At 41.8% G+C, this 144,179-nt stretch overlaps 1 protein-coding gene across 1 annotated transcript; it reads left to right on the top strand.

Moving 5' to 3' along the window:
- The first annotated feature begins 59,786 nt into the window (after window positions 1–59,786).
- On the top strand, window positions 59,787–120,071 carry NUDT14 (nudix hydrolase 14). The gene is made up of 5 exons (XM_084287504.1): window positions 59,787–59,881; window positions 87,892–87,935; window positions 102,498–102,562; window positions 107,389–107,626; window positions 118,560–120,071. Exons 1-5 carry the CDS (start codon window positions 59,801–59,803, stop codon window positions 118,798–118,800), a joined length of 669 nt encoding a protein of 222 aa, XP_084143630.1. The 5' UTR covers window positions 59,787–59,800; the 3' UTR covers window positions 118,801–120,071.
- The last annotated feature ends 24,108 nt before the right edge of the window (window positions 120,072–144,179 follow it).

The following is a 144,179-nucleotide window of genomic DNA, read 5'->3' as shown; positions in this document are numbered from 1 at the left end:
TCTTTCTTTGGTGTATTGACAAATTATTCTCCCACTATCCTAGATCTGCCTTTAGCAAGAGAAATAGCTAGGTCCCCCGAGCGTGGTAAGAAATGTAAGGTTATTTCAAAGTGACTCCTTAAACTTTAATTTAAATATCTCGAAGGAGGGGGCACTGGCACTCAGCACATTGTAGGTGTTTCAGTTCTTGTCGCTGATATGGGAAACTTGCAGAAGCTGGCAAGAGACCTTGACTAAGAACCATTTCGTCTCCTCAGGCTGTTTTGTTATGTGGACAGGACCTCTAATGCTTTGTGCTGAACTGCTATAAACAGGAAGCATTAACAATAGCTCTGAGACAAGAAGGCTCCCCTGAAAGTCTGTGGCCCAGGTCTTTGGCTGGTGCTAATCAGAGTCATTCAACTGGGTTTCGGGGAACTGCATTGATTACATCAGAACGAGCCCCTGCTCACATATCGCTGGTGGAAAGAACAAGTGACAGCAATGGGAGAATGGGGGGGGGGGAAGAGTTTTATTGTCCAGCTGAATGTTTCTCACAGGTCAGAAAAGAGCCCACTCTAATATTTTTCCAATCCACCCAGTAAATGTCCTCTGCTTCATTGGCATTTTTGGATCACCCAGAGGAGGCTCTGGCCTGGTGCATCCTCTGAAAGGCTGGATCACCCAGAGAATCATTTCACCACAGAAAAAATGATTTTCTTCTGTGTAATTCCCAAGCAACATCTGATCCATAATCTGTAAGACAAACCAAAGTAGCCTGGCACTAATGGACATCTGTGGGACAGGAGTACAAGCGCAGAAAGTGTAAAGCAGAAAAAAATGCATATTATTAATAAAATAAGTGCAATAAATATATATTTCCACCTCCTGTGTGACACCTTGTTCACCACTTCACCCCATATTTTTTGTTTTATCCTCCGTCTACTCGTTTTAGAGGCAGGGGAGTTTTTTTCCTTAGGTAGGTGCGAGTACCTATTGCAGACTGACTGAGGCTCTTGGCTGCCCTTAGGTGCCGCTACAGCACAGAAAAAATATATCTGCTTTTAATTTGGTCTTCCTCATGTGTGAAACGTAGCTGCTTCACACGCTGTCTTGTGTGTTAGAGTTATGGTTGGAAAGGACAGAGTTCATCACATTTGCACCATACAAGAGTTAAGAAACTCACAGGCCCCTGTGGAATTCGCTGCTGGTTTGGGGTTCCAAATTGTTACATCCAAGTGACCCCATATTCCCAAGTCTGATAATTCCCAAGCTGTTTCTTTACTAGCCATTGCTTCCATACTTAACATATTATTTCTTCTTCCTAGAATTGGGCCCTCATAGTTCAGCTGTTTTGTTCCTGGTGGGTACAACCTCATAGTCACCCAGCTGCTCGATCAAACATTTCCCTACCTCCAGCCTGCAGGCACTGTGGGTTACAGCTTACCCTTCAGAGAATTGCCAAAGTGCAGAATACTCCAGGCGTTACAAAGGGCACCAGAAGTAGTTGTTCTTTCACCAAACGCAGAGATCCAGGCAAAATGGTAAAACAGCATCATAGTGCTCTGTGATGAAGTTTACCATTCTTGAGCATTCTGTAGGTTTTGGTCAGCGATCCTGAGATCTTCGTTGCATCCTATGAATCAGGAGATCTCAGTTTCTTATCCTACGCAGCCACCCTCTTTGATCTTCAGATGTGGAAGTAGCTCCTTTGCTATAACAGTATGCCCTCCTGTTCGTCTATTCTGCCAGTTTCTTCTCTCTATATACATTTTTTAGGGTGAGAATGTTCTGGTTTCTTTGTTTTCCCATCTGAGGATTCTCCCTTTCTCTTTAGACTGCAGAATTTCAGATCACAGGCCAGATTCATCCTCCAAAACTGGCATTCAGGTAGAACCCGGAGCAGCAGCTTATTTTCCTTGCTGTGCAGCACTTCACAGAGATATGGGCAGGAAGAGTGAAAGCGTGCCAAGGATTCTTCCAGACTGTGACAGGCTCAACCACAACATGAACTGATGCAAAAACTTCATGAAAATTACCCAAATTCTTCAGTTACGCAGAGTTTCTCCACAACACTCCAGTGACTACATTCATGAGGTTAAACCAGAGCAAAAATCAGTCCCTGGGATAGGCAGTGACTTGCCCACAGCACCGGAAAGAACAGAAGTGGATTTGTTTCATGCCCAAGGATATGCAATTTCTGCCCTTGAAATCATTTCCTAGAAGGAAAGAGATAAATGAGAGGCCCTGCTTCCCTCCAACTATGGGAACAATTCTGATCTTGGTTTGCTGAGGTACGCTCCTGAGGCAGGCCAGAATCGTATACATGGGCCTTTCCTGCTCACCTGGAGAACTGTTCCAGATCATAGGTGCTACCAGCCAGGACCAGGTCAGGAGACAGCATCAGCAGCAGTGGTTAGACCCAGACATATCAGTACGTTGACCATGCTCAACAGAGATGGCAGAAATCCATCCTAAAAAGTTATATTTTTTTTCCTACGTGTTCAGTCCTCTGAATTTATCCCATGCAAGTGATGCCAGAGTTAAGGCAATGGGACCTGGGGGTGTGGAAGGAGCCTCTCTAGGGATCCAAGTACGAAGTCTTGGTGCCTAATATTGTACACCCAACTCTGTAAACTGTGGCCAAAGTATTTTAACTAGGCTGGGTAAGGGCTTGCTTCTCATATTGCTTCCTGTGCTTTTGTGCATTGTTACTTCTAAAGTTATTCAAAACATCTAAAGGAGGCTGAAGCAATTACATTGCAACTAAAATAAAGTCCTAATTTTATAATCCACTTCCCCCCTCACCCACACAGAAAAAATCCACAATGAAATATAGTGCATGAGAAAATACAGAATATTCCACCCACCCTTCAACAGTGCGTGTATGAGCACAGCCCTATCACAGCCAGCACCAGGCTGGAGAGTTTTTCATTAACTTAGAATATATATGGGCAGAAGCTTGATAAGCAAATAACAGTGTTCCCAGCACACCAGCCAAGCCCTATGAAAACTAAAAACAATAAATTTATTGAAAGCTTTTTTAAAATAGGAGGAAATTATTACTCATTTGAATTCTGTTCATGTTAAGGTCAATGGTCTTTTTTTCAGATTCTGATTGTTAATATTAGATGAAAGGACATTTCCTTTACATTGTATTTATGAACTCTAATGGCACAAGGAGGATAACAGCCACATACATTGCACACCAGAAACATTTCTGAATTTTGCATTGTTTAAGAATTAGTTCATTACTCATTTTCCTTTGACCTTTAAGTTAAAGCCAGGGTTATTTAAACACATTGGGCCTGGTTCTGTTTTGGGATGCTCAAAGAAATGATACCTTATTTTTACTTTTGAGAATTTTAATACATGTGAGAATACGTGTTTTGCTTTCAGTGAATGCATCCTTAGACTATTCACATGAATAAGACTATGGTTTGAAAAACATTGCTGAGGAGATTCAGTTCTCTCACATCAATTTCCAAGAGGCTGTAGAATGGAGCCAGAGCCTCATATCTTCTGCTGACTTTCTCAGAACAATCCCTGTTTATCCCACTAAGGTTGAGGACCACAGCACATGGCTGACTGTCCTTATTTCTGCATGCTGAAAAATACCTACACTACCTATCTTTCCAGGTATTCAGAAGTGAAATTGTGATTGCTCAGGTGAGACCTTTCAAAAAGCTGCACGAGCACAAAATTATGGTCTTAGGTTTGCTGTGCCTTCTGTTAGATAGGTTTGCTGTGTCTTCTGTTAACAGTAGACTTAACTTGGCTACTGAAGGTAGCCCAGGAGCTTTTTGTGTGCTCTGTATTATGGAACAATTATCCATAAAAACTATACTTCTGATGACATTTCCACTGTCCAAGAAATTGCCACCTTTCACTCTGATGGTATTTCTGTCATTTCATATCCTCATTAATGACAGTCAAAAGCTTTCTGTTCATGTGGAGAATAAAAAACAAAACCCTTAAATTTGCCTGTGTCTAGGTAGTGGAAATTGCTCAAAATGTGTCATTGCACTAGGTCATTGCTAAGAGGGACCAAAGGGTTTTAAGCTGTGTCAAACCTTCATGCAGCTATGGAGCCATTTCAGAGCTACCTTGGTGGTTGTGAGAACAGGGCTTGGCTCTGGTTTTTCCCAAATGCTCCCTCCCTTTGCACCAGCTGCCAACGCTGTATCTTTGTCGGTGAGATAATCCAACCATGTGCTTCTCTCCAACATTGCCGTCAGCTCTGTGACTTGTACAAAACACCTGTGAGCTGGTAGCTTCCTACGCAAGGTTGTGCCCATCTCTCCTAGGGAACAGAGCACACCCTCTCCTGAACAGGGAAGGATGGAGGAGGGGTGACCAAGGCCTTTTGGGGCAGCATCCCCTTTCTGGAGCTCCTCTCTGCCCTCCACCCCATCCTCGTGGATGGGGCAGATGCAGTTGCAGTGTTTGATCCAGCTGCGGTTGTGCCTCTTCAACTGGCTGCCGAGACGTAGCTCTCATTCTTCTGGTGAGAGCAATTCCAGAGTACATCATCTTCCTTCTGCAGGCAAACCAGCATGTAAGCAGCATCTCTGCAACTCAATAAAATGGGGAGTTCAACCCCTTGGTCCCTTGTCTTTCCCTTTTTATTTTTATTTTTATTTTTTTTCTTCCCAATAAGAGGCTCAATTGTGGCCTTTCATCTTGACAAGTGATAGCTTGGCTGCATGTCCTCACCTCCACCAGTGTGTTTGCTGTTCTGATGAAAATGGAGCGACTATTTTGACATTTCTGAGTGGTTTGGAAAGACTCAGAAGTATCAAAAACATACTCTAGCATAACTGATATCAATACAGACGCAGTTTGGTCTATGTCCTCCCACGGTACTTGTAAAAGGCATCTAGAAAAATACATGAAACTTGTAAAGTCATTTAATGGTTTGATTCAACAACCTTTTCTATTCTCAGATTCATAGTTCGGCAATAAACTCAATGTTTGCGTATCCCTGAGAATCTTTAAAATACACACGTAATAATAGTTTAGCAGCACTTTAACAGTATGAGACAGACTGCCTTCTCCTTTCACTTTCTAATCCCCTCTGCTTGTACATGATGTACTACCATAAAGCCACAGAGAAGTTTTTCAAAACATTCTAGTTCATTAAGATCTCCCATTAAAGTTTTAGGCTCAAGTAAAGATTGAGGACTTCATTCAGGTTTCAGTGTTTTTTTGGCCTATAGAAAGCACAGGCTGATGTATTATTAGCAGTGCTCTGGACACACAGAGTTCATTTCAACTAGCAGCAATATTTCCTTTGTAGTACGCAATCATAGATTTTGTTTATGTTAAAATCTGCAGAAAAGGCATTTTGGGGATGTTTTGCAGCATTCGGAAGCAGAGCAAAGAACATTATTTTCCCCCTTAGCCTTCAGAACTCAGATATCTAAGGGCAGCTTAAAGTGAAAGACATTGTGAGGATGTCATAGGGCTGCCCTCACTCTAAAATAACAATAATACACAAATAGTTCTGCTATTGAATAGGATTGGGTAATCCTTTGTACTTTTAGTATTTCACCATCTGCCGTGTCTAAAAAGAAGTACATGTAGCCAGGAGCACTGTGAAAGATAGGCAGGCGAGGGATCGCGACCCCTGCTTTTGACCTTGATGCTGAGAACTCACATCTCAAAGAGATCTAGGACTGCAAACCTGTCACTAGTCCTGCCCTTCAGAGGTAGACAATTGGCAGGGCATAGATTTGTCTCTGTAAAAATGAGAAACTGTTGTGGGGGTGCAAGGAGGGGACACCAGAGAACAACAACCGCATTTCAAAGTACCCAACTTACTCCTCTCAACCCTCCTATCAGCATTTCCCTTCTCTCATTTCCATACTGAAGGCAGATGTAAGGCTGTGAAAGATGTTCAAGATGTGGCATCCATTTGGAAACTTCCCAGGCAGTTGTACTAACATGTTTTTAAAGACTGCCTGTAGGTCTTTCATCTGGATTAGCTGCACATTCTTTCCTTTTTTTTTTTTTTTTTTTTTTTTTGTACTGAAGAGCTCACTCACTTTTATCCGCTGCAGGACAAAGTTCCCCTTAAATCCCCACCTTAGAACTAGCTAATTTACACAATAGAAGAGGCTTGCTTACCGCGGCCTTTGCATCTGTATTTACACACGCAGGGCACCTGGATCCAAGTGAAGCTTCTTCTGGGGACTGACTTCCCTTTTGCCAATCAGAAGTACATTCCAGAGCTTCACTCACTTTAAGTTCACACCAAATATGCAAGTTCAGCTGTCTTATTCATGGGACTAAGGCAAGCAAGAGCTGGCCTCCTACTTGACTTCACATATGAACAAGACCTGTCTTTTTTTTTTCTTTCTTTTTTTTTTCTTTTCAAGTGCTAGAACATGTAAGCAGAGGTTTCTGCTTTCAAAGAAAGCATTGGTGGATGCATCACACCACTCATGTTGTCCTGGGCTACTTCTCTTTCATTAGGTTGTTCTTTTATCATAGAAGAGGAAAATAAAATAGATGGAAAAAATTCAGGAAGATCTATGCCAGACACATAAAGCTGAGGTGTTCATGTTTTGCAAATTGTTTCTTCTCCTGTCTGCTTGTTGATAATGGAGTTTTTGACACTGAGCCACAAGAGAAAAAAAAATATTGCCTGCCTTGGCCAGCCTATTGAAACACATCATCTCCTCTTTCCGATCTGTTTCCAGTCCCCTCATTAATCCTTCTTTCCTGCCCAGCTTAACTCTCCCATCCTGTTATCTTTGCTCCATGAGGTTTCACAAGACAAAGGTGATGCCTACCATACTACATTCCTCCAAGAAACCTGGCAAAAGGAGAACATGGCAAGAATCTGCAGGTAGACAGAAACATGAATGGCTGGCCTTAAGCAATACTGATATTTCTGTAGTGATATATAAAAGAACTGCAATGGAAAGCCAGACCTTTGGCTCAGTGGGGCTAGTAACTTGTTTTTAGATGTGGCTGCTAATTAATCTTTCAAAATAAGATGAAAAGTACTTGTATTACAGCTGAGCCACAGTGTAATGCTATACAGAGGAAATTTTTTGTTGACCTTACAAACTCAGCAAGATATGTCATTATTATTATGGTATTGTCTGAATCCAAATACCTACAAGTGTTATCAATCAACATCAAATAAATGAGTCCTACACAAAATCCAGGTCAACAGATTTGTGTATGAGACTATGTAATTGTGTCATTGGTCATGATATGCTGCCCCTTAAAAATTTTAATTTCCCTTCTTTTTGGAAAGATTGAAATAAATGATCTGATTGTCTTTGACCCAGCAAAGGGAAATGAAATAAGAACAGCTGGGTAGGTCAAAGAGATGAGTCATGCTACAGTCAACTCATCAAGAATGGCCAGAGATCTGGACTACAGGAATTTGGACAGCTGAGTGGGAGTAAAGCAATTTCAAGTGTATTAGAGTCTTATCCAAATCCCTTAAAATGGGCTTTGGTTCTTGCAAAGCACCGGGCCAAGTAGAATTCAGAAGAAAACTGGTGTTATTTTCTTGGAGATATTTGACTAAAGGGGAAAAGAAATCACTTTTAGCAAATTATTCAGTGGAAAATATCAATCCTTAATTTGAAAATATGGGCTGCTGTCTGAAAGCCTGGAATGTTTCAGCAAAAGAATTGCAGCAAAATCCAAACTAATTTTGGTGAAACCAACAGTCTATCAGAAATGGTTTCAAAAGATTTCTTAGTCTGCCTTGATGCAAACTTTTTGGATTGTTTTTCCTGAAATATATTATACAGATCTAAAAGAATACACCAAAATACTGGCAAGCATTGCAAATAACACATATGCTTTCGTTTAACTATTAATGGTATTAATGCTAGAAAGAGCAAAATGTGCTCTTTTACATATATCTGATTACTTCCACTTATAAATCTGGATTTGCTTTAATACTGATCTTCTAGAACAGGACACACCCTTGAATGCTTCACACTTTTTCCCCTATAAATCATGTGTAAACTCCTTCCTTTGGCCCAAATCATCTGTCTGCAGCACTGTCCCTGCTCTCTTCCACCATTTCTGGTGTTTACCTATTAAATTCATGCTAGTGTCCACAAATAATGTCATAGTGATGTCTCAAACCAAAACAAAATAATTGAGGATGAGAGAAAAAAGCTTTTGAGCCCACAGGACCTCAGGTAATGCCATAAATACAACCGTGCAGCATGCCAGTGGGATAGCTGAAAATTCTCTTCAGGTCAATGGAGATCAGGTAAAATTGGAGGCAAGCAAAGGCAGGCAAACAGTCTTTGGATTAAACACACAGTTTTTTGCTCCATGATTTTGCCTCAGGTTCATTTTCAAGTTTATAAGTTTTTTTAATTATAGCTGCACTGTTTGAGGTTTTATTGGGGCTTTTTGTGTCTCTCTTTTTGGGGGGGAGGGAGGGGGGGAGTGGGTAAAAAGAATATCAAAATATGATAAACGTTCAGACAATCTGGTATGAAATATTTCCCAAAACCAAGAAAAACAAAGATGAAGAAAGAACTAGCATCTCACATTGCCCTTACTAGTCATTCCAGTGTCGAGGATAATTCTTTTTTTCATGAGGAACAAGAAGGAATGCACGTGCAACAGCAACATCTCTGAAGAACCAAGCCATATCACTGTGTTGACCAGTACATGAACTCCCATTAGCTCATCAGATAGCTGCATGGTGGGCTGTATTTAAGTATCATGCAACTTCAAGAGAGCAATGAGTGATTCAGATCATTGACTTGTGGAGTCTCCATCGCTGGAACTACTCCAGTCTCAGCTGGATTCGACCCTGAGCAACCTGATCTAGCTTTGAAGTTGCATCTGACTTTGAAGTTGGCTCTACTCTGAGTGGGCATTGGACCAGGTAATGCTGAGAGGCCCCTTCCAACCTAAGTTTTTCTATGATTCTCTCCAAATCTGCTCAAATGAGTTACTTGTATAGCTAGAATGACTAAATAAGCATGGTAATAAGTGTTAGTACAGCAGCTATAGGCAGCAACGTGAGTTCTGTCTCTGTTTCCAAGGGTGAAGACAAGATGAGAGAGTTGCTAAAGTCATGATGATCTAAGGATATAAACAAGGTAGTTGATTGGAAGGTACGATAGTATTTTTTTATTAAGCCAACTGATAAGGATGGAAAAACAAAGATAAGATTTGGGGCATGTAAGCCTTTTTCAGGTCCGCTTTTTCATGTCAGGTCATCTTCAGTTGATCTTGTAAATAATCATAATTACTGCAGTGCTAAATTATGTAGAGATGGTGACTCTATGCATATAATTACTCAAGAAAATGAAGAATGTAAGCTTAGGCTTTAAAATCTATGTTAAGGAGATGTACAGCCTGAAGCAAAAGGAGTATTGAGTTAATTTTGAAATGAAATATAGTGTAAAGGTAAATTCTACAAGTTGGATTTCAAAAGTCACTTTAATTGGGATACTCTGCACAGACTGCAAAACTACTGCTCAATTCATTGGAAATGGTGGTGTCTGCTAAGAGAGGCCCTGGTTTTGGACAGCAGAAGACACTTAGGTCAGAAGAAAAAAAAAAATCTTCACTAGTAGGGATAGGGTGCATTCAAAGAGCCTCCCAGTGCTGTTCCTACCTCATGCCAGCCCTGTGAGTCACTTTATACAAGCAACAAATTTATCCAGATTATACATCTTTAAAGGAAGAAGACAGGCTTTTTTATTATTTATTTATTTTTAGAGAGATGTCCTTTTTCTTCAACTGTTCAACATTAAGACATCCCCCAAGTACTGCGTGGCAGCTGTGTGTATCTAGCATTCATAGAGCTGTCTGACCAAGTCAGGGCTGGTCTGTACCCTGGATAAATCCAAGCTTCCCATATTTTTGCCCTCATAACCACCCTTAGATTATTTGCTAAAAAGTCCCTGTCTTTCTGCAGCAGAGTTATTCGCCTAGACTCTGAGGGGAACCCCAAAGCTCCCTCTCCTTCTGTTTCCTGAATGCCTCCACCCCCATGCAGCTCAGTCTCCATCAGCACTCCTCCTGTGGCCCCTCATCCTGTGGGTTAACTAAAGGTGAAGTTACCTTGGGGAGGGGAGGCGGGGTTGCTGTATCTTGGACTTGTTTCTAAGTGATGGTATTTTTAAAGAACCCAGGGTTATAGGAGGGGTGTCCAAAATCAGACATCAATCCTGAGAGAAGTCACAACGTGGAAGTTGGAAACGGCACAAAGGACCCAAAGCCCACTGGATCAATGGAAGGATGTGCAACAGCCTAATCTGATGAAGCACAGGGCAATGAGACTCTCAGAAGCTGAAGCCTTTGATACATGAGCCCTGTAGCAAAGATTCCCTGGATGCCATCAAGGTGAACTGAGGTTAGCAGGGAGCAGATAAACACAGGAGGCTGCAGACTTCCATCCACCTGATGAGGGAGCACAGTTTGCTTTCATCTGAGCGGGTCCTGTGTTTTCTAAACATTTCAGATGCTGCGCTCTTGTTTTGGTTTGGTTTTCATTATTAAAAATGCAGCAAATGAAACCCCCAGAAAAGAAGCGGGAGGGAGAGCTGCTCCCACATTTTCACCTCTAGGTGGATTGTGTGACCCTGCCCACTGCCCCACCTCGAGTGACTAACGAAAACATTAATCCCTGCGGGACACGGGAAGATGCTGTTTTTATGTACCAGCAGAGCACGCCTCAGGAAAAGGTATGAAATCATCGCCAAGGCATCTCAGCATTTGTATGCAGCTCCAAAGTAATCTCCATTTTCTGTTTACTGCCCAGGTAAATCCCTTTATTTCTTGGGTGCTGCATATTCGAGTTCCTACTTATCACAGACACAACAGACATTTTATTCTTGCAGCTGCATCCTGTACACTCAGAGGTGCCCCATGCTCTCTCAGATTTTCCTTTCTATTCTCTTTATTGGCATCACTTTCTTCACTGAAGGACTACAGCAATATTTTGTTTGCACAGGAAACAATGACATATACCAGAGCCACCATGAACATCCTGTTATCTGTAAGCAACGCTCCCTATGCTTATTTTTCACAAAGAATAGTTTAAAACTCCCAGACAAAAGTGGATTGAAAACTCATTTAGTTACCATGAATCTGTCCAGTTTTTATCAGGTCTGCTATTTCTCTGAGCCCTGTAAGCCTCTGAAATCCATTCTCGGTGAATCAGTATGGGGGCATCCAGGTCTCCACTGCAGGGAGGAAAGCTCCCCATGCCTTGCAGCTCATTATTTAGGCAGGGACACCTGTACCAGGTGCCTGGAGACCAGTCAAGCAGTGTACACGACTCCATTCCCTGTGTACATCTACTACATATGTATTTTTTTCAGTCACGCACCAGGTCGGCACATTTTCTGCAAAACACTAGCTGATTGGGAACACCCTCTTGACATCTACACAGGCTCCAAATATTTAATGCTCAGTTCGATATGAGGTGAGAAACAGCAATTTTAACTGACATGTGACTTGTGAGTAGCACTTGGGACTGTCAGTCCTTGTGTGCCAAGACAAGTAGCATGCAGGCTGGGGAGCTGTGGCCATCACTCTGCAGACACCCTCAGTCCAGGCAGATTACCTGAGCTGAGGACATCATGGGGAGGATGTCTGTTCCGGTGAGCTATCCAGGGTGGACCTGAGAAGGGTCCCTAGGTGCCATGGCACAGCCCATGGCTGTACTCAATGTCTGTACATGGCTGCACTCCTGCTCATGCTCCTTTCTGTAGGTGGCATGACTGCAAAGTGTGGCTCAATACAATTCATGTCACCTGCAGTCTCCCTCTCTGACCCTGCCTTTTCCAAGGCATGAAGATAGGTTTGTTAACAGTGCTAGCTACCATGAGGTCAAAAAATCACACCTTTTGCCTTGTGCTGGGAAATCTGTGGGTGTTGAAGTTATATATATATATATATAAATACACACATGTGCATGTATGTATGTGTATATATATATATACTGCATATCTATGCATATATACGCATCTATATCTACTTACATATACGTGTGTATGTATAGCTTAAGCCTTATCTGTAGAAGCAGGTTAATATGCCCCCCCCCTTTTTTTTTTGAAAAACAAACATTTATTGCTGACTTGTCAGGCATATTCCCTTTTTTTTTTTTTTTTTTTTTTTTTTTTTAACTTGGCCAGTTCTTAGAGTACAATAGTACATTGGCCATCTGTGCAGAGGAGAAGAGGGTTTTAATGAATAGACAAAGCAGCGAATGATTGACTGATTGGGACTGTTTCCCAGTCTCATTCATACCAGCCATACAATGGAATCACTCCCCATTTACACCGCCAGAAGTGAAAGGAGAATCACGTCTGTTTTGAGTTCATTCCTCAGAAGCTCGGATCATCCTCCTGGGCAAAAGACTTTAAAGCACGTGCTGCTGAAGCCAGGCTATCTAGTTTATTCAGTACATACCCAAGCCTTTTATACTTGCTAGTAAAATTAGCTTCTCCTCGGCCCCTCTGATGGTGTCACACAGCAGACGTGGCCTTTGTATAGGGCTAGGACAGTTTGTGTCCGGACAAACTTGTTTATGCAACCCAGTATGCCCCTTCCTTTTTTTGTCCCCATGTATAATGACAAAGTTCTAGGCACGTGGGCAGATCACTTTCTTTCCCCTTTTGTCAGAGTACAAATTTACAACAGCCTGTTTGCATACCGTGCGCTGGATTTTAATCAAGTTCACTGTAAGGAGAGATAATAAAAATGAGAACCATGATTACTTCACAGTTGATTTCATTTGAATAAAGAGCTGCTCAATGACAGATGGTTTCTAGAGCTGCTCTATATGTGAGCTGCCATGATGTTGAATAGTAAGAAGCACAAGAAAGTATGCTGCTGTGGTCTTTGGATCCTTACTTTGTCTTATCTATATTCATGTTTTATTCAGGGAGGAAATTAGATTCCACACCATTTTTTATTCAGAAGAGAAGGTTGGAAAGGGATAATACACAGTATGCAAACCTGCCAGCTTCTTCGGATCAGGTCCACAACCCTCTACTCTGCCAATACAGCTTTCAGAGTACTCTCCAACAGCAAAACACCTTGTTGTGAACGTAGCTCATATCAGGAGAACTGTGCTTTTTCCAGTGTGACTTGTTTCACCTGCACCCTCAGCCCAGGGGCAAATGTATTATCCCAAAAAAGCAAAGCAAGGGTGTCCTTTGTGAGGACAGGGCACCTCTCTGAACTGCCTGATGCTGCTGCACCTGCAAATCTTTGCAGCACAGACACGAACTGCAGGTCTGTATCCACTGACTTTGCACTTGGGTACTTCTGTCAGTTTATTTTGCCATATCTATATGCTCCAGTATTACACAACATTCTTGAGGACTTTATTTCCAGAGTTTCACTCTGTGGCAGCCATGCCCTTTTGGCATATAATGAGGGAGTATATAAAATATCCAATACAGACTGGTGCTTGCAAGTTTTCTTGTCTGCAAAACCACAGGTCTGCTGGTCACAACTTTCATTTGTTACCTCTTCTTGCAAAGTCTTGGTGACATTCTTGTTGGAATGAGTAGCTTTCATCAGCAAATTAGAATAAAGTTTTTCTTAAACACAATATAGTTAGCCCCCCATACAACCTTTCTGATTTTTCATTGACTGCATGATACATTATTCTGATTGACCGTGTTCTGAGCTGTAATGGAAAATTGTTTACTATATCAAAATGATAGACTTGCTTTGCATTTGGAAGCGTTTTCCCAGTAAATGAGAAAAAACTTCAATTTCAGAACATTCAGTGAATTTTTAGGAAGGTCAAGTTTTGTAGGGAGAGAGAGCAGCTTTTATTAGAACAGCTGCTGCACTTGGAAGGGTTAGATACAAGTTTTTTGAGCTCACCACCAACCTGTTATTCAGAAAGTACTGATCTTCAAAATTAAACACAGCTGAAAACCATTGCTCTGAATGCAGGTAATACATTGGGAAGACCACTTGAGATAAAAGGTAGTTGATGCCTGTGGCTTGTTGGTGTCAGAAGGGACTGCCAGTAAAAGCAGGCTGCAGAAGGGCATTAGCTCGTGGGGCTCAGGGAGAATGAGGCAATTCATCACCTGAGGAACACAGACTCACTGAGAATAGTTAGTGAGGGATTAGAACATGCCATAAAACACCATCTTTACTGCATACTCAAATTTTGCATCCAGTAACAATTAAATCTGAGAGGTAAATATTTCAGTTCCTAAGGCCTCATCAATGAGAGTCTTTCCAGTGGCTTTAACACGTTTTGAATTGCGCTCACATAGAGCACATTCATCTCCTAGGCTTTTGGACAAAACTTTTTTGGCTGTTGAATCACGGGTTCAGCTAGTGACCACCTGTGACTCTTGAGATCACTGTGATTATTAGCTTAGGCAAATGCACTTGTCTTCCATTCCTCCTTCCTGTCTCCATTTATCCTACCGGGGCATTCACCTGTTGTACATCGTCTAAATCCTTGATTAGGAGGTCTCCGGGTCAGGGCCTGTCTTTGTGTCCTTTGTTAGATCTCTTCAATATTAATCCCTTTCACATTGGCACTATATGAAAGGTGGATTCCTCGCAAATTCTTATTAAGTACCCAATTAATAAGAGCAAGAGCGTGTTAAGAGCATAGCACAGAGACAATGCTCCATTCAGATGCTGCCTAAAATCTCGATGCTGATACTGTCATTTGAGTGAAGCCTGTCTAGGGCTGGGGGTGAATCCCATGGTGAGCACTAGGAGAGGATTATTAGCAGGACTGGATTTTTTGTTGTTGCTGTTTTGGAATTCAGGGGTTTTATGTGTGTGATTAAATAAAAATAACATTTTTTTTTCTTTATATATCATTTCTATAGATTTTATTTTAGAAATTTATACAGAAAAAAAAAAAAGTTTAATCGGCCTAAATATTAGCCCTCAAACCTGACCATAATGAGGGGCTTCATTCTGCTTTGCACCTTCTTCAGGAGCATGCCACAGCACAGAGCCTTTTATTGTCACTCGTGGCCCATTTGGGGAACAGCCCATCCAGCGTGCTCTCCTGGGATATCCGTGTTTCTAAGTGACTCATCAGCTCCCCTGTGCCAAAGGATTAATGAAGTTAGATGATGTCAGACCCCAAATTTGAGTAGAGCAGAATCCCTAGGAGCATCAGCAAGGAACCTCATGGCAGATAGTCCCTGGTGAAAAAGGGGTTGTTTTAGTCTGACACAAGGAATTGTCAAGGGACAGCCAACCACAAGGGCAAGAAAGATGAAGGGGAAAGTTGTGGTAGGCCTGTCTGGGATGGCAGGTTGAGAGAAAACCCTGTCTTTTACTAAACTGAGGTGCCAAGCTACAATATTTGTTTCAGTGTAGAGGGCTCCAAACTTCTGGAAGGAGGCTCATATCTGAAAAAAGTCTCCACCAATGCAAACGTCTGAAAACACAGGCATGTGTGGAGTGCCTTGAGCTTCTGGCTCCACCACAGCAGCGCCTTAAAAAACTATTCCCACGGTGCACCTCCGGCCGTGGACACGAGGTGATAAAGGCAGGCTTCTGTGAGCTCCTAAAGATGCTGGGTGCTCATTTTTCCATTCATTACCCTGTAGAGCAGCCTTTAGGCCACTCTGAATGGTAACAGGTGCTTCTGGCCCCATTGTGCCGTCCCAGCTGTCAGGGATTTCTGGGGACCAGAGAGTGAGATTGTGTAGGAGTTGCTTTAGTGGCTCTTTGCCATTCAGGAATTCTTTTGCGCCAAGGGAATCCTCCAACAGCTGTTTGGGCTGGCTTGGTGACAGCTTTGTGCTGCCGGAGCTGGGCAAAGCAGCCCCAGCTGGGCCAAGGATCTGGCTCCTTGCATGTAACTTGCTTATTTAGGCCTGTCGCCCTGTTTCGTAGGTAATCTCTGCTACTGTTAGTGAATGCAGCGAGCTGCTGAAATCGGTGGCCTTTGCCAAAGAGCAAAATACCAACTGATGTAATTGGAATGTGAGATCTGCAACGCTTGAAAATTCTGCCAGAAGCTAGTTAAATGGAGATGGCATCTCATTAAAGGGAAGAATGGGGTCTCTGTGCATGTTTTCTGTCCTCACTCTGGGCAATGGATCTCCAGCAAGTTCCCTCTGCAAACGATAAGCATCTGAAAGAGGAGATGTAAAAAAAGAAGCTGGGTCTCTGGGTGAAATGTGTAGGAGCAGGCCTACAGTGATCAAGGATGCGATGTCCAGGTGCAACAAATGAAGACCTGGCTGAGAGCTACACGTCCCTTGCAAACAAAGCTATGTTTTGCCGCGCCATGCTCTTGGTTTGTGCATGTGCCCTGAATGTCTTTCCTCATCCCTTTGTGTCACTGCCTATTCAGGAGCCACGAGGAACATATCATAAGGCCAGCTAGCAACAGTGTCTCCGTATCTACTGAGTCACGACTGGCGACGCAATCTTCAAGGATCAGCTGTTTGATTATCCAAAGAGCATGTGGCTTTACTCAGCTGCTCCAAGCAAAAAAAGGCCAAGAAAGACAACTGACCAATTGTCAGGAAGTGTGGACAGTGAGGCAGGAGGGGGAATACACGTGACTGCTTTCTGAGTGTGGTCCTTCAGAATCCAGTCAAAATAGAATTTGCTTGAGCTGTCTGATGTCCTGCTTTATTTATGTATATAAATATTTTTATATTTGTCCTTACTCAAAAGGGAGTGGGACACCATATACTGTGAATGGAACAATGCATGCAAGCACTTGGAAATCCAAGAAGTGCCTTGTAGCTAATTCATATGACATGACACATCTCCCCCAGTGCATTGTTGATGGGCTATCAGATCCCAACAAAGCTGTGAGGAAAGTAAGTGGCACGAAGCAAACCCCATGCTACTGAGCAAGCCCACTATTTGCCTGATGCTAAATGTGTAAATACTGAAATAGATTAAGCAACTTCAGCTTAAAATAAGAATTAGTTTTTTTCTGTTCTTGCCTGTATTTTGTAGCCTAATGGATTAAAGTGCAAAGCTGACAAGCTGCTTTAAAGAGATGTTCCCTGTGGGACATTATAAAGTCTTCATATGTTTCACTAGACAAAACAGACAACCACGTCCCTGTCTTTGCTCAGAGCAAAAATGGGTCTGTGTTTCATATTCTGTGCTACTAAAGGATATGCTTCATTCCAGTAACTGGACGGAGGAAGGATACTCAGTAGATAGGCATCATCTAGAAATTACAGTGTTTGCTGTTATTTGAAGTACATCCCCCTTGGGAGGATGGTAAGAGCATTCACTTCCCTCTGTTGTAAATGGTTGCAGAATTACGTGGCCTGGATCCATCCATGAAATTAATGCCATGAAGGAACCTTCCCAAGGGAAGAGAGGTAAACACGATCCTGTGGTTTCCATCTATTTCTTCCTGGCCCTTAGAGAAAATGCTGCTCATAGATGGTGCCCCAATGGGATGCCAGGTTGGACACCAAGGGATTTTGTCCCCCAGGCAGGCCCCCAGAGCTCACCTGGAAAAGCCAGACAAGCCAGGAGCCCACCATGTGCTGTCTCCAGGCTGTCCGCTGGGGAGCGGGTGGCGGGCAGGGGGTGTCCCTTAGGAGTGGCCACATCCCCAGAAAGAAACCTCTTGGCTGTGAACCTCCTTCCTCCATCCCTCTTTCCTCCAGCACCATCATGTGAGGCTTCCCCACATCAACCACATAATGGATGGGGCCTGGGTTTGGATGGGGGGCACCCTCCAGACACTTGCTCGCCCGGGGCTTTGGCACCCCTGTTTCCCACTGCGGGGGAAGCGAGTGCCTGCATCCGGGGAGCTGAGCTGCGGGGCACTTTCCCACAGGAGGAAAGAGGCTGGGTGGGTTTGGAGCCAGGGCTTGCAGCTATGTGAATGCTGTCTGTCTCTACAGACTGCATCTTCACCCTGAGCCAGCACGTGGAGGGGCTGGAGGGAGGTATGGACTCCCCCTGGGGGTGACGTCCTCCCTGCGAGGGACTCTCCAAGGACTTTTAAGCGTAGGCTGCAGAAATCTTTTTGATTTGTAGATGCAAGTTGATCTTCTTTGAGAGAAAACAATCCATTATTTTTTTTTTTCCCTCCCCAGGCTACTTTAAAATCTTCTCCCACAAGGGCTTTATCCAAAGAGAGAAGACACCTCGCTGCATTAAAGAGTGTGAGCCATTGCATTGAACCCAAAATAAACCTGGAAAACATTGCCAAAAATAATAATAATGAAAAAAAAGTGTCTGTGTGCTGTGAGAAAATATTTTGCAAGCAAATTAAAATAGGAAAGCAAGGGGAAGCTTTCCTGAAGTGGAGCCCAGATGATCTTTTAGGGTGAAGCCTGAGAGATGCTGACCCCGCTTCTGCCCCTTCTGCTACCGTGCTGCAGAGACCTCTCAGGCCTAGTGGCTCTGCCCCATCACACATCACATCTCCTTTTCCATGACCCAGCATGCTGGATCCATCCTGCTGTCCCCCCTGCACTACCCCAGCGAACACGGCAGCTCTGTGCATGAAGCTCGGTGCAGGATCAGGGCCTGGATTTACCCAGCTCTGAGGTTGGAGCATAGTGCAAATTAGGAAAAATATCTTCACGCTCTTCTGAAAGTCTCAGTTTATGCCGTCATGACCTATTTATACAGGAAGAGGCCTTTTCTATGGCCTTTTCATGCAGCATTTTTTGGCTGCTTGAGCACAAGTAACACCAGCTCATTGGTATTTTTCACATTTTAATAAAATGCAACAAGCATTAGGAACAGCACACTTTTACATTTTCTCTTTTGGTCTCAACCACCCTAACAATTAGCAGTGCAGAGTGCTAGGCAGTCACTAGGATTGACTTATAGTTGCTGCTGCTGATGGACCAGATAGGAGGGAGAATACTGTTTTCTCAACGCTACTTTTATCTCAGACTTTAAACCCCCATCAAAGAATTTCATGCATATTTTTCTACATATTGCAACTTGTTGTAGGGGTTGGACTTGGATACACTTTTTAGTTAATTGCTGCTTCACTTTGTATTTTATTTAAAATACACCAGTTCTAAGAAGTTCTGCTAGGAGGTTATTGTCTTAGACACTGCATAAATGTCAGCTATGTTTTCATTTGCTCCTTTCTTTCTTTATATACATATATATATATATATTTTTTTTTTTTTTTGGAGGGGGGTAGGCTTTTTCTCTAGGCCATTCCCCTTTCTTATTCAGCCCTCAGACTTCTGTTCCAGCCCTTCCAGCTTCCAGCTGAGCATCCTCCTACCATTAGTGATGTAGTTCCAGAATGCACACATTTATTAAGGCTGAGATAAGAATCTTTGGGGTTTTCTTTCAGCAGCCTCTCTTCCTCTGGCCTCAATTAGAAATGTTGTTGCTGACTGTCGCTGTTCAAAAGCAACAGATCTGCACCACTTCGATTCACAAATTCATCTCCTGTGTCCCCGTGGAGCTAATCCTGTAATTGGATCCAGACACAGAAGCCACATGCACACTGATAAATTAAACATGCCCAGTGGTGCTCCTGGGCACTGCGGCCAGTTGGCATGGAGCAGGCAGCGTTTGTGCTGGTGACCCACCTAGTTTTAAGGTGTTTGCGTGGTAGCTGTGTACGGGAAATGGTTCCTGGGCTGATCTAAGTGCTGTGTCCAGGATTAGTGTTGGAATGGGCCAAATTCACACCAGGGATGCTCTAACAGACTGGTAGTGCAGGCAATCCTGGCTCAGCACCTGGGAATGCTTCTGGCATACCTGGACTTATTAACACTGCTGTGGCTGTCTGAGTGACTCCAGAGGCAGTGCAAGCACACGGATCAGTCCCCTGCTTCACCTGCAGGAGCCATCAGCACTGCGGTGCCACCCACCCCTGCCGTTCGTAATGGCATACCACCACAATTGGTGGCTCAATTGCACGTCAGGGGACATTTCTCTTAAGTACTGTAAGATACACCGTGAAGCTTAAGGCATTGCTGAATGACACACATTATCTTGATAGGTAGGTAGGCAGATAGACGCATAGATAAATAGACAGACAGATCAGGATTTTTCATCCTTTGGCTCTTCTCAGATGTCTTGTCAGAGAAGGTACAGTAGATGGGACCTCCAAGAGATCTCACACTTCACTGCAGAGTACTGACATAAAAATCCCTAAACAAAGGCAACCTGTGCACCCAGCTGACCCAGGACCCTGTCTCTGACAGTGACCTGAAGCAGGTCTGTAGCAAAGAGACTCCAAAACAGGACAGGCATAGTGATCCTCCCGTGGGCATGGCCTCCTCCCAGCTTTTATCAGTCAGTGACTGCCTAAGCCTTTGCATTCAATACACACTAAAGGAATTTTTCCTCATCAATGTTTCTGTTCCTTTTCTGAAACTAGTTATACTGCTGGCCTCCATAGCACCCTGGGCAAGGAGTTCCACAACTCCATTAGATGTGGTATGAAATCATATTTCTTTTTGTCTGAAAGAGTCTGCTGCTTGATCATTTCTTTGCATGTCTCACAGCTCTTCTATTGTAAGAACAGCTGTCTTTATTTACCTTTTCCATGCCATTTGGGATGTTAAACATTTTTTCTCAGATGTTGCCTTTCATCATCTTTTTTTTTTCCATCAGAAAGGTTCTAGTTTGCATGTTCAGCCGTTGCACAGAATTTTTTCATCCATAACTATCATTCCATATTCTGTCAGAGTTACAGATCTAATCTAGTGCTGCTCTGTGTTTCTGAGATGGGGAGAACCTGGCCTGCTTCAATGTACTTGGATTTAATTTATGGCTTAATAATCTTTACTATATTTTCAGTGTTCTTTTCCTAATAATTACTAACATCCCATTTGCCTTTTTGACCTTTACTGAGCACTGCTATGATATTTTCATAGGACCGTCACCAGTGCCTTCAGTGTCCCTTTCCCAACTGGTAACAGCTATACCTGAAGCCCTCATTTTGTATGTAATATTCAGGTTGTTTTTCTCTGCAGTGCATTACTTTGCACTTTCCAACACTGAATCCATTTGCTGTTTTATCACCCGGTAGCTCAGTAAAGCCAACCTCTTTTGCAGCTCTTTGCTGTCAGCTGTACTTCTGGCAGCCAGGTGCCTGCGGATTCAGTGGAATCCCCTGTGCTGACCCTTTATTGCACTTTTGATTTCTCTCTGTTAAAAGAAGCCAATTCACACAGGAGCCCATCCGTCCCTTTGCTAATTCTCTGCAACCTATACACTTTGCTGTCATCCAAAGAGAAGTCTTGCCATAGACCTGCCATTCTTCTCCAACTGATGTTGAACTAATGAATTAAATCTCTTATGCATGTTGCTGGGAATGAGATTGGACTTCTCCCACTCTATAAGCAATACACTGTGCTCCTTTGGCCCCGTGTAGCAGTTTTCATCTCCACATATCAAAGTACTTGCAAAGATGAGGGAGTATCAATGTCTCCAGGTGACAGCCAGGGAAACTGATACCCCTTTTAGCAGTAACAGTATGCAGTGTTCTAGAGTGGCCTGAATGCTATTTGTTGAATAAATTAGTTAATGAGTAACAGCAATAGTTGCTAATTAACATACTCAATGAATATTTATGCTGGCATCTCGCCAGTTGTACATCTTATACAATGTGTCTTTCACTCTCACTTTCCCCTTATTTATTTCATACCATGGGCTCCCATCGGAAACGACCTATCCTGGCTCTGCCTCCCTGGCATCTGTCACGAGGAAAGCTGACTTCTTCCCACCCTGCAACAGCCAGTCACAATTAAACGTGAGCCTCAAAAGTCATCCCCAGCCTCATTGCATCCCTACTTCCCAACATACCGGTCAATCACTGGGTCCCCCACAGCACCCCTAGGATTTACAGACTCAAATTTTATAGGGGAAAGAAGATCCCAGCTTGTGGGATGAGACAGAACCAACGGACCAGCATCAGAAGAGGTGTGCCTCCCTAACACAAATGTCATGGAACATTTAAAGCTTCACAGAGAAAAGCAATAGCTTAATTTCAACCTGGAATCCAATCTGCAGCCAGCGTAGCTCCAGGCCCATCACTGTACCCCGCTGCCTGGATCAGCTCCAGTGCCTGGAATAGCCCCAGGCGTGTGCATTACACTCATCTCACTAATCAGGCATTTCAACTCAGCACTCCCTGTAGGGTGGCGAGGTAGGAACTGGTGTTTGTAATTCAAGAGGTGAGGGACTCTCTTGGTATCATCTCTCCTGTTGAGATGTCCAGCACAGTTTTGGTCCAAAGAAGAGCATCACACCAGTGCAAAACCCAAACCCTTGTGTCCAATACCAGCCTTAGTGGTGGGACTCTAAGCATTAGCCTCTATTAATCTTGTACAGATTGGTCAAAAGCTAATCATGACTTTGAGCAGTAAAAAAAAAAAAGTAATTCTGGTTGTGCAGAGTCACAGAAAATCTCACACGGCCAATGACTGCAATCTCCCATTAGTGGATGATAAAGTAGCAAATAAAAGTTTCATGTCAACAAATGCAAACTCATGCTTACAGGGAAAAAATAAATAAATAAATAAATGGCAATGTCTATGCAGTAATGGACATTGCATTTGCTACTACCACTCAGGAAAGACAGCCTGCAAGCACTGTTGATAGTGCTATAAGTAATAACTCGGGGTGCAGCAGCATTCAGAAAGAAAAACTGAACATCAGGAATTATTAGGAAAGAAACTGAGAAAAAGGAAGGTGCTGTCTCCATCCCTGTGTTTCTGTGCACATTGGTGGTGCATGCCCTCTTCTTGCAGTGCCTTGGAAAAACAGATTAAGACTAGAAAGGTTTGCAGAAGATCAACAGGAATGATCAAAGCTACGGAAAGCCTTCAAAATAAAGAACTATCATATGGGCTGGGACTGTTTAGCTGGAAAAGAGACCACTGGGACAGCAGATGAGAGAGGTATGTGAAACCAGGAATGGCCTGCAGAATGTGATAAAAATGCATCTCTCCCAGCGCAAGAACTGGGGAGCCTTCACATGATTAAGTGTCAGATTCAAAGCAAACACGCCCAACACATAACCACATTGTGACACTCGTTGCCGCAGGATGTCGTGGAGGCCAAAAGTATAAATGGGTTCAAAAAGCAATTAGAAAATTCTTGAAAGAGAAGTCCATCAAAGGCCCCTAGACTGCAGAGATGAAGATACTGCCCTGGCTCAGGAAGTCCCTAAACTCCAGATTGCTAGAAACTGGAAGGATGAAGTGGAGGAAATATCGCTGTGCTTGCCCTGCTCTTGTACTCTTTTGCTGAGCATCCGCTCCTGGCTGGCCAGAGGCAGGATATGGGCTAGGTGACCCCTCGGTCTGACTCAGCACTGCTGTTCCTGCAGCCTGGCTCTCTTCCAGCTGGGCTAATTCACCCCATGGCTGCTTGGAGGCTGTGTTTCTCCATGGCCGGCTGTCCTGGGTTATCCGGAAGGGAGGACTGTCTATACCAGCGAGGGCAGACCCTCGTTGGGATCGAGTCAGAGGAACATAAGGTGTAAGACACAACGACCAGAGCTGAGGAACTTGGTACTGTGAGGTCCTGACAGTAGAGAGGTGACAAGGACAAGGACAATGGGCCTTGGGTCTGCCATGGCCAGACCAGCATCAGCTGCGAGTATCTGGTGGGATATCTCTGGGGTGTAGGGAACAGCACTCAGCTCCATTCCTTCTGAGACAGGCCCTATCTCCAACCCGTGCAGCACAGCGTGGGAACACGGCTGTGTAAGGGGTTTTGGATCCACGCCGTGCTTTAAAGGCTTTCTGCCGACTCCGACTTCCACCAGGGCGTAGCAGCTCTGGGCTTCGCACTGCACCAAAGAGACCCGGGGTGAGGGTTGCTCCGGGCTCCTGCCAGCCTCTCCTCCCAGCCTTCCCATGGCAGATGCACAGTGCTGCAGGAGGTTCAGATAAGGCCTCGCTCCAACTAAACAACAAAACAAAACAAAAAAACAACCACTCGAGCACCCAGGTAATGAGCAGCACCTGTGCACCTCTAGGCACATAGGCACATGGCACTTCCCAGAGGAGCCCATGGAGCTGCTCCACGTGCTGAAAATTGCACCCATACTGCAGGATTTTTCTGTATCGGGGCATTAAATTGAGCAGAAAAACCCTCCTTTGCCTCATTTTGAAAAGCTGCAGTATTTGTGAATGCCTTGCTGCCGATAAGCATTTTAAGTGCATTGTAGCACTGTGGCTGTTTTTGAATTACTAAAAACCCAGCACCACAAGCTTTGTCTGTGATAAGGCTAATCTCCTCTTCTCAGCATTATCATGCTAGAAATCACGCTGCAGGCCTGTGTAATCTGACTTCATTTTGCATTAACCATAATTGTGAGAACTTGCTTTCTGAATGCTTGTTTGGGCAGAGATTGTTTGCCAATGCCTTTATACAATTATTTTACTCCCCAAAGTATGCCAGAATTAATTTCTTTTGCTCGACTTAAATAAAATAAAATAAAATAAAATAAAATAAAATAAAATAAAATAAAATAAAATAAAATAAAATAAAATAAAATAAAATAAAATAAAATAAAATAAAATAAAATAAAATAAAAATAAAATAAAATAAAATAAAATGGTTATCCCAGGGGAAAAAGAAGAGAAGGAAGTCCCTGTTGTACAGCATGACTCTGAAGAATACAGTAATGGCCTTAATAGCACAAATCAAGAAGTCAGAGGTACCGAATAACCAGGCTTCACCAGTCAGTGTGGCAAGCATTGCTTCTGTGAATGTCACTGTGAGAGATGAAGTCCCAACACCCCAGCTCTCAGTGGGCATAATGTGTAATGGCATGCATTGCAGATATACCATCATTGTTGCTACTGTAATTAATACAGATGCAGCATTGGGATCAGACCTCCTTTTTTATTCCTCCCAAAATCCACACTTTTTATTCACTCATTTATTTTTCCTTTTCCTGTAGGGCCTGATCCTATTCCTATTAACCAAGAAGAGACCTCACTGGAGGTGTGGGTCAGGGTGGGAGTCGGGATGGGAGCCCTAATGCAAGCTCTGCCTGCAGACTGTGAAGACAGAGCACAGGCTAGCAGCTCTCTGGAGTCTCCTGAGAGCTACAAAGTGCAAAGATCACAGCAAATATTTGCAGCTGCAAAGCAGACCTGATGCTGATCCCAACCCTTATAGATCCTGGTCTGATATGAGAAAGAAAATGATTTCATAGTCTTTCAATTAAACACCTTATCAGTGATGTTAAAGCATCTGCAGCGACTGAGTGCTAAGGAGGAGAAACTCAGCATGAGAGGTTTATAAAGAGGAACACCTAGGAACATGAAACCAAAGGTTTTATTATGGCTAACAAAACAAAGGCATTTGATTAATTACTGACATTGCAGCTAAAGAATTACATTTTAAAAAGTGATTACTATGAGTAGAGATGTTGAGGGCGATAATATGCACGAAGCAGACAGTAGGGCTGTAGAAGATTTATGAGATTCCCCTGCACCTTGGCTGTAACAGGGTAAGCTTGCTGAGTCCCAGGAGCTCACAGGAAGAGACCTGAAGAGCTCTGAGTCTTTTCCAAACCCCCAGAGAGACACATTAACCAACTGAGTGTCAGTGACATGAATAATATACCCTGAGTCATCTGACAGGGTGAGAAAAAGGCAAGGGCACTGGGCAGAGGAGCTGTTCCCAGTGCAGGGGTACAGCGACTTGGCCTTAACTAGAGTGTGCAGGGGGTGGTCTAGTGGGCACGTGGAGGTCCCCACGGAGTTTGGAGGCAGCAGGGTGTTCTGCCATGGAGAGCAAAACCGAGTTTTCCTGAAGATGTTCATCATGGGAAAACCTACAAGGTGAAAACGTCTGCTTTCCACCACCTTGACCAAGGCATGGTGGCATCGTACTGCCTCCCTAATCCTCTGTGTTGTGTTCCAGCACAGTTCACTCAGGAAACACCATCACATGTGGGCATCATGCCCCACAGGGAAGGGAAGGCATCCCACCTCCATCAGCTGCTGCATCCCCAAAGGGGTGTGGAAAAAAACAGCCCAAGGATGGGAAGACCTCTCAGAAAGGGGTCTTCCACCCTTCTGGTTCCAGATCAGAACACCTCTGAAAGCTAAGGGCTGTCGCATGTGTTGTAGATATAAGTGCTGGAAAGTGAGTAGCTTTTCATTGACATCTTATGCATTGCCAGGTGCCACACCTGGGTCAGATTAGTCACTGGTGGCTAGCAGAGCAGTCTGGGGAAATACCACTATCTGCTGCTGTTATTACCCTCTTCCACTGTTATTAACCTCTTCCCTGGGTGCTCTCAGAGAGCACCAACACATACCCAAAACTTGGGTCCCATGTTGCACGTGTAATTTGTGGACTAATTTTGCTCTCCTAGTTTGTACTCTGGCTCTGAGCTTCTGTTCATACTCAGAACTAGCCATGCATATTCAGACGTGGTGGTGAGGAGGGCAATGCTCAGGACAGGCAGGCAGCCGAGCCTTTAATGTTTCCACCAGCATTCACATTGAGGACAGCACCTAGAAACGCTGCTCCTCGCTGCACTCTGCATGGAAGTATGGCTTTATTGATTACTCATAGGGCCGCAAACAAAGCAGTTCTGGAACTGGAAACAAATGGCAAGCACAGAAAGAAAAACAACTTATAAATGTATACTAAAAAAAAAATCAGATATAAAAAGGCAAGTTGCAACAGTGAGCACTGGGGATTTGTCTAAGGGCCAAAAACTAACCCAGTGCTGGTAGGTGCTCTTGGACAGCGGCAGGGTAAAGGTTTGGAGCCAGGTTTTCTGCCGGGGTAAACAAGCGATGAAGTAAATTGCACTAATCTGATTTATAGCAGCAGAGAGTCTCTGCCATTAAAAGCATAGAACCCTCCAGAAGAGCAAGGGGCATCTTTTATGAGTTGCTGCATGACAGTAATTCCTCACGCGCTTAAGGAATATCTCAATGATTTCACTGGCAGACATGCCCATAAGGATGTTTCAAAAGGTGAAAAAATAACAATATCCTTAAGCTACCTGCAACAATTGCTAATTTCCAGCTACCTTCTTTTTTCATCAGTGAGACAGGCATATGTTGACATTCCTTTATCACTGCTATTAATCAGATCTGAATATCTCTGTTTAAATACCACCTCCATATGCCTCATGGCACTTTTTTTTTTTTTTCCAATTTGTATGACAGCTCCATAACCTTAACTGTGTTGCCCTACACTAATGACACAGAGTGTAATGCGATAGCTTCAGATAAAGGTGCTAATAAAATACGTTTGCAGATGCCCTTAACATAATGACATGTAAGGAACATTATAGGTCCTGCCCTTGCCAGTAGAGGTCACTGCAGAATGGATGTGTGAACATTCACCCAGAAACCCTCTCGGGTCTGATACACAGTTGCTTTTTTATTATTATTTAATTAATTAATTATTACTATTATTATTATTTAATTTAAACTCATAGAGATCTGGGTCCAAAGAGTGCAGAAAGCCTCCATGTAGCATAGTGGATGTCCACAGTGCCCAAGTACCAGACACAGAGCATTTCTAAAGCTCTCCTTGGATCATATTGGTTTTAGGTAAGGGTACCCACTGTAACCAGAAACAATACAACATTTTCTCGAAATGGAAATATACTTTAATATAATTGCTAGCAGATCAGTCACTTTTGATAGCAGACCTATTGTGTAAAAAAGTAAATAATAATAATAAAAAAGAGTATTTTTTATTTATTATTGTTCTTTATCTCAGTTTCTGAGGCCCTATGTTGAATGCTGTAATCTCAGTGAGATTTAATTCTGATTACCCAGTATGGAAACATTTGTCTCATTCATCTCTCTGGGGTGTATGAGCACAATGTGAATATGGACCGTTTGGATTTCCCAGTGCACACAGGGTTACAAGAGGGCTGCCAGACCTGGGACAAATGGGGATCGGCATGGAAGATCTACTCTGCTGGAAATGCAGTTTTGTCATGGGAGCTGTCATGATGATCGTCTGACCTGCTCTATAACCCCAATGTAAAATTATCTCCCATGAACTCTTCTCCATCTTCAGACCTTGCAGAGGAGCTTTCGGGAAGTCATCCACCCTTGATTTAAAGAGAAACTGAGAATCCAACTTTACTCTAGTAAGTAGTGGTTAATTGCCTTCAATTTTTACTTTACTTCTGTTCTGGATGTGTCTAGCATCAACAACCAACCACTGGATTTTATTATGGGTTTATTTTCTGTTTGAAACATCTGTTGCATTTTCCCCGTGCTCGTACTTGTAGACCGCAATCAAGTCACCCCTTAGCCTTGTTTCAAACAGACAAACTCCGCTGACTTTTTAGTCTCCTATTATAAAGTTTTCCAGATCTCAGATTGCTCATGTACCTTTCCCTGATGCCTTTCCAACCTGTCAACATTTTTTGAAGCATGGACATGAAAACAGGACAGAACGTTCCTGCGGTAACCCCCTGCTTTTGCGCACAGAAATAAATCCAGGTCACATCTCCTCCTGTGCATACTCAGGACATTCTGCACAGCAGGATCACACAAGGAGCTGACATTGATCTGATTACTTCCCATCACCCCTACAACCTTCCAAGTCCCTTATGAAGTAGGAAATGGAGCCCTCCTTTTTGCAGAAGGATTTTTGACCCCCCCAGCTCCATATACTGGAATGAAAGGCTGGCCCTGAGCTCAGGGAAGAAAATGGCTCCCCTGCTCTTTGGACCATTTGGCTTAGGACCAAGCCCAGGTTTAAGTTAGAGCCTCAAGGGAGACTCCCCAGCTGCAGCAGCACAAAAAGGATGGAGCTGGGAGCAAGGGTGGAGCCTGCATTCCTCAATCTAAAAGGAGACTTTTAGTCTCTTCCTCGCCTCCCTTTCTTTGAAATGTCTCTCAAGAGATGGTTAGAGAACAAAGGAGAGGAATGAATAAAACACATTATCAGCACTTTGCATGAGTCCTGCAGGGAAAGGTGGCAAACTCTCTTCTTTTCTTCTCCCTTTCTTGTTCCTCCCTTCCCATAGTGACTCTCTCGCTCTGTCTGGTTTGGCACCCTCCCCTTGCAATTCTTTGCAGATCTCCCATTGGAGTTGCAGGAGATGCTGGCTCCCTTCTCTGTGGGCCTTGCTGCTCTGCTGCCATTTATTAGCATCCCTGTTAGAAACGCCTTGATTGGAATGATACAAATGGCAGCAGCGGAGGGAAACCCACAAGAATGGGAACAAAATGCTGCACAATGTTCAATGAAAAGCCATAAATGCCAGGGAGTGGTACATGCCACTTACTCACTGGGGAGCAAAGCAGAGCCATATCACTCTCCAGTGCCAAGAAAAACTGGACGGACCAATGTTACATCCTAGATCAACATTTTAAAAATAAATATATTCTTCCATCACTGTCTACCTAAGCATACATTTGAAAACTACATTATCTGGCACTGCACCATACTTTTTTTTCATAGAATTTTAATTAAAATGATTCCCTTCCGATCCAATCCAATCTGTAGAGCTTTACACGCAGTTTCTTTAAGTGTAAATCCGTTAGTGTCATGCAATGGAAAACCAAGCCCTACATCTTGTCCTAATTGCTCAGAGTTATTTGCATAGGCCAGAAAGTCCTTTGAATGCATTCTTTTATTAGTTATTAAAGGTTTTGTGCCTTTTCCAAGCAAGTTCTGTAGAAGACAAGTGTTTGCTAGCCTGGAATATGTCAGCAGAGCTCCACGAACAATGTAAAGCCAGATCTGAATAATGCTATTGGTGGTAATTTGCATGATCACTTAACATAATCACAGAAAAGATGGATAGGGATGGATTGTCTATTTTTTTTTTTTTCGTTTTTTTTTTTTTTTTTTTTCTATACAAGATATATATAATATTTAGCTAGGTTCAAACCAAACTAGAGGTGCTAGTTTTGCATGCGAAAGATAGTAATCTATGGAATTGATTGCCAAAGGATGTTGTGGATGATAAAAGTTTATAAGGATTTAAGCAGCGACTGGACAAGTTCATGGTAGAGAAATGCACCGAGGTTGCTAAACATACAGAAACCACACCTAGCTCAGGGAGTCCCTGAACTGAGAATACTTGGATGCTGGAAGAGTATCATGGGAAAATATCTTATAGGTTTGCCCTTTCCTTACTCTTCCCAAGGCATCTGCTAATGATTACAGTCCAAAACTAGATGCTGGGCTGGATGGACCTTGGTCTGACCTGGTATGGCTACTCTTCTGTTTTTATGTTTGTGGTACAGATAGTTGTGATAAGGCAGCTGTAGTTGTGCTTGCATTTCCTGAAGTGTTTAGTTCTTATGAGAAAAATGACCTAGAGATTTGTATTTCTTTCTATCATTGCAATATGGTTTAGGTTATGCATAGCTTTCAAGACGCAGAGTTGCTTAATGGCAGTATTATATTTTCTGTGCATGAGCTGTGTCTTCTTCATTCTCAATCATAGAAGAAAATCAGGACAGTAGGGAAAAAAATGGAAGAAGAAAAGAAAAGAGAGTAAAGGAAAAGAAAAAGAAAAAAAAAAAAAAAAAAAAGAGTACACATATTATCCTGACCCAAAACAAGTCCATGACAGCTTAATACACACAGACATTTCAACAGGCATGTTGGCTTTATAATCCATTTTTGGCGTCAGACTAAGTGATGAAAGGTAGCCATGTGTCCAGATAACTCCATATGAATGATTAGAAAACCTGGTCATTTTTTCCAGTGGCACAGGCCCCTACCTGCCTTTTTAAAGACAGCCTTCATCCAAGATGCTTGATGAATGCCAGATTTTTGTGGTATTATCAGTAATGTCATATACCTGTGAACGTGCAGCCCAGCCCTGCAAGAAGCTTGTGCCAGGGAAGAGGATGAAAAGCAGCCCCTAAAAGCCTCAATACTCCAGATGGGCAGACTGTCCCCGGGGAAGAGCTCTCCTCTTGTTTCTATTAGCAAGCAGAGGGAAACAGTTAAAAGAGACAGGCCTTGTTTGCATTAATATTTAGAGTGTTTTGGCCAAAACGTAGCTAAATAATGAATCTGAAGGTACTAAACACTGTTGTGTGAAGTTGGAGCTCAGACCAAACAGAAAACGAGAGGTGGCAGGAAGGCATCTTGGGGAAGCAGAGACTCTGCTTGGACCTGGGTGCCATCAGGTACTCTTTGGAGCACCCCACATAGATCACACCAAACCTGACAGCAACCCCATGAGGAAACATTGGTGCCAACTTAATGGCCAGCGAAGAGGTTTTTTTTTGAAGCAGCAAGGGACTGCAGCTTAGCTGAGAAGATCTGGTAAAGACTTGTCTATCCAGAGAACCGGGATCACTTTGGCTGAATTAATCTTTGAAGCTTTGAAAGCAGGCAGGGCATCAGTTCCCTGAAGGGCTGGAGATTGCCTGAACTTCCCTAACGCCAGTCAACAGGAATGGCAAAGAGGGGCAGGAGCTGAATCAACACCATCATGCAGGATGTTCAACCTACAGGTGGAGAACCAAGCTCAAAAACTACTGCCAAGAAGCTGCTGGGAGTGGGAAACAGTGAATCTCACTTAGCTGTCACAGATTAGATCTAGATGCAGACACAGATATTGTCAGTTTATTAATGCACCTATTCTCAAACTGGGTGGCATGTCTTCCCGGGGGGCAGCTGGAATGCAGAGGGTTGAATAGTTTACTTCTGTGAGGGAAAAAACGTGTCTGAAGCCAATCCCTCAACCTGCTCCCCTTCGTGTGGCTGCCGGGATCACCCAGGCTTGCCCCTGTCCCAGCCTCCACATCTGATGCCCCCAGGCCAGGCATGGCCGGGTGCCGAGTCCCTGGCTCTGCACCGCCTGTGCTACTGCTGAAGGGGCCAGGCCTGATGCTGGGGACAAGCCTGCTGCCCTAACCATGGCCTCCATGCAGGCCTGGCCCGGCCTCAAGCCGAGTGCTCCCCAGCCATTCCCTCACTCCCCCACATTCAGGTTTCATCTTCTCTGGGTCCTGCAGTCTGTGTCGGGTTTTCCCCATTGAGGCCATGCTAGATATTCTTCCCCTTTCCTTTTTTTCACATGCTTATAACTCATGCTTTGTCCACAGGAAACTTTGCCTTATAAAAACACACTGAGTGTACTAGTTTCCCTAGGTTAGGGTTTAGGCTGATGGAATCCATCACACCTGATGAAATCACAGAGCATTTAAACCTCTCTCTGCTTCTTCCCATGTCGCCTGACAGGAAATCTGCAATATCAGGTTCTGCAATAGCAGTTTATGACAAATGGCTGGTGACTGGCCCCATGCAGGAATGCCCCTTGGGCCTTGGTCAGGATGCTCTCGGTGTTGTTGGCCACCAGTCCCTCTGAACCTCCCTTCCTCTCCTGGTCCTGCATGTGTGGACGGAGCAGCCCCCAGACATGGGCCTCCTGCAAGCGGCAAGGACCATTCAGGTCCCAGCTATGCTGCAGAGTGAAGATGATGGAGATGCCAGAGTGGAAATTTGGAGAGGCACAAAATCCCAGTGGGGCTTGCATCTGACCTATGCCCAAGGCGAGTAGTTTTATTGGACGAAACAGCTAAATCGCCTTACTCCCAACAAGGTCTTGAAAGAAGAGGATTTAATCCTTACCACTGCCATGATCCTTCTGTGTCACCAAACAACATTACTTCTCTAGGTGTCAGTTCCTTCCCCGTGGAATGAGGAATTTCATCTTCCTTCTCCCATCCTTTGCTTTTTTCTGTCTACTTACACTGCAAATTGTTTATGCAAGGTCTGTTTCCTATAGGGTGTGCATACAGTGCCTAGAGGTCAAAATGGGTATTTAGGACTGCTATAAAATGACAAATCCCAATAAAAATCCTGTTCATCCCCCAGGCTGCATCTACCAAGCAGCAGAATATGTGGTCAATGCTTTGAGAGGTACTATTCTAATATTTCCTTGTATTCTCCATCTTTCTGACCCTTGTGTGTTGTCAGACATACAGGCTACAGCAAGTCTCCCTCATTACTAGCTGCTGGCAAGTACTCAATCAGTCACCAGCTACTTCTGAAGCATGCCAGACACGTAGTGGAATATGTGCTCCTCTCAACCCATCTGCACAACAGGCTACAGATGCCAGCTGCTTTGCTTGGAATGACATGGAAGACAGAGAAAGAAGGGAAAAGGACAAAACAGTAACTGTGAACCATGTTCTCCACACTTTTTAAAATTCATTTCCCTCTTGCCTGAATAATCTTGTCATGTTGTTTCCTAAATTCTTCTCTCCTTACCATGTTTCCATTGTCTATTTAGGCTATAATGTTAATAAGTGTAGTGAGTTTTCATTCCATGACAACAAAGTATGACATGTTCTTAAAATATCTCTATACTACTGGTCTTTCAATATACAGAACTTTTATTCAACTACTTGAATATTCAGTTAATTTAAATACACCATCAGGAGACACCAGTTCTGAGAAGCCTTTCTTCACAAAGAGGATTGGTTTTGCTTGGGAACATTTCTGATTCACAAAAGGGTAAGATACAAAAGAGCACTGAGGATAATAAGCCTAACCTAGCCTCTTTTATACTTTCCCAAGGCTACTCTAGTTGACTGTGATGAGCATATTCCTGGTTGATGCTGGCCAGTAGCTGAAAGGGAAATTGGGTAGTCTGAAATGAAGATGAAGCTGGTCTACAGCAGATACACAAGAAAATGCCAGTGTCAAATTCTGAGGCATGGTGGTATGGCAAACTTGTATACAAGTCTATCCAGTAAGTAGTTGCTCATTAGGGAAAAAAAAAAAAAAAAAGTATACAAGGGGAAATTATGTCACCATGACTTTTGAGCAAGATCGTATTTTCTACCAGCATTTTAGGAAGAAAATCAGCTTTTTAACATTTTCATCCTTCTGGTGCAAGTCTACAGGCAAATCCTTTTATTTTAGAGTAAATATAGCTAGATATGGTTTCATGCACAAAGGCACATGAACATGGCTGTATTGCCTGAATAAATTCCAGTTCAATGTGATAAATTCCCGTTCAATGTGATTGAAATGGCAATACAAAAAAAATAAATAAATCAATCAATTGGAGGAGTTAGGCATAGGAAAAAAGAGCAAAGAGATCCTCACTGTGTGCAACTTTTCCTTTTGAAAACAAAATGAATAAAAGCAAGCAAAGGTTAATCATTCCAGGTGATTGGTGAAGGCGAGAAGTCATCCTAGGAGCTTCATTTTTGTAGCACACAAACTTTTGTGAAATTCTGAATTCAGTCAGCATCTACTACATCAATCTCCCCAGCTTATCTGGGAGCCCTACCGACCTCTCTGCCTGTGTAATGAATAAATAAGACTGTGAACAGCAGAAGCCCCATTTCTTCTGGGTGAAGTCTGCACAGACAAACCAGATGAATGAAACCATTTTCAATTCACAACTCTTATTAATTTGGTGACAGAGGGGGAGAACACAAGCCTGGTGGGAACAATGGGCTAATTGGATAAAAAGCATGTGAAAACACTATACCTATAATGTACCTTGTTAGCATATGCAAATGAGATAATTATATGGGCTGATAACAGTTAGGCACAGTAATACACAGTCCGTGTGAACTGTCCACAAATACTTCTGAGATCAAGAAATGAAAGTAAATTCTTTAAACATCCTAATTGGTTGCCAAAAGGAAATTCATTCCAGCTAGAACGTTATTCAGTGTAAAGCAATGTAACTCATTTGATCTCAATGAAGATCAAAAAAAGACAACCATATCCAGACAATCTTGGATTAAGGTGCTTTGTTTGTATATATTTACTACATAAAGTTGTTATGCAAAAACAACCTAAATGAGATGAAGGCTCTGAAATCATTCATTACTATTTCTCATGTGTTATTAGTAAGCTCAACAGTGTCCTGTTTGTGCAAGGAGCCTCCAGATCTTCCTAAAATCTGGGCTTGCATACAGGACTTGTACAAGTTTAAGTGGATAGTCAGACATTTCTTATTCCCTCAATTGCTCTTAGTGATTTTGCACTTCAAATGCTTTTTGCTTACATACATTTAGGCCAGCTTCTCACCTCTGAAACTATTAATGTACTTCAGAGACATTTTCTAGGGAATTATTCAGGTAGACAACATTTTTTCTACTTGATTTGCTATGAAATGACAAGCACTGTTAAACCAAAGGTTAATCATTGATTAAGTTTAATGACACTAAAAGAAACAGGTCATGTGAGAAAGCAATTGCACTTTCATTTTTGCTGTCACAGGTCATTTATAGCTTTTGATTCAAATTCCACCCCACGCAAAGAGTTGCTAACAACATCCTACTTCAAATTCTAATGTACTACAACTGCAGAGCAAGCATGTGAGCTGGCAGTAATCAGGCCGTTTGTAAAGCACACACAGATTCTTTCATTCATCCTGGCCATTAAACTGTTTGAAAAGATTATTTTATTGTTCTGCATTAAGAGGCAGTGCTTTTGACAACTTGTTTAACAGAGAAGTGCCCCCTTCTACTTGCACGTAAGACTGTTCTGTCATTTTGGTGCATTTAAGAACCTCAATTTCATTGTCACCTGCAGTTCTTCCCACTTTGCTGGAAAAAAAAAAAAAAAAAAAAAAGGAAACAAGCTCAAAAAGAGAATATTGATTTTCTCTGTTACCAATACCCTTGTGCCCCAAAATATGTGTGGAGCTGAAAAGTCAAAAGTTTTCTATGAATCTTTCAAGGACGGCTACATCATAAGGGAGATGCTTTTACCAGTAATGGAGCTCACTTCTGGTCTCATCCTCCTTTGTATCATGGTGTTTCCATTTGGTTCCAGGACATGGCTCTTCCTTTACACCAGCATCAAGCTGATCAGAATCAAATCTTCCACCTGCTGAGGGACAGTTAATGGTCATTGTTAATCCAATATGCATATATGCTTTGGCCTACTAGCCAAAATAATTAGTCCTCTAACAAAGAAAGGGCCCTTTGAAAAGTTGGATGTGGGCAGCAAATAAGCAATAGAGGTAGATCGTGAGGCTCATAAGGCTATATAAAGCTTTCTTTTCTTCCTTTTCATCTATGTAATATGAAAAAGAAGGACCCGTGTCAGGACCCACATATTTTATGCACAAATGTCAAATTTCAAAACTGACCTAATTTAAAATAGCAGACATAAAGTCAGCAATATTAGCGTGCATGACAAAAACACTTCATAAAAGTCAGGGTTTCTGTTGCAAAGAGTATCTGTAGGCAAAGAGGATCTGTGCTTTGAAAAAACTAATGGTGGGACAAAAGAGATGAGGTTGCCATTATGTGTAAACTATACCGGAACTCAAGGATGAGTCCAGCTTTTTGGAACAAGACCATTGAACAGATGCAAAGCTCCTGAGAAGAGCTTGTCGTTGAAGCATAGCAATAAATTTGATGAAAATGGGCTGTTGGTATAGATTTATTCCAGCGTATCACCAAAATTGGCATAAAGAAATCTGCTTTAAAGTGATAGTATGACTGATTCAATAAAAGGAATGCCTCAAAGCAATAAGATATTTCCTTCTCAAAGAGTGCAGCAAACATTATTCAAGCACATAAAACAAAAAGAGTGCTCTAATTCTGGTATATTGGCATGATTTTTCCCTTTAAACTTAATTCAGTAACGATCATTAAAAAAGTCTGCATTAAATATTCTCATTTTCAGTGCTGCAGTGCTGGAGCATTGCCACAGCCTTTTTGAAGAGCCACTCCACATTCAAATCTATTTTCACCCTTTCATCCCAATTCTATATTGTTATTGCTGACCAGTGAAGTCGCCTTTGAAAACATACAAAGTAGGTGATTTTTCAATTGTGTAAAGCCATGTTTGGCTTTCGGCATTTATGTTCATGGGAATAGCCTTTCCAAAAGCCTGGTCCAAAGCATAGTGAAGTCAATGGAAAAACTCCAGGTGACTTCACTGGGCCTTGGATCGAGCCCAAACTCTGGAGCCTCTAAGTCTGGAAGTTTCAACCGGGCACGGAGTTAGCCCTAATTGTTCAAAAACAGAATAAGAATTTTGCAAGGTCAACCTCCTCCACACACACTGCGTCTGATTTTACAATGAGTCTCCTAGAAGGCTGTAGGCATTCAGTACCTTGCAAAATGAAGTCCCATCTCAGGATAAAACTTCTTATGAGTAGATGTGCAGTGGATCCATCATGTTGTCTCATTCCTTCTCTGTCAAAATGCATCCCGCTGTGCCATTTAGTCATCTTTAGCCACAGGTTGTGGTCACAGCTTATCTGCTGAAATTAGAAAGCTGCATGGAAATTCACTTCTAGGAGACCATTCCCACCAGGAACCGGCTAAGAAAAATAAATAAATAAAACAAAAATACAAAAATTTAAATTAAAAGTGTGATCTGATCTCCTAAACAATTCTTTACCCATAAAGTTCCCACCCAAGGAACCAGTTACATTCGTGTTTCAAGGAACTATATTGTTTAAAGAAACTGTAAATGTCACACAGTTAAAAGAGAAAGAAGCAGCTAGATTTAGTTGAACAATCGGCTAATAACTCAGTCAACAATATTCTTATCCTAGGTAGTAGTTATCAGCTTAGACAGCTGTTACAATCTTTCACTGTAATACTTAAAAGGCAAACCACCAAATTCAATACCATATTGTTTGTGTAGTAGTGTTTGTTTAAAGGTAAATCACTCATAAAAGTGTAATTTCCTGCTGATACATAATGGCGGACAGTGACAGGAAGCTTGTCCGAGCCGACTGAAACCCTGAGATATGCAACTCCCGATCGCCGGCAGTACTTTACCCCCGCTTTAAAATGATTGTGTTTTTACACCCAGTCACACCTAAATTAGCACCAGCGTATTAGGCCTTCTTGCGGATGCCTGTTTTCATTTGTACAACAGCATAAGATAAGAAAAAGTGCTACAATCGGCACAATGAAGTCATGTTTCTCCAAATAAAGATTCCCTTCCTGCCAAGAGACCCTGCTGGGTAAAATTCCTTTCCTAGTCTGCTTTTCTTACTGGTATCTTACAGAATCATACTTACATTTTAGGTTTCCTTCTGCCTGCATTCTCTGCCTCCTAGGATTTCATCATTTTAGGAACTGCTAATTGAAGTTCCCAAACTCACAGTATTTCATTCATTGGTTTCTGGGCATCAGCAATATAAAGAGAGATTAACTGTTGGAAGAGTTACTCTATACTGATGTCAGTATGAACAAGAACCAAACTAACCTGTAGGCACGTACTAACTCTTGTCTCAATGGCCCCTTACCCTATACAGGGACTGGCAGTATGAAATTGATGGGGATGCTGCCAGGAATTAGTCCCTGCACACTGACTGCACCAGAATGGGAGGAAATGTGCCCTGAGAGGAATCACCTGTTGTTCCCATCTTGGTCCTCTGAGTGCAATGCCTTTTGCCCATCTTCTTCTGCCTAAATCTCAGCTTGCTGAGAGCCAGCACTCTGAGGGATATTGTTTAGATGATAGTGAATGGAAAGAGATGCAGAAGACAATTGACTCTGTGCTCTCTCTGTACCTTTTTTTGGGTGGAATGAATCAGCATCCATCTCTCAGATAGTCCCCAGTGCCCATACAGGTGCATATGTATTTTACCTTCTTTCATTTTCCTAAGCAGTTATAATGGGAGACAATCAACATGCTTCAGCCTGGTGCCAGAGCACTCTCCATGTGCCATAAGAGCTCCCTGCATAAAATCTTACAGCCTACATCCCAAATATACGCAGAGCAGGGAGGAAAGGATTTGCACTGTGGCTCTCGCCATTTCTCTGCCAAGAACCTACTTGCTCAACCAGGAGATGGTTAACATTAAGCCAGGAGGTTAAGAAAGGAAGAACTACTTGCATCCTCTGTTATCTGAAGAGTCAGACCCAGGCAGAGCTGGACCTAAGCCACAGAGCTCAGAGGAAGTTTTGATGTGCTAAATTTAAAATCATAAAACATTAATAGAAGACAAAATTGGAAATCAGTTTCATCTTCGTCTATCTGCCAAGTGCTGATTTCTCAGCAGAAAAGCAGATAGCTCAGGGAAATTCTCCCATCTATCTCCATTAGGGTTTGAGGTTATCAGCTTTTTCCTGTCACATACAAAAAAATTACCTTTAATTATCTCAGTTTACACCTACACTACCCAGCCTTGGAAACTTGCTTTAGGATCTGAGAATCTAGTTGTCTTCTCAAGTGTCTTATGAATCATCATCAGCAATGAACACATCAAGGTCCTTCAGCTCAGATGGGCTGTCTCTTGCCATAACTGAGGCCAATACCTAGTCCTGAAGATGGAGCTCCATTGAACAAGCCATTCCTCATGCACAGTCCCCCATCCATTCTGGTTCAGCCATCACTGGTCCTAAGCTATCACGGCACTGAGTGGAACAAGAGCAATAAGCTGTCCTGCCTTCCCATATCAACAAATGTATCCCAGATTATGACTTAGGTAGGTCTAGGAAGATCTACTTGCCTAAAAATGCCTTTTTTTTTTTTTTTTTTTTTTTTTTTTTAATACAAATGCCCTTAGGAACATGAGTTTCAAGTGTTGTGTGAACTGCTCTCATTCCCTGAAGTTCATGTTGTTAGAGGCGAAGGGGGATTCGTTTCCTGATAAGCTGGATGAAATCCTTTTGCAGGTTGTATAATTCACAACTAAATATAGCATTTGTCAATGCTTTTCTTGTCCAGAGGAAGAGAAGATTGTCTATTGGTTTCCTCTTCATTACATGGTTTCTAAAATAAAACATCTTTGTTTAATTGAATGCCTCTGCAGTCTCAGTCAGGTGCAACTCCTATTTCTTCAAACAAATGGATAACAAAGGAAACATGCAACTGCCACATAACCTTGTCACTTGCTTTGAGGAGAGGAAGAGCTACAAGCCAGTCATACACTTCCCTCAGTGCTTCAAGGACAGAGGGAACAGCTGTCAGTCTGGGGGCAGCAGGGTGGAGGAGGATCACACCCTGTATAAAAGCAGAACAGGAACTGTAGCTAAGCTGCACTCAGACAGGGAATGGGCTGGAAAAGGGTGAGAGGGACATTCCCCTTGGTACCATGGCAATTCTTGCTGGTGGACCATCAGGTTTCTGTTATGGCAAGTGACTTCATTGAGGAAGTTCTTTTGAAACCAAGTGAGATATTATAATGAGCCTGGTGTGAGTGAAGACACCATAATTTGGCATCACCTGTACAAATGGACATCTTTGATATATGAGGATCAAGTTACCAATCTGAGTTAAGGATTGAATAAGTGTCTCTCCTTTCAATAAATATTATTTTGTATTATTTGGGCTATAAAGCTGACTGAGAACAAGACCTGGTTGTGTTAGACCTGCTGCATACCCACAGAGGCAGACCCTCCAGACCTGCATTTGATATTGGTGTCAAGTATATTGTGTCACAAGGGTAACAAAAACAGAAAGGAAAGGAAGAAATTAGGTGGTCAGAAATCACACAAGATGTTAGTGGAAGTGCCTGAATGCCAGTTTTAGAAAGCTAATGATAAATGGTATGAGTACTGGGAAATAATTAAGGAAATCTTCCAGGAGCTCACTGCTTAGCTGATGATAAAATTCAGGCTTTTGGAACACCACTCTGTTATTCATAACAAAAGAACTCAGAATAACACAGTCCATGAATAACATCCCTAGATCCATGGCTCTGTGCTCTATCCTCTGAAAAAAAACACATATGAATCTCAGGCTTGTCTTTTCTAAATTCATCAAGTCTGATTTCACTTGTCAGAAACTACCAAGTTCTACCAGAGTGGGATGCAGCAGAGAGAGAAAGAAAAAAAAAAAAAAAGTCACCTGTCTTGATGTTGTAGTGAGAGTCAGCATGCATTGCTCTTGTAGGACATGTCTGCTATCCAGTAAACTACTCCCACACAAACCTGAGTCCATCCCCTTTTCTCTCTCTCCATATCTAACGTGCTCCTCATGCTGAACACTGGCTGTGGTCGCTCATGCATTCACTTCTCCTCAGGCCTGAATGCCTTCTCCTGCGGTAGAAGAGTAAGTCTGGGCAATGACTGCAATTCCCAGATTTGTAATCCTACAAGTTTTAAGGCCAGAGAAGCTGTCATGATCTCGTGATTGTATAGTCTGACCTCTGGTGTAACCCAGGGCAGAGAAATTCATGCAGAAGCTCCTGCACAGTGCTGTGGTCTCAATCTGTGGTTGGTGGCGGTTTAGAAACTACAGCTTGCTGCAGTCTCCTGATGACGGAGAATCACCACATCCCTGGTCAGGTATTGCAGTGGTTTGCTCACTCTGAGTCACCATAACACAAATGCTGTTGAGCCTCACAGGCCTCCTATGGTTACAATACATTTTGCAGTCTCTCTTTCAGAACAACACAAATAAAAATCTCCTTTTGGGTCTATTGCTCGGTCTAAAGCATTCAACAGAAGTGAGATCTGGTGCTCAGGATATACACAAATTGTCTATAAAGTGTCTGATGAGAGGAAAAGCTACTTTCTACCTACGTCACTAATTTACAAGCTGGTGTATTATCTGACCCAGACATTGTTTTTTAAACCTCTCTTGGCCTTAGAGAGAAGGCCTGGCTTTGCCAAGAGGCTCCTAAGGACATTGAAACTGAATTTCTCTTCCTATTTGAAAACATCTCTCGTTGAAACACCCTTTAAGGGAAATCACAAACGCAGGAAACAGCAGTTACAGTGAATCGTGTTTGTCCGAATAGAAGGAATGTGATGATATCATTTTGGAATGTGCTTTCTTTCTCAGGTTTTTGTTTTGGTGGCAGGAATGTCATTTTCTTAAAAAGTAAAGCACATTCTTGGCCATTCTCTCCCTCTCCCCCCCTTCCAAATTTTGCCTACAAATCAATATTCCCATCTTCTGCCATGTGTTTTTCCCAAATTGTCACATACTGTTCTCATGTTACCAGTACAACCATCTGATGTCAGGCATCCCAACAAGCAATTATAAAAAGTCATTTACTATTACCTAGAGAGCTTATTTCTATACATAAAAGTTTCAAGATGTTCTTTGCTATTTTAACTTGAAGGTGTCATTTTTGCATTTGGGATAGAGGATTTGACCATTAAAAAACATGTCCATTTCCATCATGCCATTGCAAAACCCCAGCTGAGACCTTGGCCCTCTGAAATGAACTGTAAATACCTCAGATGGTCCATTTTCAGAGGAACCCAAAGGCATCTGGTGCTCCTTTCTCCATGATTCTGACTGGGCACCTCTCTTAGAGCTCTGCCTGAAAGTGCCCATTTACCAGAGGACGTATCCCCAAAGCCAGATAACATTCCTCTGTTGATGAAGACATGGAGATCTTTGCCATGGCTTTTCTGTGGAACCATATTTTTTCCCCCATTTTGACCTAATCCATGTCCTATGCACTTCTGTTCCATCATGCTTTTATGTTTCTACTTCTGGTTGTTGACCTGATCAGGATAGAAATTAATTCAGTGTCCCATTGAGGAAACAGTACAGGGAAAGCTCTGTGTGGTTTGAAGATTCCCTTATCCGCATGGGAAGGATGTGGGTGGCTTCCCCAAAAGACAAGGCTGGTGCACCAGGAGCTTGTCCTGCAGCAGTCTGAGACCTCTTCAAATGGAAAGTGGATCCCTGATGGTTGGAGGGACAAAATGAGCTGCTTGTCCACCCTAGCAGCCAGATTCACAGTGTTTAATTTTTGATGTTGAAGAGGGTAATGTGTAACAAAACAGCGAATTACAAAAATCGTACCAATAACAATTTATGAAGTGTGTGCTTCAGCAGTGAACATCCAGTACACAGTAGAAGAGTGGCACTGCAAATAGAGGAGTCAATTGAAATGCAAAAATATTGACTCCTGTGCAAATAAAAGCCAACCCAGAATACTGACTCTAAGTCTTCTTATCCTAGTACACCTCATGTCTCAGAGATGGCGTGGTGTGTTTCCTAGGTCTTTATTTCTCAGAGATCATTAACATTAACAGGTGTCAAACTGCAATTTCTGACCAGGATCATCATGTGTATAATAACAAGCTCAGCACTACTGAAACCCAATTCATTGTCCTTGCTCTTCAACGTTGCATCTGATCTCCAAGGTTGCTTACAATGAATGTTACTGCATTATTTATTTATTTTTTTAATAAAAAGTCTAAAAGTCTTTTCTTTCACTAAGCAATGTTTAACAGAATGCTAAGGATCTGTAATTGGACAAAGAATCAAAATTATCCAAAACAATCAAGGACACTTAAAGATCAAACATTGACTTTACACTAGCAGAGCTGTCGCTCCAGAAGAATTAAGTCTGGCTGGGCAGATGTAATACTGCAAGCATCAGTTAATGTATTTTCTTATGTTTTTTATACTGGCTACAAAATGATTATGCAAAACCAGAGGCTTCCTACTGACTTAATTCAGGATTGTGTGTGGGTGTAAGGGTGTGCCTTCGCTGGAGCAGTTTACATGACAGGGGCCAGAAACCCAATTCAACACGTCTCTGTATTCTTTTACAATTAGATAAACCAGTAATAAGTTCATAATTGCAATTCCACAAGGTAATTTCATGTGCCTGGGAGATGACAATATGCATGCAATTAAAAGAAGAAAGCTTTTCATCCCTGCAAAGTACATTACTGAATACTCTGTCTTCTATTTGCAGCATGCAAGCAGAAGGGAGGGCAGGGGTCACCCTGAGCACGGTGGAGGTACCAAGAGGGGAAGCGAGAATCCTTCTCGAAGCTGCAAATTCACTCAGCTCAGTTCAACAGAAAATATGGAAACTCAGCTCCCTGACATGCTAGCTCTTCTTACCAAGTTTCAGCTTTTTGGTTGTGTGCAAGAGGAAATATCTTGGGATAAGGCTCTTAGGTCTAGTACAACAAATAAGGTATAAAAATCCCTTTATCCTGACCATCTTTTAAATTAAAAAAGCAGCTCAATTTCTGAATTATTACATTTAAGCTGTCTTTCAACTTTCCTTTTTCCCCCGACAGCCTTAAATCTCTTTGTGGGTGGAGATCTAATGTCGGCACATGCAATTCTATACTTTAATCATTTTTTAACTACAAGATCAAAGCAAATCGGTTTTTATTACTCCAGTGTCCAATACTTCCTAGCTTAACTATTGCATGCCAGGCAACAGGTCTTCTCAATATGCTGCATTAAAACAAATCTTTTCAGATGCATCTGCTTTCCACCAAGAGATATATTAGAGGAAAAAAAAATAATAATAAAATTATATTCTAGTAATCTTCAGGTATGTAAATTAGTAGCAGTACAAATGAAATATAACAACCTTGTTCCTGCACTGACTCTGGGGCTGTGTGAGCAGTGCACTGTCCAAGAAGAAACCCAATGGCAGACCTCGTTAGCATCTTCACCTCATTTTAATTTCTAACACTTTCCTTCATTTTCCCTACTCCCACGCAGGAACACAGAGAAATTAATACCTGGCCCTTAGCCAGGCTGCTTGGGTGAACGGCCCCCTGTGGTGTGACTCCTCTGGCCACAGCACAGGAATGATGGCATCTTTTCCCACCCTAATGTCTATTCATCCCTAAAAGTGCCTGAATCCTGTCTGTGTTACTGGTCTCACCACGATAATTCCTCCCATGCATTTGCCAGTACCTCACTCGCATGGGTGGGTATGAGGGGAATAAGGTTTTCTGGGAGAACCTCATACTGCCTTTGGTGACACCACTGGCTTCAAGTTTGGGACATTACGATCACTCCTTTGTGCTTCTTGAGTGAAGATCTCACTTAACATACCACCTGACTCATCAACGTGCTCCCTGCTGCTCACAGGGACATGACTCAACCTTGCTCAGCAGCCCAGGGAAATTTCAGCAGTATCTCACTGTGACCAGGGTTTAAGCTTGCATGCAAACCCCTGCAGACCTGCAGCTGTGCCACTTGCCATTCGGCTGCGCCAGACATGGATTCACCAGGCTGCACTTCCAGGCGAGCAGAGCAGGCACAAGGCTCGCGCTTTGTTGTTGGGTTGAAATCCTCCCAAATACTTCTCTGTCACAAGCCGTTCCAATTAAGAAGGCATGCAATAATGCCCCTAATTACATTTTTCTTTGATGAGAGATCTAGGCTATTTTTTTTTTATTATTATTTTATTTTAAATGCATGTTGTATAGGGTTAGGAGAACCTTCATTTCAATTCTTTGCATACCTTGGCACCGGCCTTGTCTCCGCCCGACGGCGGGCTCGGGGCCCTGCAGAGGCACGTGCAGCTCCTCTGCTCTGGCAGTTCGGGGTTTTGGGTGCCAGTGGCTGGCGGAGTGACCCGGTTTTGGGTTCTGCTGACTCACCCCTGTGCTAAGTCCGCCAGCTCTGCCCGCTCCAACACGAGAGGGAAAAAGACCCTTGGCTCTCAGGGGTCTTGAGTGGAAGGGTCTTGCTGCAGAAACCCTCTCTCAGTGCTGTCAGGTTCAAGCCAGTGCTGAGCAGGAGATTTATATTTTGTTGATTACAATGGTAATAAGCCACAAACACAAATTCAAAGAGTAAGATTCAACCAAACCCATGTTCTCTTTGAGAAAGATAAAATCTCTGCCTTTTACACGCCTATCTATTGATGTGTTCATGGATAAAATGTGTAATTTTAATTAACTGAAAGTACCTGCCTTTTATATTGAACTTGGTGCTAAAAACAAAGAAAATCATACAGCAAAAACGCCACGCTGGCTGGCTGAGTGCAAGAGAGATCTTTCTTTTGTGCTGAGAAATTGGTATGTGCACTGCTTTCCTCTCGATCAATACACATTAGTGTGCAACTGATGACTACAGAAATACCCATATCACTTTGCTAATCCTCTTGCTAAGCATTTATACGTTCAGCTCCTCAGATGCAAGTTCCTCAGATAAATTTCTATTAGTGGAACAGCTATGGGGAATACAGTTATTGCTAAAGTAAGGAAAAAAAAAAAAAAAAAAAAAGAAAGAAAAAAAGAAGAAAACCTAAAAACAAATGCATCCATACAGAACTGGAGTTAAGCACAAGGACATCAGATTCTTTGCTGTAACTGTTTAATGCTGTTATAGTACAACGTATCTGTCTCTATTACTTAAACTGTTGTGGCAAAACCATCTCCATTTAACACACATGTATGTAAGTATGGATGGAGGTGTAGGTATATTTACACATATCTCAAGAATGCTGTGCTTTTGATGGATCCCTTAGGATTATTTGGTCAGCACAGATCCTTTGATAATGCTGGAGAAGAATTTTAGGTCAGGAATTTACAGTTACACTGAACCAAAACCCTGAGCCAATGGGTATTTCATTAGAGCTAACTTCTCATCTCCATCCAGACCCAGGTCTCAAACTCCCCTTCCTGGATATCCTCTGTTGTCTCTGCCCAAGGGTTTTGCCATCTCACTCTTTCTTTTGACACCACCCTGTTGTTTGGCTACCGGGATGCATTGTTTCTCTAACTAGATCAAGGATTTTGCCAAGTCCTGTTGCTTCCACTTCTGTAGCATATTTCGAATTCCTCCAGCCCTCTCTATCTCAAAATTCTTGGCCCTGCACAACTGTTTTATTTTGGCTGCTAGAAGCCCACAGTAACCTAACCAGATTTTGGCTGGCAACACAGATCTTTGTAACCATGTCTGTTTTTCCCTGGGCACATCTTTGTTTACCAAGTCTGGTGGTGGTGGAACCAGTACAGTAAAACTCAGTATACACAGACACAGAGGAAAATCCATGGCTGAGTCCTTAACACAGATAAAAGTGCCACAAAATAGAGCTGAGGACATGGCTCAGCCTAGGTCTCTGTTTTTTTTTTTTTTTTTTTTTTTTGTGGATACCTGTATCTGTCAACTAACTACAGCCTCTTTTTAGTGTTTCCATAATGTAAGCATACGATGCGCTATTTTAATTTTTCATGCCCAGTTTGCACACAGGTGAATGCCCACAAGCAACTGTCTCTGGGTAATGGCAAACACGATGCAGAGACTCTCGGATCCTCTGATTGAATTAGGCTGTTGTGGCTAATAATGTCTGTTAATTACATCAGAGGATCACTAGCTTAATGTACATCGGTGGATAAATGTAGATGCTGATATTGCTGATGGCAGTGATAAAAATGTAACAGTACGAACCCACTCTCTTCTGCTGCAAATCACTTCCTCCTCTATAAACTTTCTCAGTGTTTTCAGTAAAATTCAGCTTCAATTTTTGTAGCAAACCCTTAAGCAAAGCTCAGACAACATTTATCCTATAACCATTTGTATTAGTATTATCTTCCTCCCCTGGCAGATTAGCCAGAGCACTAACTACAGCAGTTTTCCTATACACAAAATGCACAAGATCGCTTTCAGGATTGCCTCAGTGGTTTACTAAAAGACAAAGTTCATCTTTTTCTTTAAGCTTTTTATAAAACTCATTTTGGCTGAACTCAGAAAATGTGACTATACAATGGGAAAGGGCAAGCCCTCCTATTTCTTTTTTTTTTTTCCTTTTTTTTTTTTTTTTGTATGAACACAATGGCAGGATAAGGGAGGCACCGCGCATTGCGAGGAATACACTTTAATCAAGTTGCTCAGCACCAAATATTCGTCCTCTGCCACTCTAGATGCCAATGTTTGTTTTCTGTCTGGGAGAAGGAACAGACAACACTTCATTTTAATAAAAATCTTTCAGAATGAAGCAAACAGAATTTGGAGATCTGCTTCTTTCCTTGGTTTGCAAGTGACTTAGGAGGTAAAGATGACTGCAGCCTCTCCCCTTACAGCCTGGCTGGAGGAGGTTTAACGCTTTCCTGCTCAGTTTGCGAGCTGAGACACAGGAGATCAATTGCGATAGTGTTTAATCCAACTCTTCCCCCCTTCAACAACACTGCCATTACTATCATACACAGCTTGGCTTGAGTGGGAGCTGCAAAATGTGCTGCTATGATTAAAACTGCAGTCGGGAGGGTGGAAATCTAGTTTTATTAAGCACATGTAGGCACTTCCTAAAATTATGAGTGCAACTAAAATCAGGACTTCATCTTTACTCTCACAACAGTCCCGTTCTATGATATAACAGCATCCAGCACTGCCAGTTTTAAGGACATAATCACAAGCTTTCTGAGAGGTTTCTTTAAAATTCCCAGCTCCTACAGCACTGGACATGTAAGTATATCCAGGCAAGAAAACATAATCATAAGAAAGACTCATCTTTCACCTAAATAATTCATTTCCAGCCTCCAAGTTTGCATAGGAAAACATAAAAGCCTTAAAGACTCGGTGCAGTAAAACTGAAATGCTTATTTATTTATTTTGAACTCTCATTACATCATGGCCAGTCTCCAGGACTTTGGGGCTTGAGCATTACATTTTTTATATTGTGGGCTGACAGCACTTGAGCACTACAAGCATCTCATCCTGTCTGCACGTAGCATCTGATAACAGCAGACCGACTTTATTATCTGTGACAAGGTAGAAATAACGGCCTGAAGACTCCTATTTTGTCCGTGGATTCTTCTCCTCTGAAGCAAGATCTCCTGCCCTTTTCTTTCAGCAGCAATTAATGCCCCAAAATCAAGGGAAGAAGAGGTAAGAGGAAGGGTGAAGAGGCAGAAACATGAAACCTATGTCCTCCATCCCTAACATTGTGCCCCTTGGAGTACCAGAGGAGCAGCCCTGTTGTCACTGAGCTGCAGGCAGAGGAGATGCCAGCACTGTGGGCTGTCCTCCCAAGACCCCGGGCTGGAGCAGAGCACAGGAGGGCTGCACGGGAAGGGGAGACAGCAGGCAGTGGGGCACTGCAACAAGCACCTTTTCTGCCACATGCCTCTCCCCAGTTGCCTTGCCTGACACAGGTAGAATCTCTCCGTAAGGGTCAGTTAGGAAAAAAGAGGCACACACAGGTAATACTGCAATTTTTTGTAAGCAGGAAATGGGGCCTGCTCTTCTGTTTTACCTTTGCTGTCCCTTGGGGCAGTTCCACTCCATGGGCTCTGTCCGTTCTGGCACCAGCTGCCTACCTGGTTTAGCCATCAGGTGTAACCAGGTCTGCATATTCACTTGGGAGAGGTTTCACTCCCGAGCAGGCATTTTCCTGTGCTGGAGGGGCCAGGAACGATGGTGCTTTCACATACTTTAGACTCAGACCACTTCTGTTGACCATGGAATATGCATCTCCCTGAAACCACATCCCCTGTTCCCTGCTGACATCCAGATTTTCATCCAGACATTCATCCAGATTTGAAGGTACAAGATGTAACTTAGCATGTACTTTTCCTCCCAGGCATTGTAAACCACCCTTCCTCTTGGGATTTTTTTTTTTTTTTTTTTTTTTACCATTTCAGAGGTGACACCCAGAAGAATGCAAGGATTCATCTTCCCCTGTCAAAATCAGCAACACTGTGAGAGCAGAGAGTTGCCCAATGAGCTGAACTGGAGCTGGGCATGCAGCACACCTGGAGACATGAGCAAATGATTATTCTAGAGAGGTTCTGTAGAAATTGTGCTAAATCCCACCTCCAGGGAGGGACCAGAGACAAGAAACTGGGGCAAAGGCGTCACTGGCTGGTGACCAGAACTACAGCTTCCTGAAGACATCACAACACATAAAGAAGCCACTCTGTTTATCAGCTCTAACACCAGGTTTTCATTTAGATTGAAACAGTTGAAATCAAAAATCTCATCACTCATTAGACATGATGATCTCTTCTCTTTTTCTGCTGTTGTGAGAAAATGTTTTCCTTCTATTCAGAACTTCCAAAGCAGTTTCATTTAGCAGTCTGTTGTCCCTGCTTGGGAAGTACAGAAAACAAGAGAAGAAACACAAATTCATAGATTGCAAATCCTTTTTTTTTTTTTTTTTCATTCACTTCTGTTATTGAGTCAGCTATCTGTGCGCACTGCCAAAGGAAGTAATGGGAGTTGTCTATATAAAACTGAGGGAGCACAAATCAACAGGAGAGAAAATTGGGTTTCTCTTGAGCCACGGTCAAAAGCAAACCCATCGATGATGTAAAACAAAGCAGGGATTGAAGCAGACTTGCAGATTCCCTGCACTGTAGAGATGCTGTCTATGTTGCATGACTGCTTTGCAGCTCTTTCTCCTTTAATCTAAATAATATCAGCCTTCAGACTGCTTTTCGGCATGTCTGCTTGCAGACATTACTGCACTGATTCCCATCTGGTGCATGTTTTAAAAGTTTTCTTCACAACCTTAAGGATTAACTGCCCTGTTTTTAAATTATTATTATTATTTTTTTTTAACAGAAATTTAGATTCTGAAGCTCACTGAAGAAAACAATCACTGCTAAGAAGTACCTAATCTCTGGCAAACTCTCCCCTGCTCGTTGGACATTCAAAGACCTACCAGCAGCTGTTAATGTAACGTTATGGGTGTTTAGCAGGACTTCCTGTATCTAATGAACATAGCTTTTTCAGCGAGGAGACAAAGTGCAACGCTGTCCCAGGAAAATCAAAACGATGTAGCATTCAGTCAGGAATGCACTTACTACACGGCCTGGAATCATGAATTCATCTCATGCTTCTCTAACAAAGATCTCATCTGTAGTCCCAGGCACTGCAGGCACTGACACAGCTTCAGAAGGGATGGGGTTATCCTGCTCCCAAAAGGAACTGATTAGGAGAGATGTTCCACAAGCTATTTGATACAGGCAGCACAATCCAGAATGACATTTGTACAGCGAGTCAATAAAAAAGCAGTAATCTCCAATATTTTTACGTCCAAGAATGCTGACAGCATTGTACAACTGACAGTGAAAATTAAAGTTTTTTAAGCGCTCTGGATTTTAAGAGAAATTAGACGTGTAGGTGTTTTTAAAAAGCTGCTGTTTATTTCTCTATATCTAGTTGTTCACAAGGATATGGGAAATAAAATATTAAGTTGTGAGGTGAGCCAGTGTATGAAGTGGAGGTGGTGTATGAAACGAGGACGATGCAACACAGGCGACCTGTAAGAAAGGCTTTCGGCATCTTTTGCCAAATATCCAACTCGTGGAAATTGTGTGAGCAAGGGAGTGAAAGTGTACAAGGAGTTTTGCTTCATCAATACTATAAAATAAACTGAAGTTGAAATGGGTGTTGCCCAATCCAATTGTCAAACATTGCTGCCGCAATACAAAGACAAATGTTTATTGGCTTAGCTTTGAAACTGCAGTAAATGCTCTTCTATTCAATTAGATAAACAAATACAGTACTGAGTATATAATAGGGTCCTTTCAAGTAAATTATGCTTCCTAACTCATGTGTAAAAGAAAAATGACTTTTAATGTTTATATTCCTGTAAAATAAGAAACCATCAAGGCTCTCCTTCTGTTATATTCCAAATACATAAAAAAGGAGGTCTAAATGATGTCCATTTTATGACAACGTGAGTTAAGGGAAAAAAAAAAAAAAAAGTCAGTCTGACATTGCAGCTTTTCTTCTCAATGTTATGAGAGGGAGGAGAAAAATTTCTCCATTCCGTTCTCATTTACAGTAGCACAAATCCCCAGGAACTGCACTGACTTCAGTTGGTTATTTTGGATTTAGGGCAGACTGAGAGAGATTAGAATTTGGTCACACATGAATGAAGAACAGGACATCTACATTCGCTGTAAATACGTTTTCCTTTCTTAGGTACACAGAAGAGCAATGCTGTCCTTAGCAATGACAGATTATGTGCTTTTGGTTTACCTAAGTAGTGAGAGAGATTTATCCAGTTACTGAGAGGAGCATCTCAGGGAAATAAGTACTTTGCCACTTTCTCCAGCAAGTGCTTCCATTTTATGTCCAGAAAGAGCCACATTCTCTGCAGGATCAGGGCGTTAGGCAAAGGCTAAGTGCATACATACAGCATTATGCATCCAGTGATGAGAACCACCTGTTTGTGAGTCTGTTCTATTGTTTCTGCCAACGATTGGCTCTCAGTCATGGCAATCTCTCATGCAGATATATTAGCATACATGGATTGTATATCTTTAAAATACCGAGTAGAAAACCGTAGTAGTTACTGTAGAACACTGTTGTTAAAACAACATGCAATTCCTGATCTTGATGAAGGAAGGCATTTTCTTCATACAGCATACCCAGTTATGAGAATCCCAAATCTAATCTCAGCAAAAAGAAAGCAATACAGCAAATAGCTATAGATCTACAAGCAATAATATCCTCTGCACAGCATGAGCCAGCTTCGGGTCCCAAAGCCCCTGTGTCTTGCCTTAGCCAGCCAAGGTGCAGCATTGCCCTGAACAAGCAGGTAGCCAAACAAAGTGTCTCTTGACAGCTACCAACTTTTAATACATCCGCCTCTTCCCTTCTGCAGGATTTCTAATGAGGAGGCTGCAGGCAAGGAAGAGGCTTTAAGAGAAGGAGCACTGCAAAAGTAAGGTGAAAACAGACTGCTCTGGGAGATCAGCAGAGATTAGGGACGGATATCGTTGGGCTCAGTTCTGCTGCGAGCATGCTAATGCCCAAATCTCCACTTGAAATGCACTGGATACCTTCTCTGCAGCCTCTAAGGCCATAGTACAAAATAATAAATCCAGCAAGATGGTTCACAAATGGGAAAGGTGTTTTTTTTTTTTTATTCTTTTTTTTGGGGGGATGTGGGGGTGGGTGCTGCTGAACTAGAACCAAAGACTTGGTATTGTCTAAATGCACACAACATTTATTAAAAAAAAAACACTGCCAAGGTTTCAAAGTCAAGCACTCAAAAGTTAGGAAATGTCAATGCCAACAGTTTTGAGAGTCCAATTTAAGACGGCTAGGATTTCTTTTTTAGAACTTCAGTTCTTACAGAGCCCTTCATGTGATCAAAGAACCGGTCTCTAACTTTCCGGCAAGCTCTCAACAACAGATCAGCTCAGCTACTTCCAAGTTCGTTGCCAAACCACCTGAATGTAATCAGTCTGACCCCTGTTTTGCTTCCTGACTTTAACTCTCCAGCACTTAAATCCAGCTGCCCACCTCCTCCACTGCTGCAATGCTCCCAGATCCCTTCTCTACGCTGCCTTTCACACACTCACACTCGGATGAAAGCTACGCTCCCTTGAATTAGGTTGTGCAGAGCTGAGCCTGCCCTTCCCCAGAGCCCTCCTCCAACTCACTTCTAACCACAAGAATCTCTCAAAAGCATTTCGGCTGTTTTGTTCCGTTTTGATACTGATGAGCACAATAAAGCTCTGGATTCCTAAGCACTGCTGCAATACAAATAAATATGAGAATAAGATTGTACACCTAATGAAGAAGAGGCAGGGAAATGGCCAGTTGTGACTCCTTACTATTCTCTCATAAATTACATAGATATTTATGTCTATACATGTCAGAATAAAAGCCATGTACCTGCTCCCTACATCTGGTAGAAAAAAAATAATAAAATAACTCTCCAACTATATTTTTCTTTTGGAATGTCTCAATTTACCGAAGAGAAATGTTTCATACAGACAAGTATTCAATTAAATTCCTTCGGAAAACAGGCAGGCTTCCACTGGAGCTATGCCAGCCCCCGGCTTCTGAGCAGCCCAGCTGGTAGTCTCCTGAGGACCAGGGCTTCCAGCTCCCACAGCTTCAACAAATCTTGCTAGGCAAACTGCCTGAAGATTAAGGACCCTTGGGCTTTTAATGCCTGCAGTCCAAGGCAGGCTACCAGGCACAGTGTCACGGTGACTGGAGAGCTCCGAGATACCAGGGTCATGGCTGGAGCCACGGCCAACACTCAAGCATCCAACAGCTTGGGCTCCAGTCCTTTTCACAGACAATTTCCAGCTATTGGAACATCAAGGTTCCCGGAGAAATCAAAATACTTTTCTCCTGACAGCTCTATTGCATACATACGGGCCAAACAAAAGCAGATTCTTCTTATTCCTTTACCCTCCTTCAGCTGTTCCTTATTATGTTATGCTAGTCTTGTTTGTTCCTTTGTATAAATTAGTTTGTAGCTCTTTTGGGAAAGACACCATTTTTCTACCTGTATTTGCACAGTTTCTGGCATAATGAGACCCAGACTGTAGCTGTGCGTGGTACTGTAACACAAACAACAAGGTGTTATCATTTTCTTTTTTCCCTCATTAGAGAGGAGCTTATTGAAAAATCAAAGTCTTCTCTCTAATCATTCTCACTCTGCTAGCTGTAGGCAACATTTGTTGGATAGTAATTAAAAATAATTAAAAAAGCATCTGATTTTTGCATGCATATTGTTTCTTATTTTTTCACAGGCTATGTGTTTGTTCTTCCCCCAGCTGAAAAGCTAGGAATCAGAATTTACTTCCCATGTTCTCACCTCCCTCTCTCTACTTTATACCATATTGCAACTTGTCATATTTTATTATGAATATCTTATGAACTGTCTTACTGACATATTAGTTACATATTTATGTTGAAGAGCTTTTTTCCCTCACTATTTTTAGAGACCAATTTTACATGTCATGGTATCTGTATCTGTATTTATATAGAATACGTCTCTTTTTTTTTTTTTTTACTGTATTTTGTACAAGAATTTTAATGACAATATGCACTAAAAAAAAAAAAAAAAAAAAAAAAAAAAAAAAAAGCTTTGTATCAGCCGTTCATTCCCCTGGGAGGTGGATAAATTCCAGCAGTTTTGGAAAATGGTGCTGTTCTCCTTGACACAGGTGAGCTTTCCACTATAGCCATGAGACAGTACTTGACTTTGCAAAGTACAGACCAAGAAGGTCGTTTTCTCATTAAAAGAGACACATCTTGGTTTTCTGAAAGCAAACAGTAGCTAATGGTAAGATCTAAGGAAGGCAAACTGAAATATTCCCCTAGCTCGGCGTGGTGCACACCAGCAATACCACACACCGTTCCTGTCTTGCTCACGCATTCAGTCCTTATGAACCAAATTCTGCAAACCCGTACAGGAATAATTACTCCGAGTTCTTCTGACTGGGGCTATTCATGTGATTAAAGCACCTCTGAACCAACTGATGGTAAATAAAATGGTTGGAACATACTGTTATGTACTGCAGCGCGGACCTCTGATTTTATATTTAGTAATGGAAATGTAAATTATTTAAAACAGCACCAACAAAAAAATAAGTCTCTCAGAAAAGTTACTACTAAAATAAAAACAAATTTCTCTAGGGCTCTATTTTCAATGCCAGAACAATTGCATAAGCACGATTCCTGACTTTCATGAATGTAACCAGGGTGGTTATGCCCCAGAACTGAATAATAATTAAAAGCTAGATATTGGCAGCTTCAGGCTTGCTTTTCTGCAGGAGCCTAGGGGGTAAACTTCAGAAGGCAAACTTCAGAACAGCCACTTCATTATGGAAAGAACCTGCATCTGATCCCCGGAGAGGTGCTCACAACTAAGCTCTCTGTGGCAACGCAAAGATGGCCCACGTGAAGAAGACAAGCTTTTGTGGTGGCAGCCGGAAGGTTTCCCAACACAAAATCAAAAATTATACCAGATTTTGGACATTTTTATCCACCTGTCACACTAAGCATTTACAGCCAAGGTGTCCAACCTCCCTGATACCATTATCTGATCTTAACAAAAACTGCATGTGGTCCAGGGAGCTGGGGAGGAGGGCGTTTTGGGAGTGGTTTCCAGGCAGAAGACAATGTCTCTGCGGGCATCCCAGCTGCCTGAGGCTGGATGGGGCTGAACCGGGCATGCAGCTGGGTCCTCAGCAGCCTCTACTGGCTTTGTTCTGCCCAGAGTCATGGGCTCAGGCTATCTGTCACCCCAACATCAAAGCCTTTCTACTAAATACGTGCCATCTCCTTGGCACAGGACCTGCGTGCAACGGCTCACAAGCCATAGATTTACCGTAGTTTACATTTCCTGACTTTTTCCTGTAACCACAAGAGCTGGAAATAATTTTTAAAAATGAGAGCTGAGAACTGCGAGTCAGCTGGCCTCTACTCGCTGAGGCTTTCATCCTTGCAGTATCTTAGTAACTACGCAGATATCAAAAGAAATATAAGATTGTATATATAAAATGATACTCTGCAATATCTGGAGATAAAGAAAAGCTCTGGATGAGATGTTTTATTATTATTATTATTTATTTATTTATTTATTATTATTTTGTTAAGCGATGGCCATGCCATGGTGCCTGGTAAGGACAGACTGAATTTACTAGCACACACACACACTCACACACCAAAATCACTGTGGGAAATGTGCCACCTAACTGTGCACGAAGGAGCCCAGCAGCTCAGGCGCTTTGCTAAGCTCCAGCAGGAAGAGGGAAGTGCCACGAGGGACATTCCCCGGTGCACATGGCAAACAGCGGGGCTGCTGCCTGAACAGATGGGCTGGGGCAGGTGGTGAAGGACAAACCCAGCTCCCTGCACGCTGATCCCCAGGCACACAGGTGGAGAGGCTCCACGAGGTGTGCGTGGCTCCACGAGCTGCCACAGGTAGAGGGGACAGCAGTGCCAGCCCCATGCAGGAAACATTCCCTGTTCCGTCCCAAAGCAAACAGCAATAAAACAAACTGCTAATAAGGATGCAACCTGACCCTCTGCAAAGTACATGCCCAAGGTCTGTGTGTGTTTAAAGGGAAGGGAAGGACTGTGTCTGCAAAAACTTCAACCTCAAGGGGATTTTTTTTTTTTTTTTTTTTAAAAAAAACAACAACAAAATTTGTTTGGATATTTTGCTGGTAATAAAAGTTACTCACAATGTAACACAGAGCAAACATTGCTTTGAAGGAAAGAGAAGTCTGTTAAACAAAGAACCTTACCCTGAGGAAAGAATTCCTTTTTAGCACTAATGTTAGCATTTCATTTTTTATAAGAAATCCCAGTGAATCTTCCCTTAAGACTCTTTAGTTCCAGACAGGACACTTCTTTTTTCTTCTCTCTCTGTTAACCTAATCTGCTGATCTTTCTTTCCAGGGAAGAAATGAACTTGCACTCATGTTTTTGCACTTCTTTACCTGGCTGTTTGTCACACAGTCACACAAAATGTTCTCAGACCTGCTAAAGCCCGTGCCCATAAACCATCCATACTTCAGTAATTTACAATAGATCAGATCCAGGAAAACACTCGTTGCAACATTACATATGTTATTTAATAAGTGAGAAAACATTATATAGTACAGATGCCACTTCTAAGGAAGATAAAGAACTATATTTGATGCAATGAAAAGCAACCTGTCATTCTGACACCTTCCTGGTTTTGGGGGGAGTCAAATTAACAGTAACTTAGGAAGGATGATGTGATGGCACAAGACAATCGGTCTGTGGAAGCATACCATCTGTGCCTATTTTAATCAGGAGTCTAATGGTAAACATAGGTAGTAATCTGCAAAGAAACTGCAATAGCAAAGAGCAACCTAGGATGTAAGAAGTTTGGGAACCGATAATCTAGGGACAGTGTCAGAGAAAGGGAAATGATACTTTACAGGGTATTACTAATGGAAACCAGAAGATTTTGCAAGCAGTTAAACATCTGCCTGAACTTAAGCATCAGAGTCACCTCACTGAAAGTAATAGACACTAGCGCAGCACTTGAACACCTTGGAATTATGAATGTCTATTTTCTCAAGCTTTTGGAGGAATGAAACCACCAGTTTAAAACACAGACAAACATTCAGAGATGTCTAGTAACACACAACAGAGTAGTATGGAGATCTGCAAGGTGATAGTTATCTGAGGTAATAAATCCATATGGGGCAGCGCTCTGAGCAAACATGCCCGGCCTCCCAACGTCCTTTGGAATCAAGTTACCCCAGCAAAAGTCATGAGCACATGGTGGGGGCACTTCTGCTCTAGTGGAACTTCATGTGCACCACGTGAGCACAGCTATCCTGACCTCAGTGCTGAGCTGCTGTGCAGCATTTCTGCTTCGTTATTTGTTATTTGCTTCTTCTTGTGAAGTCAGTGCATTTACAGCCAGGTCGGAGTCACTGCACCGATTACCATAGGCAAGCTACATGAGCAGTGCAGGAAAACAGGAAAGCAGAAGTGCATTTCATCCATCGAAAGGTAAGTTATTCCCCTTGAGTACTGCTCATGGGAGTAAGTAGGAGCAGGTCATTCCCTTCTCAGGATTGTTCCTGGACTAGCAAAGTCAAGGCCACTTGCTATGCGGGGTATCTAGGCATTAATGAAGAATTGTAACAAATTCATGTCCAGTTGCTCAACAGTAGTCTCACTGCAGGGCATATTTTAAATTTCTCATTCAGATTTCACCTGTAAAATGGTAGCACCAAGCCAGCTTCTCAATCTCAGACTGTTAAATCCTTAGTTCAGCTGTCACATTCAGAAAGAACACTGTCCGATAAAGAACTCTCTAACTTTCTATCACAATTGCAATGCTAGAGCACCCCAAAACGTTTTTTCCTGTGACACTGTGCTCAACTGCTCCAGGTACATTAGCAAGATCAGGTCTGTGACATATCACAACCCCAAAAGCTTCCCACCTAAGACTAAGAATGGAATAAACCATCCATCACACACCATGACATGTTCCCAAAAACACACACACACTGAAAACCTTAAAGTGGTGTCAGAATGTTTATTGAAGAGCACAATCTCACTGGCTGAGCCGACCTGGGTACTGGGTAACTTTTAACATAAGCAAACAGAGATACTGTAAACTTGCTATGCATGGAAACTGTGTTTATACTTAAATTGGGCTTGGAAGACTGAAATAATTTAATAGCAAAATATAGCCTAAGTTCCCAGGAGCTCTGAATGACCTCAAGATCATTCTGAAAAAAAAAAAAAAAAAAAAAAAAAAAAGGAAATACAGGGACATATCCAATGACGCAAATATAGAATTAAACCAATATTTTTAAGTAGATAATAAAATACATTTAGTTGTCTATTTGTCATGAGAGATTTCCAAATATGCTTTTTGGAACACAACACTTTTCAGTCCTACAAAACATTTTATTATTTTGTCACTTGTGTTATTAGAACCGATGGTAAACGTTCTGCAATGGAAGTGCTACCTCACCTACTTTTATTGAGCTTTGTAATTACTGAATATCCTCTTTTTAGCCATGTTGTTTAGACTCTGAGTGCTACATTAGAAAACAATAAACTTTCTTACTGGTGCAGTGGTAGTAGATTAGAAGAGGAAAAAAAAAAAAGAAACAGGTGGGAGGGATTTCAGATTATTCTCAGTGCAGTTAATGTATCGACCAAATAATTAAATTTATACAGCAACTAAAATAGCTGTACACTGGAACTTCTGCATGTGAAGTGAGCACAAGTCAGAGAAAATAACCACGACAAATTGTGGGCTCTGTTGCTCAGGAATCTATAAAAAACATTATCAGGAACATTAAAATACCAAAGGGAATCTAACCTAATGTTACATAATGATGATCAAACTCCAGAAAGTCCAAAAGACCAGGAGGTTGTTAAATCTAATAGTGATTTGCTTAAAAAAAAAAAAATATGAAGGGGGAGAAAGTAATTATCTCATAACTTTGTAGCTAAAAACTGCCAGATGGGCCTAATAAGGTGGTTTTTGCTCTTATGCCATGGGCTGCCTGCGTGGCCTTGACTAGAAGTTGGTCATGAGGACAAGCCTAAGAAGCACTGCCTTATATGTTTTAAGGTACAAATGAGCATGTATTCATACCCATGCTTTCCATGGCCCTGATATGATTCCATTTTGACACACAAACACCACACAGGTGAATGTAAGGGACCGGGCTTTTAACATCAAGGTCGGCACCCTGCAAAGCCTGACACACAACCAGGACGGGGATGCAATTCGGACAAAGTTCCACACTTATTTCAGTTCTCCAGAGGACGGGGCCCAGTTTCTGTTTAATGTCGGAGTCCCTCAGCAGTATCAACACCCCGTTTGGAGATAACTGTCGCAAATAGTTTGAGAAAACACCTTTACAAACAGGTATTTTAACATGTCAACGCGACAAGACCCCTCTGCGCCCCCGTTTCGGGGTGAAACCGCTCCCTGCCCTGCCTGCTGCTCCCAGGCCGGCCGGCAGCGGCTGCGCGCGCCTCTGCCCTTCCTCCTCTGCCCTTCCTCCTTTTCCTCTTCCTCCTCCTCCTCCTCCTCTTGACGGCCGCTGCCCCCGGCGGGATGGAGGCCATCGAGGAGCTGGCGATCCAGCCCTGCACCTCCTCCCTCTACCTACGGCCCTTCCGCCTCTGCTACCGGCAGGTGAGTGCCGCCGGGGGCTCAGGCTCGCCCTGCCTCTTCCCCTCACAGCCTGCCCGTCTCTCCTCCCCTTCCCTCCGCCCCACCGAGGCGGGAGAAGCCCGGCTGGGGCGGAGGGAGGCCGGAGGAGAAGGGCAGGCTGCCCGGGGGGCCCCTCTGGTGCCGTGTCCCCCCCTTCCCCGCCCGCCGCCCCCGCCATTTTGGGCTCGGCTCGGAGCCGGGTGCGCCTCAGGCTCATGGCGCCCTCCCCGCCGCCTCTGCAGGGCATCGAGCCCCGGCCCTCCCGTGGCATCCTGCCTGCCTCAACCCCACTCTTTGGGGTTGACCTGCAGCAGGGCACCCCCTAATTTATGTTTCGCTTCCCTGCCGAGGGTTGCGAGCACAACCTGTTGGTTGGCAGCCCTCGGTGTGCAGGGTTATTGACGTGACTCTGAGTTGCACAACTGCGCCGTACGGCCAGCCTCGCCGCAGGCACGTGGAGGCGGTGGAAGGAAATCGTCTTCCTTATAATGTTTATATCAACATGAATCACCTTCCAGGGGATCCCAGAGAATGGGAGCCTTCAACAATGGAAGGAATGCGAGGCGTAACGTGGAAGTCCTTTCTCGTGGTCTAAAATGCCGAATTTTCCATGAGGGACCTTTTCTGCAAGTGAGGTCGTGCACAGAACTGGTTGCTTCTCTACTTCACAGTGGTGGCTCCAGTGTCACAGAAAGGGAGGTGGATGAAAGTGGAAATACAAAAGAGCTTGGACAACCCTAGAAATAAATGTGGACCACGTTTCACTCTCATTCACTTCTATTTGTTTTTTGCTCCTGAACACATCAGGTAGAAGAGGGAATGCACACAGCGGAGGTGTTTAAGCCCAACAGTGAGATGAGATGCAGAAAAGGTTGAGCAAGGGTTGAAATAGTTTGCATCAATACAGATTAACTGACTTTTTTACCTTGTTTTATATTTCTATGTGATTTCCCTAAAGAAATCTCTCTTCTCATTGATTGGTGTAATGGAAACAGAGATTTGCAAACAGCTGTACGTTTTACACCAAGTTAACTATTTCTTTTTATGTATTAGAAGGAAACTTGACCATTTTTTCATATTGTCAATTTCTGCTGGCTTAGCCTGTAACTGACAAGTCTTACTTGTTAACGTTGATTTCATTTTTGTTTGAGTTGTGCTTTATTTATTTGGAAAATGGGATTCCATTAAAATGTACGGAATAGTATTGTAAAACTAAATTTAGTTGAATACAAGTACCTTAAACATGATGACTGTGTTAAGAAATAAGGATGTACTTGTTTGCATGCTGTGATTTGACAAGAGATGGCATTGCCACCAAGACTTGCCCTTTCTGCAAGTCTTGCTGCTTGCTCTGACTTCCTCTCTTTTCCTTGTGCAAGCGTTTGTGCAGCAGCATGGGGAGCTGGGCTGGGGAGCTGGTCCAGAGCAAACCTAATCTGACCAAAAAAAAAACATGTTAACTTTTTCCTAAACAAGTGCAGAGGGGAAGTGGTAATATGGTGGTTAGGGATGAATGTTTGGGGGCTGGTTGAGGGCAGAGATTGTTTCTCTTGGCCTCAAAACTCCTAAAAAGAAGGTGAAAGTACTGTTTATATGGCACTTGTGCAGAAACTGCCTTGGGCCCAGCCTCCTGAGAGCATGAACTGAATGAGCGCACAACTGTCTGCACCTGACCCAGGAGACAGGCCCTACTTTTATTAAAAACACATTTTGTATTTAAAAACTGACTTACTAACCAAAGGAAATGTGAAATATTTTTAGTTATTTGACTAATTGTTTCAAAGGTGTTTGGGCCTGCCAAAAACCCCAGTAAATACCTAAACTGTTTGCCTAAAATGTAAGGGAGTTCGGTGCCTGATCTGCTTAAGAATTTTGAAAATTCCACCGCTTATCTAAAGCTGAAAATGGTTTCAAAAAATAAAGCCCTTGATCTTAATGGTTTTATGATGAGTGGATCTTTTCCTTCTCCAACTTTTTTTTTTTTTTTAAATCACCATCTGGAAAAAGTAAATTAAAAAAAAAAAAGAAAATCTTTCATTTTCCCAGTTCTTAATTGGTGCTCTATCTTAGAGTAAATTAGTTACCTCTCTCCACAAATTTCCTGCACCTGCTTGCTGAACTTAACCCAAATCTAATAAAAAAGTCTTTGTGAATAACAGAATAATCTAAGTGAAGAAAGTTTAAATAATAGCATTTGTTACATTATGAAAACCGAAACCAGTCGGATTCTTAATGCAATACATGGCATAGTTCTGTAATTGGAGGTGGTATTTTGGGTGCTGTTTACGAAACAATAAGACGTCCCCTGTAATTCATTGTAATCTGAAGAAGATTCATTGATGCTTAATTTTTTAAATATAATTTTGATGAAGGATATTTTAGGCCTTACAGGTCATCATTTTGTAATCTATTCTCAAACAGATACATTCTTGTAATAGATATTGATATTTCAACAAAATCCTATGTCTAGGGAGGTATACAGATAGAATCAGTGTTTTTTACTTTATTAGTTTGTTTTTTTTACAACTATTTTTCTGTACAAATAGGAAATTGAGAGAATTTTTACAAACAGTATATGACTTGAAGATTATTTCTAAACATTCATGGATACTTAAGTAATAGCATGGATTCTTAGATATTTCATCTGAAAATTACACTGCTTGTTCAGAGGTAATTTGGATCTCATCACTATACCTAAAACAGTTAAGTCTTTAAAAGTTAAATGTAAAATTTAAGTACAGATGAGTCATATCACAGTTAATTGTGCAAGTCTGGTTTTATCTATTAAGTCTGTAGCCAACTGAGTCGTAGGCCACCATTGCTCTAGCTGGTTTGCAGACCACCAGAAGTTTTTAAGACATCAGAAAGTGATCCATGAGAGGGGTTAAATCTAAACTGGTGAGGAAATAATGATTGTAAGCATGTCCCGGTTGAAGAAGATTGTGTCACACCTGACGGAGAGTGGAGCCAGAGGCTCAGGTGGCCTTCATCTGTTCATCAGAGACACTTAACGCATGCAAAACCGTAGGCCAAAAGATCTGATTAGTGTTCTGGCCAGGTGAATTTTCTGCCTGGGTATCTGGATGTTCAGACAAGGAGCTGTGGACACATGCAGGAACAGAGTTATGTGTACTTAGAATCAGGCCTGGTGGTTACTTTCATGTTACTTTCATGTCAACTTCTTAGACTTGTGTGCTAGTCCTAAGTCTACCTGTGTTCCGAAGGCTTGAATCATCTTTTGGATTGAATGTGTTATATTTGGTTATATAGAAATACTCTTCCAAAAGATCAGGAGAAGAATGCAGGATTCTGGATGGAGAAGGGTTTGTCGTAATTCTTAGCAGTTCCCAAAATTACTGCAATTTGTGCCCGTGGCGGATCTACTCTCCCAACGGAAGGTCATGAGATGTTTTTGTTTTCATATGAGGTCTTTTTTCTCCTTCTGCCTGCTGATAGTGTTTTAAATGAAAGGAATGGTTTCTACATGTTTCTCAAAGAGAAGAAAAGTAAGTGTATACCCTTTTGAAAAAAATGTAGGTTTTGAATCATGCACACATAGAGGCAGCGTGGTGCTAGACATCCACAGTGTGGGGAGGAGCCTGGCTCCAGACACATCGCTGTACCAGCCACTTTTTTTAAAGGATTTGTCCTGTCTTCGTACAGTGCAAACGAAGAAATAAGTGCAGCAAAGGAGTCACAGAAATCAGCAAACTGTAGGCAGGGTTGGCTAGGACCGATGCAGAGGGGTAAGGTAAAGTTTAAAAGGATGTACTTCAGAATAGGTACTTACCACCTCCGAACAGACCTCACTTTCTGCTTGGGATTTTCAGCTGTAAATCCTCTTCTTGACTGGGGACCCTCAGTCAATTAATCCAAGTTACTTTAAGGGGGATGTGGTGCTCAGAGAAGGGTAAGGCACCTCATGCAGCCTAATGAATATGCTGTATGTTTTGTCGGTAGGAACCCTGTTTACATATTTTTGTTCTGCTTGGTGCTGAAAGAAAAGAATTCATTTATCTCACATATAGGATAGCATCTGGCTGTTATTAATGCATACTTGCCCCCAAAGTGCAAATTGATTTGTTGCCTAAAATGGCCCTTTTTTTAAACATATATCACCTCCCAGAGAATTGGCTTCTCTACCAGGAACTCCATGGTAAATCTCTTTTCACTTTTTCCTATTGAAGTTTTTCTGCTTTTCATAAATAATTTATTCAAGAGACCAGAGGGATGGCTAATGAGAGATTAACTCTATGCCCAAGGGCTAGGGCATTTCCCTGGGATGTGGTAGAGTCAGGCTGCAAGATCTTGCTTCAATTAATATCGCTTCCCACATCACAGGAGAGTGCTCTCACTGCTGGGAAACACATTTGTGTGTAAATCTTCAGCTCTCTTTTGTGTAGGTTAGCCAGACACTGGCCTACATACCAGATAGACACACGCATGCACACAAAAGGTTAAGAATCCTGCCGAGTCTCAGGGATGAAATAGACCCTGAGTGGTAACAGTTGAGCAGTTGTCAGGATTTTGGGCAATTCTGAGTACCCAAATGGGAATCTGGATTCACTGTAGTCTTAATAAATGCCTGAGCAGAGACTTTAGTAGTTCTGAGCTCTAGTAAATCTTCCTGTAGTAATAGAAGATGCTACTGCACGTGTTTGTTTGTCTCTGCGCTAATGGTTATTACCCTCTGAGGCTTAGCAGAAGCAGAAGTGTTTTTGCTCCAGTTCTCGCTCTGCTGTTCTGGTTCAAACCCACCTTCATTAGCCATTTAAGCAAAATTACCAAGCTTTGCACAGGACTAAGTGACTTGGCATGTTCCTGTTGGTGACCTCTGTGCTGGGGACAGCATCCTTCCAGGGGAGGCAGAGCATCTTGCTGGGGGAATAACACCTTGAGCACTTCAAGAAACTTCTGCCCAAAGCTCACATACCAAAGCCTTTGTGGATCTAGCCCAGGCTCCTATAGCCTTGCTTTTGAAGGTTGTTCTGGCAAGGGAGCTCTTGCCACTGTTTCCTTGCATTGTGTAAACATAAGCATTCATTCTGTCCAAGAGCTTTTAGAATCTTGCTACTAGGCTAATAGCAACTGTCATTAATTCTCCCAGCATCCACATGAGTGAGGCTCTGTTCCAAATCTGTGGAATGGTGAATGGGCATCTGCTTCACTGGTGTGGGATAAACCTGAAAAACTCTGCATATAGATTGAAGAGATGACCAATAATGGTGAACTGGAGCTCTTTGCTCCTGGGAGCTTCATGTCCCTTCTGCAATTCAGTCCTGCTCAGTGCCTGAGTATCGCGTTTCTTCCATCAATTTAATGTTTAGAATAATTTATTTTGAAGTTTGACATGTGAAAAGTGCTCCCTTTGATTTCACTTTAATGCAAGGTGTTTTCATTCTGTGTTAACAAAATTAAATTATAATCTCAAAGCTTTACGGTCATTTTAAAGTAATTTTCAAGACTGTGGTAGATTTTAACACACAATGAACTTTATCATGTACCTCAGGAGTAGCGTGCGATTCATCAGTGAATAAGGAATGTCTTATTTCTAATCTGAGATTTGATACGTCTTTCTTTTGTGACTATAAGCAACCACTCTGCTGCCGTGCCTTTACAATTCAACTGACTTGGAGATGTCATGAAGATTAAGACCCTGATTCTGTGATAAGCTGCATACATGCAGAGGAGAAGCAAAGGCTGTATCATTTATGTCGTGAAAACTTTGAAGATGAAAAGAGCAAAGCTGTGCAGTGTTACAGCAATAATAACAACCTGATTTTACATTCAAAAAATTTTTACATGGTAATAGCAACATGAATGTGCCCAGCTGCCTGAAATATTCTCTGGAACTTCTATCTGCTTTTTTATAAACATTAAACATTCTTTCCTATTTTGACAGTTAAAAATGATGCTGTTGAGGGAGTAAACAGATTTTTAAGTTACCTGTTCAAACAAGTAAGTCTGCACTTGAATCTTCAAAAGGCTCTAGCAGTAGGAAATAAGCAACCCAGTAATACATTTATTTTGCAGTTCATTTTTTCAAAGCAATAGTGCAATAAAAGGTGATGCTGTTTTTGCTGTGAAATTTGTCTCGTTTTCTTCAGGTTGTCAAGTCTAATATGTCAGTATATAATATTAATCTTAAACATACTGCTGCTAGCTCAGGAAGTTCCCGAGCTGCAAATTGCAGAAGGCTGAGTGTGTTTTAACAATATATTCTTCCTCAGGCATCTTGGCTTCTGTCAGAGGTAGGATCCTGGATGAGAAAAATTTTTGATCTGACTGATATGGCTGCTGCTGTTTTGACCGGGAAACTATGGTTAAAGTGCAGAATGATTCTTCTGTACGGGTGGAAGAAAAGAATCGTGGAGTTTCTGCAATAACAGCATTAGGGAATTAAAATATTGAGGGAATGTAATTTGCTTTGAGAGGAACAGTTTTCTTTGCAACTAGGGCACAGGTTTAAGAAAAGAAATTAAATTAAGGAATTCAGGTGTATCTGCTTCTGGCTGAGCTATGTACGTGGAGTTCAACTCTGGAAATTTGTACAAGATATTTTTGAATGAGGTGTTTATGAATTACCACAGCGGGAAATGGGAAGCGTAAGTAAATAAAAGCTACAGTTGAAAAGAAAACCAGTGCTCCTTTTTGTTTCAGTGAATATTGTGCTATATTAGTCTTAACATCTTTATCCATCATGCTTTGAGAAGTGAATATAGGGTTGTTTGAAGTAAATACATTAAAATTATTTGGCAAAACGTAACATTTTTCATTGCGTTAATGAATTTATGGCAGCAAATATCACTGGGAAGAATGAGGTTGTGTTGCGCATCTTTTGTATCATCCTCGCACAGGGCTGAAATGTTTGCACCTAGAGAAACGAACATTAAACCAGAATGGCACAGTTTAGTTGGAAGGGACCTACAAAGACCACAGAGTCCAACTGCCATGAGATTAAAATCTCATTTAATGTCATCAGTGGGTATGCTAGGTGGTTTACTGTGGAATAGCTATGAAGTTGAGACCAAGTTTTAGAAGGAAGTCCATGGGGTGTAGTTAGCTTAAGGCAGTGCTTCTCAAGTTCTCATGAAGTGCTCAGTGAGGGCCGTTGTGCTGCCTGCACGTGGTCCATGCGTCAGCTAGGAGAAGCAGATCAATCACCAGCAGGTTTTCATGTGCTACCAAAGGTGTGCAGCTTCACTGGAAGATGTTTCCAGGTTTCCAGAAGATGAAGAGGTTGAAAACCACTGGCTTTGACAGTACCACTCCAGTAGCCTCATCTGCAAGGGCTTGTCTACACAGGACCTTCCCGATTAACTCCACGTCTCATTCTACAACAAAGAGTCTGGTACTGTTTACACTAAACCACTTTCAAAGTACCACTGCACTTTGAATTCATACCCTACCTTAATCCATGTTAACTTTCCCGTGCATGCCCTAAGGGAGCAGTAAACTCAACTGAATGACTGTGTCCACACAGGGGTTTAATGGGGTTTAACTAGCAGAATGCAAGTTCATCAAGGTGCTCGTTTCAGATGCGTTTTCTTGATGTCCTGGTAGAGACAAGCCCTAAGAATGAAAGCGGTTTAGTTCTAAGTGAATGAACCGCGTTATAAAATCCATCATTGAGATTTTTATTTTTATTTTTTGTATTTTTTGTATTTTTTTTTACGTGTAGAATATGGCTACTGTGGTGTATAAAGTAGGCTTTTTTGACTTGTTTGGTAACGTTTCTTTTGTAGTAATTGCAGTTAGATCTGAGAAATAAAATAGTGTTCATGTAGTTCAACAACTAAATGCTGTATTTGTTTTTCAGTTTGGATCAAAATACATATGTTTGCTTAAATAGCAGATATTTCTTTTTCCCGGTACAAAAATCTGTCATCTGAATCATTATTTCATTCAGCTATGACATTATGTGTATTTGGTATGTTTTAAAGCAGATGAACACTGTAACATTTTAAGTGTTTACAGCAAATCTGAATATTATGGAAATGAGACATTCTCCGTAAGTGGGAATATTCTCTAAAATGGCTTGGTTTGATGGCCTGTATGGGATGCTAGTATACTTTATTATATTCTTAAAATACAATTGCATTTTAAATAATGATTTTACCTCAACTGCTGCTGTATTTAGAAAATATTTTTATCTTCATCTGTAACTCGTGAATGGTCAGCTCCTGTGCTTTGAACACTCTCTACAACAAGCTGATGTTGCATAAATAAGCATGTTTTACACTGTGGGCATATAAAATTCACCGCCTCTCTGCCTTGCATTTGGATTAATTACTCTTCAAAACTTTAAAACAAAGCTTTATCATCTCCAAGCTTGGCTTCTTGGTATTGTCCTCCAGACATCGATCAAAATCTTGTTAGTATAGTAATACTGAAGTTTACTAAAGTTTAAACAAAGTAAAGCTCAGTTTTTCTTCGTGGTCAGCTCATGTCACACTATAGCCGTGATCGCTGCTCAAAACAGCATTAATTATTGGTTTCACGTCGTGGTTGCTGTGTCAAAATCCTTTAAATACCTCATGGAGCTGAGAGGGAATCTTAAGGCCTGTGACAGAGCAGCTGGCCTGGACATGGGCTGATGCCCCAGTTGACAGGTTGTTGGATTAGAAAGAATATCAAAGGCAGCGAGTAAGATTAGGGATAAGTGAACATCTGACAGCAGTTTGCAGCAGGGGAGAACAGATGATAAACAATGGGAGCGGGCGGCGTGGGGGGGGAGAGGTGAGAAGGCCATGGGAAAAGTGTGGCGGCAATCACTAAAGCTCCAGGTTGCTGGGCCTCATGAATAGAACAGGAAATGGGATTTGCTAGGACAGATGTGCTGAGTGGTGATGAATACATTATAGGGAAATGAGGCTAAACTCCTAAAGGTGAGGGATGTGCTGTCCCTGAAAATAGAAAATATGGGAAAAGAAAAGTTTGCCCTCCCGGAGACACAAGCGTGAATACTTTAATACAGAAAGGAGAAATGTTAGCAGTAATTTCAATGAAATGGTTACTCTGTGGTAGCATTTGTGACAAACTCTAGGTCGTGTACTTTTAGCATAACAACATTACAGTGATACTACATATATAGCATAGAAACTATTAATTTTAGACCAAAAATTGCAGAAATAACTGAACAGTTTCAGTGACAGAACAGCCTGAATGGGAGCTCTGGATGAGGAATGCTCAGACACACTCCGTATCTGGCATGTATTATATAGCTCTCATGTAACATATGTCTGATCCTGCCACCGTTAAAAGAGAGTTGAGCTGGGTGATCTTGTGAGGTCCTTCCAGCCTTACGTTCTTCTCATTTTGTGCAATGATTGCGTGCTTCTGAGAAATTACACCTAACTGTTGGTGTTCTGAGAATACTGCTTCTGGTGTCGTGAACTTCTTTGTTTTCAGGTCTTGCTGGATCCTTTTCCTATATTTATGATACAATTATCTCAGAAAGCTACACTTCTTGTGTGTTCACTGATGGGATTCTCTGTTAGTTCACAAAATTTCTACAGTGTTTTCTATTCTGTTTTTGATCTTCATTTTTAAGCAAACTTCATCGAAAAAAAAAGTAGATCTCATTAGCACTCTTGGTGTGCTACTTTAGCAGGAGAAGATGCAAAAAGCCTGACTGGTGATGTCCATCGGACAAAGCACTGATAAGATCTGTTCTCAGAGATAAAGGAGGTTATTCCATGATGCATTCTCATTTGTAAGAGGAAGTAAAAGCTTGCTAAAATGAAGTAGAAACACAAACTGTAAGAGTCACCAACTGTAAAACATAAAGCTCAATATAAGGACAAGAGGTGACTGAGCTGCAATGGAAATGCCCACCATCTGTCTTCCCTGACCTCAAATCTCTCCCAAGTGCTGCCTCAGTCCTAGAAAACAGGGTAGAACAGAGATCTGGCCTCCTTCAGACCCAGTTTCTGCCTAGCCCTGTGTACTGTAACTGTACCTCTAATTTTTAAGATGGGCAACTGTAACTAGAATCGGGGCTGATTGGGGCTGTCCCGTGCCCTAACGCCAGGTGCTGTGTTCGGACCGCAGCGCTATCATCCAGGTACAGCAGCTGCACTACCAGGAAAGCGCTGGAGTTCTGGGGCCCAGAAGTTTCCCAAAGTCAGTAATCAGCAAAAAATGTGTTTCAAGTGGCCACAATAAGGAAACGAAATGTTTGCACAACAAAACATAGATCAAAAAGAGTATGCCCTACTGATTCTGACTGGCTTAAATACTATCCTAATAGTTCTGTTTTCTGTAAAACTAATTTCTACATTTGCATGATGCTATAACCAAAGAACCGAACCATCTGTTACAGGCGGTTCCCATTTTTAAGGAAAGGTTAAAGATTATCTGCAGTTGGCTTGCATAGTTCTTTGGTTTAAATCATAAGTTTTAAACTGTTCCAGCATTGCTGTCATTATGAAGGTTTCCAAAATAAAGTACTAAAATGCAGAACTGCGTGTAAATCACCAATCAACTCAGTTAATTGCTAATTAATTCAATTAATTGAATGTGAGTTGTATGTGGCTTTTAAGCAACAGGTACATTTCTCTGTACCCAGTGCTCCCTTCAGAATAGTTGACCAGTTAGGAGATGTTTTGGAGTTCTTCAATTTTTCTTTTTTTTTTTTTTTTTTTTGATGGGGAGGGTCTGGCCACTGCTATAATCCCATCTCAGTGGAGTCTTTCTCAATTGAGAGGTAAAAGTGAAATTAAGAAAACAGCAAAACCTGGAGCTGGTTGCATCTGTCACTTTGAACTAATATTTGGGGGGTGGGGAGAAAGGAGAGGATGAAAAGCCCTGAAGATCTTTGTGAGGAGGGTCTGTGAGAAAGTCTTAGGAGAAAAATCTAAAGATTGTTACTAAGCCTTGGCTTCTATTAGCCCCCTGCTGCTGTTCTTCATCAAGTTATTTTAATGGCTTTCAAAGCAAGTGAGTGGAAAATGGTTTCTCTGGAACTTTAAGGAGACTGAACTGAAAACTGTCATTGCTTTATAAGTAAAACACATCAAAGATTGATGGAAGAATTGCTTGTTAAACACGTTGTAGATTTTAATTAAAAAAAATGGGAGATATCATAAAAGAGACATCAAATCATCATAACTACCTAAAGGTGAAAGTTTAATGGCTTGTCATCTGCTCAGGATCCTATGTGAAGTATCTCTTTCATAGCTTTTGTGACCCTGTGTGTGTACATGTGTACAAGATTGGTTTATTTATTTATTTATTTATTTTTGAAGAGTTTTTTTTTCTTGTATGCAGGAAAAGCACACTGTAAAAATGAAAGTGGAGGTTACTATGCTTTCTAATTTTATTTTGCCTGCGTATATGGGTGTCTTCTGATATTTGTAATGTTTAGTGTTCAAATCCTTATGTCTATCTTAAATAGTTTTTTTTTTCTTTGTGCTGTAATATATTTTCTATAAAATACAATTTTTTTTGTGTGTGTTTGGTTGATGAAAAGTACATTTGTGTATCACATAGGAATTGCAAGAGCATCTCTTCTGGAGTCCAGTCCTCTCACTTTCTTCTCCTTTCCACACCTTCTTTTCCTTCCTCAGTCTTTCCAGTCAATAAATGGTGTGGATTTTAGAGTTGTGTAGCTTTTCTTCCATAAGATGGGTAAAAAAAATGAGTGCGCATAGAAAACAGCATAAAACACAGCATTTCCACTAAGACTTTGAGCTCTATACCTTCAAGCCAAAACCTTGTTCTGGTATGTCATGCTGCTTATGATCAAGGTGCATATTTAGTAAGCAAAACAAAGAGTTGTTTTCAAAGACTAAAGGAGCTCCTCAGCAAGCTGATAAAGCACAGAGGGCATTATTTACTAGTCCATCTTAAAATTTCAGAAATGTTCAATGTTGTTGTTTCAGTTTCGTGAATTCTTTCTGGAGTTAAACAGCTACGTCTATGCATAATTGGGACCCTAGATCTGATTTATAATGAAGAAAATTGTTTTTCGCAAGAGCCTAGTACGTGATTATTGCAATTACTTGATTTTCTGAATGATAGCATAGAAATGGTACGTATCATCAAAAAAATTAACTTTGTGTGAGTTTGTAAGATGTTCATGATGTACAAGATCATTTTAGATTAGGAATAGGAATATTGACTATGCAATTAACTGCATAGAATTTGATAACTTGATGTTATTATTTTAATGATTCTTCTCAATTAATTTTGTCGTTTTACCTGGTGTTTTAGTTAGCCATAATAGTTATTGTTATTTGTGTACTTGGAGTGGTTATAACATCATGTTTTGCTGCATAAAAAGGTTCTAGACTATAAAAGGCTCCAGGCTATGAAAGGCCAGGTATAGAAATCTTTGGTATGTGTTTTTACAAACTTTTAACATTCTGACCTTGTTGAATGCAATGTTGGTTTTGGTCCTTATATTGAGGAGGCCAGGTCTTTACTTGCATTGTTTCTGCTTGATCCTAATTTAGGCGAAGTCCAAAGCAATTTGACTAATGTTGTTTTTATGTAGAAAGTAAGGTAATTGCAGCTGGAGCAATTTGGTGCTTTATGACCAGAAATTACACATTTTGACAAACTGAGTTGGAAGTCAGGATGTGGAAAATGCAGGGGGAATAGATAACTTTGGGTATTGTGTATAACACTGTAAGCGATTGTAAAATTTATTTAGGGTATGAACCTATATAGCTCTTATATATGTGCTTATCTTGAGTTGTTGAAGTGAAGTATGGCTGCGGGCTTCATTCAGTCCTTCTTTGGCTTTGGGACATGTCTTTGTTTCTGTTCGGCCAATTAAGCTTGGTGACCTTGAAGCAGCAGCATTGGAAGAGAAGCTGGTCGACAAGTTTTGCAGCAGTTTATCTTAGAATTTCACGTGTATGTCTGTGCTTAGCACTGCTTTCAGCATTGCAGTGTTTCTGGCACTTTAAAATCTTGAGCACAGGTGCAGTTTCTGTAGGTATTTTTTTGAGCAGAAAAGCATTTCGGCAATGCTTTAAGGAATTGAGTGATGCCTCCAAATTGAATTTTTCAGCTTTTAAATGGCTGTGACTTAAGAAAAGGAAGTGGATACCAGCATGTTTTGCCTGCAAGGCTTGTGTTGCTCTTTGAAATGACATTTCATAGCGCTGCAGTGAGTATGGCCTGAAGTTCAATCGGTAACTCATCCCACTTATACTGCTCTGTCACGTTAAAGACAAATGTGGGAGCACTGGCCTCCTGTGCCGTGAAAGCAGTCAGTGATCATCAGTGAAGGGCTGACTGCTGTAGTCCTGTACAGGATAGTTCCTCCAAATTTGACACCTGCTTGTTCCTGTAAGCCACCTTTTCTGCCTCGCTGAGAGTGGGTGGTTGACCTGTCAGTGTGGAGAACCCTGCTTCTTTTAATCTCCTTATTTTCTGCTTGATCTGTCAAGAATCACTGGAACACATGAGCTTCCCTAGAGCCTCCTGGTGCCCTCCACAGAGAAAGATTAATTTGTAAAAGTAATAATATAGATGTCCAGATTTAAGTGTAAAAGTTATGCTCAGGGGGGAGTAGAGATTTAATCACACCCCGAAATGGAAAACATGGCAGTCAGTGAAATTTTTTCCCTAAACAGAAAAACATTGAATTCTCACTTTTGAAGCATTTCTCAAAATAAATAAATAAATAAATAAAATAAAACCACAATGAGTGAATGCCATTTGGTGGTGTATCTTCCCTCCCCTCTGCCTGTATGTTTGTTACAGCCCTGGTGATAGAGGAGTGGGATGACAAACCATGCCTCACAGTTGTGCCTTGGGGAGAGGGTGCAAAGGAAAAGAAGCAACTTGCTGCAGTGCAAGTTTTGTATATTTATTATTTTTTTTAGTCATAAGAACGTGTCTTGCTCTTGCAGTGGAAGACTTGTAATTATAGTATTTGTGGAAGGTAATTCTTCATTGTCAGTCCAGCCCTGCTGAATCTGGGTAGTGGATTTATGAACTTCATTCCTTGTCTAAGATTTTAGTCACCTCTGTGTGTGCTGAGTTCCTGCCATCCCGTGTTTGGGTTAAGGTCTTAGAGCTTATGGTGGCCTGGTATTCTGTTGAAGGAGCTAGCAGAACCAGCAATAAATAGATTTAAAAAGCTTACAGTGCTCAGTACTACTGAGGCGACATGCTAAAGCACCTGTAGACCTTGTCTACAAAAACACTTGCGGTAAGTGGTAACCTTGAGCTCCTGTGAGCCTTCAGTGGGTAGGAGGTGTCCTTTCCTACTTCTGCTTCACCATGGAGACACCACGGTGCTGCACCTGGCTTTCTTCCCAACTCTGTTGAAACTTAGGATCTCCCGAGCGCTGCTTGCTAACCTTGGTTAATCTTGTTAATGCTGGTTCTTTGTTGGCATGTACCAGATTGGTGTGTGATGCAAGGTGTACAGTTCACTGAGCTATATTGTTCCTGCATTGACTTGACTTCTGCATCAGAAGTTATGTTGTCCTTCGTAAGTTATAAATAAATGAATAGATTTGTTAATTATATTTTAAAATCATATTTATGTGATCTGCATTATTGCTTTACAGATGTATTTGCAAAACCAAGTAACTGAGTTTATGCATAATGGATTGTTTTCTGTGTTACTTTATTTTAATCTAGTTTTAATGATACAACAGTCTAATACATACACCGGCTATTTCTTATCAGTGTTCTGCTTCAGGTGACATAGTTGGTAGGTTTTGTTTGGTTTTGAAATTAGAATGGCATTCATCTAGTGCATGGCTTTTAATGCAACTTTATTATCTCTCTGGAAATGGAGTGGTCCGGCACGCGGTAGGAGAGGGCTCGGTTCTTTTTCTGCTGGCCCTTTATCAACCAGAGAAGATTTTAATCAGACCGCGTGTAAGTTGCAGTGGAATTTGTTAGAATGACTAAAGAGGTAATGAGAAATATTAGACAATTGATGGTGGTGATTAGCATTTGGCTGGAATACCAGTGGCAACTTACACTGTGGTTTTATGGTGTTGTCAGTGTTGTTTTCCTCAGTGGCATAGCTAAAATAATGATGAAAGGACAGTTTCTTTCCTTCCTCTTTTGGATGAGGGTCATGACCTAGGGTAGCAAAAAAGAAATTACGCTTGTAGGCGTAGTGGTTGCCTTGGGACTGATGATTTTAAGATTCATTTTCTCTGACTACTCTTGTGTTTGCCTCTCTCTGCTGTACCTGCAGAGATGTATGTGATGAGAGCGCTAAATCCTGGCCAAGTCAGTGGGGCAAATGTCTCCTTTTGAGTTAGGGATTCTAAGTTAGCTTGTTTTCAGCAGTCCCAAATCCTTCAGGATGGCTGTACCTGTAAAGAGGGGAATGGAGAATTGCAGGAATGTGATTTGGACCACAGCAGTGCTTGTCCGCCATGTATTTTTAGAAGAATCCTCTCCCTTAGGGGTGGAAAGAATATTTTGAGTAGTGAATGCACAGAATGAGTAGAGGAAAGAGTACAAGAGTGCAAAGTGAGATTTCTTATCTACTGTGGGGTGTCAGACTCTACAGACTTGCAGTGGGTCCTGTATGTGGAGTCCCACTCTACCCTGAAACCACCGCTGCAGACATAACAGGCCCAGGCGTGGTAGGCCAAGAGCAGGCTTACGTGGTAGCTCTGGGGCCAAAAGAAGTCAGCTGCCAACGGACCAAAAGAGATGAAAACAGATTTCCCAGAGACATTTTCATTCTTTCAATCTATTTAAATTTTTAAAACAAAGGTTTTAATAAAGATGTTTCAACATTCAGGGATTCAGGTGTTTGCCTGAAATGGTTCAAGTAAAATCTTTAAATTCAGATCTTCTCTTTCTGAAAAGTGCCTTAAACTGGAGGTTGTTGAATGCTACAAAGTGCTTTCTTAAGTCACCTCTTCTGGAGATGTTCAGGAAATACTAGAATTGGAGAAGGGTTTTGAACGCGTGTCTCTTGCTCCCCACATTTGTTTCTTTGTTAGAGAACTACAAAGGCCTCGTGTGTGTTTGTTCCTGACTCAATGAATATGTAACGATTTATACAAATCAGGAAAACTCTACAAAAAGAAATTAAATGCGGAACACCTAAGAGTTCCCTGCAGCCCTCTGTTTGGGTATTTCCCTGGCTTTTAGTCTCTGAGCTGAAGCCAGCAGATGTGCCTCCTGTAGCACCAGAGAGTGCCATTAGCATCTGACTGTTTGTGCTGATGAGCAGAAGTTTGTACGGTTTTGAGTAGAAATGCTGTTCTGAATCCAGAAAGAGTTTTGATGAAACCTAACTTTATCCTTTTGTGGTTTAAAAAAAAAAGGGGGGGTGGGGAGAGGAGGGAGGCATTATTTTGATTATTTTCAATTTCACAACTGTCGAGCTGAAAATCCGAAGTATGGTATTCTCCTCAATACTGAATTAATTTTGAAAAATTGGATCTGTGTTTCTTAGCCTCTTAGGTTGTTTGGGGAATTTTATTTTTAATTTCCTTTAATGTTCACTGAATATGTGCAGTGTACAATAAATTAATCAAATACTCTATGTTGTTTCTGCACAAAGGTGTGCATTTAATGATGGAAACACTTTTGCTTGTCCTGATAAGAATCGAGGAGACAAAGTGTTAACAGTTTCTGATCATGTTGTACCCAGGACAGTCATCTCAATTGCTTCTAACATCTGATTCTCTTCTAAGTTACATGTCTTAATCTCATCGAACTTCATAAAGTCTAATATGTCTTTAATTATTTGGTAGATCAGGACTGCAGAACATGAGAGATGAAATTGTGGTTATGCTGGTTCCCTCTTGTGTGGCACATACCTTTATGCAGGGGCAGCATGACTGGCGATGGAGAAACTTTTTTTGTGTTGAGGTGCTTTAACCAGCTTACATCTTTAGTGTGGCTCAGTGTGTGGTTGCAGAAGTGTTTGTGCTGTTTGCATGCAGGAGACCATGCAGGAAGCAGAGAAAGGGAGGGTGATGCTATTTTGTTGGAAGTGTTGACCTAGGTCATACTGGGCAAAAGAAATCTTAGCGGTTTAAATTTCCTGAGCTTTTCCTTTTGTCTCTTTGATAGTGATTTAGAAAAAAAAAAGGGGGGGAGGGGGAGCAACAACGACAAAAAAAAATAAATCAGGCAACTATTGCAAATTGTGTGATTTTTATTTTTTATTTTTATCAATAACATAAAAATACAGGTAAAAGATTCTAACAATATTAGTTAAATGACATTTACTGTGTGGATTTTTAACAAGTATGGGTATCACTGGCTGTGTGAGATGTGCATTAAGTTTGTTTCAGAATACAGTGCTTATTTACAGGAAAATACTTAGCTGCCACATCAGCTGAATACAAAAATTGCAAATGATACCACTTTCATGTTTAGGAAGCTATTTCTTAACTATGCCCAGTCAGAGTTTCAGATTTCATGCTTTACTATAGCTTTGTGAAAAAGTAGTGTTAGTAATTTTGTAAAAGTGGAAGGTGTATAGTCAGCTTATCCCTGCAAAATAAGAAAAAGTGTTACAGACTTCTAATTCAATGATATCATAGGAATTTAGGTAAAACTCGGAGCATTTGAATACTTGCTTTAAATGTAGTCTTCAAAATATTCTAATAGCTTATTTTAAAAAATCTACCTAGTAGATTTTTCTACCTTTCAACAGAACTTATTGGAATCAACTTGGTACTTGGTACTTGGTACTGGAAAAAGCACCATCTGTATCTCAACTTATAACCTTAAACTATATGCTGACCTGGCAGTAAAATGATGTTAGTGAGAAAAGTCATAAATTTGACCTTTGTGCATATTGTGTTTCCTAATGCAGGCACCGTATCCTTGCTCTTTGTAGTGTAGATTTCAGTATACTGAAAATACACTATAGCTACTACATATTTGACTTCTAAAGCACATTTGATATGTATATGTAATTGCTCTTAGTAATAATGTATAATCAAAATGGAAAAAAAAAAACAACAAAAAAAAAAACAACACACAACCAAGGACAGAAAGGGGATTTAACTCAATTTAGTGTATTCATATATGCTTAATTCTCGTGTTTTATAAATTTCATTCAAATGTAAGTGATCTTACTGATAGCTGAATGCCAAACTAGGCTGCAACAACTCCATTGTTGAAAAGTACACACAAAAAACAAACTGTGACCTGAAAAGTAAACTTCCAGAGGATTATATGAGAAAGTTTACTTACACATCAAGTATCTTAGCTGTAATTGTTCTGGCAGTTGATGTACATAAAATGAACAAAGTGGCTTGGCCCAGTATTGCATTAACAGTTGAATAAATTAGTGTGTTCTCCATTGTTTATTTTACCTCCTAAAGTGTGAAAAAATTGCACCTTTGAACAGTAACCTCTATTGCCATAACCATCTGTTTGCAGTTTCATTACAAACTCCTACCAGAATAACCCTCACTTTGAAGAGAAAATTGATACGGGTTGTAAAAATTCTAGTCTATGACCTTAGGTTTTATGTCTCTTTAGGTATCCCTGGTGTGGTCTATACTGGTGTGTATTATGATTTCTTGAAGAAGTAACTTTGTCTTCCAGCTAATTTCAGATAAGAAGTCAAGTCCGTGCTTCAGAGTTTGCTGTCGCACAGAGCTCAGCACCTTTATCTCTCGTTCAAGATCCTTAGATGTGAAACAAGTGTAGTGGAGACTACAGTAACTTTGCCCTTCCCTGCCCAGAAATGCTGTGTCAGCTGGAGCTGGCACACTGTTCTTTAGTGAGTAGCTTGGTTTGTCCCTGTGAATTTTGCTAGACTTACAAAATTGTCAATATTGTCAATTAAAGCCAATTAGCAGCAGTAGATGTAGTACTTTAGACACAACATTGATTTTTAATGTAATTGAAAAGTCATCATTTTGTATATTTTTGGATGCACATTCCACAAAGGCACTAAAGCCAGTCATTTCTATCTGAAATATTTGAATAGTGGTTAAGTTAAAAACTGCAAAACACCATTATTAGTAATCACGATGCTTTTAAAATAAACATTCCGGATAGTTTAGTAATGAAATCTTACAGGCTTTGTTTAAAAAACAAACACCTCCCCCTTTCCTCTGGAGCTTAAACAGTGGCTTGTTTAAAAAACAGTAAAATTCCATAACACTTAAACTCTTTTGAAGTAGGTCTTCAACATCAGCAAGTAATTCTGCAAATTGCTTTTGAAGATGAGGCTTCATTTACTCCAGCATGTGCAGTCTGATTGAGTGGATTAGTGGGTGTGGACTGAAATTGTAATTTAGGCTTTTTTTGTGTGTGCATGTGTCTTTCTCTCAAACACTCCTTATCAGATGCATCTCTATATTCTTGCAATAATTTTGAGTAGACCCAAGAGTACTCTTTTTAATAGTCGTTGGTGAAAATTTGGTGTGTGTATAATGGCATTACATTCATGTTAGCTACTATTTTTTTCCCATCAGTTTTTATTGGAGAGTGTATTTTTTTTTTTTTTTCAGATCACTTTCCAGAACCAGCTTGCTGTATGGTTACACAAATGCTAGTGGTAGGGTAGGGGTAGAGCAGAGTTATGCAGCTGGGGTAGAAAAAGGGGCAGCCTAGGTTTAGATTGACTTTACAGTGTTACAGGACAGCACCCTTGGACAGAGTTTAACAGAAACACTTCACATTTAATTGAGTAGTTATGTAATAGGATAGCCAAGCGTAAGGCGGTTCAGTAATACTGATGTGTTCCTTCGAAAGGAAAAGAAAAAGGTCCAGGCACTCGACTCATGAAAATCAGAATGATTTTATTACTTTTTTTTTTTTTGTCCATGTTTTTATGCTGTCTGAGAATACTTCTCTTCATTTTAAAAGATACATAATACTTTCTGTAAAATTTGTAGTTATATAAAAAGAAGACAGCTACCTCCCTGCTTCTCACAAATCAAACTGTTGAAATAGACAAAAAAATAAAAAGCACAATTGCTATGTCATTACTTCAAACAGATTTTATATGCAAAATAGCTGGTTCGGGATGATTGTTTCTATATGAAAAAAATGAAAATAAATTGACCTTGAATATTTGACTGTCCATTTGCATTCTTTTTTTTTGTGGATGAAAAAGATACTTTTATATAGCAGGGCAGCCCTCTAGCTCCTATAAAGAAAAAGAGATGCTAAACACTGCCCTAATTTACTAATCTAACAAAACAATGGGGAGCAATTAAACTTCTAAAGCATATGGAATGGCTATTTCATTTTATTCTTAGTTGGAAAACTGCACAAGTCCAAACATGTTTTAGCTGTCTTTCTCTGTATAATTTCTGTTCTTCATACAGTTTTCACAATATTATGTTGATGATTTTTGCTTTATTGCTCTAAAATAATCTGAAACCATGGGGGTACATGGATTTTTCGGCATCCAAACTGGTGGTTTTCCTTATTTATTTGTTTCTTTAGACAACTTCTGTGTTTGGCAGTGTTGAAAATACTACACAAATATTCAGGCAGTGTAAGGTAATTTGATCACTAGTTGTCTGATATGAAAGTGAAAAGCGTAATGTATTCAGTCCTGAGTTTGGTTTGGCCTGGAAGCACAGCTCATGTTGGCACGTCACTGTGGACACTGGAAACATCATGTATTGATTATATATAGCAAAGAATTATAGCATTAATATTTCACCTGGCAAGAAATGGTATGCACGAGGTTATAAATCCTCATATGTTTCCACTAAAAATTGCTACAGATATGACATCAGATTCTATTAAAGTGAAAAAAGAAATGTAACAGGGAAATTTGAACTGATACGGGTGCTTCATCTGCATTGAGGGAAGAAAGAAAGGGAAAGGTTCATTTCCAAAAGGGTGAGGGTTTAAGTGGCAACATCCAGCATCTCCTGTCTTGCTAGGTTTACCTAGCAAAAGTCCGCTCTGTATAGCCCAAGACCAGTGGCTGATAGAGAAGCAGTAGTTAATGCACATCTCCAGGACGTATTTACCATTGTAGGAACATAAATTTTGTAAACCAAGATGTACTGAGTTACTGAGTTGCTGTAATCGCAAATTTACTTTTGCACAGTTATTATTGATCATAAAAAGCAGTGAAAAGCATTAAGCTAAGACCACTTAAGAAAATAAAAGTAACAAGAGGTTGCAGCAACTGGCTGAGTTGGTGCAGATTTTTGTCTGTCTTCAGGAGTCAGTTACTTAATAAAATGAAGAGTTTGCTGTTCTCTTGCCATGTGGTTCTGGGCAACGAGGAGATACCTCAGCAAAAGAATGTGTAGCAAATTTCCAGATAGAGGTTACGCTATGTGCTCTGATACTAAACTGGATGAATTTAGAGAAGATTGGTTGAATATGGGAAAGTACACAATAGAAAACAGATCTTACAAATGCATTTAATGAAAAAACACGCTTGTACTTCTAAGATTTTTCTTCATGAGAACAGAAGGCAAAAATTTATTGTTCCTGTAGGAAGTTTTACAGCTTTGTTACATGTAAATGATTAAACAGGGACTGCACACTTGCTTGACACTGCTGACTCTGGTTTAAGACCGTTATTTGCCAAATAATTTTTTATTTTAATTTTTTACCTGTAATGCTGATACATGATTGCTTGAAGAATGGTCATAATCCCTTTGCATTGAGGGCATTAACTGCTTTTGTGTCTTAGAACTATGGTAACAGACAAAATGGAGCAGTGAGGATAGAGTTATTTTTATGCTATAATTGCATCAACTTCAGGAGTTCAATTTTTTTTTCACAAGCATGGAACGTTTATGTCATGGATAACCGCTTTAAACCCAGCCCAACTGGTAGAAGCTAGGGGATCGTTACTGTTGTTTCTCATTTTAACCCTCATAACCTGTGCATGTAGCTTATCTATACCATAATGTATTTGCCTTTCTTCCTTAACTGCCGCTGTTTGTTTACACCAACTTTGTCTGGGCTCTAACTGAATTGTAAGATCATTGAACAGGAACTGTTCCCACTAAGTATTTTTAATGCCCATCACAATGGGTCGCCAAACGTCTGGTTGTCTCTCCTGTTATGTAAACAATAAGAAGTTAATCATTGTCATGGACAGATTTTTTCTTTCCTCTTTGAATGGCATAGGTGAAGCTAGTTTGCTTATTTTGGACATACATCTCCAACATTTAAATTATCTGCTTCCTTAGCCTGTTACCAGCCTCATCAAAAGTGTAACCTAAGGTATGAACCCCTTTTACTGAGGTGGCTTTGGTGCAGCTGTACAGTTCTTGGAAACTTTGGCTGCTGTCTGACCAAGCAGCGCTTTTCTCTGGATAAACATAAGAGATGCTGCTGGCCAATGTTTTCAATTCAGCAGCTGTTTAAATTGTCATACTTTAAATAATGCAAATTTAAAAAGAGCTTTATGTAGAGTCTGAACAAATATCTTTACTGCTTCGGTCATGTATTGTATGTACAGGGCTCCTTATGAGAAGTTTTTCTGTTATTTAAGTTGGTGCAATTCTAATGTAAGGTTTGTCTTTTTGAATGGTCTGAACTCCCAACAATCACTACAGGAAATATGTTACTGTAAACCTTCATGATGAGGATTTGCTTTAGATAACCTCAGTTTAACCGTTGTGTAACGATTATTACCTAATGTTAAAGAAACATTTAAAGAGATATTTCTTTTTTTAGTGTTATTGCACCTACTACACTAGCATGTTTTCAATTTACTCTTAAGAATAAAACTTTACCTAGCCTAGATTTTATTAAACATTAAATCAGGATGTTTTAAAATGTATATATATAATGCAGTTTGTACCACAGGTTCCTCAGAAGGAGCCAGTTCAGTGCCCAGGTAGGCCTTAGACTTTCTCCTCGGGTACCGAGCAATGACAGTCTTCTGTATTATAGGCAGTAGTGAACAATTATTTTATACTCACCATCACAATGTCATTCATGTTTTTTAAGAGCTGCCGTGCCAGCCCTTAGTGTGGCCCTCTGCATAGGTTACATTAAACTGCGTGGCACCACCAGATCTTTTTCTTCCTTACCATCTCAAAACTCTGTAGCACTGGAAAGGCCCTGGTCCTGTTATTTATAACTGCAGCACCACACCACTAATTCATTTGTGCTATCTGTGAGCAGATCCCATTCTTTGGGAGGAGCAGAATGATCCTTGGGAAAAGACCTATACCTGTCTCTCCAAAATCACATCAAAGTGCTTACTGCCTCCATTTGAAGAAGTCACATCTGCACAGAAACACATGTTAGGGGTCCCTATAAGGCTCTACACAATGGTAGAGACCACAGCCAAACTGCAGGGGTTTTGCATTGTGTTTTGTTTGTTTGTTTGTTTGTTTGTTTTGACAGCTGGGGATGGTATCAGTGCAATGCTGAGCTGAGCATTGCTATACATGGAGAGACATTTCCCAAAATCATGAGCTGTGTGTTGGTACTGTCCACAGCGATGAGAAGGAGGAAGGCATTCCAGCTGCCCCCAAACTACTTTTGGTAGTCTTTATTGGCTAGGTTGGGCTAAATCTTACAGGAGTTTCTCTAGTGAGCAAAGGTTATCTTTTGCACAGGTAACCTGACAGCAATGGGACCACATCGTTCAGACATCATACTGCATAAGGTGGTAGAGGAAAGCAGAGGACAGTTATATCCCTGGGGTAGTGAGTCTTACAGCATTTTATCCAGAGACAGAAAGAGTGTAGGTGGGAAAAAGAATGGTATTCTGATCAGAGGCTGCAGACAAGTCCAATTTATCTGTCACAGATGGTGTGAACAGGCTGCTGCCTGTAAGTATGGCAGTGAGCAGGTGCAGGAAGGGTCTTAGGAAATGGTTTCACGGATAGAGGAAGGACAGAGAATGTGGAGATCAGGTATGGGTGGCATCATAAACAGCGCCTTGTTGGTAGGAGCCACATCTGCTGAACTTGTATCCACTGTCAGCACTTGTCTAGCAAAGAGCCCTGTGCAGTGTGTGGTTGTCCTGCAGTCACTTGAATAGAAAGGGATCAAGTTCGCTCCATGTGGACTGGGAAGCTTGTAGTATGCTGTTGTAATTCTAAGTTGTCAATGCCATTATCAAGTCAGTCTTACAGACAAAACGAGCAGGACTTGTGACATGCTATTGCACACTCAAGTAGTGTATAGAAATGGCTATTTGTGCTTGCTTTTTTGGGAGGGGGAGAAGGAGGAAGGGACTGTGTTTAATTTGGATGCCTTTCGGGGGCATTGTCTTCTGACAACCTTCAACTGCCTTCTGTCAAAGGTCTGAAAGAGTGGTCTGGGGAAGCATTGCTCTATGCCTCCTCTATTCTTAAAGTTTCCTTTTGCTGTTAAAGGCAAGATGGACATCTCGCCTAACCTGATACAGCTTTCTTACGCAATTTGTGCTTATGTAAGTAATCTGTCTTCTGAGTAACATGAAACGAAGCTGTCTTACATGCTGCCCCCCCTGGAATACAGCTTTATTAATTTACACATACTATATGCACTAGTTCATCATTGCAACATGACAGAATCTGATCACTGAGCACAGAAGTAGAGTGTAATTACTTTGTAATTAAAGATTTACCAAATCAATTGTGTGTTATATACTTCTGTGAAGAGTATCAAAACTGCTATTTCAAAGAGATAAAAACTAATACAGTGTTGACATACCTCCCTTTAATAGAGACATCTCGTATTTGAAGGACAGTTGTTTAAGTCAGTTTTAAACGTAAAGTGTTAAGTGTCAGTGTTAAGATCTCACAGCGATCTATTTTGCTTACTTCTCACACTTCAATGAGAAATGCTTTGATTGTTCCTTAATAGACGTTGGAGAACGGACTACTTAATATAAATATATATATATTAAAATGAAGAACATTAAGTGTTTGAGAGAGCCTTCATATTTCACAAAGATTCTTCTGGTTTTTGGGAGTGGTGCTGACCCACTGATACCTTTTAAATCTTTGCAACTGTCTGTAATTGTGGTGATAAGAGAACATTGTCAAAGGTAGAAGACAGGATATACAGAATGGGATGGTTAAATTTAACAAGTAGTCATGGCTACCTGGCTTTTAAGGGCATGAATCTTGATGAGTTCTGCAATTAATATTTTTGTCTTAATGATAAGATAGGTATATTACGTACAGCTTTACATAGTTGGTTGGAAACTGGTTAGAATTAATGTTCTGTAAAGTATGTAAAGCAGCATAAGAACCATTGGTAACTGTTTACATGCTATTAATAATTAGCAACCTTCATACTAGTCTGTTAGGAAAGAACCATGCATTGGGTACAATAGAAACTCAACTCCATACGGTTGGGTTCAAATTACATTTGACTTGGACAATAGGGCATGAATGGTGCTCATTTGAGTTTCTGCCATTGTAAACAATGAGATGTTGGAATGTTTCATTTGTTTATTGATTTATTTATTTGGACAGGTGCAAGTTGATCATATGAAATAAATTCGTATTCAAATATAGACAGACAAGACCTTAACAACATTGTCCAGTCTGAGTGTATGATCATAACCAGCATCTTGAATGGACAGATTAAAATTAATTTAGCCTGTGGCTGGTTTTGAATTTGGGTTTTAAACTAACCAAATTATGTTCTAGAGAAAGTGCTTATATGCTGTCCAGCTGCTTAGAAAATAGAAAAAGTAAAGTATTTGCTGATTTTTATTTTTATTTTTTGAAATACTAAGTTTCTTCTTTTACTTTCTGTTAAAAATTATTTGCACGTCTGTGTGGTAGGTTCTGTTAATGTTAATGGGGCTCACCCATGAGAAGAGGGCATTTGAATCTGATGGATCCCATCTGGTTGAGGCTCATTCTCCAGGGTGTAATTTTCCTCAGCTATTTGAAACCCTTTCATAAGTGTTCCAAAGCAATCAGGTTCTATAATTTGCAAAACGATGGCAGGAGGAAAAAGTCAGGAGGATTATTGCTGGGATCACACCATGGGAATTAGTATCACAGGACTAATAGCCTAAGTCAATTCTAGGATATCTGTGGTGCAGGCATTTCTGTCTTCTCCATCAGCTGGACACACACATTTCTCTTAAGCTGACACTACTAAGGGAGAATGGATGGGAGCACATCTTACTGTGTAGGGCAGTGGAAGGTTAAAGCTGGAGAACCAATGTGAAGGTACATGCAGAAGACATTCCCAGTACACACTTTCCCAAATTGCTCATGCCAAACAACAAACTGCATAGCAATCTGCAAGCAAGAGAAAATCCCACACATTAATGTCTTACAGGTAGTAATAAATCTACAAAAGGATTGAGCAGACCTTATGAATTTAATACATTAAACCATATTGCCATACAGCATTGCTCTGTGCTATTGAGTGTTGCATCTATGTGTTGTCCTATTCCTTTCATAGTTCCTCTGTCTCTCACCAGGTGGAACAGATTGGATGTACACTCAGCTTGATGACCAAGGGTTTTAATATTTCAGTTCACACAGAATTTGCTGTCTTTATTTCTCTTTCAACATTATGTTACGTTTAAACAATGACATGGCTTCTCTTCTGATGCGTGCGTTTGATTACTGTCAGTGCTACAGAAGTTATGCACAGGCACCGATGGAAGAGCAGACTAGAGTTTCTCTTGAGGTGGACAACTGTTTATAATTAGAGCTGTGGGAATGAAGGCAAACGCTGCTAGTAAGCAAACAGTCACTCTTCGAAAAAGCTCGGTAAACTCATAAAGCTCAGGAGCTTAATCTCTGAACCAGAGTGCTTGTTATCTAATCCCCACCAGCTGTTGTGTACTTGGTAGCCATGACATCTGTAATAGAGCTGAAGGGCCTGTCTATATTGGTTGGCACCTTTACCCACCAACTGAACCTGATTCTTCTTTCATTGCTTGCATTTACCTGCCTTAAATCATTAACCAGTTGCTCAGGGTTTGACCAGCCGTTTAATCATACTTTATAATAGAGAGCTTGTGCTGCTCTTCACATTAGGCATGTTTTAGGTTTGTAGGTCTTCAGCTGGCCTGTTATTTGCCTTGCTAATACAAGAAAGGTGTCAACCAAAAGAATTTCCTCAGGTTGTATGCTGAGTCCTTATACAGACTTAAAACTGACTGAGGAGGGAATTTCATCAAGCTGTTCTTCATCTGAAGAGTATTTCCACACATCTAATAGATAGGGTACAGAATTATATAATGTATAGTGGCCTTCCAGTACTTAAGTGGGGCCTACAGGAAAGCTGGGCAGGGACTCTTTGTCAGGGAATTGAGTGAGAGGATGCGGAGTAATGGTTTTAAACTAAAAGCAGGTAGGTTTAGATTAGGCATCAGGAGGAAATTCTTTACTCTGAGGATGGTGAGGCACTGGCACAGGCTGCCAGAGAAGGACCAGCGTTCAAGGCAAGGCTGGATGGGGCTTTCGGCAACCTGGTCTGTGGAAGGTGTCCTTGCCCATGGCAGGGGGTTGGAACTGGATCTTCTTCAAGGTCCCTTCCAACCCAAGCCATTCTGATTCTATGTATATCTCTGTTACCTGCTGTGTACGAACTGACGAAGGTGGTTACAGAACATAGAATATATATGCAATTGTGTGTGTGTACTGTTAAAAAGTGGTGTTTTTCAGGTGTTTGTTTCAGCCATGTTACCTGTGGTACCTGTCATTTATTAAGATAACAGAGGTGTGAGTAGTAAACAGTGACACGGTACAGGAGGTAAATGCTGAGCTGTCCTGCAAAGCTAAGTCTACTTCAGCACATGTACCATGGAAGAACTTAGACCTATGGGTTATTTTACTGGTTGAAAGTTAGCTGTATATAGCTTCCTAGCACCTGAATGAGTAGATTGGGGTTTGGAGTTGACACCATGGCCAGAATTGGGCTCAAAGAGTACCTCAGTCGTTCATTAGCTGTCAGCCTAATACTGTGGACTAAAGCTTCAGAAATTCCTAAGATAGTTGTCACCATCTTTAATACTTACTGTCATAATCCAGAATAATGACGTTGTAAGTAAAACCAGCACTACCGAGCGTTCAAAAAATACCTTCTAAAATTTTGTTCAATTTCATTATAGTTAGTTTTCATTTGGAATTAATTTTACTGATGCATTTATATTTTTTTTTCCATAGAATGGCACTAAGAAGTTCTGGGACTTTATGAGGACACATGACAGGTAACCGATGGAATCACATTATTTCCTTTTTTCTATATGTTGTATTTCATACTCTTCCTCTGGTCAAATCTTAGTATATTGAGTTTCTTGTTTTTCCTCCAAATTCCTCTTCAATTCTTACTTCTTGCATAATGCAGTTAATTCTTCACTACTTCAAACAGAATTAGCAGAAATTTTAAAATCTTCTTATGGTTTGTTATGTCTTTCAGTATGTTTTGTCTGTGCCTGACTTTTCAGATGTTAAGAGTTTTGGCACGTGATACATTGCACATGATGTAATGATATAGAAGATGGAACTAAAAGTTTGAATTGTATGAAGCTTTCTTCTTGGAGTGTGAAAATATTGACTGAGGGAAGGACTCTGTCTGCACATAGTTAACCCTGTTATTTGTGTCGATAAACAGTCTGGGCCCAAATATGTGACAGCGTTCCCTCACCTCTGAATATACAAGCCCAAATATTGCCCTACAAAGGCTCATAAAAAGAGGTCTAAAGTTACAGTCATACCATTCGATTTTGTCACTGGCAATTTTTTGCAATGAGGTGGAGATTTTGTTTCATCTTTGATCAAATCTTAGTATTGTGCTTTTTTTATTTTTTTTTTTTATTTTAATCCTCTCCATCACTGCTATATAATGATGTTTCACACAAAGTGACTTTGCAAATGTCTGAAACCTTTCAGCCCATGCATTCTGTAGACCAAAATGCTCTCCTAATCACACAGGAAAAAATGGATGTCCTCTGACTTTATTCTGTCTTTCCAATAGTATTTTTCCTATAAAGGAGGTAAAGTAGTTTACTCCTGATGCTAAAGAATGAAAAATAATAACAACTAGGGTATGTATGATGTAGAGGCAGTCTCAGAGTTATTAAATTGTAAAGTATTTGTCTCTTTTTAAATGTATAACAATGCAATCTAGTTACTGAAAATTCAGGTATTGGAAAATAAAAAGCAGAGGTAATGACTTTTCCCTAGGAAATAAAAGGATTTTTTTGAATTTATTAATGTATAAAATGTAGAAAGTACTAATGGCAAAAGAAATTGTGACACAACCAGAGTCATGTAGAGAGAGAGAGATTCTTCTTGTGTATGAGGTGAGTAGGTAAAATCAATTGCATTTTCTGAAATTTTGCTCTGCCAGAACCTTCTGAATCCTTACAATGAATGTTTTTGTTTTAGGCTCTTGAAATGGATTTTTATATTACTTCAGTGATAACAACATTTTTTATCAATATAAAGATTATGAAGGTAAAAGTTCCAAGAAGACTAGGAAAATATTAAATTGATTAAAAATGCCTGTACTGCCTGAGGTTAAGGGAAGAAAAAGGAGTGATATTTCACTACTGAACTTCACACTTGCTTTTGGAATTTGCCTGGAAGACAGTTCTGTCTTTGCACTTTGTCTGTCCATATGGGCATGTGCCAGGATTTATGAGCACAGATACAAAAGCTGAAATTATAATTGATTGCTGGAAATTGAATATATGCCTTGTACTTTCAAGCAAGTGAATCCAGCCTCAAGTCACTGTGCTGAGAAGAACATATCTTCCAGAAGAATAATTTATGTTATTATTTTTGTTTTAGCTTCAGATTATCACTGTGTGATAATGTGTGAGCATATGCAACTAACTGAATGGGGTAAATATTAAAGGATCAGTTTTCCATGAACTTCTTGAGAACAGTATTTCTGAAGGACTTTTGTGAACATTTTTAAAATAGTTGAGTACATAACTGTATAAAAAGGCTACAGCCACATGTCATGCCAGTCATCTCTGGTCACATAACATTTGTTAGCTTCAGATGTACAACAGCTGCCATCCTAACTTATTAGTGACTACTGTTGAACTGCAGAATGCCTCACGCTCTTTTACAAGTCAATTCATTGCAACTTCTGAAACCTAAGGTAATAATATGAACCCTCTATATGAAAAAACATGTTTTTCATACATTCTATTTGTGAATGCAAAGTCAATTATTATCAAAAAGAGTAGTTAGGTTCAGAATTCCATATAATGCCTTGAAGCCCTACATTTTACTGTACTTTAGTAAGACAGCTGTTATATGGAAAGATATGTGCTGTTATATGGAAAGTAAGACAGCTAGTTATATGGAAAAGTCGTTTTGTCTAGTTGCCGAAGAGTGTAGAGAACTTTGTACTTTGAGGGCCCTGAGAGGTTCGTTGCTCTTAATGAGGGATAAAATACTGAGGGAGGAGGGGCTTCCAGGGCATGTGTCCTGTTGGTCAGGATTTCCTAGTGCATGAAGTTAGGAGATAACTGTCGCCTTCAGAAAGATTGTGGGAGTTTTCCAGAATTAAGATAACTTTTCAAAAGTACTTAAAATTTGTTTTATTACTGAAAATGCTATAACACTGGTAAATGCTCCTTTTTAAAAAAAAAAAAAATAGATGAGGTTGTTTACTTAAATAGAACATATACATTGGAACAACAGATCTACAAAGTATGCATATGTGTGTATTATATATTTACATAAAATTGATATATGCAATTGATTTAATGATATTTAATATTAAAAAAAATTGTTAATTGCATGAAAACAGACATTGAGCCTGATTCATGTCTTTATCCTCCTTCAGCAGCACAAGTAGAAGTGTTTAAGACTGACTTCAGTGCCGTGTGACAGTAAGCTCAGAGCTTGTCTTTTGTGGTTCCTCTGGGACCTTTGTGTTTTTTTTCATCTTCGATGAGGTCAGCATAAGCCAATATTCAGTAGATTGTACCAGAATATAGACCTGATACAAGAAAATATTTAGCAAGAGAGTTGAAGTTATTTCTGTATAAACGTATCCTTTCCAACTGTTCAGATGAACAGCTGATTAAATAATACAACGACAAAAACAAGAGGACTGCAGTAGTCATTTCATTTGCCTTAGGTGTGAGTCACCTACTTATCTCAATGTATTCCAGTAGGGCTCAACACAAAATCATTTATCTGTACACATGCTGGTGTAACACTAGTGCAAGCTAAAATAGGACAACTTTTAATTAGATTTCCCTTTTTTCTTTTTTTTTTTTTTTTTTTCCTCTCCTTTTTAGTTACTGCAGATCTGTGTTTGAGCCCCTACTGTGTGGCTCCTGAGCTTTCTTAAGAGCATTCAAAACTAGGGTATGTCTGGAGTCGCCTCTGCTTTATTTAGTTTGTAATTTATGCTTACTCTTAATTCCTCTATACCATTTAAAGACCAAAAAGAAAAAAAAATAAAAAAATTGTGAAATTATTACTGGTCACACAGTAAACTGTTACTAAGGCAAACCTTCCAAACCTGTGCTGCCAAAAGTCAGTTGAGAATTACTGTAGACAAAAGAGGCAGCATTTCCTACCCTATTTGGGTTTAAATTGTAATAGAAGGAAGACCCAGGGCACAAAGACATACACGTGCACACGGAGAGTAGCTAAATCTGGGAACGTTCTGCCCAGAGAGGCAGAGGAGTCTCCATCCTAGGAGGAATTCAAACCTGGAGTGGCTCTGAGAAGTCAAACCTAACTTGGAAGTTCGCCAGTTTTGAGCAGGAGGTTGGATCAGATGATCTCCAGAAGCCTCTTATAACCTGAAAGTTTCTATGACTTTATATGAAAATGAAATATACTTGATGAAAGTTACAGTTCTCATCTGATAACTGACAAAAAAATGTAAACTTGTCTAGAAATCTGTCAACTTGAAAGCCAATTTTCTATCCATAAATAAGGTGTTCACTATTGTTCTGGTCCTTTGGAGTCGCATTTGTAAATGATTCTTTGACACATGCAGTTGAAGAGTATCAGAGCTCACTACAGGTTTTTATCATGTCTTTAGAAATAATGCTGAAATTTACTAAAAGTAGATGAAGAAAAAAAAAATCTTGATTACCTCTTCTATTGAAAGTATTTTATAAGTTTATTGAGGTGATGCTCATAAGTGTTAGATAATTATGGCTTGTTGTGTCAGGCAGTAACACACAGGAGGAGATGCTTTCTGCATTAATTTCATTGTGCTTTTTTTTTATAGTTAATTTTATTTTCCTCTGAACACTGAGGTGAATTTTTTTCCTCATTATTAAACACACCCTTAAGAGAATCACACAGAATACAAGAGATGAAAAGTTTAAATCATAGAATCATTAATGCAAGGTGCTTCTTAGATTTGAGTCTATCAAAGCTACTTAGTAATCAGCAGTGATTTCTGGGAGGGAGGGTTTTTTGTTTGTTTGTTTTTTAAGGTCACTGCTATTAAAAGTAAAATACCTGATTAGGAGTGCACTTTAATTCTGCAAGTTTATAGTGATTTTCTGTCAGAAATAGAAATATGCCAAATATTACAAAGTAATCATCCATGCCTGTAACAAAAAAAAAGTCTCTAAAACCAGAGTCACGCTCCAGTTATATTCCCCCCTCATCCTAATTTTGCTATATTTAGTACCGTAAGAGCCTGAAATGTAATACTTAAGATTTACATTCATCTACTTTATAAAGCAATAGACCCAGTTCGTTTCAGGTTTCAGCAGCTCCCCTTAAACAGATTCAAGGCTTTTAAAAGACATAATTTGGGAACAGATGAAGGTCAGTGCAGAGTCATGTGCTTGCTTTTGTGCTTTGAGTAATAATGTTCAGGAACAGGAACCTTTTGCTAGCTGACAAGGAAAAGGACAGCTTGTGTTGTGAAAGGATATTGAGCAAAATGATGGCTAGTTGTCTATTTAAAAGAATTAAACTTTCACTGGAAAGTACACTACTTCAAAAGGGAAATAAATTGAGGAGACTGAACTGCCTGTAAGAGTGTTGTGTGAGTTCCTCTTAACCCTGAAAATACCATGTGAGAAGGAAAAGGCAGTAGGACCCCAAAAATTAAACTTTTGCATGTGCATTGCACCCTTGTTATAACTAAAACCCTTTGATTTTAGCTACAAAAACATGTCACAGTGGCTCAGGAGTAGTTCTCAACTTAAAAATTCTTAATGGAAAAAACTTTCTTTTCTAATTTCTGTAAAAAGAAGGGGAAATAATATTCCTGCCGCATGAGATAATTTTATTTAGGGGATCGACTTATTTCTCATTTAAAGCAACTTCATTCTTAATTGAACTGCTCACTCAGAAAAGATGCTTTATGTGCTGCAAAGACAACTGCAAAGCACGGGTTGCCATCAGGAGCTGGTTTGCAGGCTGAAGGGAGCGGAGGACATCTGCACGCCGGCGTGTTGTCCCCTGCGGGGTCTTGAGACACGGAGTGGGAGGACGAACGCCTTGGGAGGTACCTGCATCACGCTGCCATCGGAGCTGCCGCGTCCCCGCTGCCCTTTTTTGCCTCGCCGGGGGCAGCCGGCTGCTCTCGCGGCTCAGGGGCTGCAGCAGGCAGCTCTGGAGACGGGGTGGAAGTCATGTGCCCTGACCACATTATAGGAGTGGATTAAATTCCTTCTCCTGTTTCATATGCCGGATCGTTTGGGCTTTATGGAAATTTAATCCCGTATGTATTTTTCTGGTTTATGTCCTAGTGTATTATAAGACACCATGAAATTTAACTCAGATGCTTCCTTTGCGCAAGAATTATCACAGTAGCTTTAAGATGGGTAAAATACAGCCTTTTAGCATCTTTTTAAGTTAAAAAACAATCTTTCTTGGGTGGCAAGTGCCTTTTATGTGTAATGATAGGCTGTTGTGGTGTAAACCTTGTCTAAACCTTGTCTGCCTTTGTAACATCTCCTCCAGGGTGTCAATGGAGTGGAGTTCTCATGATTATCTTCAAAGATAGTGCAGAAGATAATGCGCTGTTTAAAATAAACTGGATGTAGTTCAACAAACAACAAAAATGATGAAAAGTTTAGGGAAATAATAGCTGAGAGAAAAGGTAATGATAGCTGGGCATGTTCTTGCAAAGGATAATACAACCGAAGAGAGAAATTACTGCTTATCACAAAAATTGAAAGGAATGCTCTAAAGCAGGCCAGAAACATTTAATTTCATCAGTAATCAATGACAGAACAAGAAAGAATAGTGTCATACAGAAAGTATTTCATAAATGAAACACTAAGAAACCATTTTTAACAATGGGCAATAAGATGATCTGGGAAGGCATGTTCTGGAATCGCTGTCACTAGAAATGCTCAGGTCTAGACTTGGTATCTGTTTATCAAGGATGCTATCAGGATAACGATATTTTTCCTGCCATTAAAAGGAAAAATCTTAGAAGCCTGTTGATTTCCTTTCAACCCAAGTAATTACACTATTTGTTTGCATATGATATTTGCAAATAAAATACATTTATGCTTTTTTTTTTCTGTTGTTTTCTCTTCTTTTTTTTAAGCAAAGGTTTGACATATCCTCTGCTGGTGTGCCAGGAATTCTGCAGGCATGTTTACTGTCTTTTAGATGTCTTACTATGTTGTTACCTTAGGATCTGATCTAAATAAAATTGTAGCAATGAGGCAAAAATAAATGTATTTGATGCTGTGAAGTTATCAGAGACAAACACAAGATCATAAGCCAGGTTCTGATTTTCCCCTTTCTAAGTATCTGCCATTAAAACTCCATATAGCATATAAACTCAACTATGCCCTATCACTGAATAGGGTAAAATGGCAATAAAATCCTTGTTCAGGGCATTGATTCATTAGAAAGTTACATGTTTGTCTAATTTTAAGAACCAAAACAATAGAAATATTTTAAACTAAGCAGGTATTTAAAAGTTTTGGTTGGCGAGTCACAAATTTCTACATACAGGTTTATGGTGGCCAAAGTGAAGACATCTAGTTTTTACAACGTGCAGAATTTCATTTTTCAATATTTTTCAGTATTAAAATAAGTGGACATATTAATTCTACTCTAGTCACTGAAATCAAGAAGAACCTTTCAAGAAGAATTTCCTTCCATGTGGAATTAAACCTGTTTGTCTGAAAGGAGTGTCAAAAGTATTCACATGGTCTAGAGACAGTAACGTGGTCATGGCCTGCATCTGGGATTGTAAAAGTAATTTTACGAAAACTAGGAAATGTTTTCTAATCTGAGTGCCTGTGTTTTTGAATTTTTATCATAAAATATCTCGTGGAAAAGAGGAAACTCTTGAATCCATTATTTCAGAAATGGGGAAACTAGGAAAAATGTGAATAACTGACATTATCAGTTTCTCACTCATGGTGGTGAGACTATACTTTTATACCTGGAAAAAAAGTTGCTATTCACTTCATATTTGATTTTTGATAGGTATGAAAGAAAGTTGCTGGTTTGTCCCTTACTTTAGCTTGGGCAGAACACTTGAGTTTTTTATTCTGTGCACTGTCCTTGAATTCTCAAGTTGTTTTAAAAGTTTTCTTTTTGCCATTTCAGAATGAAGTCATATTTCTGCCTTTTAGATAGATCACTTGGTGGTCTTATTTTGTGATAGCATTTGTAAGCAGTAGTTTCAGAAGAATAATTAGGAATTGGAAGAAAAGCCCATCAGATTCTGACATCTGTTGTACGTAATGCCTGCAAAGATTTATTTAATGAAATAAGTTAAGAATAAAACCTGAATTTATTTATTAAAATATTTTGTTGAAAGAATCCCATTAAGATGCAGTGTGTCATTTCCAAGGGTATCCTGGGATACGGGCCAAGATATGACACTTAAAGAATGTTATTGAAGGCAATGTGCTTTGATGTCTCATTTATTTTGCAGTTGAATTTACTTTTTAATTTTTTTTTTCTTTGTTAGATGAAAACAGGGTGCTGGGAGGATTGTTTATTCCAAACAAGTTGTCCCGCATCTTATTCTTTGAATAGGGGACTAATTACTGCTTTACAAGGAGATAGGGAATGTTTTAGAAGTGCATGTGTATGGATTTGTTAGCACTCCTTAATTCATTCTTCTACCAGGCCGATGATTAACCAAACATATGCTTCCTGCTCTATGGTGTCATGAACAACTTCCTGCTGCACTTCACTTTTCTGAAACCAGCCTTCCTTTGGATTTTTCCCAACGTAACGTTTTCTTAAGCATATGCATCTCACCACTTTATTCTGGTTTTACTTGATATTAAATATTTAAATCGTAAAGGAGGAAGCTTTCACATTTCATCTGAATACAGAAGTCTTCTAGACGTCTCTAATTATCTTTTGCCAAATCCACTTTATCTGTGATTAGTATGAAAGGCTGAATGTTTTTGTCAGGAGCTTATAGCTTTGCTTTTGTAATAGGCTGCATTTTAAGCAGCCAATTGGATTGGTGCTGGCCTTTGAAAAATGTAAAATGCTTTGAAGGAAGACTTAAATGAACCAATAAAGATTGTGCAAGCCCACGTTTAATCTCAGGACTATCTGCATTATAGTTAAAGCTCTGGGAAACTAAAGGAATTGCACTGGAGAATAATCAAAGGGTACAGCTTTATTACATGTCTGTTCTGAAATGAAGGGCCTGGCTTACAATACTGTGCTTCTCTGATAAAAGGAAGACGACAGCGCTTTAGGTACCAAGTTGTAAATTTTCAGGGATGTGTCCAACTGTGGATGGTTAATTCGAATACAGAATTAACACAGGGGCTGTATGCAATTCTTGCTCATGGTCACCAAAAATAATTTTGAAGTAACTTAAGGTGAAATAGGCCCTCCTGGAGGATGAATCTTCCCTTACAATTACTTCTGATTGTTAGCTCTCAAACAGGTTTGTTTATTTGCTTGTTTGTTGCTTTCAAATTGAAAGCTCAGTCATTTCTGATTTGGAAAAGAAAAGGATGCTTGCTCACTAGCATGCTTTAATCCTGATCTACAGTGTTTCTCAAAGGTAATAATTTAAAAAAAAAAAAAAAAAAGACTAAATGGAGTTATAGATCTGACACAGAAAATAATGTGAAAGATCATTTTGTCAACTCTGTATAAACAAAGAAAGCCAAATTAATGTAACTTATTGAAAAAAAATATATACTTTAAAGCTAAAACAATTGTAGCACATCTAAGTGATATTTTTCTCTTACTTCCATTCTTGAGAGATTTATGAATCTTGCCATTTGCTCCTTTATAAAACATACAAGGCAAAAATACTACGTGTATATTTTGTATTCATGTGCTCTCCAGTTGAGATGAGTACATCTCCCTAAATACTTTTATGGTTGCACACTGCAATTGATTATTTCCTTTTGATTGCATCGAGGGGATTTTTAATACCAAATATGCTGGGAGTTGAGGGGACTTAAGTCAATTACTTACTTTTATTCTTGCATGCCATTTTTGTATTTCTTTTTGGAATTTTGTTTTCATTGTCCAGTCTATTTTCATTGTCTTTGAGACTGGCATTGAATTAGCACAGGCTCTGATAGTGTTGTGGGGGCTTGGTTGATTTTTTTTTCCTTATTTTTTTTATTAATCAAATAACATATATTTTTGAATTTCCACTATGGTTCAGGAGACTGTCATTCCTAATATTATGGACTTTTAACTAACTATGTGATAATTTTTAGCCTTTAAAAGTAGATGGAAGGAGCTGGGGTTAATAGCTGGGAAGCCCTGGCTTTCAGTGTTAATGCCAGTCTTTTTAGGTGCTTTATCTTCCATTATTCAGTTTGATCAGAATGTGTGTGTGACACACACATACCCACACTAGACATCTACAAAACAATATCCTGACTTGCTCTTAAAATGATTAAAGAAGGGTCAGTTTCTTTGCCCTTATTACCCCATCAATTACTTAGCATACTATAGTATTAGTGCAAGATTATCTTTAAAAAGCTTCATCTCCAGTCTTGAGAGTCTTATTTCATTCACAGAAACACAAGAGAATCTTGTCCTTTTCTTTGCTGTTACTAAACTGTGATTTATTTATTTACTTATTTTGCAAATACACATTTGTAAAGCATGCATTAAGGTCACATGTAAGAATAACGAAAGGCTGAATGAATCTTTTTATTAAGGGATTCTAAAAGTTTGTCTCTTGAAAAGCAATTAGGAAATGTTAGCATGTGCTTGTGGATTAACTGTATGCCAGGTTAACAACTGACAAATCCTCAAGACAGAAAATGACAAAACCAACGACTACAAAGTGAAGTTCTATTTCTGTCCCCCAAAAAGCAACAACAAAATACAAAGCATGTAGCTCAGCCAAAAGCAAACACAATAACATCCTTTAAGCTCTGGATCTCAAGAAGTACCTGTTCTTGTAGCTTTGGCAAAGCTCGCTTGCTGATCTTAATTGCTGGGATGTAATTCAAAAGAATTAACTTTCTGTCCTTCCATATGCGTGTGCACATTTTAACAGGATGTCAGTTTTCGTCTGTCCCCTACCTCGTACCTGCTGTGGTCACGTACCATGTTTTTTACATGGCTCCTAGAAGGAAGCATCACCTTCGTTTTTCAGCCTCGAGGGTGTGAAGCTGTAATATCATTTCTCCGCCCATGTCTGCTCTGCTGAAATGTCACAAAGCATCAGTTACCACGAGCTCAATAAATACAGAGGTGTACTATGCTGGGGGAAAGAAAAACTTGGAAGTGGTTTTCTAGGTCAGTGGCACACAATAGAGTCATTTTCTAAACTCCTGTAAGAGTTGTTTTCAGCTCTCAGGGAAGTATTCTGCTGGAGATCATCGCTCTTATTGAGAGTCTTAAAGGTGGAAGAGGAATTAAGATTCTGGATTCCTGTGTTGTAGATGGCCAGGAGCGAGCTGCATGTGATTTCTGCACATTGACTTTGACATTTTAGGGAAGCCTTACAGCCATTAGAGAAGCCTAAAGAAAGCTTAGCTATTTCAGTCAGGCTTTTCTTTGAATTCTGCTGGTTAACTGCTAGGTGAGTCCCTGGACTGAACAGTTCAGTCCCTCTAAGAAAATGCTCTATTAAATACCAAGACCAGGCACGTTTTTCAGCAAACAAGATTAGAGTAAAAGCTTCAGCACAGACTAGCTTTTTTTTTTTTTTTTTTTTTTTTTTTTTAGATACATCTTGCTGACATTGTAGGTATTTATCCTTCTTAAAATACTTCAAGGCTACACTAATTGTTGCTATGTTTATGGAAAGAACAGTGTCCTGCCTTACTGCACAGCACCCTGTTTATGTGCGTGCCTTCTCTGGGAGAAAGCCTCTGGTCACTGGAGCAGTGATTTATTGTATGTCTGAAGCGAGGAGGAGCTGGCCTGAAGGCTGAGCAGGTCTGTGGTCATCACCAGCCCTGGAAGACACTGTACAGACCTGTGGCATCTCTAATGCAGTTTGTTTCTGTTTAGTGGAAGTCCTTAAGGCAGCCTCTGAGAGATGCAGCACAGGGGAGCCAGGGCTCCATTATTGCTTGAAGGTGATCTGTGTTTTACAGAAGCAAATAATATGTACAGGGTGTTTTGGAGGGTGATCTCCTTTGCCTCCTCTTGCCTGCAGACGTGTACCAAGCCCACCAGCAATGGCAAGTACCCCAAGTGCTCCCTGCATACAAAGTTTTAGCCCAGTGGGTCCCAGGTGCAGGTCTGTGGCTCCGTGGCATGGCATTTGCCTTAATGGCCTGGTCTTTTGCACCAGCTGTTTGCCTGGGTGTCAGCTGCTGCAGGGATAGCCAGCAAAGATTTACAGCTGCAGAGTATTGCAAAAGGAGTGACCCACTACCCGGAATGAAAAGGGTGGCAGGTCTAAGCTGGGGCAGTGTTTTAGTTGTGCAGCTTGTTTTTAAAGCGTGGAGGCAAGTTTCAGATACACCTTGACACTTTTATAATAGACAATTTTTTTCTTCCTTTGTAAAAAATGAAGAAAAATGTGACACCGTGCAGCTTTTTAGATCTTGTACACCTGAAGCCTGTTGTTAGGTTAGGATGTTTTGATACCCGTGTCAGATTAAAGTCTTGCCAAGGATTTCTGCCTTTTTAGGAAATTCAGCTCCCCCACCATCACCTGTGGGCATGTGTGATTTTTATTATTTTTTTCCCTTTTGATAACACACAAGCTAGGCTTCATTGATCTTCCATATCTTTTATTTGTGGAGATGTTCCCAAGAGTCATTACACAAGTTTTAAGTGCTTATTTTAATATGTATACTCTTTTTTGATCATTTTAACTTACATAGGTGCATATATAATACTTAAAAATAGGATCAGTTGTAATATTTTAAAGGGAATTGCCTTGAAACATCAAATATTCATCTGATATCCTGTGGTGTGTTACCACTAAAAGATGCATTTGCAACTTTTTTGTAATATGGCTTTTTGGTAGCCTGTCTTATCTGTAAAAATAGTAATTTTGAAATAGTTCTGTAATAAATTCTCTGTGGGGTGATGTAAAACTCTGGAAGATACTTTCCTAATTTTATATGCCAGACCAAAGAACATCCTTGGGTTCTTGCAGCAGTAAGGAAACTCCCTGAAAGCTGTGGGGATCTTCCAGTTGGATCTGTTGAATGGCCTTGCCCTAGCTTTATGGAATACTCAAATAACTCTCCTGAATTCAGCTTTAAATGACATTTTGTAAGTTACAAGCATAATAACGTGTGGAAATACTTCACGTTATCTTGTTTCTTGTGGAATAAAAAATACCAAATAGTATTTGTAGGGTCACACTCCTCTTAAGAAGCTTTGATTTTGAACTTTTCCTCTCCAAGTCTGACAAGAACTATTAGAACTTGTGTGTTGCGGTTTGTTAAAACATGTAAATTTATGTTCAAAATTGTTTGTCAGTCTCTCAGAAAACTAAAAGTAATTAAATAGAAAGTTCTGCAGATTTGTGCCATTTCTGTACCCTCTCCTCTCAAGATGGTGTGAGAAGCAGACAATTGTAATAACTTGCTGCTACTCCTTTCCAGCTTAATTTGATCCTGTTCCTTAATTCTGACAGATTGTTTTTAATTTTCCCATCTGTTCCATAAAAATCTCAAGTGATTGACTCTTAGGAAAAAAAAAAAATGTCTAATAGCTGAGCCATTTTTAATGAGTTGGTATGAGTTATTTAATGAGACATGCTGAAGAAGGCATGCCAAAGGAAAAATTGGGCCTGGGGTGGTGGCTGTGAAGAAAGGCAAAGGGCATCTGCATCCTCTAGAAGTCCCTACCAGTCCCTTTAACCTTGGACTTGGACTGCTGCTGACTCCAGTTTCAGGCAACGTACTTTGCCTTGGAACGATGGTCAATATATATATATATGTGTATATATTATATACGTGTACATATATATATATTCAGTAGCAGTAATTCCTTATCTCCTTTTGTGCCATGTCTACCCTCAGACAGTACTGCTCTTGCGAAAATGAATGGCCACATAAATGGGGAAATAAAGAAACTAATTAAAAAATAATTTAAAAAAATAAAGTAAATTTTAAAATATTATAGACTGTAGTTTAACTTCATCTCTTCTAGCAGCCCACACTGCAGCTCCCAGATACTTTGGGGTTGTGTCAGAAGGAACCCCATTTCTACAAAAAGAACAAATATTCACTTTCAGTGTCTCCAAAGGCTAAAACCTTTGCTTGAAAATTGCCTGCAAATGACATCTCGTGGGGCAGGAAGCCATCAATATGCAGTACAGCTCTTTGAGAATAACAACCATGAATATAAACGTTAACATCTGGACTTCCCCCTTCTGTTTTGGTCTTTCTATATTATCATAATAAACATTAATATTATTTTTGATAATCATCAAGTAGCAGTTACTCTGGCAGCTTGAGACTGCATTATAAAATCAAATAGTGAAAATAAATATACAGCTCTTTTACAAGGAAGGTTAATAGTTTGACTAAACTCTGCAAATATGCCATTGTTAGTATAATCTATTGTAGAATTCATAGAATAATGAATTAACTTTCCGATTGCACACAGTGAGGCATAACAAATGACAGAATGCTACTATGGTAATAAGCATAATACGTGCTTGTTTTTGCAGGTTTTAATGGGCTACCAACTTAGGAGGGAGACTTTTGTCTGTTTTCTTTTTCTTTTTAACTAGTAAAATCAAAGAGTAATTTTACTGGAAAAAAAAGAGGGGAACTTCAGCACTTCACACTTTCTGAGCGTCTCTGAATACTCAGCCCGTCAGGTTTCCCTATGACATTTATTTCAAACATTCAGGAAGATGGGAGAAAGATTAAAATCTGGCTTTTAAACCATAGAATGTGGTAGCAGTTAGAACCACTTCTGATTTAAATTTGGACAAAATTGGACTTGGGTGGTGTATTTTTTAAGACCCCAGTTCAGCAAGTAGCCACGGATAGGAGATGCTCTGTGCTTATACAGAAGTCTGGGTGTGAATGGGGCTGGATTGTTCCTAAAATTTAGAGCATCCTAATATGGACCCGTTAGGAGGGAAGAAAATGGTTTTAAGAAATTCTTTTCTTGTTATTGCTGTCTTGTAGCCATGTCTCTAGAGTTGGTCTGTCTATTTTTTCCTGTTGGAGAGAAGAATTGATTGGCGAGTTACTTTATATGGCAAGAGACAAAAGTGACTTGCTTTGGGAACATGACCCATTATCTATTCCTCTTGATGGATTTTGGTCAAGGATCTTGTTGCATTGTCTCTCTAGTAATAAATCTTCTATGTATTTATGTAGTTAAAATGAAATTCTCAAGATGTAAGTCTAATAGTGCTGCATTAATCCTTCATAAAGCATTGATCTTTTGTTTTTTATCTTCTTCCTCAGTGTGTCAATCCTGATCTTTAACACTTCTCGGCAGTGCTTTGTAGTGGTGAAGCAGTTCCGCCCAGGTAATCCTCTTTTTTTAGATTTACTTTTGCTCTCTTGTGAAGCAAGCTTTAAGGGTTTAGCAGTTAAAAGTTGGTGCATCTGTGGTGATAAAATCTTTGTTCTATATTCTATTCTTTGTACGATAGCCCACACTTTTCAATAGGTTGGAATTCTTAACCAAGGAAATTTCCATTACAGATGAAACGAATGATGAGGGTAGCCTCACATTCTGCTTTTGGGCTTGTCATTGTCCTCTTTTGGATGAAATTTCAAACACCTCTATGATGATCATGCAATAAGTTGCCTTTATTTGAAGTTCCTTCTTTACCTATCTAGTATTTAGTTGGGGGCTTTTGTTCTGAACCACAATATTCCTTTTTTTTTCTTAAATAAATAAATAAATAAAATCAGATTGTGTTATTGTGTGTTATATACCTGCAAATTTAAAATGGGAAAAATTCAGGACTGTTTATGCTAATGTTTCACTAATACATGGACAGTTTCATTTTATGAGATATTACAAATTTAAGTTAATATGCTGTATTTTTCAGTATTTTTGTCTTTTTTTTTTTTTTTTCTTAATTCCAAGCAATATTTACTTTTTGGAAGTTAAAAATGAAATGCATATTGTTTGCATGCTAATTAAAAAATCACGAGGTATTTCACTGACTGTTGCTAAGAAACCATTCCAAGACTGTTTATGGTAGACTTTATTGAAAACTTTCTAGGGTGGTGTCATGCTGTCCTTGCTTACCAACAGAGCTTGACAGGCTCTGTTTTGTGCAGCGCTGTTATAATAATAGTGTATATTTATCATGAAGCACTATGTTGGCTATTACACGGAGAGTTTGTTTATCTGTTTATCCATAGTTCAGTGCCTTTTATTTGCCAGCTGAATAAAATCGCTCATATAGCTGTTCATCAGTTTGAGGCAGTCTTAGGCAAAAGCCTACATGTATATGCATAAATATATATATATGTATGTAATAGCAACACAGACAAGTCCATTATATCGTTTCCATGGAAATGTCAAATCTGCCTCAGCAGACTGGATTGTTCTTGGAGTTGAACTGTTCCAGAGGCTGGAGCTGTTCAGAATCCTGGCCATAGGGACCGGTGGTGGGTCAGACATCCCATAGCAGCCCCATGAATGCAACAATGCCTCTCCATGACTCACATCGCTATTATTACATTTCCATCGGCTGGTTATTGTCTGCCTCGGTGCCTGTTTCACAGAGCAGAAGTGAAGGCTAAGGCTTGCTTGCTCGCTGCTTGCCCCTGCCAAGGTCCCACCAGGCAGGCAGTAACGCCGCCCTTTTCTGGTGAGCAAACAGCTGCAGCTCAGGCACCAGGCGTGTCCCCTGCACGCCTGGTGGTGACATCTGTGCTCGCCTTTCCTTCGGGTGTGGTGTCACGGTCAGGTTTTCCCATTTAAGTCCGCGCTGCTTCTGCAGGCAGTTGTCCCTCTCCGTACGCACATTCCCACCCCGTTCCCTTTGGCGGCACCAGCCCTGATGCAGCCCCAGCAGAGGTCTGATACGGCTGCAGGCAGATAAGGTGGAGGGTTAGGCAGCTTATCTGACTGTCCTCGAAGATCTCATGGTGGCTTGAGGGGTGGCAGGAGCACACAACCTTGGTGAGCCACACAGGACTCTATTTTTCAGTGTACTGTAGACTTAGGCCACCTTGAATGGTCATAAAACGGGATATTTGGAAAGAGCGTGGAGAATGGAAAGTTACACATATATCTCAGTAGTTTCCATATTAATTCCTCACACGTTACTTGCTGACCAAGGACTCAGACAATGCTCGTTATAGCAGTTAGATGACCACACACTCTCAATTTTAATAAAATTGTATGTTCTGGGGTAAGGCTAGCCTTAGTACCTATGGACATGCGCCTTGTTTTTTTTTTCACTGTAAGAATAATTACCTTTTATTGGATTGTGATGTTTGTTTTTGCACTGACTCAAAGTAAGCAGTATCAAAGATTTGAGTCATAAGCCACATTCTGTTTCAGGAGATAGTAAACACTGGTGTAATCAAAGAGAAATCTGAAGTTTACATGCAAGCTATCACGTTCCCCAGTCAGCTGAACCCCACTAACCCCTCCAAGTCCAGGCTGTTATTACTTTATTCTCTCTAGCAAGAGCAACAAATCCCTTTATGGATCATCTAAAAAGACTGCTCTGAATAGCTGTAACCATCTTATTCAACCAGTTTGGTGGAGCTGTCTTTCCCTTGTCCCCCACTTGCAGAAAGAAAGGCAAGTACTGCACTTCTGCCCCAGTTTCCACTCTGGAACTCCTCATAGCTGAGCTGCTCCAGGGTAATTAGTCAAGATGCTCCTCATGGCACCGCTGCTGGTTGCATGCGTATATCGGATGATGGAGGAGGCTGCCTGGTGGTGAAGAAGTGGCTCTGTCTGACTGATGTAGCATAAGCCACCAGAAGACATGAGAGAGCAACCAGACACAGCACCAGTGTCCACGGTGGGCCACGGGGCTGGCAGCTGAGTCCTGGGTTCTGGTTTCTGCTGTCTGAACTCTTTATGTGTTTGCAGTAAGTTGACAACCTGTGATGAGAAAGAGGGAAGACCCAGGTTTACATCCGAAGAGCATGCCCTATCCAACAGACCACAGGCTGATGCTCCGTCCGTGGCTTTATGTCCCTTGGCATGTCAGCCGTGCGGTCAGTTTTCCACCTGCAGGAGAGAGATGGGGGACTCCTCTGTTCCCTAATATTAGCAGGAAACTTGGCCTTCTAGGCTTTGCTTCTATATGAGAGAGAAATTGAGTCTGAACCTTTCCAGGAGTGGTGATAATGAATTCACACTTGATTCTGTAGTGAACACTCTCTAATTTTCGTACACTTCTAAAGAAGTGACGAGTACTTCTTGTTTTCTTCCTTATCTGCAGAGAAAAGCTGTTAGTGTGCTTTGAATGCTGGCATATTCCAGGGTTTTGCTCTGAGGAGGACTGCTCAACTGGGTCCTTCCAGGAATGTAACTTTGATCCACATGGAGCCCAGTTGTGCTGGGGGAGAAGGAGAATGGCAGGTGCCTGCTGGAATGACAGGATGGGTTTCAGGGATTCAGCAGGCTTGTAACAGAGAGTTACTGTAATCACAGTTTCATATTTCTGTTCCCACACTCTTACCTGCATCCTGGTTTGGTGCCTAAGTCCTCTACTGGAATGTGTGCTTTGTGCCTTTTTGTATTCGCTGATAAAGGCATGGCAGTACTGACAAGGCAATACAATCTTCAGAGTATTCTGCTCATCTCAGCGAGATCCTGGAGGTAGTTGTCGTTTGTGATAACTGCCATAGCTTTTAAAATATTTTTGGATTAACGACAATATTCACCTCTCAAGGATCTGTCCCTCAGGCTCTGCATGGACTACTTTTTTTTCCTCCTTACTGCGTTTTAAGGAGAAAATTGAGCTCTACCATGTCTTTCATCTAAAAACTGGAGGCTTTTTTCCTTAAATCCTTGCATCTCAAGGGCCTAGGTGTACCTACTGCAAACAGCTTTGAAGGTCTTGAGTTCTGGACAATGATGAATTTTTGGACACTCTTCTGCACTTCATGTTTCTATGTAGACTGACAGCTCCCATGAAGTGCTGGTCCACTGTACGACCCTTTTGAGCTGTCTTACAGAAGAAGCCTAGGCACCAATTTCTGGGATACAGAAAGTGCTTGAGAAGTTGTCACTGTGCTACTTTTATGCTACATTTCTTTAGGGATCTGATTGTGTACCACAGTTTTAAGAAATAATGAGCTAAATGCAGTAACTGGAAGAACAAAAGGTTGTCCATTGAACTTGAGCTCTTTTATATGCCAGCTGTAGAAGATTTAGAAGGGGAAATAAAGGGTGAGCTCATTTGAAAACCATGTTACACATACATGAAATATGGATGTAAAATATTTTAATGGAATAAAAATTGTTTCAAATTTTAAAATAGTTTTATTAAGGTTGTTTTATAACACCCTCATGGTAACCTTTCAAGAACAACAAGATGGTAGACATGCCATTTTAAATGGAATTATACCTGTAAATTAAAGTTACCATCATCTGGAATTATCAACAATGATTCTTTGTGTGTTTGCATCCAGTCCTGCAGTTCTAACTCAGGCAAAATTTCTGCTGACATCAGTGAGAGGTTTTGCTTAAATGAGGGCTAAAATCTGGCATTTGCACTTTCTTTAGGAGTCCATTACAGTGGCAGCTGTTTGTAGATTAATTCAAGAAGTCTTTTTCAAACTTCACACAGGAATCTGTGCAAGGAACTATATGTTCAAAAGAGGATTTTTTTTTTCAAACAAACATACATGCTTTTCATACCCTTTCTAAATAACAGCTGAGTTGACAGGCTGAAAGACTCATCATTGTGCACATGGTACATAATGTACAACCCAACTTTCCTGCAAAATAATTGCATAGTTTAAATTAAATCCTGATATCCACATTGCCCAGCAAATGGAAGCTGTTTGGAGCTTCTGGGATGTAGACTTCTTGGATGAACTAGCTTCCTATTTTTATTTTTATTTTTTTTAAAGGTGTGCATGATCTCATTCCAAATGATAAAAGCACAAATAGAGCTCAAAGAATAAATTTACAGAAGTGGCAAAATAACCTTTATTCTCTAAAGTTTTCAGTCCATTTTTAGTGTGTGATAATTTTAATAGATAATTCTACTGAATATTTGCTGCTCTTGATGCTCTGGTATCTGTAAATTCCCAGGCAAAATTCATATGTTATATATATATATTTTTTCCATTAATACAAATAAACTCAAAAAACACTTCATTTCTTTTCCTTTTTTTTTTTTCTTTTTTTTTTTTTTAGCTGTTTACATGTGCGAACTAGAAAGACATCATCCTGAGCTCTTTGAGAACCAGGACAAGGAGAGTTTATCTCGTGTAGAGGATCCCTTACCTGCTGCGGTAGGAGTGACTTATGAACTCTGTGCTGGCATTGTAGACAAGCCAGACCTTTCTTTAGAAGAAATTGCATGCGAGGAGATCTTAGAAGAGTGTGGCTATCGTGTTCCCATTACAAACCTAAGGAAGATCACTTCTTACAGGTAAGTAACAGTAAGTAAAAATACTGCATTTTTTGTGTGTCACAAATTTCTGAAGTGGCTTGAGTGTGAATTAATGTTCTAAGCAGTGTGTTGGAGAAGCACGGGCATCTGAAAGTATGTGTAAAGTGTAATTTTCAGCAAGCAAAAGGAGTGTTTATTAAGAATTTAGGAATGAAAAACTGATAATTACAGAATGGAATTCCAAGTAAGAATTCAACTATTGTGATTTATTCCAAAGGCTGTTAGAACTGGACAGAAGTAGCATTGGGCTCTTAAGAGCAGTTTGTTACAGCACTAGAAAACTGCCTGGCTTCTCTGTGCCAGGCTTGTTCTACCTCTGATTCTTACTGCGCTGGTATAAGTTGCTCGTGATGGGCTCTTACATTCTATTAATATGAAATATGAGAACTTGTGCCATTTGGTCTCTTCATATATTTAGGGCATAATTAATGCTCCTTCTAATTGAATGGTAATTAATGTTATATATTAAGATTTTGCTGATTTGACTGTGGAGTTTTTTACATAATATTTGCTGCAGTATTTTAAATAGCTATTGAAATAGATTTGAACGTGTTTTAAAATCTGTATTAGGAGTAAGAGGAAAATTACAAAAATATGAGTTACTTAAAAAAAGGAAAGAAAAGAAAAAAAAAAAAAAGCTCAGGAGAAACTTTGCATGCAGCTTTAATCCTGTTATATCTCCTTCCCAGCTTTCAGTACTGCTATCAAAAATGTATGTATCTTTGTATTTTACAGAGAAAGCAGCAGGTTTTTTACTTTCTTCGTTTTGCTTGACATCTCCATTGAACTAGGCCCTGTCATTGGTTTTTAATTTGGGAATTGAATACAAATCCACAGCTGTCAATCCTGGCAAATGTTATTTCCTGCTGGATTAACGAGCAGTGCTTCTGTTGAGGGGAGGGGTGAATCACAGGAGCTGTCTCTTACAACTCCTTGAAACTAGATTGAGGGTTTGTTCTGCTGAAAGAAAAAGTGCCTTCCAGATTTCTGAGGAAAAGCTGTCTGTAGCATTTCATATGTTGGGTGACACTGATGGGCTGTAGCATACAGATATATACACATACCTACAGAATAGGAAGAGTAGAATATAATTTCTGTAGCTGTCAGTATAGAAGTTTAACTCAACAATAATGATTCTCAGCTTGCTAAAATAGCACACATTTTGGATTGGTAAGTGGCTTTTAATCTTATAGGTTGACTTTTTTTTAATTGCACTGAGACTTGCAAAGAGAGCGTACAACTGGAGTTTTCTCTGTTGAAACCCATGCAAAGGATGCTTAATATGTTAATCCCCTGGTCCTGCTTTGTCTATCTGGGCACAGCTTTCTGCCCACAGAGATCCATGCAGAAGTCAAAAGGCTCTGTATAGTATTTACTTTTTCAGATTAATGTGAAAGGTTGAATCATCAAAAATGATTTTTTTCAGTTTCTTTATTGGACTTACTGTGTTCTGTATTAAAATTTGATTCTAAATGTTATGGTCTCTCCATTAGCAATATCCTGTTATTTTTCCTTCAGCCAAAGACTGGTATCTGTTTGATACTTGAATTTGATGCAAAGAGAGGAAATAATTGGTCCCCCTAGACTCTGCTGAATACTTTTTTTTTTTCCATAATTGCTATGGTACATATAAGAATTTCGGAGCTTTTTCGAAGTGTAACAGGTTTTTACAAATGGTTTATGCTGGTGTTACATTAGTGCCCCATGCATGTCATTAATAGTTAAAATGCATCATGCAATTCTTCTATTTTTATCTGTTATCCCAGTGATCTGTGTAATAGTAGCTCTATATTATTAATTGTTCCACTGCAGCAGGTCAGAGAAAAGCCTTAGCAAATGCAATTGGAAGGAATTTTGGGAGGATCTTGTCTAGACTGCTCCTCTTCCAAAGATCAGGATTTAAATAATTTCTGACAAATGTGCGTCTGTGCTTTCCCTAAAATCTAATCATTTCATAGCCTCTGCAAGCATTCTGTTCGAAGTGGCTAACTGTCCCTGCCATAAGCAAGTTTTTCCGCATATCTTGTCTGAATTTCCTGTTCTTCATTTCAAGTCTGTGATTTATTACCCTGTTCCCAGTGGATATGAAGTACTTCTGCACCTTCCGTGCATTTATTTGAACAGGTCTCCTCTTGATTCTATTTTTGTCTATGAAAAGCTATCTTAGTTGATTTAAGCTTCTTTATAGACTATGTTTTTTTGATGTCTGATCATTCCTTCTGCTGTCCTCTGCCTTCTCTCCATCTGGTCTGCATCTTTCTTAAGTACATAGTGCCCAAAGTGGAGCACAGTATTTTAATAGAGGCTATACCAGTTTCAGATTGAGTGCAACCATTATTTCCCTAGTCGTACAGATGATTTTGTTTCTATGCTGTAGTAAGATGTCTCTTGCAGTTCCATTATGTTGTTGACTTTGGTCCATAATGCCTCTCTTATTTCAAAACTATTTTCTGCAGAAGTACTGGACTGTCATTCTTTGAATGCAGGGCTCTCTGTGTGCTTTTGTTACTCCTGCCTGCACACCAGACCTTTAACTTGTCTTTACTGAATTGCATCCCATTTTTTCAGACCAATTCTCCAAGTTGTTGGGATGATTTTGAATTTCAATATTATTCTCTAGCTTCTCACAAATAACACATCCCAGCTTTGCTACCTGCAGTCACTCTTCCAACATGCAAGTCCTAAAACAAAATACTGATTCATACTGAATTGAGGATGATGCACAGTGGAATTTGTTTTGGTGTGTGTTTCCAATTGAGCAGTGATACCCACTCCATGAGTACCATTTTCATTCTAGATTTACACCAATTTCACAGTTTCTTCAATTTCTAACTATATCATGATTTTCTAGCTTCTTAATGAAACAGTCATGTTAAATAAAATCCAAAGCCTTAAGAAATGGAAGTTATATTGTTTGTATTGATACTCCTACCCACAAGAGCTGTTATCCTACTGTAGCTGGAATTATTTGACTGCATATCATACATTCTTTACAAATCTGTTAGCTGTTCTTTTCTCGATGCAAAAAATGCCACACTGCGAATATTGATAAAATATAATGCAGAATTACCGAGTTAAGTCTATTAGATTTTTGTAGATAAAAGCTGAGAATTGCATGCAGTGAGAAGGCTTTCATACACGCAGGAGCTTCTGTGATACATCCTTTGCTCTGAAAGCAAGGAGTTGTCCTGTATGCCTAATGACACCCATTTCTAGAATCCTGGTAATGAGAAGGAAATTGCCTGACTTGAATAAAAGCAGACCTGGCAGAAGGATATGGAAAGCAGAAGACACAACAAATGTAAAGGGAGAAGCAGTTTTGGCCAGAACAGTAAATACACTTCTGTGGCTAATGGATGGAAAAGGGGAGGGACATGGACAGTGCATGGGGAGAACTTAGACTAGGGGGAAAAATGGAATAGAAGTTCCTCAATTATAAATGAGAAGAAGAGATGAAGCGACAATGCAGGGAAAGAACATGGACTGAAAAGGAAATGGACTCAGGAAAAGTACAATCGTTGTGGTGGAGAGGAATTCGTTTAAAGACATGTGGAAAGTTCCTAAACTTTAAGCAGAACTTCTCTCAGTTCTCAAGAATTGGGTGCAGTAAAGACTGAAGGTAATCTGAAAATAGCATTTTCTTCATATTTATTACCAGGGTCTGCAGTAGTGTTTTTAGAGGATTTATTATTATTGTTATTGTTATTGTTGTTGTTGTTATTATTATTATTATTATTATTATTATTAAAGTTTCTCAGCTAACTGAAAAAGTTTTCTATACTGCTACAGATATTTCAAAAGCATTTACAAATGAGCTATTGGACTCCATTTTTAAGCTCTGTCAAAGCTCCTGTGACATGATACTAATCAGATAGAAGTCAGGCACTGAATTAAGCAGAAACATAATTACCTTGAATGATCCACAGAGTAGCTGGAGTCGGTGAGAAAGCCAGGAATTGAGAATTTACACTATTTGAGCAAGAGTCTTTGGAACAAATTGTTCCAACAACAAGGACACAGCATGCTGTGGCTGAACGAAGGAGACTGGACTGGAAGCAGAGCATAAGAATGACAAATATATTAAGAGGGGCTTGACTGCAGGAAATCAAAGGACTTGTATTTTTGAAAATCAGAAACATCTGATCTTATGATGGAATTACACCAGCCAGAAACTGGATTTCAATGTACGTGGTTCACCTCTGTAGATGGAGGCAGGAATCATTCTGAAAAATATGTTATAGTTTTCACCCTTGTGATAAGTTTCCTCTTCTCAGCATGGCTACAAAAATTGCTACATTTGTGACTGGCACAAAATAGGTAGCCTTATTTTGCCACTACAGTAATCTTTTTTTTTTTTTTTTTTTTTCTGTCAGCAACTAATCCACTTTTGGAGACTTCATTTTCCATCGTGATAGTTTTGACACCTAGCGTTGTGTTGAGTTCTAGTCAGCTATGTGTATGGCTTCAAGTCAAAAATTGAATGGATGGTAGGTGCTAATTCTGCTGTGTAACTGTAAACTGGGGCTTTGTGAAAATGGTTGTCAGTGAAATTATTCATTTTTAAAAGCTCTAAAATGAATCTGTGAGCTTTCATACGGTTTTGGTTTCTTAAAAGCAAAAATTTGAAAGTGAACTAGCCTTACTCGTGTATCAGATAAAACAAATTTTCTTTCTGTCATCGTATCCCAGCAGTTTTTGGTTTGAATCCCATGTGGAATTTAGCTTTGAGTTAGTTTCTTATGTTGAAATATTTCCAGCTATCTTCCTTGGGACTTGTTTCATTACAAGACAGAGACAGATAAATATGTTGTTGTTGTTGTTATTACTAAATATGTTGTTATAATAATACTTACAGTATTTTCTTCTAGTTCTCAAAATGTTTGGTCATCTTGAGGAGTATTTTAAAAATTATTTGGACCTTGATAATATGTTAGATCATCAGGAAAAAGGTTACTTAGAGCTTCTGGTTCATCTTCCTTTCCTCTTCATCCCATCTTCATTTTCTCTCAGTGGTTGTACAAAATCTTGGGATATGAATTGGATACAATAGGATCTGCAGGTTCCCAGCCCTGCTGTAAAAAATTCAGATGGATTAGTTTAAGGGCCTACCTATATTAACATAGGTACTTACTTTAATCTTCCTACATTTGAATTTTTTCCAAAAGTACACAACAAAGGAGGGTATTCACAGAATTAATATTGGATGTTCCAATTACCGTGCTACGGCTATTAGTCCCTGTGCAATGAGGTAAAAATGGTTTGTATTCACAGGTTATTATGTAGAAAGAATAACGGCCTTCAAAATGCTGGAGTGCATTATAATTAGAAAGATCACCTGCTAGTACACCTGTTGGGTGATGGCATAATGTAATATAATTTTATGTTAATTACTTCTCTGCTTTTTCCCTGCACCTGCTGCTTATAATGTCAGAACTGTACAAAGGTCCTAAGAAGTGACAATAGGAGCTGGATGTCAATGTTCATCAGTTTACATGGGGCATACCTAAATAGATCTTGATCAGAGATTTGTGTCACATTTATATGTAAACTTGAACTATGAATTCACCATATATCCAAATACTGCATCCAAAGAGTTAACATTTTATAAATAGATATATTGCATTAAGGGTTTTCACATTTACTACGTGATATTAAAACCAAAAAATGTATTTCTATGTTAATAGGAGCACATAAAACTAGTTTTATATAATTTATTAAATATTAAAAGATGAGAGATTTAACTTTTAATTACTGTCTGTCAGAAATCTGAGTTTAACTAACACATCTTCCCAATCACAATTTAGTTTATTTGTTCCCCACATTTCAGCAGAGGAGCACAGTATGAATCCTGTTTATTTTGCCGTAGATGTTTGTCTGTTCCTTCACATTAAAATATTGAATGTAAAATTTGATTTGCATAAATGAGTACCTGGACATGAGAAAAGGGGAAGTTATACTGGAGTACACACTTTGAATTTTGACCCTGCTTACAAATGTGCATGTGTGTGTACACAAGAATTTGAAGCTGAAACTCTTTGTTAATGAGCATAGGCACTCATAGGAGGTGGACTCAATCTCTTGTAGCTTGTGGGAACTTCTAAACATTTTTTTTTAAAGCACTATGATTCTGCCACCCAACTCTAATCAAATTATATATTTTATGCTTATGAACTTAGACTTGAGGAATGAAAAGTCCTGTGTTGTGAGCTCTGGTTCAGGTGCTGCATATTTCCTCATCTATTTGATGAAAGGGAAAAGCTAAACAAAGACTTTGTGATAGCTGCTATTGCTGTGCTTCAAAGCCAGATTGCAGTGACAATCTGCCTCTTGTGTTTCCCTGGTCTAAGAGGGAAGTAGAGATAAAACACCCTCCTTACAGCCTTGTCCTGCCAGCCAGTCCCACCCCTGGGCAGGAGGTGAGGAAAAGCACTTTGCAGAACTGCATCTCTGTTGTGCTCTTGCCTACAAGTGTATTGCCCACAGTTTCATAAGCATGATTTGATCCCAGTATTTGGGTATTTTATTAAAGTGAAATGTGGAACAGCAGCACACAGTCTGGTTTGGTGCGTTAAACCTAAATTGAAGTTACTGTTGTGATGAAAACCATACGGCTTTGGTATCCTCAGTTTGATGTGCTTACATTCTTAGACTTGCTACTGTCAAAGGTAGTAGAGGTTTCTTACCATCTTTGAAGCAATGCTTAAAGTTTATTGCTAAAGATTTTAATTTTAAGTCTATCTGTCGAGGTTACAGGGTTTGTGACCTTAAGCCCTAATGATTTGACAAAGAGTCTCTGTCAGCCACGTAGCTGTTAATTGAAATAACTACGAGCTTCTCAGAGTATCCTCATGAGAAAGGGAGGAGTAAATCAGAGCTGTGTTTTGTATAGATCATTTGCATTTGTCCCACAGTGGTAAATGAGAGGCAGGCACATCAAAATACATCTGGAACAGCGAGCCGAGTCAAGCCAGGTGAGGTAGGTCTGGGTCAGTACGAGCCATGCCATGCCTGATCCGGGCAGCTCGGTGCTATGCCTGCGGAGTGAGGCTGAAGCTTGAAGTCCTGCTGTGGGGCAGTGCGGCGAGTTCAGACCCTGCTTGCCCTCCCCCAGAGCAGGTCCCAGTGTGCTGGAAGGGGGGACACCTTCGTCAGGGGGTGGTTTTCCCAGGGTGAAACTCATCACTTGCGGTCCATGTGTGCTGACCCCTGTGATTTTCACAGATGCAAAGCTAATGAATATAGTTGTAATCTGTTAATAGGTGACTCATTTTAGACCAAAAGCATTTTATTTGTAGTGTGAAATACTAGGGAAAAGAAAAACATATGTCACAGACTCAGGGTAGAGGAAGAAGGTAGCAGTAAGCAGAAGTAATGAAAACATGAATAAAGGCACATCAGCGTTCCTTAAACAAAGGGCTCAGAAAGTGCAAATAATTGTGCAAAAGCGTAGGAAGTTTCTCATGGCAGATAAACCTGAAAGCATACTGAAAACATAATTGTAGCCTGTTGCCTCTTTAGCAGGCAGACTCACTTTCTCTCACTCCCCTCTCTTCCTCCCTCTGCTGAAATGTATACACATTTTCAAAAGTATATTTTAAAACACGTTATTACTTCATCCAGATGGAGACTTAGATTGGCTTCAAAGCAACAGATCTGCTAACTTTTCATTTCTATAAAAACCAAAGGTACTAAGACAAATGGATTGGCAGTAGCACTGGGGTTTGGTTTTTGTTGTTGTTTTTGACAATTTTCTAAGGACAGGCAGAATCTAGAAATACCTAAGGGTCTGGAAATGTGAAAGACAGCAGTAGGCAATATTGGAGAATATTTAGTAAAGGGCATTCCACATAGGTCCATGCAAAAAGTAGCAGAGTAAGCCAAGGTATTTAGATTAAGAAATATTAAATAGAAAGGTCTTTTTTTAATGCATTACAGGATGTTCCTGTGTCAACCTATTACTAAAGAGGTTGAACTAGTCATGTAGTTAGACGGCAAATGCAGTGAATATGTGCATAAATAATGTAAGACACCAGTCTCCAAAGTTACCGATCTAAATAGTGAGGGGATTATAAGTAGTCTTAGAAATGTCAAGTGTGCTGTTCTGGGGCAAAAGTAGAATAGAATAGCATGAATATTAATACCAGCACTCTTTGATTTTATTCAAAGCTCATTTGAAGTTCTTACTAGCCTCTAATGCATAACACACAGCAAAGTTGTGCCAGAAGAAGGTAGGTAATCAAATAGAAAGGATGAACATGTGGCTGTGTCCTGTCTTGATTATGTATTATTGCAAATTTTTCATTGATTTCCATGGCAAATGATATGCCAGCATGCATGGAGAAACCCCACTTGAACCGACTATAACTCTGGGTATCGTAACAAAGAAAGACTTTGATGTCCAGTGCTTTCATCTTTGAAAGTGTATTCAGTACAGTAGCCACACTTGGTGTGTCCAGTCCATAAGAAAAGAAATGCTGATTTATTATAAGTGTCATATAAGTAAATAACACGATGAAATAACAGCATATGGAAATCACTTGGTGCTGTCTGAGCTAGAGTGACAAGAAACTGAGTCTTAAGGTATAGCCACACAGCAAGCATTTGTCTTTTACTTTAAAGAAAAGATGTGTGGCAAGTGAACTCCTGTGATTTCCACAGCTGCAGCTATTTCCTAAGTAAATTGTCACAGGTGGTATAGCAGGAGATTATACTGTAAATATTCAAGCTAGAAAGTTCTGATAGAAGGGCTTCTTCAATAAAGTCTCTGTTTTTTGTATATAGCCTTTGCCTAATATCAAGTGGACGTGGGCATAAGTCCATTTAAGAGCATCTTCATTCTCCAGGTGGGGCACCCCAGATGAAGTTCAGATTTGACACTTAGCAGAAATAATGTAACATTAAATGTATTTTGCACAGTCCTGTCCTTTTTTGTAGTACCTGTAGAGACTAGCAAGCTGCATTCTCTGTGTTGGAAATTTTGCAGTATAAATTAACATTTGCTTTTTATTTCTTAGTATCAGTTACCAAAGAACAATTGCTGAACCCCAGGCTTCCTATGTTTATTTTACTACTAAAAATGCAATTCTTGCAGAAACAATAGAAGAAAAAGTATTGCTGTATAGAAAGGAAAACAGATCTGGCTCTCCAGTTGATTAAGAAAAATAAAATCCTTTCTGACTTCTCACACAAGAAAAGAAGGAAAAGAGCCAAAAAGTGAGCAAGCACTGTACTATTTCATCAAAATATGTACTGTCAGTGAGGCTCCTTGCATGGGCAGAACTCCAGTAGTGAGGAATGGGCAGCACATGGTTCAGCAGCCAGTGGCAGATAACAAGGTGAATAAGCTGGGACAGATCGCTCACTGAATGACCAGAGCGTAAATGGCCAGCAGTGATGAGCTCTGAAAGGGATCTGTCTGCTCCTCATCGGTATTTCCAGTGTTGCTCTTTAATATTATATATTACTGCTTGATAATAGCAAGAAAATGCGTTGTTTTAACACGAGGAGAATGTGGTAAAGTGTGCCGTCACCCCAACAGCAGAGAGGACCGATCGCACATCAGCATAAAAAATGGCATTCCAACTGCTGGCAGCTGGTTGCTGATAGCAACTTGAGGAAAGATGAGTCTACCTTACTTTTGTACTGAGGTTAGGACAATTAAGCCAGCATGGTGGGCCCAGTGTGCAACTCCTGCTGCTTTCAGAGACTGCAGTTTGTGCCGTCAGGTCTTTGGTCGTGGCAGGATGAGTGGCAGCACAGCTGATAGATAGCATTGCTTTCCCAGGCAGCTTCCCCTAAGAGCAGGGGAAAGGGAGCATGGCGCAGGGCAGAGAGTGTGTATCAAAAAAGTACTACAAACACTGAACTATAGTGATGAGCCCAGAATAAAAGAAATTACATATCAGCCTTCATTCTTCATTCGATTGGGTAAGCGTGGATGCACACTTTAGGATTATAACATTGCTACAAATCTTAGAATCCTCAGAGTGTGTAATAATTTAGAGGCTAATTTTTCAGATTTCTCTAAGGCCTGATTGATAGCTTCAGTGAACCTTGGATCCATCTTTAATATGAGAAGTCACTTGTAATTATACAAAATGAGGAAGCTGCAATTACAATGTGATTTTTTTTTTTTTTTTGGAAGGACTAAATGAGTGGATTATGTGCTCATCCCTTATTTAAAAATATCTAAATGAAATTGTACAAAGGAAATAGAGGATTAACAAATAAGTATAATGCACAGCAAGTGGTCTAACTGAAGAAAGACTACATAATCTAAAATAACTAAATCCACTGTAATAAATTTAGCAGGGAGACTGAATTATTTCAGATACATGCGTGCTTATGGTGGTCCATTTGGGTCAAGGCTAAAGTTCAGGGAGGATAGAGAAAGACTCTCAGGCTGCCTTTCTATTCCTGTATCTATCTATTCCATGAGTAGAGGCCTCCAGCTGTGAATGGACGTAATCTTCTTAAGTAAAAACTCTAAATATTTGTGTAAAAACAAGTAAACGAATGTAGCATAATAGCATACAGATACACTGAGGAGCTTAATTCTGTTGTTTGTAGATCTCTGGTGCAGTTCTGTTCTCACCAAGATCAACTGAAAAAAACTTCTGTTGACTTCAAGTATATGTGTAACAACTGTTCATCAATTTCAAAAAAAGTTTATCATCTTCCCTCAAGCTAACGTTTTCCCAAAGTTGCAGAATGTATTTGAAGACAGAAGCATTTCATATGCAGCTGTTTTCAAAAGTGTTGATATTTCAGCATGAAAGTTGCAAGCAATTACATTAACAGAGGGTAAGGACATTTGGCATTGCTTAGGGAGGCAAGTTAAGGATCGAGGTTTCCAGGTTCCTAGCTACCATATTTTTATCTAAAACCAACTTTCCTCTCTGCTTTTTTCCAGGTCTGGAGTTGGTGTGACAGGTTCTAGGCAAACGTTATTTTATGCAGAAGTAACAGACCAGATGAGAACTGGTGAAGGAGGTGGCCAGCCTGAGGAAGGAGAGCTGATTGAAGTTGTAGAAATACCTTTAGAAGACTCCATGAAGTTTGCTTATGATGAGACTTTCCCGAAGACAATGGGTGTTATCTTCAGCTTCATGTGGTTCCAAACCAACATAGCACCCAAGCTGCCAAAAAAATAAGATCAAAGCACTGTGACTTTCAGAGAAGATTTCTTGCTGGTTGTGGGTACAAAAAAAAACTGCCTTGATCAACTCAACTCACCACAGAGTTCTCAAATGTTTCTCAAAATAAATTTGGAAGTGAAATCTGAAGTAAAATCCTCACCCAATTTCCATCATTAGCAGAACAGTAGTGGGTGTCTCTGGGACCAGGGTTTGCCTCTGAGAGGCAAATGTTGATTCTCACTCAACAGCTAATAAATGTGCCCTCTTTTCATGGCAATGCTCTACCACTATTTTGAAGAGATACTCAGGGCCTCGGTGCAGCTGCTATACCAACCTGTTGCTGTTGTCTGTAGGGTCTGGTAGCCGTGTATTCACTCTAGTTCTCATGGATGTTTCTCCTAATATTTTTTCTTGGGGGGGGGGAGGAAGCCAACTGTAGTAGTTACAGATACCCTAACTATGTTGTTGAGCTAAGCACAGCTTCCAGGGAGCAGCTTTCTCTGTGATGTGTAGCTCCCGTACCAGAGAGAAAACATTTGCATTTCTGAACATGCAAACCTTTATTTCATAAGCAAACATGCCTGTAAATCCTTCTGCTAATGTGTCATTCGGACAATAGCCCAGCTGTAAGGCTATGTACTTCCCTTTGCGCCCGCTAGAATGCTGAGCAGCCGGGATGGGGATGAATGATGGGGGCTGCGACTGGAACACATGCTTCTTTGTTTGTTGTATGGATAATAGTTGCTTAATTAGATCAAACTTTGTCATCTAGAGCAGGACTTGAGTAGCCAAATTCTTTTCATTTGACTCCGAGGTGACTAATACAAGTGATTTCTCGGAGGTGCTCTGTGGTCTTGGATTCCTTATAGCCAAAATGGGAAGAACAGGCCTTACCTCTTAGATAGCGCTCCTTGAAATCCCACCATCGGAAGTGCTTTAATGAGAGGCTTTATCATCATTTGTGCAGTTTACGTCGAAGGCCGTGCATCCTGCACAGACACACTGAGCAACGCAATTTGATTTAATAAAGTGGTCTAATTAGAACGTATATTATTCTATCAGCATGGTTTAGATGTGGACGATTTGTCATGTGAAAAACTGTTAATAGCATGAATGAGAGAGAATCAAGTCTGGACATTTAATTATGCAGTTGTTTATGCAATTCATTGAGTTAATGTTAATTAAGATGACTACATTATCTGTGCTTGTAGGACTACAAGGTATTTTTAGAAGCCGAGCACCAGGAATGTGCAAACTTTCACACAGCGGCTGGGATAAACGCAGCGCTGATCAGCTGGAAGCAATCGTGTCCGCCAGGTGATTTGAAATTGCTGCGGATCTAAATCGGTGTTTAAGAAATAAATGCATAAATAAAAAGCCTTTAAAACTGGTACTTGCTTGTTCTGCTGAGAGGGAGGAAAGCTCGTTGGAGAGTCACTGGAGAAGGAGCAGTTCGACACCTCTTATGAGAGTGCAGACACATTCACAGAACTGTGCCTGGTCTGCAGAGCCGACAGCTGAGTTATTGTGAAAAGTAAATAAATCTCATCTGTCTGAGGTATTTACATTAGAAGGTGTTTTAGGGTGGGGTCTCTGCTGCTCTGCATCCTTACACGGCTCAGTACCATGTGTCCTGATTGCTGCTGAGGCGTTTAAAAGCTAGTAGAATATAGATGATAAATAATGTCCTGCCTCCCAAGTGCATGTGTGTGTGTTGGGTATGAGTGAAGGCCCTGCTGGATTTGCCAAAATCCAGCACAAACTGCAGCTGCTGGGCAGCAGAAGGCTGTTCCCCATCACCAGAGCAGTCCGTCCCGCCCCTGGATGCAGTCATCAGACAGAAGCAACGCAATGTGATGCACACAGAGCACGGTTGTGCCTGGTGTTGGGCTGTGCAGTATCAAATACAAAAGTATTGACATCCTTTTCCTTCTTCCCTGTCAGTTTTGGTGGTGATTTTTGTAAGTAGTTAGGAAGGTTTGAAAATGCAGGAGAAAGGGTTTGAACTTTTTTTCCAAATGGAAGATGATTCATATATATAAAAATACAACCAGGGCAATTCAGATACCACTTCTCTCATCAGGGCTCATTTCAAAGATCATAATTAGAGCAAATCTGATATACATCAGCCAAGCCCAGGCAGGAGAAAAGTGCTTCTAATGGAATCTTGAAATCACGTCTGCCTTTTAGATACATCCTTCAGACGTGCCACCACACATGTATATGGCCGTGGAGAGCCTGCAGTTTGGAATAAAACAGAGTCCCCATTTTGCAGGATGGCTGAGGTCGGAAGGGACATCTGGAGGGCACCTGGTCCAGCCCCCTGCTCGAGCAGGGTCCCCTAGCACAGGGTTGTGCCTAGGTGGCTTTTAAATATATCCAGGGAAGGAGACTCCACGACCTCTCTGGGCATCCTGCACCAGTACTCAGTCATCCTTGCAGGAAAGAAACATTTTGTTGTGTTCAGATGGAGCCTCCTGTGTTCTGGTTTGTGCCTGTTGCCTCTCGTCTGACTGCTGGGCAACGCTGAGAAGAGTCTGGCCCCATCCCTGTGACATCCTCCCTTCAGAAACTTGCACGTTGATCAGGTCCCCCCTCAGCCTTCTCCTCTCCAGGCTGAGCAGGGCAGCTCCCTCAGCCTTTCCTCGCTTGCTGGTGATGAAACCTGTGCAAAAGTCACGTCTGATCTCATCCACCCTGCCCGGTGAGGTCAGCGTCTTCCTTCTGCTGAGCAGCATCGATCGGTCTGCATTTAGAAAACAAGTCTTAGCATCTCTTTAATCTTTTTGATATGGCTTTGGGATATAGAGATAATCTAATGAAATTATGAATCAGGCTTCTAATGAAGCCTGAAATTATAAAATTGGGATGTAAAGTAGCTGTCAGGCTCGCTATGAGACGGCAGAAAAGACATCACCAGCACCTCGCAGGTACACAGATGACATTTATTTTTGTTCTTTATTGGGATGGTTGTAAAATAATTAATTACAAGCCCCAAGCTACTCCTACGAGTAGTGATCCGATAAAAATGCCTTCTCTAAAGGGCTGACAGATGAACCATGGGGCTGCGGGGAGGGGGTGCCCTGTCCGCGGGGATGCTCCTGCCGTGGCCCCGCTCCCCTGGCAGGCGGCCGCTCGCCTTTTTGCCCGCTGCCTCATTACCATCCCTCCCCGCCAAGGACAAAAGCGGCGTGCCCTGACTCCCCGCGGGGCCGGGGCCAGGCCAAGGGCAACCGATATAATTGCTCCCGAAATACACACGCGGCCAGAGCAGGGCGACCCACCGGCCAAATCGGATTTTTGCTAAATTAGGACAATCGCCGCGCAGGCTTCATCCCCCTCGCCGGAGCTCTATACATAGATGAAAGGCACACCCAGTTGTGAAATCTGTTGAAATGGCACACCTGGTGCTGTCTGCAAGTCTATTCACAACCGTCAGCAGGTGCGACTTGGCCTTTGTGGCCATAAAAGTCTGGCTGCGCGGCCCCCGCTGTGCCCCCCGTGCCGCCGGTCCCTGCGCGTGGCGAGGGAGGCTGTGGCAGATTAACGCCCTCGCTGGAAGCCGCTCGCAGCCACCACCCGAAGCGTGGAGCGGCTTCACAGGGGTCAGGATGAGGCCCATGCACACAGGGTGGGCTTGCAGCTCCCATCTCTGCGGTCCCAGGACTGCTGCCGAGCGGCCCAGTCAGCATTAAGCACGATTTACAGCCCCTGTTTGGGCTCAGCCTCTCCAAAAGGCTCTCTGGAGGCAGCACAGCAGCAAGGTGGAGCCCTCAGAGCCCCCAGCCCCAAGCCGAATTCACATTTGAGATAAGGAAGGCTGTGGGTCAGGTGCCCCGTGGCAGTTTTCCTTCCCACCGGGTCACGCGTGGCTTTGCTTGATAAAAAGCAGGAAGATGTTCATACAAATCCTTCTGTGCTGCTGCGAATGTTACCCCTCGATCTGTATAATCCTTCAGAGCCAGTCTCGCTCTGTAATTGGGAACACATTTTTACAAGGGCTTTAATTGCTCTCCAGATAAATTACAAGGCAGAAGTCAGACCATAGCGGAACAGCCCAGACTTGCGGTGCTCCCCGGCCTGCCTCAGAATTGGAAACATGATCGTGGACATATTAAACCCTGCTCTGTATTGCTCTGCTGGTGGAGGATGTAATATCCTGTGCTGGCTTTGGTCTCTAATAAAGCATTCAAAAGCAGTAGGGCTCCAAAAAAAAACCTTTTGGACATTTGGTCAGGATGAAAATGGGCTGGCAGCGGGTGATATGGAGATGTCCATCAACCATTATCAATGAATGGCTTCCCTCATGCCCCAACCTCCTTTAAATAAAAGGCACTGGCTCTGCTTGTGCCCACTGTGCTTCAATATGGGGCTGCAGGTGTGATGACTGGAGCAATTAACAGCAGCATTAACATGATTTAATCATTCTACAAGAGCAAAACATTGCAGCGATCATGCTGGCAGCCAACTCCAGAGCACTTTAGCTCGTGCAGCAACCGGTGAAATAACTGGACAAGGTGCAACCAAGCACTCAAAAGCGCTAGAAACAATTTAAGAAATGTTCTTGGGACAAGCAGCAGGCGCTGTGCAAACAGCTCCTGGGCTTTCCGAAAGCGGCCTTGGCTGCCCGGCCCCGCAGGAATGCACTTGCAGCGATAACCTGCGGCTCCTTTCGTAACCTCCTCCTTCGGGCTCCCGCCCCAGGGTTTCGGGGTGCTGCTGTGGCAAGGGAATCAGGAAAATGAATCCAAAGGTATTGCAAGTCCATGCTGTGCTCTTCGCTATTCAGTAGGAAGGGTGGGGGTCTTAACAGGGACAACGCTTCCCAGTGACCTCCCCAGGACATGGAGGCTGCTCTGCCCTTGCTTCTGCTGCCACTGCTCCTCCTCCACGCATCAATCCCAGATGAGCAGACGAAGTAATGCCAAGGCACCCAAAGCATAAGATCTGGACCGAGGGGTTCTTACACAGCCCAGCACTGAGCGACCTTGGCTGTCGTACTCATCACAGCTATGACAGCTCTCTCCAGCAGAGGATTTAGCTCCTGGATGGACACTAATGTGCAGATTTATTTTTTTTCTTGCTGGCAAAAGCAATGTGTAAATATTCTGCTGTCACCAATATAGCTCTGCTCCTAGCTAGATTAACAGGGAAAGCATCAGCAAATGTCAAAAAAGCAAAATAAATAAATAAATAAATAAATAAATAAATAAATAAAAAAAATGGAGGCAACGGTCCTGCCTTCCAATGCCCTGTGCCTGATCCTAATGCCCTGTCCTTCTTCTATCAATCAAGGCTGATTGGCAAAGCTTTTTAATTCAAGTCTCTAAGCAGGATGATCAGCGTTTACTTAGCCAGTGTTGATTTCCACTTGACCAGACTGCTTTGCAGCACAGTATCATCTTATGGCACAAACCTTCTTACAGGGGATAAAGAAACTGAGACCTCCCCGATCTTCCTCGTTACCTCTCTAGACCTAACGAAGGTGCCCATCTCGAGGCCTGCCCTTGGCGCTGGTGTCGCGCCCAGCCTGGGCTGCAGTCCCAGGTCTGCTGCAATAATATAAAACAAGCCTGGCACGGGGAGCGTGCAGCCCGTGGCACATCTCCCCTGGCTATTTTTAGCCATTTTTCCAGAGAAACGGGGCTTACGCAACCGGCTGCCCATCGCAGGGGCTCTGGCCTTCACCTACCACCCAGCCTTGCCATGTCCCAACTTGGGCTGCAGAGATTGGGACTGGACAGGGCAGGAGCTCCAGGATGAGTTTAAGGATGTTACTGGGTGCACAGCCCCATAGGGCAGAGGCACCAGCACATCCCACAGCCCCAGCCTCTGAGCTCCACCATGCTCAGGACAATCTGTTCCTTGCATCACTTCTCCTGCCACCTGCAGCCTGCAACTCAGCAGGGAGGGAGAAGACGTAAATATGCAATGCAAGTAGTTTAACACTAAACAAAGTGACTCATTTTTACATAGTAAAATTGTTTCGTAGTAAAACATGTTGTTCTGGGAGCTCCTTCTCCTGGAAGAGGAGGTCGCCGCAGACCTGCCTGGAGCCTGGGGTTGTGGCTGGCTGCTGCTCGTTGCAGGACTGGTGCTTCGGGAGCTGGCTTGTCCTTGTGAGCTTCATGAAGCACACTGAGGGTACGCACGTGGCAGCACAGAGTTAAGACAGAGCATTTGTTCCGGATGCAAAAATGAGGGCCGCTTCATTCCTCAGGTAATAGATTTAGATCTTCTATGCAGGAGGCTTTGGTGGGGGTGGGACCCCAGGAGCAGACAGGTCTGGGAGCAAGGACTGGTGCTGGGCAGGGCCCCACCGCATGCTCTGGGGCCTCAGAACTCTGTACACAAAATATTCCCTTCCCTTTACCCCAATCATGGGTGGCCGGGTGTTTGAAGAAATGTAAATGCTGAACAATAAAATATTAGATTATTTCTCTAAGCCTGTCTGCACACTAATATTCCTGTTACTGAACACAGAAAGACTATTGCACTAATGCCCCTTATAAAGCCAGCCGGAGTTTTAGTACTCAGAAAGCTGCTTATCTTCTCCTTTGGACTAAGAAGACTCAAATGCCTTTTAATTATTAAAAGGGCTGAATTATGTCTCGGTCTAAACCTGGAAGTCAGAGGAGGCAGAGACCTCTGCAAGACCTCTAAAGGAGCCAAAGTCCTTTAAACCCAAGCTCAACTTTCCAGAAAGAGCACGTGGCCTCAGGAGAGATCCCGTACTAATTTATTTGCTTGTTGCTTTTGAGCTGAGCTCATTTCCAAGCCATTTGCATTTAACACACTTCATGGGGTTGGGCTTTCCAGCCCTCCAAGGAAATCCCCAGCCTCTAGGACTTTGCCATGTGGACAGGGAGGACTCAGCATGCAACTCTGAGTGTGTGGGCCCGATTCCCTCCCCAAATCATCTCACAAACTAGCCCTTTACAAGGGACATCATTTTAAGTGGGATGGGATGCCAGAGAGCGGCCCCAGTGGCTATGATTTATGGCATGGGACCACCCAGCCCAGGCACTCGCCCCTGGGGTGCCAGGAGGTGTTGCTCAGCTCAGCAGCAGGCAGGAGAGCAGGCCCTGCACTCGATGGGGCAGAGAAAGCATCTTCCTCCCCCCCTAAAATTCGGAGACTGGGAATTTAAATTGACAAAGCTCAATCTGCTTATTCGGTACAACCTAATACAGTGCTGTAATCCTGGGAGATCTCGGCATCAAAGGCAATCATTTCACTTGCAAGCTGTTAAAGCTTTGAAAATGGAGTTTTTCTTTGTAGAACAGCAGCCCTGGGTAAAAGCCAAGGTCCTCAAGGCTAAAGGACGATAGACAAAACCAACAGACCTACAGGGATACTGGATGTAGTTTCTATTTGCAGATTTATGTGTCTGTCCTGGCTTTTGTCATGCGTGCAGCACGAGCGCTGTATTTGACACTTTAAATCAAGGAACAAAGGACTTGAACGGCAGAGGGAACTAAACTGAGTCGAATTAATTTGTTTATCCTGCAAATCAACATCTGCTAAGACCTATTTCTTTCAACTCCGAAGTTGTCATAATGGAATATTTTGCCTTCTGCTCAGTCTAATTATAGACGCGGGAGCCAAAAGCTCTCATTTTGCTCGCAGCCGTCAGCGGGGGCTTTGCCGCTGCACTCTGCACGAGCCAGGGTTAAACCAAGCTGCATTTAAAAGTCTCTTTTTCAGGATGGAGCTTTCCTCAGTAAGCTGCGTGTGGGTACCCAGTTAAGCTGATGTGTTTTTTTTTTTTATGCTGAATCTATCATACGGCTGATTTTCAGTGCTCGTGGAAAGCCTCACAGGAGAGGGCTGCGGGTGCCAGCAGACCAGGCCTCACAGGCAGGGCCATGAGGAGAGCGCTCGGTGCCACCGGGCTCTGGGTCCCCCTCAGCCCATCGCTGTCCCTCACAGGCTCCCCTGGCCTTGTTCTGCTGCTCTGCCTGCAGGTTACGAGTCCTTCAGGCAGTGGTATCTTCTCCAGGTCCTTCAGCACAGAAGCCTTGGCCGTCTGTGTGCTAAAACAACCAAGCATCACCAGCAGGACCAGTCCCAAAGCTCAGCGACTCTGGTGTTATCATCAGTAGATGACTTTAGGAACCTTGGTCGCATTGCTGCCCGTCTGGACCAACGATCCTTCTCCAGCTACCACCAATAAAGGTCTGGGTGTCCCACACTGCAGTGATGAAAGATGGTGGCCTAATCCCTCTAGGTTTTGTGAGTGTTTTTTTTTTTTTTGAAATCTGAGGCCACCCCCCAGCAAAAGGCCTCCACTGACAGCAGGAGAGCTCCAGGGAACTTTTCAGCTGCTCACTGTCCTGCTGGACATGACACAGCTCTATCTGCAGCCTTGGGGCCAAACCGGTTTGGATGGAAGTAAATACAGATGCGTTGTGGACAGAAAGGGAGCTGTGCTGATGTACACTGCACGGGAAGATAGCATCATTTTTCTTTGACTTGATTGTTTTGGCACAGATCCTGAAGCTACGTGTCCGGCTTAAAAGGAACTGTCAACACTGAACCAAGATCTGCTGTTGAGGAAAAGGAGCACGCGCAGGGTTTCCAGGACTTCTGACCGTGGAGCAGAGTAGAACAAGAGTACGAGGAGGTAAACATGCAGAGAAATTGATCTTTCCTCCCTCCAGGATCACACCTGTCTCTGAGCTCCCCCCAGGACCTTTTTCTGGTCAGGAAAGTGTCTTCAGCATCTGTCGGTGACTGCCTGCAGCGAAATGTTGTCTTCCTGCCCTAAAACCCCACTGCTTATCAGCAACGCTGGCTTGAGGCTACCCCAGTAATCCTTGGTTGCAATGCATGTCCATTATTTCCTTTTTAGAGCTGCAGAGTTGGGTGAAACAGCCACCTTCTCCCCATGTTTGATATTCGTAGCTGTGGGTTGCAAACTAATTAGCTTCCCTATCTACATTCATCTTCAGCACACCAACTGAGGCTTCTTCAAGAAAGGCTTGTTTAAAAAAGAGCATGTCTTTAGCAGTATTGAGCCTCAGACATTTTGGGTTTTCTCAGAGACGCTTGAGGAAAATAACTATATTCAAATTTGAGTGCTTTGCTCTCCATTAGAAACACATCTCTGAAAACGCAGCTGCTGAAAGCAATCCCCGTGTGCGGGTTTGTGTTGGTGTCCCCATGGGAGGGCTCAGCAGGGCTGCTTAACTTCTCTCCATAGATCAGTTCTGTTGCCTACAGCACTTTCCTTACCTGCTCTCTCTGGATCCTCTTGGAGCAGTTGCCTCAAGCATCCCATGGATTTCACCCCAGAAACAACACAAAAGAGCAGAGCTTATGGCAAAGTAATATGGCCATTTATATATTACGGTAATATTAAAAATCACGTCCTCTGAAGATCATCTCAGGAGGTAGCTCAGCTGCAGGCTGAGCCTCCACAATCATGGGAGAGGCAGAAGTCCCTTGGTGAAGACAAATGCAGGGGTGGCAGTGGCTGGGTATCACAACTGTGTCCCAGATATCTGCAGAGCCTCCTCTGCCAGTGACAAAGGTTTCCTCCAAGCTGGAAGGTTTGGAGAGGGAAAATGAAGGTAGCACCTAAGCAAAAGCCTCGCCCAGAGTCTGAGCAGGAATTTGGAGCACTTGAATTGTCCATCTCCAAAGAATCTTTTCCAGGTCTGGCCCTGATCCTGGTGCATGCTGAGGCAGGACTATGGGATTTGTAATCAGTGCTGTAGACATGATTTAAGACCCTATAATATGTATCTCACTATCACATCACAGTGCTTTGAATTGAGGAGCTCAAGGTATTGTATTTTCATGCATATAGCCTGCATCTCAGATAACTCACACCACTGTAAAAGAACTGTCCTTTGCAAACAAGTACTTAGCTAATCTGCATCCTCAGATAACCCGGGGGTCAGCTCAGAGTATCAGCTCTGTATGTGAAAGCGAGGGTGCAGGGTGGCAAGTAGCCGCCCCTCCTTCACGGCAGCCACCATCATCCTTTCCTGCTCCCACCTCACTTTTTCTGCAGCCCCAGCTCCCTCCCAACATGCAGCAGATGAGGATGGGACATCAGGGCCAGCAGCACCTCATGCTGCTCACACCAAGTCTGCATGCGAGCTGGGCTTCGGCTTGGTTTCCACATGCAGCTCCTAGCTCTTGGACTCCTGGTCCAGGACACAGTGGCAGCCTGCAGCAAGGAGGGGTTTGGCCCCAAAACTGTGCTGAGAAACAAAATAACCAATTCTGCCTCTTTTGCATGTGTTGCTGCATCTTATTTTCTTATTCCCAACTCGTTGTGCAGACAGTAAAACCTCCCTGATGCAAATTTCCCCTCCAGCCTGCAGAAGCTTGGCAGAGGAGCTGTACAGGGATGCTTTCAGAAGCCAAGAGCCTAAAATTAGACTTTTAATGCCACAGTCGGCACCCGAGAGCTGACCTGATTTTCAGAAGTGGGGGGATATTTCACAACCTGCTCCCTGTATGGCTTCAACTTCCATGGCAGCGGTGAGTCTGCAGCAGCTGTGAATCAGCTTCCTAAACCTTGCTTTGCACCTCTCGAGCTGGTCTGCAGCACAGGAGGATGCCACGCATGCAAAACCCAACTGCCCTCTCATTACAGAACTTACCTGCAGAGCTTATGCATCAAATTTATTCACCCAGCTTGCCTCCTCCAAATTCTTCCCACCTGTAAAAATGTCTGGTCATCCCTTTCAGGTTCTGCACTTGAGCAACTTTGCACATGCATTTATTCAGCTGATAATGGCATAACGCATTTGCAAACATCAGCTCATGGGCAGAGCAATTTACCAGGCGAGGGCTTTATTTAAAAGCATAAATATATTTCATGGTTTCAAAATGAGCCAAAGAAATAGCTGGTTTCCCAGCTAGCAACAGCTGTGCTGCTGGGTGTACACAAGGCCAGCCAGCTTCAGCAAGACAGCGACGCACAAAAACTTTGTTTTAACAAAACCTGTGAGTGTATCAGCTCCTTTGCACATGCTGCACCTTGGGGCCTGTGTTTGTTTTCAACCAAGGTCATCAAATGAATTATATCCTCATTGCAGGGTTTGCTAGAAAGGGCTTTCAAAGCAAATGGGATTGTGAAACACTCTTTTACTACACCTAATGCATTGCAAATAACATTGAAAAAACTGACAGCAGGCTGGAATGCTGAGAAAATTGCTTTGATAAACTAAAGTGTTTAAAATAAACTTTAACATTACTGATTTTAACCCATGTCGGGAAGCTGAAGCAATAAGCATTCTTGCTAGAGTAACTGAGTTTAGCCTGAAGTCTCTGTAAAACTGGAAAAAAACAACAGCACAGGGAGCAAGAATTAATCAGTGAAAAAATAGAGATGCTTATGTCATTTCAGAAAACAATGCACACAGGCCAGGCAACCCCTGAAACTTGTTCTGGTTTTATTATTTTCCTCCACACTGGAAGATGAGCATCCTAGCCAGTGCTGAGTGCGTACGTCTCAGGAAGGTGGATGTGGGCAGTTGAGACATGCCACGGGACACTTCTGGGCATCGCCTTCTAGAACAGGACCCTTGCAAAGCCACCTCCATGGCTTTGGTTGCTTCTGTATGGCCACACAGAGATGGCATCCCGTGGTTCTGTCTCTGAGCTGACACAACCACGTTCACCACCTGGCAAAGGGAATATGGAAGCGGGGACGTTGTGACCCCGTCAAATTGTCTGCTAATGTTGTGGAACAGAGTCAGCATTTGCTGGGGCAAGGCCTGCAGAGAGCTGCTGAGCCTCTGGGTCCCATTTCATTCCAAGCTTAGGGACAGGAGGCCCAGCCTGGGGCATGGGGATATCCCTGGTGCCAGCTGCAGGCATCCTCCACACCGTCCCTTGCCAGCAGGCCAGCACTGAGGGAAGCTGCTGGGGCTTCCCCAGCCATCGCTGCTTCTTATCAAGGTGACTGCACGCCTTTGGAGATCAGAATGTTTTACCCTCTCCCAGCACCTTTTTATGCTTCTCCCCCATCCTCTGATCCAGTCCCTCCTTTCTGTCTGTGCAGGCTGTGTTTCTGCTCAAGCACTGGGTCAGGTCCATGCACTGCTGTTCTGTGGTAGTCTGAGCAGAAGACACAGCGGTAGGCCAAGCAGAAGACAGAACCTCTCAACAACCAAATAATCACCACTGGCAGAACTGGGAAATGCTATTTCCAGCCACAGAGCTGGGCTGGGTTAGAGGTCTTTGTGCTGACCCCAGATTTTGGTCTTTTATGCCTGAAATGCCCACATTTCCTCGCACAGGCCCTGATCTGAGCAGAGTGTCGGGTTTGTGAGGGCAGGATTGTAAAGACTGCTTGCTTGCTGCTTTTTCCTGGAAATCTCCCAGCCAGCTGCTGCTGTGGCCTCATCTTGTTTGGCTCACGAGGTCTGATAGGATCACAGCACAACCGGAGGCCAAAATGACTGGTGTCACCTGCTCCTCATTTGCTGCAACAAACCCCCAAGGACCTGGTGGTCACTGGTCTGTACGGTCCCTCTTTGGGGTCCTCCTGCCTGCAGCACTCTTCTCTGCAAAGTAGATATCCCTGAGCCACCTTCTAGGTCTCTTCTTTCAAAGAAATACAAAACAATCCTGCACTTGTCTGCAGGTTTTAATAGATATTATTATCTAGAGCTGCTTCTTAACCCCCGTGCAGGCCCTGCGTTATCCTTTTGGCTCAGACTGTAGAAGCAAGGAAAAAAGAAAAGAAATCTCTTGATGAAAGATCCCTGCTGGATGCAGGGACTGGGGACCCACAACAGGAGTGCAGGAGCCCCAGGTCTGGCCCCAGTTTACCACAAGCAACACAGAGCTGTCAGCTGCACGTGCCTTGATCCTCATCTGCCATAACCCTACCTACAACATCTGCCACTTCCCTACCTACAACAGCTGAGACTGCGACACTTTGCTTATCACACAGACCAACAGCACCCCTCCGGGCATTAAATTCTACCTCAAGTCCACGTCTTTAAAGTATATATACCAACACGCACCATTTCTGAAAGTCTGTTAGCACAGGCAGAGCCCCTGGTGTTGGATTACTGAGGTATTCGAGGGGCAAATAATAAGAGCACTAAACCTGAAAGGCACAGGCTTAGGACCATGACGGTCCCCGTGGTGGCCACCGCTGGGCCCCAGGTAGCCATGTCCCCCCGTCCTGCCCCTGCCCAGCGTGTGCTGGTGGCCGCGGCACTGCCTACGCTGGGAGCCCAGGAGCCAACTGTGGGCCAGAAATGGCAGAGCCTGGCAGAAAAGCGAGGGTGTGATTTGGCCCTGCGGGTGTATTTTTAGACTTTCTATTTCGGACTACTCCTCTCCAGCAGAACATCTGTTGGATCATTTTATAGCCCTGATTGTTTACTGGAGACTGACTGACACTGACACCGCAGGGATATGATAATAGTATTTTTTCTGTGTATCTGTAGATCCATGTCACTGGAGGGACGGGTAAAAGAGCTGTGTTTAAACACCACGGCGAAGGGAATTTATTCTTAAAGCAATCATTTTCTTGTAACTTGTGGGATCATCTAGTCTGTAAAGAACAAAAGCAAGCTCTGGGGTAATGATTGCTATTCAGAGATTACCTTGAATTTGACCCTTCTGCTCAATTTACTCTGTAGAAGCTGCTGAAATGGTCATATCCAAATGCCACACGGAGTCAATTGATCCGGGCTTTGCAGTTGCAACCCTGTCCAGGGACTCCATGGTTTCTGTGCTGTCAGTTCCTACCAGAGACTTATCTGCACAGTACATCAAAGGAGAGTGAAGGTTTTTAAATGATAAAATTGTGGTTTATTCCAATTAAAAAAAAAAAAAAAAAAAAGTGGGGGGCAGACAGGACGCACGGTTTCCATGAGAAGAGAATCAATCCGGGCAGAATTTCCAGCAACGCACATTTAGATGTGGCATGTAATGGAGATTACATTGATTTTCCTCCATTTACTGTAAGGTAACTGCGAGTGAAACTGTAACAGGAAACTTAGAAATGCTCTTCACAGAAGCTATATTTAGGCAGACACACTGACATGATACCACTGAATAAAATAAACATGCAGGAGACGAGCAGTCCTGAGAGACTTTCAGCTCCATTCGCATGACATGCAGCAAAGGGGGTGAGTTATCCTCAAGCCATCTATGTGACCTTTACTGTAGAAACCTATAGAAGGCCAGCAGGCTGCTGGGCAGCAACCTGGGTAAACTGGGGGCATCTCCCCTAAACACGAGGATTTTGCCCCTCCCTGCTAAAACAAGCCCCCTGCTATGTGGCTGGGGCACAGCTCCTCAGGCTGCTGGTCCCTTTTATATAACAGGATAATTTATGGCTTGTTGTCAACAGAAAGAGCAACAATTTGTTTGCCACGCCGCCTGGAAGAGATGAGTTTTCTCAGAAGTCCACATCATTTCTGGAGTTAGGGGGCAGCTGCTGCTTCAAACGCTCTGGCACCACGTCCTGCGTGAAATTAAGCCGTGTGTCTCTGTGATGCCACGGTACCCGCAGAGGTTTGGTTTTCCATGGGGCACTCAAAGCTTTACCCAGCTGCCCATGTTGAATTCCTTATTGCTCCTTCCCCTGAAACAGCAGCTCCCAAGATCCCCGGGCAAGAGAGTGGCCCTGTGCCCAGGGCTCTGCTCACTTGTAGGTCCTGCTAGGGTCTTTCCAGAGAAACCATGGACAAGTCACTTAACTCCCCTGTAAGTGGGAGCAATGATGCTTTCCCTCCTCGCAGTCTGCACGTGACACACGCTATGTAAATATTTAGTATTTGAGCCAACTAATGCTTGCCGGAGCGGCACAAGTGAATATCAGATCTGCAAACATTACGTCCAGGAATGCAGCAGAGAACACTGTTTATTTTTATGAGCTAAGTGCACACCTTCTTCCCTTAGCTGCAAAGGCTGCTCTGTGATGGGAGGGGAAAGCGCGAATGTCTGAGTACTGTCCCAAATCTGAGTTTATTCCTCCTCGCACAGCACACACATTAAAGTTAGCCTTGCAGATGTTACGGATGGTGTAGTCAGAGATGTGAAACGACCTCCCCAACAGGCGGGAAGGCCTTGGGGTGTCACCCAATAGTTGGGGAAGACAGAGTTTCAGCAGGTAGCAGCAATGCTCTGCCCAGGCTCTGAAGAAGTGGGTATCGAGGGAAGAAGCCCTCAGAGATGAGAGTACAAAGTCAGAGGATGGTGGGGACTGGCAGGGCCTGCAAAGGAGGCACAGGGAGCTATGCTGCTGGCCTATGCCATGGTCCTGCATGAGGGATGGGTCCTGGAGCAGCTGGGGTGTAAGGATGAACCGCATAGGCAGAGGGGTTTCAGCCCAAGAAGGTGACCCATGTAATCTACTCTTTGTTATCAAGCACACCCATTGTTTCTGATCTTCTGGTTTATACCAACTGCCAAAATGATGGACTCATTTGTAGGAATCAGCCACGTGAAATCAACCCCTTGTTTTTGCATGCCTGGTGTTAAGTCGCTTCTCTGTGCATTAAAGCACATTTCGTCTGTCTGCCCACCAGCAAATAAATCATCATCACTCCTGATCCAGACTGACTGCCAGGTTGGCGGGGTCGCACGAGCAATGCCTTGCCCCCTTTTGTGCACACACTTGTTTGGTTACATTAATCACACAAAAGTGATCACCAGGCCATTTCTTCTGCCAGGCAGAGGCAGAAGCCTCGCACCGTGGTTACAGACTGCAGAACACGCTAAGTGCTAAAGCCACAAGCTAAGATAAATATGTTGTGTAGATATTTCAAACATTCGCAATGGCTCAAAATCCAACTGCTCCCAGGATGAGTTTCTGTACGAGTTTCACTTGGTACAGACAAGTGCCTGTAAGGCATCTCCAAGGCTTTTATCCTCTGCATGCTCCTTCTCTCAAATGACTACCGTGGTAAATCATCACGAGACATCTACTGTAGAAATCTCCTGCACAACAATTAGATGTGCTTGCCGGTGCCACTCACCCTCGGTATATTTAGCAGCATGAGCACCAGGTGGGTTGGTGAGGGCTGACCCTCTGCGAGTGGATGAGCTCACCCCACTGCAGCCCGGCGGTGCAGGAGGGAGGAGGAGGCTCCAGCAGAGGCCAAGGCGAGCAAAGGATAGATGTCATCTTTCAGTCACTCTGCTGTCTTTCTTACAGTTTGGTCACGGGGAAGGTTGGAAGGGGAAGGTTGGGGGGACCATTTCTCCACAGCATCAGTAGCACAATCCAAGTGGTACCCACTCACTGGGAGCCCGTGTGGACAGGCAGCAGCCGGGTATCTTCAAACACGAGACAGGGCACACTCCAGCAGCGGCACCCCAAGGGAGGACGCAGTGGGGCGCGATGCTAGGGGTGGGAATTAAAGCCCCGGAGAAGGGTGAAACGTGCGCGAGGCATCGCGGACACAACACAAGCCGTCGAGTGCCATCTGCTGCTATCTGGAGATCATGTTAGCTCTGCGAAGGGCATGACACTTAGGGGTCTGCCTAATATGGAAGGAAAAGCAGGAATGAGCTCAGTGGTGCTGCATCTGCTCTCCGAGGCTAAGGACAAGCAAGGAACGGGTCTGGAAATTGTATAGATCCGCTGGCTGGCTCAGCGCAGCCCCGATGCAGAGCGCAGCCGTGCCCCTGTGCTGGGGAGGAAAGTCTTTCCCAGTGATGTTTTTCTTGCCACAAAACGTTAATAACGTGGTGTGAGGTCCTTGCAGACAGGCAATTGCTCTTTCAGCTGCAGAGCTCTCTGCGGTGACGTTTTGCCCTGCTGCAGGGATAGCTGGGAGGGCAGAGCAAGGCTGGCAAGCTGCTGGCGGGGGCTCCGGAGCAGCTGCAGCTCCTGAGCTGCAGCACGGCACGGGAAGCAGTTGGGTTGTCACATTTTGGACCCAGCAGGTCAAAGCCAGCACCCAAGTGGAGCGATCAGGAATCTGTTTGGGCAGCATTTGTCGCTTCCACAAACTGTCCTTGTCTTCTGCAGAGATGGACAGCGCTGCCACATGGGGATGAGACACGTGGGCCACCAAAGGAATGATGATGAGAAGAAAGTGCATGCATGACAAGTGGTCATCTGCCCTCTTCTCCCATGGCACCCCAAATCACGTCCTCATCATGGCAGGGCTTTGCAAGAAGGCGGAGGGTACACCCTGTGACAGCACAGCAGCCAAGATCTCCTTACCCATGCCTCACTTAAGGAAATGCAACCTCCTCCCTCGGTTTTCTCCTTGACCTCTCCCTAAATACAAAGTGAGGCTCGGCTCTGGAGCCCCTGCCTTGCCTTGGTGCATGGAGCGAGCTGCATACACAGGGCCGAGGCTGCCAAATTATTCTGCTCTCCGATAATGCAAGACCTGCAATTTTCAAACAAGTGCTCCAGTGATTATTGCATTGCAGCGCTGTGTGAGTTTGGCCCCTTCTGTCATTTCCTTAAGAAAGGCTGACTTGGTTAAGAGGGCAGATTCATTTGTCAGTGCTGTAACAGCTGCAGTGAAACCCGGTTCTCTTGCCTGTCCTGCAGCTGACCGATTTGTTCACAGGCCTACCCTATCCTCAGCCCCGATACCATAACCCCTTCCATGCAGTGCTCAATGCTGAAAATGGAGATGTCTTCACAATTATGCACATCACGGAAATGATGAAGCAGTTTCTGGATGGAAATGCTTTGTTTCCTGACTGCAGACTCCCTCGTACTTTGCAAAACTTTTTCTTCCTCATTGAGAGGTGTAACAAGCAATCAAATTGCTGGTTTTCACCTGAGCTGGTCTTTGGGTGTTGTGAGCTCCTTCAGAGCCTCATTCCAGTTGGCAGCAGTAGCAGCAGGACAGGTCCATGCTGAATTGTCCCTGAGCATCCCAGCAGTCTGCCACCCAGTCAGACAGACCTGAATGTGCCTCCTGCCAGGCCCTGGAGCACCATGGAGGACATGTGGTGGCTGTGGAAGAGGAGGTGGGACAGTGCCCGTCCAAAGGAGTTTGTGAGGGAGAAATAGCCCCATGTGTGGCTCGGGTGTGCAACGGGAGTGGGTCATGCTTGCCTCCAGGACCTGACGGGGACCCAAAGGCTGGGGATGAGCTCTCACCCCATGGCGGGAGGAGGTGCATGGGGGCCGTGGGCCTGGGCAGGGGTGGAAACTGAGCACCTGCTGCCTGTGCCAGCAACACCTGCTCGCTCATGAGTCAGCTCCAGAGCAGGAGCCTCTTAAGAGAACATAAGAAGCAAAGCAGATATTTAAGTAATTAGTCACAGGCATAATGGCTTAATCAAGAGCCCACTGGAGGCAGTTGGGCTCTGCTTTACCAGAAGCTGCTCTGGCCACCTGTGCCGAGACACAGCGGGTGAAGTGCCCTGCCCAGGAGTGCTGCAGGCCCTTGGCGTCCCCGCACCTCTCCTCACCTCGTCCCTCCTGCCACCTACCTGCCTGTGTGGCATCGCTGTAAGCCAGCCCAGGAGACTCAAAACAACACAGGGAGGGAGACAAGAAAAAGTGTTCTTTCTCCACAGCTGAGCCTGATCTCCAACACTTGTCCTCACCAGGCCCTGATGGCCATGCTGGTGGAGCAGGGCAGGAGCGAGTCGCTGGCAGGGAGGGGTGGGAAGGGTTGGTTTGGGTGAAACTCAGCATGGATGGAGCTAAGGAGCCTGGAGATGGGTGGCTGGCCTGGGCTGATGCATTCAGGCAGGGTGTCACACCACCCCCTACTGCTTTGGCACCCAGGACACCATCCCAAGCCACGCAGATGTCACCTTCAGGCTTCTCAAGTCTCCAGAAGAGACGACTGGCTGGTGGTCTCTCCTTCCTCGCACTGCCTGGTGCTCCTTGAGCTGCTGCTGTTTATCCTAATGCACTGTGGAGACACAGCAGGTCATATCTGTATTTATAATGAGGACCTGAGTATTGCTATAATGCAAACCAAGGTGAGATGCTGAAAGGTGTTTGCATGTTGATGCTGTTCGCATTTGCTTAGGTCTCCAGTGCAAAATGGATGTTGGAGGTAAACCCAGTGCCTCCCTCAAATGCAGAAATGAAGATTGTTGCATGAACAAAGAGAATTCAAAGGGAATGATATGAACATAAAAATTCAGAGGCTGAAACTACCTTGTATTAATAGCTGTCTATTTAATTTCAAGTACTGACTGGAATATATCCTATTAATAGATAGGAACAGAGAGCACACTACCATTAGTAAATTTGGTTGAAACATTTCTGCTTAGACGTTTTTGCTAGCAGAAACAGTAATTTTCACATATAAAAGCCTTTCTATATTCTGTAAAAGAAATTGAGGTCTTCCTGAGGAATGCCAAAATGCTTCAATGGAACTAAAACTGCATTTTAACAACAATAAAAAAAAAAAATCTCAGCAGAAAAAGGAGAGGAAGAGATAAGGAAAGGATTTTCCTGGTCCATTCTAGCCATTTGTTGTCTGATATCTTGATTTCGTAACCTCTAATAAAAAGTTAAGCTTCAGGATAGCAAATCATCCCTACACTACGAAGTTATTTTTTCTGTCCCTACAGAATGCCTCTATAAACATTTTGACACAACGCAAGAAGTTCTGATAAGAGATATTGCCAATAAATTCCCAGCTGCATTAAAATATAAACATAAAAGACGAGCAAAAAAAACCACCAACCAAACAAAGTAACAATTTATGTTAAGAGCATTCAGGATGGAAAAAGCACTTTCTATAAACAAAGGAAGAAGTTTGAATTAGATCTTTTTTTTTTTTTTTTTCTTCTTTTTTCTTTTTCTCTTAGCCCACCTACTTCAATTTGACTCAGGAGCTCAAGGCAGAATCTGTTTTTTCAGTGTATATCTGCCGTTTGCTTATCAGGTCTATGAAAATGCACTATCGAACTTACATTTTTACTTCTTGCCCGTTACCTGGAGGCAAACCCTTTGCACAAAGAAGTGAGACTACGTGGCTTCGTTTTTCTTACAGTAAAACAAATGAGAGCAAGGAGGGAATAAAAGCCACCAGCAAAAACCCACTCCTTCTGTTTAAAACTATAGATGTAAGCAAAGAGCCCAGGGAGCAGCCCATATTAGGCAAAGTGCACTCTTTTCTTGTAAAAAGTTTGAAGAATTGAAGGTCTGCTGTCCCCACTCACAATCGTCAGCGCACTTGTGTATTGCAAATGAAAACAACAGATGATGCAAGGACACTGGAGCAAAAGGAGGGGCTTTGGGCTCCTCGCTGTAGGACCGAGAGGTGGATGGGGTGCGCACCCAAGGCACAGCACTACCTGTGATTACAAAACCAAAGCTCGTTTTAGCCCCAAGAGCCTCGCTGTGCGTGACAGTGCCAGGTTACCTAGCGAGGACATCGTGAGGAATCCAACCTGGTCGAAGTGCGATGTGACGCTGTACCTGGGTCAGGATCCCAGGTATGAGTCCTGCCAGCTCTGCAGCTGGAAATGTGCTTGCTGGTATCTGGTCTCTCTCAAGCTTCAGGGATCAGATTGGTTTATGAACCTGCTTATATTAAGAGCAAACAATTTATCACTGCAGATTTTCCGTGGAATTGCCTTGCTGTTGTTCCTCTGGTCTTGCAGCTACCTGCCTCCGAGGGCTTGAGCCTCACCCGCTGCTTTTGGGAGCCCTGCATCCCCTGGTGACTCGGCAGGCACCTCTCCCTCCTCCTGCCTCCATGACACACTTCAAACCTGGTGTTCTGAACCTTTCCTCTTACTTTTCCCATAATTCTTCCTGCAAGGTGGCATTGATCACAAACATTGTGTAAATAGTGCTGGTGCATAACAGGAGCAGTTGTACACTCTCTATCACGCACAGGCAGTTTTTTTCCTTACATGCCATGGCTTTTGGCCTGGTTACACCACAATCAATAAGGTGTATTTTTTTCCAGATAGACTCCACATACCATACAGTATGTTTAAAATTGCTGCATCAACAAATCAAAGTAAACAACCTCCTCTCTTCTGTGAGATGATGAAAAACATAAATTATGTAGTCTTTAAACAAATGGTAAAGAGTTTCCTTATTAGGCTTCAGGGTCCTGTGTGTGTATATGCCCCTTGTAAAATCCTTGTCATTCCTGGGTCTGTAGGTCTGTATAATGTTCCTCACAGATTCAATTGAGTGGTCAGCATACCATGCCTGGGCTGGGGGATTTGACATAGACACACACATACACGCATGTAGATAGATAGATATAGTTAGACACTACAGGGAAAAAGTTATAGTCTCTGCCTATTCTTTTGCAGAAATTTTGTTGATGGTGAAAGCATGCCTTGCTTTTGGTGGATTACCTGCTCCACTTTCCTTCCCTAACATTTCCTCCGTCTCTTGGCTTGTACAGAAATGTCTCCCACATTCAACCTCTTGCTTTACTTGTTAGGAAAGACCAAGTGGAGCACCAGCTTCCCAGCTGGGGCCATGACCTCGTCCTTCCCAGCCACGTGTGCTCCAGCCCACCTCCATATCCATCAGACCAAGGACCCAGATGCATCCTCACCCACTGCCTTCCCCTTCCTACCACCTTCTCCTAGGGCAGAGCCACTGAAGAACCTGAAAACCAGGGAAAAGCTTGCTTTAAAACTGAAAGAAGATGCTGAGAACATTGAAGCCTTGCTCAGCCTCTCCGTGGTAAGCTGGGCTGTAGCAAACATCTGGGTGGGCTTTGCGGGGGCCATAGGTGGGAAGATCCTTGAATCTCTGGTGCTCACTGCTCCAGTGCTGCCCAAGGGGAAGGGGATGGGGACAGGTCACCACAGCCCTTCAGGGAATGTCCTGTTTGAAGCAGGACATCACTGTGACCATCCGATGTCTAAGAGCACCTGTGAGCATCTGAGTTACAGTGCCGGCCATTCCCTACAAAAATAATTTTGCTTAAACAAATAGAATGTAGTTCATTGTACTCGTTATAGGAAATATCTCGAATAAGGCAAATACTGAGGTTATCAGAGCAGATATGTCTTATCTAAGGCAAAGGGCAATTTTTAGGGGGGTCATCACTGTTGACCGATTAAACATGATCCTGATGGGATGTCTGGCATGTACTTATCCATGGAAATGCCTTGCTTTTTCTGGGTAGCCTTTGAGAGCAAAACCTCGTGGCTGGTCTCTTGCCCAGCTTCTATTTCCCATGCAATCACCTGTTATCTCAAAGCAAATGTAAAACAAAGGAGGAGAACCAACAAGAACTTTGTAGAACGGTGTGCTGAACTACAGCTAGGCCTCCAAGGACTACAGCAACACAAATAAGAAGTGTGTGTAGCTAAACTTACTCGATATCTCACCGTCCTGGCAATCCTCCATCTCCCTTCTACACCAGCTTTTCACTCCGCCATGTTGCTGTGTCTAACGGGAGGTGTGACTCAGATTAAAGCTAGGAAATCTTTCAGGCTACCTTTCCTGAGTCAATGAACAAACATCCCAGGATCAGGCCATGAATCTGCAGCCTCTGAGGATGAGCTCTTTCTTACCTCTCATGGGCTGGTAAGGAATTGTTCATATCTTTGAAACTGTGAAGAGGACCTTTTTATGTGTTGAGCTATGATGGAAGAACACTGAAGTCAGAAAACCAAATCCTACATAGGTAAGAAAGCAGGATTAAGGATGTCTTCAGTTACATCATCACCTCAATTTTCTTGCCCCGTTTCTAACAGTTGCTCTTTGTAGTAGGTGAGCTGTTTGCTGACATTGAGAGAGTCCGACAGCATGACTCTCTGAGAGACCTGGAGGCTCTACCTCTTTTTGAAGGATGGAAAAAGAGAATTGCCATTGAAGGATGGAAAAAGAGAATTGCCATTCTCTTTGCTATTGCCACTGGGAAGTGTTGCCCAGCCCTGGGCTGTGGGAGAGACCAGGGAGTAGAAGGGCCATGGACAGCAGGTCATTCACCATGGCACAGGGATACGTACTGTGCAAGGTACATCCCAGTGGACTGCCCTACCAAACAAAGCCTTGGATGGATGGCATGGGGTCTTGACTGAAACCAGTCTCCAAGTTTAGTTAAGGAGATTGTTTTTGATTAAATGGGCTTTTTTTAAGGTGATGTGCAATTTGCAGGTTATTTTTGGCTTTGATGTCTTAGCGCATATTACAGTTGGATTCGTTAAATCACCACTTTTTAAAACCCCTGAGGTAAGACTATCCACAGTTTCTTCTCTGCTTTCAGCACTATCAGTCTTTCATGGTGCCATATTATTTTTATCTAATTACTGCTAATTTTATTTGTCCTGCTTGGTGAGAATGCCTTGGAGTAATAGCGCTCACATGCTCACCCTTGACTCTGAAGCAAAAGGTTTATCATCTGGAAAATGGGTAAAGACTGACTTACTAGGGAAAAAAAGCAGTTCATGCAAGGAAAGCTAGTAACAAATATTTAAAAATCTTAAATACCTACTATTTAGTTGAGATTTTCTGCCACAGGTACTTCAAGGCAATTTATCATAATGTTATGGATCTAACTTGTTTCATTTAGCTCACCAAATAAATAAATAAAATTTAAAAAAGAATAAATCCATTCTATTCAGAGGAACTAAACCATTTGAAAAGGGATTGGAGGTCACCAGTAGGCGTATGAAATCTAGGCAAATTTACATGATGTAGGAGTCCCCAGCTTTTCAGCCACAGTGTAGCTATTAAGTGAACGATCAGCGGTTCATTATATCAGTGTTGGCACGCAGTACAAGGTAGCAGATGACTGGGTAACACATTTCAAGCAATTGCTGTGAATCAGATTTAGCTCATGCTTTCATTGAGGGCTGCTCACCATTATCTCCTGCAGAGATCGTTTCACGCATCAGCCTCAGGGGAGCATGTGCTGAAATGGTCTCTCCCTACAGATCAATAGGTGTAGAGAGAGATGGAGGAGGAGGTCGATGGTCTGTATGCTGCAGAAGGACCAGCAGAGCTTCAAAGCCCTGTGGCAGCATCTCCCCCCGCTGCCAATCTCTGTGCTCCCATGACACTTCATGCCGTGGCAGGACCCATCAGTAAATAAATGCTGTTTATATCTCCGTTTCCTCTAAATGTCAGGAGGCTTTGGGGTCTATTTTACTTCTGTGCACAGTGTTCGTGAGGTGCATCTCACTCTTCCTGCTCTCGGCTTTGCCCATGCATGCACTGATTGAGTGGATACTGCCTTATCTTTATCCCAGCTAAGCTTTGTTATCTGGACTGTGCTGTTTATTGCTTAATACATCCCCACATAGTCATCTGGTGGCTGAACACAGCCTGTGAAAGGAAGGAACAAAATGGAAGGGTACTTCCAGTAGATAGACCTAGAGACTTACTACAATAACCAGCAATTCCTGCCAGCCCTCCACAGCCAAGCCAGTGAATAGGATTTCAAAACTACCCAAACCCAGAGATTTGTGGCTGATTTTTCTGTTGTTTCTGTCTCCCCTGTTATACTCAAAATAGCACTTTTCAGTGCACAGACGCCTAGCAGTACTGCCTTTCCACATGGGAAAACAAGACCCTGAGCACAAGTGAGCAGGTCCCCCGCTGAGAAAAGTGCTTGTGGCTCTGTGCATCCAAGCAGCTCCAGCACCAGGCAGAGCCAGGGCGAGGCAAAATGCATGTTCATGGAGGAAAAGTAGCACCAGTGACACAGCAGTCTGCTGTGAAGGAGAGCCGCTAATGGCCTTCCTTATCTCCTGGCAGAAGCTGCTGGTGATCACCATCTCCATTTCCACCCATTCCCACCTCCCATTAGACCAATCTGCAGCAAAGTAGAAGAATAAAATATTTGCAGTCTGGTACATAAGGTCACCTTGGTGGCCTGGTGAAATAAAGCTGTGCGAGGCGACTTATCAGGGGTTGAAAGGCAAAAGGAAGATTAGACAGCCGTTGATCAGATTTAGAGACATTCTGGTGCTTTCCAGATACCTGCACCACTCCTGCCACAGCATGCACCACCTGTGACTGGTGGTGGCTGGGTTGTCACAGTGCTCCCTCCACATCCACAAAGAACAGAAGGACTTGGAGGCAGCATTAATATCATTGCATCCAATATTCATGTCCCTGGCTCCAGGAGCAGGGCTACAATCCCAAATCAGGAGCCTGGCCCCTCCAGATTGCTTTCTGACCTGCCCCGGTTTGAAGACCCTGCCTTCCTACAGGTGTCCTGGAGGGAAACTGAGGCCTGCTGGCACCTGGGTTGCATTTCTCACACTACAGATGGACCTGAATGCTGTTTGGTGGTGCAGCCAGTTGTGTCAACCCAATGGATGGGGTGGTGAAGGAGCATCAGGGAAGCCTCTGAGGATGTAAGGACACTATGGTGACACTGCTGTCACTCCCACTGCACTGGATGAGCTCCAGCTGTGGACACGGCCATGTCCCATAAGTTCTTTGTCCCCCAAAACCCAGGTGCAAAAGGTGGCAGCAGCACTGCCTCTTGCAGTTCTCTTGTCAGGCCTGGCCCAGTCCCTCTGCAGGG

The sequence above is a fragment of the Netta rufina genome (genome assembly GCF_964035555.1).
Source record: "Netta rufina genome assembly, chromosome: 5".
NCBI classification, from domain to species: domain Eukaryota; kingdom Metazoa; phylum Chordata; class Aves; order Anseriformes; family Anatidae; genus Netta; species Netta rufina.
This window is presented reverse-complemented; position numbering and strand designations above follow the sequence as displayed.

Excerpts from the sequence above, each read along its gene's own strand:
- NUDT14 (XM_084287504.1), top strand. The coding sequence starts at position 59,801 with ATGGAGGCCATCGAGGAGCTGGCGATCCAGCCCTGCACCTCCTCCCTC. Across the intron at positions 59,882-87,891 it reads TCCGCCTCTGCTACCGGCAG|AATGGCACTAAGAAGTTCTG; the intron begins GTGAGTGCCGCC and ends TTTTTTCCATAG. Across the intron at positions 107,627-118,559 it reads AGGAAGATCACTTCTTACAG|GTCTGGAGTTGGTGTGACAG; the intron begins GTAAGTAACAGT and ends GCTTTTTTCCAG.